General features: G+C 41.5%; 4 protein-coding genes across 4 annotated transcripts; 1 reads left to right on the top strand and 3 right to left on the bottom strand.

Annotated features, from left to right (window-relative positions):
• Window positions 1-7,481: 7,481 nt before the first annotated feature.
• Window positions 7,482-22,692, bottom strand: TRAF1 (TNF receptor associated factor 1). The gene is made up of 10 exons (XM_054393560.1): window positions 22,484-22,692; window positions 21,883-21,967; window positions 18,112-18,210; window positions 16,304-16,465; window positions 12,642-12,713; window positions 11,827-11,892; window positions 10,714-11,151; window positions 9,921-10,098; window positions 9,222-9,370; window positions 7,482-7,697 (listed from the first exon to the last, which is right to left on the bottom strand). The coding sequence occupies exons 1-10, from the start codon at window positions 22,690-22,692 to the stop codon at window positions 7,482-7,484; spliced, it is 1,674 nt and encodes a 557-aa protein (XP_054249535.1).
• Window positions 22,693-41,980: 19,288 nt separating this feature from the next.
• Window positions 41,981-68,693, bottom strand: C5 (complement C5). The gene is made up of 41 exons (XM_054393314.1): window positions 68,629-68,693; window positions 67,450-67,642; window positions 66,919-67,081; window positions 66,249-66,319; window positions 65,546-65,637; window positions 64,524-64,606; window positions 63,681-63,771; window positions 63,289-63,394; window positions 62,511-62,637; window positions 62,066-62,181; window positions 61,626-61,826; window positions 60,887-61,090; window positions 59,895-60,104; window positions 59,572-59,721; window positions 58,778-58,907; window positions 58,410-58,475; window positions 57,613-57,813; window positions 56,861-56,951; window positions 56,355-56,431; window positions 55,566-55,705; window positions 54,692-54,907; window positions 54,083-54,143; window positions 53,026-53,115; window positions 52,542-52,754; window positions 52,321-52,396; window positions 51,353-51,512; window positions 50,350-50,445; window positions 49,876-50,047; window positions 49,197-49,402; window positions 48,876-49,028; window positions 48,456-48,518; window positions 47,566-47,647; window positions 46,907-46,958; window positions 46,123-46,225; window positions 45,354-45,428; window positions 45,152-45,257; window positions 44,870-44,956; window positions 43,941-44,030; window positions 43,318-43,401; window positions 42,387-42,525; window positions 41,981-42,110 (listed from the first exon to the last, which is right to left on the bottom strand). The coding sequence occupies exons 1-41, from the start codon at window positions 68,691-68,693 to the stop codon at window positions 41,981-41,983; spliced, it is 5,031 nt and encodes a 1,676-aa protein (XP_054249289.1).
• Window positions 68,694-74,856: 6,163 nt separating this feature from the next.
• CNTRL (centriolin) lies at window positions 74,857-103,770 on the top strand. Its single transcript, XM_054393641.1, has 39 exons — window positions 74,857-74,991; window positions 75,797-75,983; window positions 76,082-76,275; window positions 77,995-78,114; window positions 78,962-79,187; window positions 79,626-79,735; window positions 80,470-80,664; window positions 82,966-83,119; window positions 83,768-83,988; window positions 84,690-84,866; window positions 84,951-85,085; window positions 85,874-86,019; window positions 86,348-86,528; window positions 87,447-87,626; window positions 87,915-88,094; window positions 88,613-88,729; window positions 89,133-89,277; window positions 90,017-90,156; window positions 90,652-90,821; window positions 91,061-91,367; window positions 91,672-91,880; window positions 92,046-92,238; window positions 92,613-92,743; window positions 92,875-93,015; window positions 93,121-93,247; window positions 93,724-93,888; window positions 94,698-94,857; window positions 95,536-95,651; window positions 96,617-96,834; window positions 97,219-97,376; window positions 97,636-97,709; window positions 98,358-98,546; window positions 99,837-100,062; window positions 100,352-100,557; window positions 100,826-100,966; window positions 101,977-102,246; window positions 102,352-102,414; window positions 103,038-103,241; window positions 103,509-103,770. Exons 1-39 carry the CDS (start codon window positions 74,872-74,874, stop codon window positions 103,605-103,607), a joined length of 6,495 nt encoding a protein of 2,164 aa, XP_054249616.1. The 5' UTR covers window positions 74,857-74,871; the 3' UTR covers window positions 103,608-103,770.
• A 3,445-nt stretch (window positions 103,771-107,215) lies between these two features.
• On the bottom strand, window positions 107,216-121,857 carry RAB14 (RAB14, member RAS oncogene family). Its single transcript, XM_054393648.1, has 8 exons — window positions 121,811-121,857; window positions 113,854-113,912; window positions 112,489-112,542; window positions 110,861-111,038; window positions 109,694-109,760; window positions 108,751-108,838; window positions 108,415-108,445; window positions 107,216-107,625 (listed from the first exon to the last, which is right to left on the bottom strand). Exons 2-8 carry the CDS (start codon window positions 113,903-113,905, stop codon window positions 107,448-107,450), a joined length of 648 nt encoding a protein of 215 aa, XP_054249623.1. The 5' UTR covers window positions 113,906-113,912; window positions 121,811-121,857; the 3' UTR covers window positions 107,216-107,447.
• Between the last annotated feature and the right edge of the window lie 17,858 nt (window positions 121,858-139,715).

The following is a 139,715-nucleotide window of genomic DNA, read 5'->3' as shown; positions in this document are numbered from 1 at the left end:
CCCGAGAGAGCTGCTCCGGGAGTGGGGCTGGCAGCGTCTGCGGCAGCGAGCTGCGACATGTGCCCCTCAGCACCAGGCTGCTCCCCGGCAGCCGTTATGAAAGCGGAGGCAGCCCCCCGCCCGGCGGAGGGGGATCACACACCGGGAAAGCTCCCGTCGTTCTTCGCCGTCACGCGAGGGAGTTCCCACGCCGTGCCGGGCAGCGAGACACTCCCCGGGGCACTCAGCGACAGGGCACACCGAGCCGGCCAACCGCTCTTGCAGCCCTACGGCGGGACCGGGACCGGGTCCGGGTCCGGTGGCACCTGCCGAGGGGCAGCCCCGGGAGCGGCGGCCGCGGGTCCCGCCGCCATTGGTTCATTCAAAGGCGCCGCGGCGCCCGCCTAGCCCCGGCTCCGGCCCCGCCGCCCCGGGCGCTCCCCGCCGGGCTGCACACACCCCCCGGCTCTCCGACCTCCGCCGCCCTGCTGCACTTACCGCTGCCCTTACCGCTGCTGCTGCTGCCGCCGCCGCCGCCACCGGGCCGGGTCAGCGTCCGCCCGCCCCGGGGCCTCGGCGGGGAGCGGCGGCGTGCGGCGGGGGCAGGGAGCGGGACGCCATCTTCCCGCGCTTCCCCCCGCGCCTCCCGCGGGCATTGACGTCCCGCTTATGCAATTAGCGCGGGGCCGCCTCCGCCGCCTCCCACGGCTCGAGTCGCATCGGCCCGGCACGGCCCCGCTGAGCGGCACGGAGACAGACGCGGGGGCTCACTGTGTGTGCGGCACCCCCGGTGCGGCGGCAAAACGCATGCAGCGGCACGGGGTACCTGCTGCTGCTCCCTGTGGGTACTTGCCAACCCCTCGTGGGTACCTGTCAACATCCCGTGGGGTGCCTGCCATCCCCAGTGGGCACCTGCCACCCTCCCCTTGGTTATCTGCCACCTTTCCCATGAGGTACCTGCCACTCTCCCCGTGGATATCTGCAGCTGCCTCCTGTGGCGTACCTACCATCCTCTCTGGGGCACCCCACATCTCCACCCACCATCTCTCTGCACCCACATACCTGAGGATCCCTAGGGGCACCAAGTGTCAGGCACAAACACACCACCCATGGAGATGGCACCCACTGACCGTGAAGAGGGCGCCATCACCTGTGCCACACACGGGGGACCTCCCTGCCTGCCTTCCCCCTGACTGGTGTCTGCAGCCGGGTAGGGGCATCCCCCGGGTGCCCCAGGATGGGCGCGGGCAGGGTTGCCCTACCCGCAGCACTACCCCAGGCGAGGGAACACCCTGTGCTCGCCGGTATTCCTAGAAACGGGGAGAGCCGTTCTCCGAATCTCGACAGAGAAAATCAATCACTGCAAAAATGCTTCAGTCAGTGCCAAGAAGAAACCGTAAGGATTTGCTGTTTGTTGGGAAGTGCTGCCAAAAAAGAAATGTTTTCAGGCCTGCTTAGGCAGCCGTGAAGCTGATTCCTGGGGCAGAGTCTGGGCCAAGTGCAAGCAGAGAATTTTATTGCCTCTAATCGATGAGTTTCTCCCATGCTGGGATTCAGAGCAGACCCTCGAAGAGCTTCACTGCAAGTGAGCATCTCCCCAGGGAGCAGGAATGAATGACGCAGTGCCAAAACACCCTTTAAGCACCCGTGTGGATTCTGTCATCTTAGAAATCATGGGGTTTGATCAAACTTTTCCATAAAACAGTGATGTTGGAGTGTTCCCTGTGCTGTGGCTGCCCTGTGGCAGCGGGTGGATGATACTGCGTGTGTGAACCTGATGGGAAATGCAGTTTCCCAAGCAATGGGTGCCCTAGGGCTGCTCTCCTCTTTGCTTTGCAGCTCTCTGGGTGGAAGACAAAGCCCAGTGCAACACGAAGACAGCAGCAGGCAAGGACCCAACATGCTGTGCCACGCTGTGCCATGCCATACTTTGCCATGCCAAGCCCTGCAGTGCCTACGCCCAGCTTCTGGGCCTGTGTTTGCAGAGGTTTAGGCAGCTGCAAAAAATGTCAGGTTGTTGCTTGGCATGAAACACCATCCTTGGCCTTCACGGGGAACCTGACGCATCTTCAAACCAGCTCAACGACCAAACTCTGCGGTGAGTCATGGTGAGCCCTGAGTCACCAGGATTAAAATAACTCTTGCACCATGACTCTCCCCCTGGACAAACCCAGTGTTTGCTCACTGCAGTTGCTGGTGCTGGCTTTGACCAAAAGCAGGTCACTTGCTGCATGTGCAAGATGACATTGCTGTCCCAGCCTGTCCCTGCCTGGCACTGGTGGAGCAGCATATGGGGATGTTCTTACACCCTCCTCCACACCCACCATGTTTGCAGCATCTTGGTCATTTGCCATGGGAATGTGGATGATGTGACACATAAGTCCAACACAAGATCAAGTTCACCATGGGTACCCCAAACCCAGCACCTGCAAATGGCACAGCACAGTAACAGTGCCCTGGAACAAAAGTACCACAAATAAATAAAATAATTTTTACAAAAAGCAGGTGCTCCTGCCACACCATCCACCCCTCACATTGAGCCCAGCCTCAACTCCTGCTGCTGTGAGATACTGGATGCTGCCCTCCTCCTCCTCCTTTTCCTCCTCCACACACCTGTCAGGCTTTCCCCTGCACACTCTTCAGGAGTCAAAGGACCCACTGGAGATCCTGTGTCCTTGTCACCATGCAAAGGCTCATGGCCCTGGCAGACGCTGGTGCAGGGCTGCCAGCATCCCCCGAAGTGGGTGCAGTGGTTGGACACAGCTGAGCGACTGGTTTCATACCAGTGGGACTCCAGGGACCTTGGTGGGACGACACCTGACACGCTTCACTGAAGAAGCAGCACCCACCTGGGCCTATACCAACACGAACGTTTCTATGCCATGCTCACAGCCCCAGCTGAAGAGAGCTTGCAGCAGAGCCAGCAGAAAATGCTGACCTGTTCTCCATGCCAGCTAAGTGAGGAAGTTCTATTTAAATCATGCTGTTAGGAGCAGACTATTCCATGAGAAGATGAACAGAAATCATCCAATCATGAAGGTTAGAAAAGACCCCTAAGATCCTGTCATTCTATTGCTAGTTACTTGGGAGAAGAGATCAACACCTACCTCACTACAACCTCCTTTCAGGGAGTTGTAGAGAGCCATAAGGGCTCCCCTCAGCCTCTTCTCCAGACTAAACAATCCCAGTTCCCTCAGGTGTTCCTCATAAGACTTGTTCTACAGACCCTTCACCAGCTTCGTTTCTCTTCTCTTCTCCAGACAAACTCCAACATCTCAATTTCCTTCTTGTAGTGAGGAGCCCTCCCAAAAATACAATGAATGGGACCCCAAGTGATGGTGCAAAGCCAAGTGCCAGTGATTCCCTGCCCTCCTCATCCAGGGAGCACAGCCAGCACGGCTCCCAGCACAGGCCACCCCAGCTCATTCCCCATTTATTGAATTACTAAACAAAATCAGCATTTGCGAAATTATTTGAACGGAGCTCTCAGTAGTTAACTACTGCAACATCCCCATTTTGTCCTTCATTTTTTGTTGCTCCCCTGCACTCGCAGCGATGGGGACAACACTTCCCTACTCACATGAGGATGGAGCATCCAGAGAACCACAGCTCAGCTGTGGCCAGAGCAGAGCCTGCAGTGAGCATGGGGCAAGCAGCTCCTTTTTTTCTGCTCTTAAAAGTGCCCAGAAATTGGGTGGCTTCTTTTCACAATGTTTTTCTTTCTTTGAAAACAGGAGTGGGAGGAGGGGTTGTGTGTTGGCTTGTAGTCTTGGAAACCGAAGCCGAGGAACATTGAATGGAAACCCAAACAGGAGGCTGCCTGTGAACTGCAGGCCTGGTGTGGACACAGGATCTGCAGAAATGACTTGCACCGGCTGCGGCCACTCCATGGCTTCCTGCAGCCGAGAGGCGCAGGGCTGCAACAGACACCAGGGGACCCGGTGCAGCTCTCAGATGCTGCTCAAAACAATTCACAAGTGCTATTTTGTGTTAAAACAGGACACATCTATGCCAATAAACACAGATACAACCCAGGCAGCTTGAGGCTGTGGACATAAGATTCTCTTTCTCTCAGTTAACATTTCCCTCTGCTCTATAGGTCTCAACCAGCTTTTCACTGAAACCATTTGATTGACCAACATAGCCAAGTGAAGCTCAAACAAACTGTGTGGAAGGTTACAAGTCCTTTTTCTGTCATGAAGAAGGGCTTATAAGCCTCGAAGTTTGCCTGCTCTTTTTCAGCTTTATCAGTTGATTCAGAAAAATATTATATTTCCCTACAAACTTTGGTTATTTTAGACCATTGTAGCCACAGAAGCATCGTGACTCTTTGCCAACCAAGCCATTAAACATGGAACAACCAGTCCTAATTTAACTCGTGAAAGTTCTCTGTCATTTTTCTGCATCATTTCATTTGGTCCAGACCGAGAAAAAAAAAAAAAACCAAACCCAAAACCAAATCACTTTGGCTGCTCATTTCTGCCACAGAAATGATTTGCTGGATTAGGGAAGTCTGGATATTGCTCCCATTTCAGCTTCTTTCCCGGTTAAGTTGCATCTATTTCCTTATCGAGATGGTTTTGTGGCTGAAGGTGTAGGAGATGAAACCGGGGAGGCGGGTGCAGGAACACCGGAGCCCGCAGCGCCGTCTTTGGAGAGCGCCGCGGCTCAAAGCTTTCCTCCCGGCCGCGGTAATGCGCGGAGGAGCCTCGTGCGCGGCGGCACACGGGGAGCCGGCTCTGCTGCGAGCCCTCTCCGACAAAAGCGATATTCCAAAGGGCACACTGCCACAAAGGTGTGGTTGTCACTGAGATCCGAGCAGCTCAAGCTGACATTCAGCTGTGCCTTTAAAATGAAGAGCATTTAGGTGCTGGGTTTTATGACTTTTTATTGTTTATTTAGCATGAATTTCAATCCCTATCCTTTACTTTTTTTTTTTCTTAAACTTACACAATTGCATATGACATGAAGAGCGTGGAAGTGTTCTTACAGCTGTGCAAGTTTTGTATGAAGGGAGCTCTTACAGAATTTTGACACAGACATGTTCTGTGCACTTCTGCAGCTCCTGAGCATGGATCAGAAATGACATCTACCCCGGAATGAAAGGAAGGAGAGAAGAAAGGAAAGGAGATGAAGGGGGGGGCGAAAAAAAGAAAGGGAAAGGGAAGAAAAGGGAGGAAGGGAGCAAGAAAGAAAGGGAGGAAGGAAGGAAAAGAAGGGAGAAGGAAGGAGTCTCCCTCTCTGGAGATATTAAAGACCTGTCTGGATGCATTCCTGTGTGATCTGGTATAGGTGATCCTGCTCTGGCAGAGGGGGTTGGACTGGGTAATTTTTTGAGGTCCGTTCCAGCCCCTAACATTCTGTGATCCTGTGATCTTAAAGGTCTTTTCCAACTGAAACAGTTCTATGATTCTGAGTGCTGCAGCACTGCTCAGCTGTTTCTACAGCAAACTGCTACCAAAGTATCTCCAAGTTGCTCAATTTCCTATCTTACAGTGAAAATAGCACACAAACCTTTCTTAAGTTAGTGAGCTTTACTTAGGAAATAAATAAAATTGCTAAGAAAATATGAATGGTTGTAATAAATACAGCACTTGTCAGAATTACACAGCATGGAAAGCAAATATAGGCATATTACTCCCTGTGGTTGCAGGATTTGGCACAATACTGCAAAAGTAACTTTCTGTCCTTGAAAGAGCATTTTGAACATGGAAGACAGAAAAAGACAGACAGAGATTGTGTGTGTATGATGGCAAAGAATATCCAGTACCTTCCCAGACAAGCTTTGATAGATATTTGTTTACAGAACGAGTTATTTTGAAATGTGATACTTCATCACAACTAATTATTTTAAAGGCTGCTGTCCTGATAGAAATGAGAGATTAGAAAAATCTCTCCCTGTGCCAGCAGCCAGACTGGAGGTTAGTCACAGCACAGGGCACTTCACCAGCTCTGTTAGGCAGCAGTGGTTTCCATGGTTTGCAGAATAGAAGCGGACAAACAGTTTTTCCTTTCCCTTTATCTCTTGGCTTTGTGTTTTCAGTCGAGACATGGGAAATATTGCAAAGGAAAAATGCATCAAGTAACTGCATAAAGGCCTTTCACTTACACACACACACTTGCTCTGTCTGCAGGATCAGGCCTTGGGGCCGTACACAGCTGTCCCCTGTCCTGTGGAACAGCTCACGGTGCTGGACAGGCTACACTGCAGCGTGAGGCTGCTGGAAGTTCAGAACCTGCTGCATCAAAACCCAGCTCAGCTCCACTGGTTCAGCAGGGAATGAAGAAGGAGAGGCCTGCTTCTTGTTGGGAATAAGGTGCAGCATTTGAACTTCACATACATCCAGATATTCCCAAGCTTGATTTGCTTATATATAAAAATGTAATTATTCATTCCTTACCTCTACTTAAAAGAAAAAAAGACAGAAACATTTCCAGTAGTTACTTCTATTTTAGCATGTGCAAAGACTTTAAACATCAGAGCACATAAAAACAATTAAGCAATAAAAAATAGTATTTTCTGATAAGTCACTTGCCTTGAAGGTTCAGGAAGTCACTGAACATTTTGAAACAAAGCTGCTGAGGGGTCCTTCCCCCTGCCTGGACTGGCAGCTCTAGACTTCCCCAGTTAGTAACAACACTGAGAGCTCCACATCTGGAATGGGAAAGCCAAAAGACTCCTTTGGAAATACAAGAGGTCATTTCCCCAGGGCACAGTGTAATCTGGTCACTGAGTGCTGATGCAAGAGAACATCTCTTTACAGAGCACATAAATATAGGTCTGAAATAAATAGTAAGAAATAAATCATCTGGTATGAGGAATTCAAGATGCAAATGATATCCACAACTCAGTGCTTTCAAGGTCATCAATAAGCAAAACCAGAGACACCTCATCAGTGCCTCAGGGGAAGGAATCTGCCCGTGTCCCTGGTGGGGGAACAGCCAAAATCCCAGAGCAGGGCTGCCAGCCAGTGCAGGCTGCCAGGCACTCGCTCTGCACCTCCTGGGAAAGGGAGCTGGAAAAGGGATGCTGCTGGAGGGTGGGGAAAGCTCAGCATCACCCTTCACATCCCACTCATGAAGCCAGGGGTGCTAAAGGGAGGTCTGCAACACTCCCTGCCAGACACCCAAGCAGAATGACCCCAGGCCTGGGCCAGGCATGGGAGAGCACAGTGCTTGCTTCCACAACTGCATGTGCAGGGGATGGCTGCCAGCAGCATCTGAGGAGGAGTGTTGTCTGCTTGAGGAAAAAACCCCATCCTCAGCTGCAGCAGCACACTCCATGGGGCACCAGGCACAGTGCTCAGCATGCTCAGCAGCAGCCAGCTCTGGCCGGAAGATCTTCAGCTGATGGAAATCAATTGCAGGGAGCACAGGCTCAGGCCCTCTGGATATTGTGTACATATGAAAACTAACACAAGGTCTCAAGCTGATGAGTTTTTGTCTTGTAAACTAATGAAGTTCAGTGGGGGATTTATCAGGCACCCACATTTCAAGATTCACTAATTTGTTTCTATGATGCATTTAAGGAAAAGTGTGTCCTCTTTCACATAGGCATATTTAGGTGACTGTAATTTGGACAGAGGGAGGAACATGGGACAGCCACTTGCAACATTCATCTCGTTCACTGGTCTCTGAAATGAAGCAGAAGTCAAGTCTGGGCGAAATGCATCAATGATATGTTCCCTGTTATTTTGGTCAAGCAGCATAAATGTGACCTGAAAAATGGAATGCAGCAATGCTGAGTGACTGAACCAAAAAATAAACCAGCAAACATCAGAGACACAAGTGCAAACATGCTGCAAAAACTCTGCAAAAACAGCTGGATGCTCCATTGATAATTAAATACAAACTATAATGAACGTTTCACAACCTGCAAGGTCAGGGAGATTGTAACAGTTCCCAGATGAAGTATTTAAAACTCTGCCATGCACAAAATAAAGCAAGGAATTATTTCTTGGTAGAGAACTGCACAGTCCAAAGACTGTTTTTCTCTCCCTCTCTCCTGACAACTTAAACAACCCAGAGTTTGGTTACAGTCATTACATTGATTCTGTTATTGTGGTTTGGAATCAAAAGAAGCAGCTCAGTGGCCTGTACACAAATATGTGAAGACACAACCTAAGTATCAGTGTAGAATCTCCCCACCTCATTACCACTTCTATCAACTCAGTGTTCTTTAGCTTTAAAAGTGAAATGGATGTAATAATTTTGTAACACAGTGACGACTGGCTGCTAAATGGTAGAAAGGCTATTTAAATGAAAAGCTTAGGGAATTACTACCACACAGAGGCAAGGGCTACAACAGGGATCAGAACCCTGTGCATGCTTCCACTGCCTTTCTACCCATTGCTGCCATTATCAGACTCCCCTTACAAAATCACAGAATGGTTTGGGTTGGAAGGGACCTCCAAAGGTCATCTAGTCCAACCCTCCCTGCAGGTTCATCCTCCCCTAGATCAGGTTGCTCAGATCCTTGTCAAGCCTGACCTTGAAGATCTCCAGGGATGGGGCTTCAATTACCTCCCTGGGCAACCTGTTCCAGTGTTCCACCACCCTCATGGTGCAGAACTTGTTCCTAACATCCAATCTAAATCTATTCTTCTCTAATTTCAAACCACTGCTTCTTGTCCTATCACTGCAGGCCTTTGAAAACAGTCTCTTTGCAGCCTTCTTGTAGCCCCCCACAGATACTGGAAGGCCACTATTAGGTTTCCCCAAAGCTTTCTTCCCTCCAGGTTGAACAACCCCAACTCCCTCAGCATGTCCTCATACGAGAGATGTTCTAGCCCCCTGATCATTTCTGTGGCCCTCCTCTGGACCCACTCCAAGATCAGGGTCACACAGGACATCTATGATATGTTTGTAAGCAGAACCCTAAACTCATACCTCTGACACCTGTAAATCATAGGCAGCAAATCATGATTCACTCATAAACTGATACTATCTATCTATAGCAACAGCCAGAGAAAAGACAGGTCTCTGTCTTTAGCTCAGGGGGACAGAGGTTGGGACAGAATAAACACCAGTATTCCCCTGTCTGAAAAACCCCACAAGGCAAAGTATGGAATCGCAGGAGGAGCAGCTTCAGAGACAAATCATTGCCCACGATCACAGTATGGCTAGTTGCCATGGGAGAGGAAAATGGGAAAGCACTCCAGCTTCCACTGAACTCCAGAGAAAGCTCCTGGGTGTCCACTGAGTTTATGCTTGGATCCAATAGGAGAAGATGCCCTTCTTACCTTGTGTTTGAAAGGCCACGGGAGTAAAGCATCATAGTCTCCTTTCATGACAACGAAGAAAAGGGACATGTGGGTTCCTTTTCCTGTCCCATCCCCATTCAGATAAACCCTCAGGCAGACCTTGTAGCCATACTTTGCAGTGTAGAAAGCTAAAAATCAGAGACAAAGACATAATGAGTGTTCTGGTATATGGGAAAAGGTAGTGTGTGACGTGTTCTCCTACCACAGAGATGAAAACAGACAAATCAGTACACCCTGGAGACTACAAGCAATGAAAATCCACTGTCTGGAATCCTTTTAGTGCCTCACACCTCAGTGAAAATTACCTGTTATTAGCCACACAAGCAAATTTTACCTACTCAAATTACTTCTCACATGGGAGAGAAGTGCTACAGAAAACCACTGGGTACCATCAGGCACCACGCTGTGGGTTAGATGAGACAGATCCAGCAGATTGCCCTGCAAGCAAATGAAGTGGAGTGCAAACTGCAAAATGAAAGCTCAGAACAGAACTCTGTGGAAGAGCACATCACAAAGGCAGGAGAGCATGAAGCCTTCATATAAACAACATCTTAGTTTAGGAGCTATTTTAAAGGTCCTCCTGTGCAGGTGAGCAGAAGGAAGCACTGTTGTAGAGCAGTGAGCAGGTTTGCTAAAGGGCTGGGCTTTGCGAAGACACATATACATCATGAGTTTTACCTGGGGAATACAAACTGACTGTTCTTCCAGTCACAGAGTCCTGTAGCTTCCTGCCAACATCTGTTACTTTCCACAGAAAGACCCCATCATAGGAAGCTTGCTCAGAGAACAGAAGACTCTTATGGAGAGTGCTGAGGCCTGCGTCCTTCTGTGTCAGGCATCGGTGCAGCTCTGCAATCTAGAAAAGGCAGATCAGTTCTCAATCCCCTCCCCTTCTCCAGGCTGTTGTGCTGCAGAAGCAGCAGAATTATTCTGGAATCTCATGTTCTGGAAGGTCTCTTTTGACTTCTTAAGTGTTCTGGAAGGTCTCTTTTGACTTCTTAAGTAACAGTTAACTGGATAAATGGTTGTTTGGTCCTCCTGGAATAATGCAGCTTTAAGAGGATCAGTCAATTAAAAACCCACCTGGATGCATTCCTGTGTGACCTGCCCTAGAAGATTCTGCTTTGGCAGGGGGGTTGGACTTGATCTATGGAGGTCCTTTCCAACCCCTAACATTCTGTGATTCTGTGTCTTGCTTGCTCACAGTCTGATCATAGCAAACTCAGAACATTTAAAACTCTCAGGAATATCTAGGTACCTAAACCTGGATTTAGACAACAAATATTAGAGATGCCCCTTTCAAAATTTATCCAAAACACCAAAAAGATCCTGTAGATGTGTCTAGAACTTCTCACTTAACAGTTCAAATTACTCTGCCCATCCCTGTGCTGATCTGTACACCACCCTCCCTATGTCAGTATGTGTTATCTACAGAGCAAGCACTCAGACAGTGCTGCCCATCACGACTCACCTTCAGTTCAAGGCCTCGTATTAAATTTTGATCGAGTTCACTCTGTCTCCGAAAGGCTGCAATTTCCAAGTTTGAGGTCTCCACCTCTTTATTGAGCACTGCCACAATGTTCTCAAACACATGTAGCTTATTTTCTAGCTCAGAAATCACTTTTTCCCTCAGAAGCTGCTGTAGAACAGATTCCTCTTCAGAAACAGAAGATCCAGGGAAACAGTCTACTTCCACATCCCCACTGATGTCCAACCCCGCTGGGATCTGCAGTTCAGAGATGCTTTTTCCTGCACCATTCCTACTCAGTTCTGACTGTGGGATGAAGCTGTTTGCAGCCTTGGTAGCACTGAACAAGCTTGCCTTCAGCTGCCTTATGTACTGCAGCAGAAGCAGCATGTGGGCCCCAACTGCAGTTTTTTCATGCTCCTTTATCTTCTCCTTGCTTCCCTGTAAGAAGACATTCTCAATGCACTCTCCATACACCTACCACAACTGGCCTGGGGCCAAATCAAGCCATGTTCCCTTTAATTTCCTGGGAGAGACAGAGATGGAAAAACTGCGAAATACTGCAGCCAGCTCTCAGAGGAGAGATGGAGAGAGAAAAACCAACAAACCCTCTAATCTAAGGATCAGTTTAGTATGCATGTTCACACTGCACACAGGATATATAAAAAACCCCACAACTGGCTCCCAGTTCTGTATTAATCAGGACGCCAGCAGAGTCCCAGCAAGATTCTCAAATAAGCCAATATTTAATACACATACTGTGCACAAAGGATGAGACAAGGGAATGGTTGCCAACTAAAATACAAAGAAGACCCTGTTTTAAGAGGTGTTATTCCTGAAGAGAATATCTAAACCAGAGCAGAACAGCACACCTGATAAACCAGCAGAATTGGAACAAACATCTATGAATGCACAGAGCAGCACAGGCTGAGCTACACCTTACACCCACCTTGTAACCATGGCAGTTCCAACATCACCTCTGCTAAATTAGAGACTTTCTGTCTTTTCTTAAAGATAAATTTAAATCCAGGTCTACTACCTTGACCACAAAGGCAGGCTAGACCAAAGGCACTGTGCTGAGTTGTACACCACTGAGACCCTCCCGAAGACACTCACCTTAAATGAACAGCCAACTTCAGAAAAATAACATCCATCCCTGCTGATTAAGGGTGCAGAGCAGTTCTGTTGAAAAAAAATATTTTAAAACCCCAAACAATTAAAAGTGATTATTGTATTTACCTACAACCAACCAGGCTACAATCCCAGAAGCTATAAATCAGTTTAATTCAAGCCAAGGAAATACCACAGCTTCCAGTGTCCAACCAGCTTTGAAAATTCATTGATAAATCAGTCAAGAGGGTGGTTGATTGCAAGTTTCTTGCAGACAGCCTGGCAGTTAAGTGTCCATCTAACTGACCTCATAATGATGTACCATAATTCAAGAAACCACAGTGATCCCCTGGCAACAACTTCTCATAGGTAAGATGCCAATAAGCAAAGTGATCCACTACAGTAGGGACCACCATGGCCACAGCTATTCCAAACCTCATAAAGAAGGCACAGAAGAGCTGTGTCATGCAGTATGTCCTGGGCTGTGGCTCTATCAGCCCAAAACCTCTCCCTGAGGTTCAGGTTTCTTCTCCCTCACAACTAGAAGCATGTCTCTTCAAATACACTGCTAACCAGCAAATTCTTCTTTTGTTTATGGGGGTCTCCTTGAATATTTGAAACAAACATTTCCCCATTTTTCTAAGACTAATTGAGAAGATAATTTAATGAAGTTAATCATTGGAGCAGAGAAGAGAAGACAGTGAGCAGAACTGTGCTGGGATGTAGAAAGTGCCCAGAGAGAACTGCCATATCTGACAGTGTTCTCAGATGTTCATTTAATGGGTACAAAGCTGTAATGTATTCACTCATCTTTTACCTACCTTCTCCTTTGATGTTGTTTCTGTTTGCATACATTTTTGTTCCCTACATAAACTGCCTTCACATGAATGTTCCTGTTATTAAAACAACAAGAAAAGAATTCAGTACGTTAATAAAATCATTGAGCATCTTTATTTAGGAGCCTTTGAAATAAAGCTTCTGTTTGGGAATGCTACTTCCCTTTTACAAAACTCTGGGGATTAGGGAGGCTTTTCTACAAGAAATTCTGTGTCATGGAAAAAAAGTTTACAATAAGTTTCTTGCTCTCTTCCTGGAAGGTGAGGATTAAGGAAGAGTAAAAGAAGGAAAGGTAACTTCCCCAGGAGCACTCTGACATGCAGCACAACACAGGGTGCAAAATCCTTTGCCCATGTGCAGACAGTGCCTGCTCTGGGCCTCACTATGCAGCAGGCTGCTAAGTGCTCTGGCTTCTTTTCAGAGGAAATGATGTCCAGAAATCAGGGACCGAAGCACATCTGCTAACAGCAGGTGCTGCTGTCCCCTGTCCAACGACCTGCAGACTCAGAGGTCTCTCAAGCTGAGCCTTTAAGCTGATTACTCTTCAGCCTAGCAGGTGTGCTCAGTGATGGCTCTGCAGATGCAATACCTGGTTAAGTGCAAGTACAAAGCCTGATCTTTCACTTCTGGGGCCCAGAGCTTTAGGAAACTACTTACAGATGCTTTGCAAGGTCACCCTGGGAAATCTGATGCAAGATTGGCAATGCACAAGTCTTGTCCAGTTCAAACCATAGCTATGTGCATCTACACATAGCTATAAGCAATGACATGCTGGTGGATTACAGAACAGAAAGCAACTGTACAGGAAACTCAAATATAAACTCTTCTTGAATTGACTTCATATAGATTGCTTAATGTGCAGATCCTTCTTGCATCCTGCTTGTTAACATCTGAAGGCTGGAATCCAAATTTTCCATCACAATGTGCTAATGCAAAATGCATTACTGCTAGCATGAGACTTCCTGCCATTTCTGGCTCCAAGTAATCCTAAAGTAATCCTCCTGCTGCTGCTTCATACAACTGGAATATGTGTATTTAACACAGCAACTGTCAACTTCCAATTCATATTGTTCAGGTGGGGCTGTCTTTAATCTTTATAAACACCTCTGCAGGCCACTTTGTTTCCTACAGCAGTCTAGAAATTGTTTGACAAAGCCATTCCAGCAATCTCCAAGTCTCCCCTGAAAAATGTCCTGAGGTTTCTCTTTCAATGCTCAGAAATACAGCTGCAGGTTTTTCTCAGCCTCTAACTCCTTTTTTAAAAGTCTGTATCTTAGCTATTGCAGAAGGTGTGCCTTTATTTTCTCCCTTTCTACTGTCTGACTCCTTACAATCACTGATTTCTTGAGGGGGAGAGAGGCTTGTGGGAAGTTTTTTTTAAAGTATGGAAATAAAAGAACTCTCAAGATCAGTAACTGAGGTGGAAAGAGTAAGAGAAGTGCCCAAAACTTACTGCTTTCTCCCAGAGGATTGTGGATACATGGAACACACACAACTACCAAAATTCATATGCCACATGACTACAAATTTAATAAAACAGTTCCTGTAACCAGGAAAATTCCAATTTTACCAATTAACTAAGGCAGGCAGAGAAAAATGAACATCTCAAGGCAATTCCTCTGCTTGGTTGCCAAGGTATCCTAACCAGAAAGTTAATTTGATGACAGCTAACCAGAATGGGTGGAAGGAAAACAGATCTTCACTGCAAGAACACAAAGCCTGCTGAGGTGCACCTGTGGTATCACAGACCTCTGAAAAGAAGGGTGCTCAGGGAGTACTCACACAGCTGTGGTTTCCTCCTCCAGCCTGTCAACTGCACTCAGGAAGGCTGAAAGGGATTGAGTATTGCCACCTTCTGGTATTTACTGTTTCTCTGAGACATACACTGGATGTAGCACTGGTAAAAGGTGCCTGGGTGCAGATACTCTTCTCTCTAAGTTAGTAAGATATGAAGTGCACATGCAAAAGCTTCCCAAGCAGCAGGTGTTAGGAGCACCTTGTTCTTACTCCAGAAAGACTGTTACCCTCAGGCTGATTAATTCTCACAGCTCACTGCTTGGAAAGGCATAAATCTGTGGCAGTTACAACTTGCAAGGCTATCCACTCCTACTTACTTCAAGCTACATTTCTGAGATATTTGCAACAACCCTCCTGTCATGTAGGGCTGGCATCACTGTGCCTCCATCCCAGGACAGAGCACCAAGGTTGGTAATTATTCTCTTTGCATCATCTTGAGGGCAAAATCTATGGTGGAGTCACCATCCCTGAAGCTGTTCAGCGACTGTGTAGAAGTGGCACTTTAGGACATGGTTTAGTGGTCATGGTGGTGTGGATGGTTAGGCTTGATGATCTGAGAGCTCTATTCCACCCTTAATGATTCTATGATTCTGTATTTCATTATGGTATACCCCAAAAGAGTGTGGGCCAACATTTTGTGTTATACTAGAGCCCAGAGGCACTGAGGTTAGGTAGGGCTGGGATGAGAACGTTTTCCAAACTTTCAACACACAGAGCATCTCTCATTCATCCTGCTGTTGCTTTGCTCCAGGAGTTTTTAATCACAAAACATCCTAAACAACAGATGATGTGCTTCAATCAAGAGGCTGAGAAGTGTGTTGCTGAAGCTACATCTCTTTGTATCAGAACAGACAATTTTCTGTCACTATTCATCTGCCCCACCACACCATTTCCTTCTTCATCAATGCAGAATATTTTCTGTCAGTCACTTTATGCCCTCATGCCACTCCCAGAATTTGTGCCATGCTGCATTTACAAAAATAGGTAAAAACAAAGAGCATCTTTTATTTGAGTTAAAATGAATGTATAAAACACTTCAAACCTGCAAGTCAGTAACACACAGAGTTGCCCTGCAATTGTAACTTTGAGCATCAACTGAGAAGGTCACTGCTTTTAGGAAAGAATGCAAGAGGTTTAGTAACAGAAGCTTACAATTTTGATGATCAGCTACAATCTTGTGACAAAAGGAAAGAAAAAGGTTGTTTTAAACAGGATTTTGAGCAAATGCTGGGGACAGACAAGTTGTTACCATGTGTGTATGTGTATATAGGGTACATACATAGAAGTTTTGCAACTCTCTGTCACAACAACGAAAAACACAACTTAAACGTAAGAAATATGTAGTAAATATGTTTAAACAGTCAGCAAGAAATTAGTGGCAGATTTAGAATCTTTCTGCTCTGCAAGGACACTGCTGCTCATCTGGAGAGTTGTATCTAATCACACCTAATAGAAATACCCTGACAAAGTCCTGCCTTACACATTTGTGGGCAGTTTTAGTTTGAGTCAAATTCCAGCCACTTCCAAGATCTCTCCCCTGCCACTGTCTGTGTCCTTCTGCTTCTTCCCTACCCCATGCTGGGATACATGCTGTGAGACAGGAGCTGAAACATGGGCTGCCCAAGCCCTGGATGAGCACCAGATATTTTCCTCTCTGTTGTAACAGAGCAGACCAGCAAATGCAGCTCATTTTCCCCTCCAACACACACATGGAAAAATTAGCAAAGTCAGGAAAATGAAACATTCTCCAAGTGGAATAGCATTCATGAAATCAAGACGAAAAATGTCACGATAGATTATTTAAGACATTAATACAAAGCCCTAATTTGAAACAGAGAAATGTTCTTACTTGGTATTCACTACTGGATAAGCTCTTCTTACACTTCTGACACATTGTCATGTTATTAACACATCCATTTTCCAAATGATCTGCAAGTTTCTTTCTCATGACCACGTGGCCACAACCAGTGTGGCAAGGGATTAAAGCATATTCACACAAACTCTGATGCTCCTGGAAGTGAAAAAAAGAAAAAAAAAAGAAAGAAAATAGAAAAAAAAAGTTGTAACCCAAAATGTATACTGCAGATAGATATTTATCTCTAAATAGCCTCTGTTCTGCCAGCCTAGATCTTTGCTTTGCATTTTTTCTAAGCTTGGGTAAAGTCTCACTCCACAATTTTGCTGAGGTAGTGAAAAATTCACTGACTTTACTGAGGCTTGTGTCTTAATTCTTAACTTAAAAAGCAAAATCAACAAACATTTGATAAATTCAAACTTGAATCCCCCCTTTAACTGTCTCTCTCCAGTGCTTTTGTTTAAAAACAACCTGATTCTGGTCCCAGCTTTTTTTCCTGGTTTTACAGGATCCCTAATTTTAAGCTTGGGGGTTTTCAGGGTGTTTTCTCAGGGGGAGGGGGAGGGTGTTGTAGGAGTTTGGGTTTTTGTGGGGTTTTGGGTAGGAGTGTTTTGAGCAATGAGGCCACTCCATTCTAGGATCAATATGGTTAGTCTGTTGACATCTCTGCACAGCATAAACAAATGGATGTCTGACAACAGCTATGCAACAATTAGGACACGACCCTTACCTACAGTCAAAGTAACTTTTAAAGTAACTTTTAAAACGTTGCCTTTTCACTGTTTGCATGCCCTCATCACAACAAGGAAAAACACCAGCATCTGCCTTTCAGAAGCACACCAACAGGTCTGCCTGCAGATTCTTAAGCACACAGTATCTCAAGAAACACCATTTACTCTGACCTCTTTTAGTGGAGCTTCTGCAGACACTGTGTCACAACTAATTTTGTCTTTGAAGGGAGATGGCTGTCCCCTACAGAACAGGCTCAGAAATGCCAATTTCAATCACACGCCCAGCTCTCAAATCAATTTTGCCTTGTATTCATGCTGAGAGGGCCTCCACTTCTCAAAACTATGAGGCTAAAGAAACAGGGCGGATTTTTCCTTAAAGAGGAATCCACCCAAACAGAACATTTGTGCAAAATCAGCAAAGGCAAGGCAGCAGCACCTCAGATGCTTTTCAGACCCAGCCATACAAGGTACACAGCAGACTCCTTCTTCTAAATGCAGAAAACCCCTCTGTGGCTACACCAAAATAGAGCTGCTTTAGTATCAGAATCATCTGCATGTTTTCATTAATCCCATTTGCACAGCAGATTCCCAAATCATGCCCATTTAAGTATTTCACCTGGGGCATTTCACACCAGTCTCAAAAGCATGGTGAGCACATTCAAGCAGAAAGAGTCATTTATGCAAAAGGAAATTATTTCTCTTTTAAAAATATACCAAGGATATTGCCCATAACAGCGTTCTGGAGACTGAAGTATTCTGGTCTGTCAAAACCTGCTTGTAGCATTTTTCCATTTAAATAATAAGTAAACTACTGGGATAAGAAACCATAGTTGATGTACCTTTGTGCAACATTAATTTTACAATCAGTCAAGATGTTCTAGACTTGGTCAAAGCCCTAAGTAAAGTTAATGGCATGGGTTTAGATACCCTGTTGGTATAGATCATGGCACTTGCACTGATTCTAATGAAATTGCATTAATTAGTGTTTGCTGAAAAGCTACTTTCATTGTGTTTCTGGCCCCACTCTAGTAGAAGTGCAAGTTCATTTCCATAAACTGCCTTTAAACCTACTTCAAAGTTTTTCATGATACCAGACCAACTGCATCCAAGGGTCACACAGTGCACTTTGAGCTCAGAAATCTCCTTATTAATGGCAGCATCACCAAAAGCCTGAAAAGCAAACACAGTAGAGGAAAAGAAACACACTGATCAGAAAGAACTCCAGACATAGGAATAAGATGATTGTGTCAACATTTCAGATCTTGACAAATCCCTTATTTTTTTAATGCACTTACTGCCATAAGACTCTAACACAGCAAGTTAATCTTGGTGTGGTGTAAGCCCAAATACATGATTAAATAATTTCTTTCCTATGGTTCAAAAAATAAACTACTTGATGTGATATGATTTACTGAAAGTATGCCTAGCCAACTGCAGCTATTATTTTAAGTTTCTTTGCTCAGAAGCCTGAAATATTTCACATGCAGTGAACGTGCTGACAGGACCCTAACTAGAGGGTGCTGCCATGTGCCACTCTTAATGAATGGGTTTCATTATTGGGGTCATTAACACCTCCTAAACGTGCTGCAGAGAGGACTTGAGACTGTTCTGCAGTGAGAGCAGTTTCTCAGGCCATGGCTGTTTCCATTTAGTATGGCACTGTGCACTAAAGAAATGCAAACCATATGTGAGTGGGGTTTGTTTGCACTACATAAGGTTTTTTGTGTTAACCATGACAAACTGTACAATTATTATGTAGATTACCAAACTACACACTTAATATTACATCTGCACAATCAAAACAGGTACAACTGACATAAGAACAAGCTCTACTGAAGTTGATGATGTGTTGCTAATTTCACAAGGGAGTGCTGCAGATTTCCCATGTCACAGCAGGGAGCGAGGCAAGAACCTGGGGAAGAAGCTTTGTAAATGGAAGAAAATATTTACAAATGACGCCCACACTGCAAGAAAGTTACTGAAATTCTACACAACAAGCTAAGAAAACAAGCAAAATTATCAGAATCCACATTCCTGATTAGTTTTTTAAAACCTAGATACAAGATGGTTTTACTTACCTACACTTGTCATATTTAATCCCCCTAAAGCAGCCCAGCCAACACTATGAAGGGTAACAATGAGATACATTTCTAGATGCAGAGTCTCATAGAAACTCATTTCCTACGGTCCAGAACTCTGCAGACAAATTGCAACTCCACACACACACACAAATTTAAAAACAATTGGGTAGGTTGTACAGAATCATGTCTGGGAGAGTTTGTGTGATGTGCTAGCCATCAAGGTACAATTAGTTTTCACTCCCCACCCTCTAAAACATTCTAGCCTAATCTATGAGCAAAATCAAAGAAAAGAAATTCAAGTTATCAGGCACATGGTAGCTTGTGTCATAAGAGAAAAACTCAAGGAATTTCCTGGCATTACAAAACAGATAATTTACAATATATTTAACTCCAGGGACAGTCCCAGCAGTGCATGAGTTTCTTACTGCTGTGTGCATTCCCCGTGCTTGTTGTTTCACACTTGTAGTTGCTAAATTACTACGGCCACTACTCAGGTGAAAAATAAGGTAGGAAATCCTCATCTCCTCTTTTATCCACACAGGTCACTGCTTCAAAATACTCAGCTGAACTTCTGCCCTCTTATCTGGGAACCTGAGTTTGCACCGAACTTTAGTAGGGACCTGAGTCAGACCCTCACAGAGTAAAATGTCAGACTCTCACTGACATAAAAGTGCTCTGGGTCAAACACAAGGAAACAGAAAACATTTCTCTCTCATTTGACACATCGTAGTCTCACATCTCCCTGTTTTCATTTTAGCTATGTTTCAAAGGAAGATGTTAGTGCAGGGGTTGCTGATGATTGCAGGTGGCTGTCATGGCACACACAGCTGCCAAGACCTGCTTGTCCCAGAGCTGTCTGTGACACAAGTGGAGGTGCCCTGCCATGTCCCCTCCAAAAAACGCTGCCAGATGCATTCCTCCCTGCCATTGTGACCCACATTAATGTGCACCTTGAAGCTTCCAGAGAGGGGAGGACTCTGGTCTACAGCTCATGTGATCATGAAGATCAATCAGCTAGTGATAAGTTTAACAAATGGATCAATCTGACCAGGATAAATCGAGACTTTTTTTTTTTTTCTCTCCAGCTAAGCTTGGCCCTCTGCAGTTGAACCAGGATCTACAGCTGCTCTAAAAACAGCCAGAGAGGGAAGAGACACAAAGCAGCTCATGTTCAGTTTAGAGCAGGGAATTCTCCCCTATGCCAGGCCCATGAATGACAGCAGAGAGGGTGTGTGCAGAGGCTTGGGAAGATGCCCTCACTCTTCTCATTGACTTCAGTGACAGATGCAGATGCTCAGTAACTGATACTGATTAACAGCACCATGATAACACTTGATGTTGTGTGGGAAGGGATCATAAATTAAAAGTGTAACAGGGAAGAAATAGGAGTTACCACAGAAATAAATCATAGGAGAAGCTAAGGCAAATACACATCCTCACAGGGCCTTGTGTAGGTGTCTTATTTCAAATATAAACACATAAACAGATAGCAGAGCAAATAAACATTAAGCAAAGCCACAGCAAAGGCAGAGCAGAGATCATCAGAAATAGATACACAGAATAAACCTGCTGAATGCTCTTCATTATTCATGTTGTTTACAAACTCCAACCACTTGCTGTAAGCTGATCTGTGCAGGCAGATCCTCATGCCTTCCTGATGATTGACTTCATCTGGACCCTCAACAGGCATAAGAATCTGCCCAAGCAGATCAGCTTGCAAGAGTGACTGTTTACAGCAACCCACCCACAGATTCTGCAGAAAGTCCCAGCAGCCCTAGTGAGAATCCCAAGGTAGAGAAATCCCAAAGTTATTAGAGAACAGACATTCAACACAGAGTAGAAAGTTCATAAGGGTTTAGCTGTACCTATTTGTGGTTACATGATGCAGGGAATTCTGTTACTGGGAAATCTATGGCAGAATTGAGGAGTTTTACTGAGCTACTCCAAGTTCAGCATTAACTGCAGTTTCATCATTTTGCTGCAGCCACTTCCTAAACCTTGCCTTTTACCTCACTGCCAGCTGCTTATTTGGTTTCAGTTTTCCTTAACAAATTTAGATAGAATGTGTGTCTCTTGGTATTCCTGCATGTAATCAGAAAAGAGGGGAAAAGACAAGCTGGAACTGAGCCCTGTGGCCCAGTATATACTCAGGATATGGAATAGTGCAGTGGTCTGCCTGGAAATTTACACAACAGCAAAAGAGATTTGCACTGTTAACTTACAGATTAGACATTTGCCAGTGCAGAGACTTTTATCTATTATTACATTCTGTTCTCTGTTTTCCACTATTTCCTCCAGATATCTTGGCTGTCAAAATACTTTCTAGGCAATTCAGATGGTTAGCTGACACTTTAGTTTTTTCTCTTAGAGCTGCTCCACCTTTAAGGTTGGTCACCTGTTTGAAGGGTACAGAGAACCATGAGATTGGAAAAGCCACTAGGATACTTACTAAGGATAGTCAGTAACAACTAGGAGGTATTATTACAAGTAGGACTGGTTACTTTGAGACAATAAAAAGTTAATTATACAGAAGAGTGCGGGCTTTTATGCTGCAGAACCTGATGGACATGGAAAGCCTTAGGTTGCCATTACACTTTATTAAAAGCTGTGGGAAATCCAAATGGCTAAAGCATAAGTTAAAATGTGTAACTATCAGTTGCTATCACGTTTTACATTATTCTCTCCTGAACTGTAGCCCAGTGCTGTCTGCAGAGTAGCCCAGAGAAAGGTTAATGGTGATGAACTGTGAACTGCAACTTACCCTTTCTTCTGCCAGCAGGCTTTCCTCACTCAAAGTGCTGGGATCTTCCTCCTTACATTTCTGGCAAATTGCATTTTTATTGTTTCTGGCAAAAAAAAAAGAAAAGAAAGGGGAATGAAGTATCTGGTTTTCAGCTTGTCCAGGACAATGGATGTTACTGTTTGTTACTGATGGCAGCAGCACCTTAACATGTACTGATCTAGCTGAATTATAAAAATAGAACTCTCAGATAACATTTATTAAAATCCCATAACATCACATATCAAAGGACTGTAAAGTCCCATGGAAGTACTAAGTCAGTCTTGTACTCGTTCTTCAAGGTAAAATCAGAATCATTATCTCACACTTACAGGTATAAAAATTGATACCTGTCAAGCCCAGTAATCCAGCCTTCCCCACCCTCTAGATTTCCAAACTGGAAACATGAAGGACATGGTGTAGTAGCCTGCAGTCCCCCACAGTTAGTACCTCCAGACAGTAAAATGACTGTGGTCCAGCAGGCCAGGTAGCTACAGACTCAGCTACTGAGCTCAGTGGCACAACACAGCTTGCAGTCACAGAATCCACCACGGTGATGTAACCCTCTGAGGCAAGGACCTACCGTACAATCCAGGAGAGGCAGGCTGAGCAGTACCTGTGCCCACAGAGTGTCTGCAGGGCTTTCTTCAGAACGTTATTGCAGCTGCTGCACAGGTACTTCTGATCAGGCACATCCTCACAGATGTTATTGGGATATCCAAAAGGAAATTCGTTTTCATCAGGGGAAGAGCCAGGGACATCCTGTGGGCCTCTAGTTGTCAGTTCAGCCATCTGAAGCAAACTACTGTCAGAGACAGGATAAAAAAAATGAAATAAAATAGATGCTCAAAAAAGCAGACACAGCTCACTTTGATGCGAGAGGGTGTATCAGGCATCGAAGTCCATGAGCAGCTCCAAACCTGTGCAGTAGTCTGGTGATCTGTTTAACTGAGTCTGCAGCTGGCATGCGTGACTAAATGTCACAGTGGGGTTTGACTAGGTACCAGCAGGAAATTACTGTACAGATTTAAAATTTCCCTCAAACACATCGTGAAAGAGACAGCCTATTAAAATAAAAAGTTGGGGGGGTTCTTCACAGAGTTTTTTAGCTTGTAGAAGGATGAAGCAGTGCCATCACCTCAGAGCTACAAATCCTATCAGCCCACACCACAGAGTAATTTCCTGCAGAGTAAATCCCCAACCACCTTCAATTCCCAGCAGCCAAAATCCTTGATGTTGAAACTGAGCACCTGATGTGTTTACAGTGACTTTCCTGAAGTCATAAAAATGGTGGTGAAATGGAAAATGAAAGCTTTTTGTGAACTTGAGATTAACACTTGTGCTCTTACCAGATACACCTCAAGCCACACGTGCCAAGGTGTCATGCACGTTCAATGCTGGTTTTAGTTAATGAGAGCTGTGCAGCTGAGTATTTTTGGAAGTGCAACCAAAACTGGTTCTGGTGTCTCCACAGTCATTTGGAAAGTTCAAGAAAGGTTTTCACCCAGGGACCTGTCACAGTTTGATCACAAAAATGACTTTATAAATCTACTTCCTTCCACCCCCGCAATAACTGTACTGACACACAACAATCTATCTCAGCATTATCAAAAGTAACACTGACTAACAAGTCTTTAGGAAAACCAGACCAGGAGTGCCAGGGCCAGGCTGGGCACAGGAGCAGCAGTGTGACTGCCATGTGGAGAACAGGGCATGCTCTGGACCTAACACAGCCCTCTTTGAAGAGCAGCACGCTCTGCTGCTGGCTTAGGCAGATCCCTTGGCCTCTCCAGGCATCTGATGGGGAGCTCAGCAACGAACGCAGGGGCTGCCCCATCTGCCAACAACCATAAATTAAACCTGGAAACACTAACTGTGCACACGCCAAGTTAATGAAGCTGTGCCAGAGGTGTGGTGGGTCGGTGCCCAGCTGAGGGGGATAGGGCAGACGAGCTGTGGCACTGTTTTCTGTGGGGATGCGCTGTGCTAACAGAGCCTGTCGGTTCCGTGGGTCTGGAAGCCACCCTCGCGGGTGTTTTTACACCGATAACGCCCGATAAAAGGGTAGCCCTAGGGCAGGGAGCTGGGCTGGTGGGCCCCAGCTCTGCTGTCACCCTCCGTCCCCATCCTCGGCTCAGCAGGAAGCAACGAGGGCGGCCGGGATCCTCGGGGCTGCCTCGGGGCCCAGATCCGTGTGCCCTGGGAGCCCACGGCCGGATTCCCCGCAGCGGTGCTGGGAGGAGCCCAGGCCGCGGACGGCCGAAGCGGGACCCCTTCTTCCCTCCTTCGCTCGCTGCCGCCCCCTTACCTGAGCCCGCCGGGCCCCGCAGCACGGAGCGGGCGCAGAGCCGCAGGGAGGAAGGGCGGCCGGGTGAAGGGGCCGGCCCTGGGGCGCCGAGTGGAGCTTACTGGGATCAGTGCTGCAGGCAGAAGAAACGCAGCCGGGCGGCTCGTCTGAATTTCGGCGATGCTGCCTCGCTCAGGCCGGGAGGAGCGGGGAACCCCAAAAGCAGCTCCGGGACCGGGGGGACGCAGCCTGGGTCCCGGCGGGCGCAGGGCTGCGGCGGGGCTGTCCCCAGGGAAGCTGACCGGCACCGACCCGCGGGGACAGGGATGGGGAATGCGTTAAGGAAAGGCCCGGGGGAGCAGGTTCCCCCAAGAGCAACTGAAATGGAGAATCGGTTTGTGTGGCTAGTTCCTGAAACTGGCGTGATTATGGCTGGCTGAGACGGGACCCGACCGTGCAACTCAGAAATTCCTCCCTACCCAGCGCCGATGACACTGAAGAAATGTCCCCTCCACACCTCTGGCCGCTGGGGGAAACCCACCACCCCCAGTAAAGGAGTAGGAGACTTGGCTTTCCTACTGGGAAACCTCCAGCAATCCTCACCATGCCTCATCCTCCAGCTGCTCTCAAATGCAGATAATATTTACAACACAAGTAATGTATGCAAATCCTTTTAAGATGCTGGCAGTGCAGTGAAGATTTCTACAAAGCAATGTTTCATTGTCAGAAAAGGTTCTTTACCCCTCCCAAAGTGCACTATGAAATCACACACTGCAACTCTGCCTGCTAGGATTTGGTCAGAAAAGAGAAAAGTTGCAGATGGAAAGCTCTTAGCTCTTAACTGTGAATGAAACTTGAGGGAGTGAGTCCTAACTAAAAAAATAAAAAGCAGAGGTGGCTCTAGATGCTTCATTTGGCTTGTTGCTCTGCTGCTGAGCAGGCTCAGGGGATACCTTATTGCTCTCCACAGCTACCTGAAAGGAGGTGGTAGTGAGGCCAGTGCTGGCCTCTTCTCCCAAGTAACTAACGACAGGACAAAAAGCTATGACCTCAAGATGTCCCAGGAGAAGTTTAGATGAGATATTAGGAAGAATTTCCTTACTGAAGGAGTAATGAGGCACTGGAATAGGCTGTCCAGGGAGGTGGTAGAGTCACCATCCCTGGAGGTGTTCAGAAAACAAGTAGATGTGGCGTTTCAGGACATGGCTTAGTGGTCACAGAGGTGCCGGGTAGAAGGTTGGACTTGATGATCTTAGCGGTCTTTTGCAAAGTTAATGATTCTATGATTTACAAGTGTTCAAATCCAGGCACCTTGTGACTTATACAAAAGTTGACAAGAAGGTTATTACTGATCCATGGGCATCTGCCTGAAGCCTGACACCTTCCTACCAGTGTGTCCACTGGTAACAGTTCCACATCTGGGAAGAGCTGCCCTGGGTGACTGGCCCCCTGACACAATTACAGATTACCAAATACAATACCAAACAGACTGCAGCTACATTGAATGAAAGACGGGAAGGAGAGCAATTTCTGGGCTCAAGACATAGCCCTTCCTCAAGCAAGCAAAGTCCATGCCATAGTGCTTTATGTTGTATTGCTGAAAGAAATACTGGACTTAATTCCAGAACTGTTTTCTCTAAACATCTACATTTGTGTTTTCATGAAGCAAAGAGTATCCATAGGCTCTACTCACACAGTTGACTCAGCTCTTATTATTGCCTTTATGATGTTATTCTTTATCACACATTCCTCTGCTACACACTTATTGTGGTTATTGAAATTTACCAGAAAAAAAATCTATTAAACTTTCACCTTCTTGTCTCAAAAGGACAGTGTCAAACAAAGCAAGAATAAACAAAACATCCTTCTAGACTTCAGAAAGTCAGTTTAGTTTAAAACCAAATACATCCAAGGGAAAAAAAAAAACCTCTAAAATTACAGCTAGGAGATATATTTAACCTATTTATAGAGCTGGAAGTCTATGTACACACAGGAACAATTAATCTTGTAAGTGTACAGTACTGTGAGGATATTATAAGCACCAAGCCTGGCACTGCTTGCAGAAGAGGTGCTAAAGAAACCCATAATAATACCAACCCCTCCCCACCCCAAAAAAAAAAAACAGGATGAAAAATGTTTCTACAAAATAAGCAAGATTAAAAATTTCAGTCATCTTTGTGGTAAATTGTAAATAACAGGAAGCATTAAAAATACACTGAGCACCCAGTCAGACTGGCCCCTGACCTCTTCAGGGCAGATCTCTGCTCAGTTTTCTCTACCCTTCCCAGCTCTGCTGCCTGTAACCCATCACTCCCTTGCTGCCTGGGCAAGGTCTTTTCACATGTAGTCATAGGACTTGGGGACAAGTAATCACCATCTGCTGGTGCCTGTGATTTTAAATAATACAAATCCCATTCTTGCAAGATGTTTATCCAGAAAGTTTCCTACATTTGTGTCTGCAATGTCTTTATTAAAAATTAATCTATGGGCCAAATGCTATTTTCAGTTCCACCCTGTAGTCCCACAGGAATCAGGATGTAAAACTGTTTCCAAAAGGATTTGATCCTTCACTTTGTCGGAAAATCCTTTTTTTTACTTTCTCTTGAGCTAGACAGGCTTTTGACAAGTGACAGTTGTCCAGTTCTGGGCTTCCCAGTCCTAGAGGGACAGGGATTTGCTGGAGAGAGTACACAGAAGGGCTACAAAGGTGATGAGGGGACTGGAACATTTCTTATGAGGAAAGACTGACAGAATTGGGGCCTTTTAGTCTGGAAAAGAGCAGACTGAGGAAGGGGTCTCATTGATACTGATCAGTACTTAAAGGGTGGGTGTCAGGAGGATGGGACCAGTCTTTTTTCAGTTTAGATTGGATATTAGGAAGAATTTCTTTACTGAAGGAGTAATGAGGCACTGGAACAGGCTGCTCAGAGAGGTTGTGGAGTCTCCATCTCTGGAGACATTCAAAACCCTCCTGGATGTGTTCCTGTGTGACCTTCTCTAGGTGACCCTAGAGACCCTAGCAGAGGGGTTGGACTCGATAATCTCCAGAGGTCCCTTCCAAATCCCATCATTCTGTGATTCTGTTACAGGATTTTATTTTTTTTAAGGCTTTAACAATTTAAAAATGATGATGCAAATGAAATTGTCATTACAGGGGGAGGTAAACATAAGCCTGAAGGAGCCATTGGCAGAGTCAGTTTTCGGGTCTCTGGCTGGCTGACTCCCACACATCACTGAGTGTGGTTGGATAAACCACTGGCCTAATGAATGCACCCAACTCTCCTCTGTGAAGATTTCCTTCCTTTTGTAAAACATTTGGATCTCAGCAGATGAAAAGCACCATGTGCAGTGCAGTAATGCTGTCACAGCACGAGGAATGACTAATTTACCAATGTGATTGTGCAATTATCTGATCATACACAGCCATGGTACCCAAAAGTATAATCCTTTTTTAAGAGCCAAGATGTTACAAGATTTGATGATGAAATTGTGGAAGAGGAAAAGGATGTCAGTCTCATTAAAGTTATTTTTAAGGCTTCTAGTTCAAATGTTGACATCCACCTATGTGAAGACTTTCCCTACTCATACTTGCAGAATCGCATGTAATGTCTTTGCATTCCTACTTCCTTCTCTCCACTTCTCTGTGCTGTAAACAGAGTTGTAGATGCTCTAAATGCAGAGTCATCAGGGCTAATGTATTAAATGAAGTTTAAAATCTATGGGCAAGGTGGGATGTAGTATGGCCTGAAACACTTGCTTTGTTTTATGGTTAGGGTTGTTAAAATTCATTGCAAGTTCATCTGGCACAAGCAGGATGTGAGTTAGTTTCTGAAAAGATTTTTAAAGATAGTTCTGGATGTGGCTTTTCAAGCTTTCAGAATATAAAGAGGTGTAAGTTAACAATTTCAGAAAGATCAATGTTACCCTAACAGGTCAGTTTCTGTTTCGAGATGAAGGGGCCTAGATGCCTTCTTTCTGTGCTGTCAGCTTGCTCCTTTTTGCTTTAAGACCTCTCGAAAGTGATACACCTCTGTCATAAAAGGTGCTGAATTACACAAAGAAACTAGAGATAAGTTTTTGGTACTTTCCAAACTAGAGATATTTCCTCTGCTAAATTTCCCCCATATGAGATCAGTTAACCGAAAACAGGATGTGGCTCAGCAAGAGATTAAAATTTGAAGCTTAACTTCGTTGTAGAGCCATTCCACCAGTGCTTAGCATTGCAGAGCACTGTGCTACTATTTAAGGTGAAGGAGCATTTCTACATCCAAGAAAAAAAAACTTAGAAGGGAATATATTTAATATGGGTATTAACTTATTAAAATGATCTAAGGTCTTGAGATTTTTAATGAAACAGATTCCTTAGTACATTTAAAAATGGAATTTAGGCTCAGATGTTAAGTGTTTTAAAGACTGTAGTCAAAGTGCAAATAGCATTTCCAGGTCTGAGAATCTCACTTCAGAGAGATGCTTGAGATAGGGATGTCCCACTCTATGAAAATATAATTTTCAGTGAGTATAAATTGTCTGGAAAATGCACACATATTCTAGGAAACCCTGAAAAATTGGTAAAACACAGGGAGGAAAACTTGTCAGTAAAAAAGATCCAGCCCCCAGGAGATGCAGTACTTCTAGGAACTGGAGCTGAGTGCTCCAAGTCAAGATTCCTGCTCTGATATTAAATTGTTCTTTAACTTCTGTGCTATTACTATTACTTCTTTTTTGACTTCAGCTAGCCACAAAATAGAGTAGCTGTGAAATGTCAGCAGTTCATCTTCAAGATTAAAAACCAACATGAAGAATTGTGACATTTGATATATTGTTATCCACATCAATCTTGGCAGCTGTGCCACAATTCAATGTCTTGTCTACAATAAAAGCTTTTAAAAAGTTTTTATCACTGCCTGCCCCTACTATCAGTTGTAGCTCTGCTCTGTTATGGAGATATCCTGAAGACCCAGCCCAGCTCATATTACAGGAGATGGAAAGTTTCCCACTAACTTCCATAAGAGCTGGACTATAATCCTCAAAGAGACATCAGGAATCAATTTTTTTTTCTTCATCCCCTCTCAGCCTCAAGATTTTTTTCCAGATCATATTCTCCATAATGCAGTATTATCCTCAGCTTCCTAGGGACTTTTATTTTTTTCTCCCCAGATAATAGATGTTCTGGAGCACCTCTTCAGCACTTGTCAGAAAAAAAAAAACAAAACACCCAGAAAACAGATTCTATATACCATTTATCCTGTTTCTGTCACTCAATGAGGCCATTTCCACACTACCAGCCAAGGAATCACCATGAAGAGGCTAGAGAAAAGGAAAGTGTTTATCTCTGTCACCTCAATGGGCTGCCCAGAGAGGTTGTGGAGTCTTCTTCTCTGGACATACTCAGAAACCACCTGGATGGGCCCTGTGCAACCTGATCTAGGTGAACCTGCTTTAGCAGGGAGGTTGGACTAGCTAATCTCCAGAGGTCCCTTTGTGATTCTGTTTCCTACAAGCAATACTAGGCAGATCTTCTTTGCATTAAGGAGCTTCTTGATGGTGTACCTGCTTCAGTAACCGTGTCTCCATATCAGGATGAACACAGGGTGCAGATGTGTGAAATCAACATGGAGCAGTTTATGACAGTTCCACCAGATTAAATTTTGCTCTCTTTGCAGCCTACATTAGGGGCTTATGCTGGTACTTGTGGTTATGCTTCTGTTTCTCTTAACATACACAGAGCCTGATCTAAACTGGAAAATTCTTAGCTGCTTATTTCCATTCTTAATGCTTTGGAGAGAACTCTGGGAACGGGAGCTGTGCCCACCAGGAAGCCTGCCAAAACACTCTTCCAAAGCTCTGGATGTAACATGAAAAAACAAGTTCAGCTTCAACATCTTTCAACTATAAACCAGCTGGCAAAATATGGCTGTTCTATCAATAGCTCAGGTCACTTGCACAGCATGCTGCAGAAACCTATACAATGATCATAAAACTCAAGATATTGGAGCAGGAGTAATTAGTGGAATCAAAGAAAGGAAACAACAGGTTTCTTTAGTACTGTCTTAATGAATTCTAACTAATGACAAGAATTGAGGGGAGAGTGAAGGCTGGGTTAAATCTCCACTAACCCTTTCAGAAGTTACTCATTTTGCTCATAATAGCTAAAAGAAATAGGTGAGATGTTCAGATTTTTTTTTTTTTCACACAATAGAAGGAGAAAGAGACTGACCATGCACTAACTCACATCTCTCCTTCACTGAGACCACCATTCACTTTGCTGTTGTGGAGTAACTAAGAGCATTTGGCTTATCTTTCCAGCAGTATTTTTCAGCATGGTTCCTAAACCTGAACAATTTCCACACCACTGCTGACAATGCCTATTTGTACCTGGTTGTTTTTTATGGGCAACAAGCCCAGGGAAGACAGAAGTTCCAAGCATTATCCAAGGTTTTACAGGAGGAAAATGATATTGTAAAGAAAACCAAAGCCCCCATCAAAACATTGCTACAGAAAGAACATTCCAAACCAGGATGTCTTTGAGGAAGAATCTGAAGAAGGGAAATTTGTTTTTAACATAGGAGAAGCCTGAATGAAGAAGTAAAGTTGGAAGCAGGAGAAAGCAGGCATAGAGAAAGACATGTCTATATTCCGAAAAGGCAAGGAGACTTAGTGCTTAAATTCCTGAATAGAATGAGTCCTCTCATGAGGCCAAGTATCTTGGCAGCTTGGCCAGTGATGGGACTCCAAAAGAACATCATCACATACAAATCCCCAGCAGTGTCCTTGGAATTCAGCCAAGAAAACAAACCTTGCAGCTCTGTTTGGAACATCTGCATCACAAATTATATGCTGAAACCCCGCAGCAAGTGAATGGGGCACCAAGTGCTTAGGAAAGGAATGCTCCCATCTGCTCAGGTTCAGTAACAATAGGTCATCCTGGAAGAAATAAAAATACAGGTTGGCTTCATAGTGCAACAGTTCAGAGTCGTGGCAGGTTTTCACAAGCTAAAGTTGTATTTGTTTAGTGGCAAGATATGTGCAGGAAGGAAATTCAGCGCAGGGACTGGCAGGCGGGGCCCTGGGAAGTGTTTTGGTGCTGGACTGCCCTCTGCTCAGGATTCACCCTGTTCAGAACTGGGCATGGAGACAGGCGGGACAACCATGGACATCGGCCAGTGGACATAGACTGATGTTTCACAGGAGCATGACTTTCTAAGAATCTGATTTGCTGCACTCCCCTAATTGCTGGTATAAATCCATAGAGTCCTCTTAAATGACACCACAGATTAATTTGACCCCTCATGTTCCCATGGCAAGTTTTTGATCCTAACTTGTTTTTAGATTCCTGACCAAAGCAGCTCAGCTGATCCTGCCAGGCTGCTTCACTGTCATATGGAAACTGTGAAATGGTGAAGTTCTTTAGCATTGATAGCCACAAATGACACCAGGGACACAAGATTCCCCTGTCAGCCTGGGTTGAGTAATTGTGCATAACCACAAGCTAGGCAAGTTTCATGGAGTTTGAAGTTTTGGCATGCAAATGCATCTCTGACTATGTGCAGGTACTTGGTGCAGAAAAAGCCACGTGCTGCATTTTCATTCACTAAATACAAAGGAATTAATCCCTGGAAATCTCTGCCACACTCTTGTTAGTAGAACAGGCCTTTACAGGAGTCCTTGCACCCTGTTCCAAATCTCACCAAGGTAATGCTGTTTATTGGCAGCTTTGAAAGCTTTTCTCTAACTGCAAATGCTCAACTCTGGGGATTAATGGTGTGCTCATCACCCACAATAAGTTCCCCCAAACCCACCGCTGAACATGGTTTAAGTTTAGTGAAAATCAGGACCAAAACAGACCCCCTGACATCCAGCTTCATTTCAGAACTCTCTGGATCAGTCCCCTTGCACCAAAAGCAACTGCAAACATTACTTAAAAGTTACCCAATACACACTATTCTAACATGCCTTAATTAACTGGGGCTAGAAACAAATCATCTTGCATATTAAAAATTAAATATTGCATAGACTGGTGACTCCAAACTTTTGGAATTGCCTTAGTGGTGGAAATTAATACCTATTTCTACCTAGCTGTCAGAGCCTGGGGATGAATATTCTCTGGGATCTCACAGCAGTAGGCTTTTATGGAAAAAAATTAGGATTTGGGCAGTGCAAAGGAGGTTCTTATGGCAGATTGCTTTTTATAAATGATGAAGGAAAAGTGGCTAATCAGACCCAGGCAGGGACAGACAAAGCAGCCACGTAGTAAGGATGAGTTTTCAGCTACAGCTGCGGTTTGTGCCCAGTCTGTCACCATAACTAGTGTGTATATTGTCAATCAGGTTTCAGCAAGTATGAACCAGCACAGTGAGAAGTGAATCTCCTTGTGCAAGGATGTGTGATATTTAGAAAAGATTTTCTCTTTGGAAAGGAATTTTCATATTTCCTTGGTGTGATTCCGTTAAAGAAATGCTCTATCTACAGATCTAAGTATCGAATGTAAAAAGTACAGCTCCTCCAAAGGAACTGCAACCACACTGATCTACATTAGCTGAGGATGTGCTCCATGGCCTCTCAGTATAAAGTGCAGAGAACACATAATAACCAGTGGAAAGAATGTGCTGTTGAGGTTACTCTCGTAAAGCCAAATTAGACAATGCAAGTCCACGACAGGGCTCCTTGAATCCAGCCTGCAGCGTGCTAAACCCAGACTCTGAACCTCTCTCTGTTTCTTTTGGAGGACTTTTAAGTGGCGCCAGTGGGGCTGCTGTCATTAAGGGGAAATTGATTTTCCATTGTAAACCCCAGTTTTGGTGGGTTAATGTCTCAGTTGATTCAAAGTGCATCAAATAGAACTTTTTCTTTGCTTTACTTTACATAGGAAATTGCCGTTTTAGGTGTCAAGCAGCAAATAAATACAGTCTGAACCGTGGTACCTTTGCAATACTCTGCATTTTGTGACTTCTAGCTATGAATGTGGGGAAATATAATTATTTTATAAATGTCCACCTGTGTGTGACAAGTATTTCCTGGGAGAGAAAAGAAAGGGTTAAATATAGCAATCTTTACTCAAGTTTACTTTGCTATTTTTTTTCTAAACTTGAATGTCATGGCATTTAATTTTCAGGAAATAAGTTGCTGCTTAAACTTGTATCCAAATTTCAAGTTTATTTAAAACCTGAAAAGCAAAATTTAACCCAAGGACTGGAATTTTGTAATGACCCAGTGATTGGCAAAACCAAATTCTTAGTTCCCAGGAGAATGAAAGAGCCAAACCCAGCAATTTCTCCTAATTAGAGGTGAAAACGTTATTAAATATCTTAGAAACTGAAAGCATATGGAAGTCCTATAAGGTGTTGGGTTTTTTACTGGAAAATAACTGATGGTCATGCCAAATTTGAGTGTGTTCTGATGTAAGAATTCAGCAGGAGATTAAGAACACATTTTGCTAGGAGACATGCATAAACATTAACATTTACATAGACTGAAAATAAGCCTCTGTAGGTAAGGTCAAGTGAGACAGCTCATGATGGATGAACACCATATTGGCAGCTCTCAGAGAGAGTAATTTTTTGTTGTTATTTTTTTTTTAGTCACAAAGTAATATTAACTCAAAAAATTAATTTCCTTAGTCTGGTTTCTCTCATCTCTTCCACACCCCTACTATAAATGAATCTACTGTCCCCTGTCAGGAGATTCCACGAGTCTCTGTCTGTAGAAATGGGAGTTTGAGATTATTTAATTAAAAAAAAAAAAAAAAAAGATTTTTGGAACTTGAAAGGAATCTTACTAAGGATCCAATACCAGAATTTGGTATTGCTCTACCCCATGATGGAACACCTCTGCTATGAGGATAGGCTGAGGGAGCTGGGCTTGTTCAGCCTAGAGAAGACTCCAGGGGTTCCTTAGAGCTGCATTCCAATACCTGAAGGGATCCTACAGGAAGGCCAGAGAGGGACTTTTCTAGCAACAGGACAAGAGGGAATGGTTTTAAGTGGAGAGTAGGGTTAGAGTGGATCTTAGGAAGAAGTTCTTTAGTATAAGAATGGTGAGACTCTGGAATATGTTGCCCAGGGAGGTTGTGGATGTCTCCTCCCTGGGGGTGTTCAAGGCCAGGTTGTTCAAGGCCAGCTGCTGAGTCTAGCTGAGAGGTGTCACTGCCCGTGGCAGGGAGGTTGGAGTAGATGATCTCTAAGGTTCCTTCCAACCTAAGCCATTCTGCGCTTCTATGAATGCAAGATCCCACCTGCTGACTCAGAAGAGAGGCTGTGCTTATAACAAGCATTTTTATTGCTATATAAAGATAGAAAATAATTTTGATGTCACAAACATCTTTCAGATGATTTCAGATTCTGAGTGTGCCATCGTAACAAGATAAAAGTTCTGTGTAATTTGGGCTTGTAGGCCACCAGCTCAGGTAAGTAATGTTCTCTTTCACCTGGTATTTTATATATGTTGTCAGGTCAGCCAAGAGAATTACGATGGTCACTTAAAAATATTGAGGTATCAAAAAGCAAGAACCTGCTACAGGGATTTATTTAGCATGCCTCTTCTAAAATTTTAGGGTATTCCTAATTCAAAACCATTTTTGACAGAGCATTTATGTGGATGAGGCTACTTAGATCTTGTGGCATACCCTGAAAGATTATAGAACCCAAATAATTTCTGCACTGCTGGTAAAACAGTGGCCCAAGAATGGCAGCATTTGGCTCTCTTCCTAAATTAGTCACAGTAGTTAGAGGCAGAGCAGGGGCTTTCATGGCCAGCCCAAAAGAGTGCCAGTTTCATGTGTCACTATGCATAATAGGGTGGAATTTGGTCTATTCAAGTCACTTACTAGCTTGGATCAATTAGATTAATTTCTAGTCACAATGAAGATAGAAATTACTTTGTTTCGTGACACTTTGCTACCTAAAAATCTGTAAAATACAAATGGAAAATTACAGAAATATATACTTTTTAAAAAAGAACTAAAAGGCTTACAGAACTAAAAGGCTCAGAACTGTTATTATCTCATGAATTTGACCAATTCAGGTCTTACATATCTGCCAAATTATTCAGGGAGAATCACATCAGAATGGCATCTGGTGAATTTTCTTATTCAAAGACTGAGCTGGGAAATATATTAAAAAGAAATAAAAGTATAATGACCAAATTCTTTTAACTGACTTCAGTGGGTTCTGCTTTCAGACATTATCTGTGCATAGCACTAGGAGCAACTCCGAGGTTCATCTTTGGAGGCTAGGTTGACTATGAAATGCTATTATGTCAATAAATGGCAATAAAAATCCTGTTTATACATGTGCCTTGGCATCTTGCCAGAACTGACAGACAAGGCCAGTCCTCTCTGTTCTGGGGGATGTGAGAATGAATTTGGGCTAAAACACACAGCTTTCTGAATATGGAGGCAAGCAGTAATCCTACATTCAGGGGCTGGCTGTCCTTTGGGTAGACTACAAAAGTGCAACACTTGAATGCATGTTTTTCTGAACCACTAAAGCTATTAGCCAGTGATTCAGAGCCTGGAACATTTGGAGAGTTGCACACCATGTATATAAACAGCCAAGTAATAGAAAAACACTGTGTACTGTTCAGATAGAAAAACACTCTGTACCATTCAGATATAAAAGAACCTTTCTGATGTCCAGAATCCCCAGTAAGCATGGAAGTACAGAATGTGTTTTGAAGTAATTTCCATTTCATAATGTAGATGAGTCATCCAAGCAGTGATTACTCCAAGAATTACTCCACGTTTGCTGGGATTAATTCTGTGAGTTGCTTAGCACCTCAGCACTCTCTGACTACAAGTCACTAAGGTTAGCATGGCAGCAGATTCTAAAATCAATCTCATGTCATTTCCACCTTCTCTTGTCTTACTGACTAAGTCTGATGGGTATCTGCCAATGTAATTTACATGTGTGAAGCAGATGAAGACACAGATATACCTTGCCCCACGTGGTTTCCATGTGAAAAACCTGCCATGGCACATGAGGAAGATCAATCTTCCTACATACCTCCATATGGCTAAATGGCTGCAAAAATGTACACATATAGGATACAGATATTTAAAGTATCAATGATATATTGGATAGATAAGTTTGGATAGAAACAGAGATACACAAGTAAGATTTAAAGCATTTTTTACACTGATGACTGACAATTTAATACTTAAGTGCAGCATTTTTATTGTGTATTATTTCATAACTTGACCTTCTAGATGTTAACCATGGCTTACCTTATATGGATCTGATTGACCTGAATGAAGAAAACTCCTGTTCATACCTTGGGCTGTAATTATTTCAGTCTCCTTGCTCTTAGTTTCATCTGGTTTCACCTAGAACATAGTGTGAATACAGAACTGGTGAACAGATTGACACAAATCCCCTGAACACTTGTAACCACAAGCCAGAGCAAAGGTATATTACTGGTTTAGGCTAAGCTAAAGCTCTTCAAGGTCATTTTAGCTACTTCAAACAAGAATGATGGGAATTATTTTAACATATTGTAGCACTGAGACCATGTCTATGACATCTGGATAGAATGTGATCTTTTTCATACAGTGGCATTGTTGTGCTTCAAAGAAATCTTCAGGTTCCACCTTAGCAGGGATAGTTGAGTCTGTATCTCTGTTTTTATAATCAGATGTAGGAAACAGGATTTTAGGAGATGTATCAGTCCTGAGAGAAAATTAGGTCTCTTAATACATATTTACCCTCACAATATTGAACAGCTCAGAAGTGAGAATGTTTGTGGGTGGACTGCCTAGACAATCTCCTTAAGCAATGAAGCGCACTCCTCGGTGCGCTTTGAGTTTGTATCCAGTTATTATTGGATGCAAAGTTATCTTCTTATGCTTCTTAGAAAAGTTTGAAGGCTTAAAAAAAATACTCACAGAGCCAAAATTAAAAATTGCATCATCTGTGACTATCTTCTTCCCACATATTAAACACTCTGGATCGAGGATATTCCTAAGAGAGAAGGGGAGAGAGTAATTTTAAAGTCCTTGGATGTGCTGCTTTTGGGCAGTTATTCAATAAAAATAAAAATGTGTGCAACTGTTCTTTGTATCAAACTCTTCTCAGTTTTACTGGGAAATAAGCTGATTTGGGCCAGGATCTGAGAGGGAAATTTGGCCCTTCATCTGCTGCATTCCTGAAGCCAAGGCAAGCTTTTCAACTATCAAATGCAGTCATCAAATGCCAAAGTAAGGGTTGTTGTAAATCAACCTAAGTTACAGCAGACATTAACTCAGTCTAATATCTTAAAATACCAGTAATGAGTGGTACAAGTGTCATTTAGGAACTTCTTTTTTAAAAACAAGAAAGTAGAACATAAAAATAGCATCAATTAGAGTCAGAAATGGAAACACAGGAGTTCAAAAGAAAGAAAACCTAGGGAATAAAATAGTTTCTTTCACAGAGAGCATATGAAGCGGCTGCATATATTTACAACTATAATTTTATCCCTGCAGGCAGAGATTATCCATACAAGAGTCTTTTCACACCTGTCTGCCCTCCAGCTCTTCCACCAGGACTAGGTGTAAGGTGGCCACTGCAATGCAGAATACCCACTGCCCACGAGGTTAGAGCCCCTTCAGCAATGAGAGTCTCACATAACCAAACACCCCATCTAGGCACAGCACAATTTTTTTGCTTGCAGTGACTGATGAATACTGAGAATATTTAATATCATTTTGTGTAACAGAATTACCTCAACAACCAGATGACACAGGACACACAGTACCTGTGCCCACATGCTACCAGTGCTGGATTCTGCAGAAATGTCTTGCACAGGGGACAAAAGCATATGGAAGAAGCAGTATTTGTGTATTTTTCCATGGGCTTTTTAGAGGCATGAGAGCTACTCATGGCTAATGCACTGATGCTTGACACCGGATCTTCCAAACACAGAAGTGCTGCAGAATGTTCTCTTAAGAAGAGATGCTGCAAACTTCAGTGTAAAGCCATCACTGGTTTTTGCTGTTGAAGTCCAACTGCAGACATGAATATAATCCTGAAGAAAAAAAAGAGAAAAAGAGAGAGATTTAGCACTGGGCATACATTAAAATAACCTGCCAGTCAATCAACATGTACTAATAGCACATTTAAATGCAGATCAAAAATGTAAGGCCTGCAGTAAGAATTTACCTAACCAAATCAATGAGACGGCCTAGAAAAAATAACAGCTGGTTCATTCCCAAATTTGAATTGTGAAGACATGAATAAAATTAAGAAGAAAGATGAAGGGGAAAAAAAAAAAGAAAGAAAAAGCAATGATTAGTATTCTCTAATAGGCTTCATTCCATATGTTGCCCTAAAACCAGAACCTCAGGGGAGCTGCCTCAGAAATCTTGTTCTGGTAAATCCTCCTCTAGTGTCACAGGTTTACAGCAGTAGAGAGTTCAAGATAAAAGAGTGAGAAGACAGCACTGCAAACCAAAGACTGCTCTGCTTACCTCCTGGGAGTTTAGAAACATATTGCATTTCCAGAGTTCTAGACTTTGGTTTGTTGTTTTTCATTTCCCTAATTTCTGTTCTCATACCTATTTCACACAGGTTTACAGGTCGTTCCTCTGGGCTGCTACCACAGGTATTTTGCTACCAATACCTTTTAGCACTGCAGGATTTCTTCATGCAAAGGAATCATGTTAAGCTTTTAGATCAGTGTCTTTTACTGCAAGAGAAGTACACAGTGGTAAGAAGCTTTTGAAGTGTGCTGAAGATGTAACGTTAAGTAACCTAAGTAACTTAAGACCATATAACATTAAGTAACCTGAGTAACCTAACCTGCTGAAACATCAAGTGTCTATGCTAAGATCACAAATCCCAGGAGATTCTAGAATGAAAACATCTTCTGTTCCTCATAACATGTTTTAACTTGTAGCTTTTGTGTCACTCCCTGCACACTACCAGGTAAATGATGTACTTGCAAGAAAATGCCCAGGTTAATTCAAGAAAAGGAGGACTTTGTTAGACTGAAATTCCTTATTTCTGTGGTTTCAAGCTGCATTTAGATAATATTATGTCTGCAAAAGGCAGCAAGCAGCTCTAAAGTACATTTCCCGTTCTGAGTTCTCAAATATCACATTTCTCCATGGGCAGAAATGGGGTAACTATGTGATTCTTAAAATGAGCACTGCACCCTGACCTCTTGGCTGTATCCCTGCTTGCAGCTGCTCTTACAGTCTGGACTCTAAACTGATCAGAAAAGCCTTTGCATTCTCTGCCCATATTTCATCACACAGCCCTGGCTGTGATACCTTCTCTGGTAAACCTAAATGTAGCTGAGAAGCTCAGAGATTGTGGGGTGGTTACTGTCCTGCAGGCAAATTTAGGTGATGTGAAGAAAAAATTATGAATATGACGGCACTACACATGAAAATCCACCTTTTTTCCATCCACCAGGAAATAATTGCAGCATTTTCAGTACAATCACTTTTTGTAAAACATTAGCTTTTGAAAAAATCTCTCTTTAAAGTTTGTTGGTTTGGTTGGATTGTTGTTGTTTGAGGTTTCTTTTTTTTGAGGAGGGAATGAAGTATTAATATTTATAGGAATTGTATGAAAATTATGTTCTTGTGCTCCCTCTGCTGTTTTTTGCCACAGTAGAAAACTGGGAGTGTTTCAAGAGCTGTGTATTATCTATTGTATACAGTAAGACACACTCCTGCTTCAATAAAAATGGGAGTAATTTCTCCACCAGCCCAGGTTGCTCGAGTCCTCATCCAACCTGGTCTTGAACACTTCCAGGGAGGGGGCATCCACAGCCTCCCTGGGCAACCTGTTCCAGTGTCTCACCATCCTCACTGTAAAGCTTTTCTTCCTACTTTCCAGTCTAAATCTGCTCTCCTCAAGCTTAAAAGCAATTCCCTCTCATCCTATCACTACAAGCCCTTGTAAAAGGTCCCTCCCTGGCTTTCTCGTAGGTCCTCTTCAGGTACTGGAAGGTTGCTCTAGGGCTCTGCAGAGCCTTTTTTTTCTCCAGGCTGAACAGCCCCAACTCTCTCAGCCTGTCCCCATAGCGGAGTTGCTCCAGCCCTCTGATCATTTTCATGGCCTATCTCTGGGAATATCCCAACAGTTCCATGTCCCTCTTATGGTGGGGGCACCAGAAATGGATGCAGTGCTCTGGGTAAGGTCTCACCAGAGCAGAGCAGAGAATCCCCTCCCTCTCCTGCTGCTCATGCTGCATTTGATGCAGCCCAGACACCATTGCCTTCTGTGCTGCCAGTGACCATTGCCAGCTCATGTTGAGTTTTTCATCAGCTGACACCCCCAAGCCCTTCTCCTCAAGACCCTTCTCAAGCCACTTCTATCATAACTGTTCAAACAATTTTTACCAAGACTGCAGAGTTAATATCCAGAACACAATCTTCCTAAAAATACAAGCAGTGAGATACATACTACTTGTTTTAAAGCAGTCTGTTTTCTCCATGCAGATGGTCGACATACCAACACCATCTATCAGCACAAATGCAGGAGCATAAAAAGTGTTTAAAATTGGTTGAAATATCTCATATAACAAAAAATAATAAACAATGTCTGGAAAGAGGACTTACCAAGCTGTTTAAAGACTGACATTCTGAGCACATCATCAGCAAGGGGAAATGCCAGATGTAATCTCTGAGTGGGATTCCCCTGTATCACATGTTTGGTTTCGCACTGTAGTAGTGTGATTATTTTCTTTTTAACACTTGGTTTAACACTGCTGCCTTTTAACCTTCCACTAACAACATTTACCTTGGTGTAAGAGGATTTTTCTTGTACTATTGAGTCTGAGTCAGCTGCAAGAGGGTGTAATTCCTACTTTTGAACTGTAAAAATCAAAGAAAGATATTTTCTTGATACTGGTTTTGCAGAGAAATACCTCCTAGGCAGTGCCACCTTTGTGAAGATGCAAATCACAAAATAGTTACTGTACTCTGAATATCAGCATTTATTTTAAAATGCCTCTTATAAAGCAGGAGCACATTAATTTTTAAATCTTAACAGGTCTGATTTGAAGATGATATTTAAAGCAAACCAATTAGCACTCTTTAATATAAGGAAGACAAGTTAGCAGCCTGCCCCACTTGTCTGAATACACCTAACAGACTCAGCAGTAATACTCTTAACACACCCCATTAGATCTTCCTACCTTTGAGATGAGTTATTGTGTGACTTCATTGTTTGGGAAATATGTATGAAAGCCTGTATGAGAAATAGCTTTGCTTTTGCAGCCTATCTGTGCAGCACTTCAGAACAATGCATTTGGTCTCACAAGCCAAATCATTCTGTTGGCTTTTCTCAAAACATTCCTTAGAAAACTCCACTAATCCTCTGGATCTGTTGCTGCCACTTCACAAACAATAACTGCCTGTGCAGAGCCAACAGACTTGTAATCAAAGTTAGATAAATTCTTTTTTTTTTTTTCCCTGTGAAATTGAAGTTATGACAAAATTATTTGACAAGCAATTTTTATTTTATTTTTTAATGAAGGAAGGATTTTATTTTTAAGAGCCATCAGATTTCAATGCTTCTAAATGTTATTCTGGCACAAGACAGTACTTTCAGTGGTTTTTTTTGCAGTTGATCCACTTCTGATTCCAAATATCTTTGCGGTGTTCTGTGTTTTATTCTCCCACCCAGGCTTAAAAATCACCCTTTGAACATTACTATGTTACAAGAATGTGGCTATGAAATACAAGCAAAGACTATTTTCCAAGAAGAACTATCCATGAATGTTCAGTTCAGAAAAGGTCTGTGAAACAGGTTAAGATTTTTTTTTTTATATGAGGTTTGATCTCTGGTTTTAATTCAAAAGAGTAAATCAACAGCCACTGATGAGGAGATCTTCAGCAAAATCTTCCATTGTATTTAAAAACTCCTGACAAAATGAACATGCTGTATTTGAAGGCCACCACTCAATCCAAGTGCTGGAGTCCAAAGGGTACTGAAATCTAAGAGCACAACAGAAAAATTATCATTTGTGGCTAAGATTTGAGATGGAAAATGGGAAAGAGATAAAAAGCACCAATACACTATGAAATTGCTTGCTTTGTGTTCTGAGTCCTGTTTTAAATGTACACATCTGGGAACTCATTGTGTAACTGTTGGTTGAAATAATACTTAAAAAATTAAACTAATTGCATATTATGGAAGAATTATTGCATACAAACACTTCACAGCAGGCTTTAACATTACATCTCTGCATATTCTGAGGGCAAATTACTTACTTGAAACTGTAATCAATGCTTATCTTTAAGGCTTCTTTCCCCATGATCAAATACTGCTCTCCTGGGCTCAGTTCCACATCTGTACAGGTCTTCTTTTTAACAAAGGTTATGTCATCACTTTTTTGAGCAAAAGCCTGTCCTGAAGGAGAATGTCAGGATAGCAAAATGTCACAAAGAGAATTTCAGTAACTCATATATTAGAAACTGCCAAAATGTGGTTTCTAACCAGCACAGCCAAAGGATCTATTTGCCACTAGTTACATAACAGGAGAATTTGATGACATAAAAGATGTTTCTTGTAAAAGATTTGTAATTACATCTGAATGGTAAATAAGCCTCATGCACATTAAGTAATTTGATATTATTGTAATTATAAGGTGCATAAACTCAGAGGGAAAATTAATTATTATCTCCTTCAGTTCTGCAGCACCTGTGAACCTCTCTCAAAGGTAAAATATTGAGTGCCCAAGAATATTCTAAAGTTCTTTTTCCTAGAAGCAGAAGTGTGCCCAAACCACAAAAATCTGAGGAAAGCTGAGGCATGGCACCTCCTTGCACACTGCCCCACCTCAGTCACTGCATGTACAGTAAGAGAGAGCATTCTGTGGAATAAACAGGAAATTTAAACCACAGTTCACAACTGTATTATTTGATTCTGGACTATGTTCACCTTGTTTTGTCACGTAAAGGAGATTTACCTGATGACAGTTTAGGTTTAACAACACCTATGGTACAGAAAAGCTGTCTACAGACACCAAAGACTGTCCTGCTCAGAACCCAAAAGAATTCTCAAAGGCTCTGTTTGTGACTAGGATTTTCAGCTCTCATGAACTGACTAGCTTTGACTGCTGATTTTCATCAACTGATTCAGTGTCTCATCAGAGAGCTTTTACTCTGAATAAATTAAGTGGATTAAGAACAGGACACCCACCTCTTTTATAAAGGTCCAGAAGAGTTGCAGAATACTTGACAAAATATCCTTCTTCACTACGCGATAAGATGTTCACTTTATAGACTGCAGAATGACACAAAGCAGCCTTTTGGTTACTCCTTTTTTCTGCAAGACACTAAATGTCTCACATATGCACAGATGGAGAACATAATGTCCCTTTACAAGCCTAATTTCTGGGAAAATTATGGCTGTACCTGTACACTGTAAGGCTAAGAAACATTAACAAGTTCTGCCCATGCTCTCATCTCATGGAAGCTCTATTCATGCTCTCATCTGATGCCTCACAATTTCCTGTGACCCCAAAGCCACATGATCATGTTAGAACAAGCAAGAGAAACACAGTGCTTAATAGCAGAACTCATCAGATCAGGATCACTGGTGCATTAACCCTGGTTATGTGATTTTTATTCAGCAGAGGGTACAGGCAGCACTTACTCTTCTCTGCTCCCATATGTCTCTTTCATATACTGCTCACAACTGTCAAGACTACTGAATTGTAATTAGTAAAGATCTAATTGAAACAAACTGTTTTACAGCATCAAAAAACAAGTGAACACTTCAGTCAGAGCACATGAAATAGGTAATGACAACTGAAATGTTACCATAGGCAATTTCCTTCTGGCAGGCAGCTCTTCTCCGGCTATCAGCAGTTAGCGACCGATCAAGTCTCTCTTGTACTTTGCTACATTCAGCTACATTAAGAAAGAAAAAAAAAACAAACAACAAACTGTGTTGTCATTATACATCCACAAAATACCATGAAGCTCTATACATTTGGGATAGAATCATAGAATGGCTTAGGTTGGAAGGGACTTCAGAGATAGTCTAACTCCAACCTCCCTGCCATAGGGGACACCGTGTGCCCATAGGCAGGGACACTTCTCAACTAGACTTGGCTGCTCAAGGCCTCATCCAACCTGGCCTTGAACACCCCCAGGGAGAAGGCATCCACAACCTCTTGCTAGACTATCCCAGAGTCTCACCGTCCTCATACTTGAAAAACTTCTTCCTTAGATCCAGTCTAAACCTACTTTCCCTCAGCTTAAAAACAACCCCCCTTGTCCTGTTGCTAGACACCCTCACAAAAAGTCCCTCCTCAGCCTTCCTGTAGGATCCCTTCAGGTACTGGAAGGCAGCTCTTAGGTCCCTCTGGAATCTTCTCATCTCTAGGCTGAACAACCCCAGCTCCTTCATAGCAGAGGTGCTTCAGCCCTTGGAAGCCTATTCTCATAGCAGTGGTGTTACCCTCATAGCAGAGGTGTTGTAACAGAAACACTGCAATTATGGGATTGCATGGGGGAACCACAAATATTTAAAATACAAAACAACCCCCTCAGTCACCTGAACTTAATCCAGTCAGGTATTCTTGATATTCCTGTACACATTTATTTTAAGTGTAAAATTTGGAGAGACCAGCAGCTGTGTTCTTAAAAGGATTTTTTAACTTGTGTTTCATGTGGTTTTGTCCAAAGCACTGCATTGCATTTTCCCACCAAGAGAAATGGGAAAGACATCTTAAAAAATAGCTTACCTTCCATGCATTTGCATTCATCTCCTTCACACAATCTCACAAGTTTTTCATTTCCATAGGGGTTATAAAAGATAGTGCACCTTTTATCTACAAGATCCAAAAAGGAAGAATAAATACATATAGAAAATCAAAGTCCAAGAAGTCAGCTCTGAAACATTGTGAGTTGAAAGTTTAAGCTTAAAATAACAAGGATTAAAAAGCTAATGAAGAAGGAAAATTGTAGTCTTTAGGGAGGAATAAAGAGTTAAGAGATAAACAAATGTAAAGTCATGGGACACACACCTGGTGCATGATATTCATATACAGTGAATGTGGCAGGACTCAGCATTCCAACCTGGAAAAGCTCACTTACTCGGAACCCAGCACAGAGAAAATGATCAACTGGCACCTATTTGGCAGACACAGGAATTAAGGAGTTCTAAAGTTCACAAAACCATTCCAAGGAGTTCAAGTAGTGTTTACAGTTATGAAAAGGGTAACATACAGAGTCTATCTGCAGGATAACATGCCCATCTTTTATCTCATAATCTGCTATCAAATGATCAATTCCACTTGCAAGCTGTATGGAAGAAAAACAGAGAGAAATCTTTTATGCAAGTTAAACATTTTTGGATGGTGTTCAGAATTTTAAAAATCCTGAGATATAAAATCTTATTTTAGGGTTGCCTCTTTAGAGTGCTAACATTCTCACTTGTTTTTTCATTTCTTAAGGAAATTTATCCTTTTACTTATTGCATGAAGGTAATAAAGAGCTAACTATCCTTAAAAGAATACTTGAGTCCATGTATAGTACCCTATTTAAATACTCTAAGTGTAACTCTGTCTCTAACTAAACCTTACATGCCTGTCAATAGGAGCTTGGATGAAAGTAAGATTCAGTTGACAAACTTTAGCTAACTTGCAGTTAGATGTGAACACTAAGAGGGTTCCATTTACAGTGAGCAGATAAAGCATCTCCAGAGGCTGACCCATGTTACCCTAACACAAGTGACATCCATTCTCTATCCAGTCTTGTCTTGCCACTCACAGGTGAGTCCAGATGTCAGACTTTAACTAGATGTCTCACTACTGATTATCAAAAATCCATGACCTATACTTAAATAGATTATTCTCACTAGTATTAGAAGTATTCAAAAGCAATGAGGCTGTAATGAAATAAATCTGCACTACTACTCTAACAGAAGAAGATGAAGATCAGTATAGTTCTGTTAAGAAAAACTTCAGTAAAAGATAAAAAGTTCTCCAAAACATACAGTAGATAAGTCGTCTGTATTTGCTTCCAATCCACTAACCAAACCTATGTCCATCACAGCATGGGCAGAGCCTGATTGTGGCTCTCTGGCACTGGGTCTGTACCTAAAGTAGATTTAAAATAATATTAGTTAAACACGATTGACATTTAAAATAACTCCTCAAATGCAGACCTAGAAAAATGTAAGGAAAATGCTATTGGCATTTAGACCACAGTAACCCCATAATGAGAAAAAACAGACTGGATGAATCATTTCAGATTCATTCCAATGTCATGCATAAAGAAGCTTTTCTTAATACTTCTGTTCCAGGAGAACTGATATATAAATTAAACGCCCTACTAAGGAGATCCTGGCCTTTGGCTCTAATTCTCTTTACACCTATCCATGAAAGTGAAGAAACAGGAAGAAAAGGTGCAATTATTAACAAACAAAACCATTGTAAGCAAATAAATTTGATATATGTTGGCTAATGTATAACTATGTTGGTCAATGTAATATTAAAACAATAACAAGGGAAACCCCACAGACCAGAAAGTCTTTGTAACGTACTTAGATTTAATTTCATTACATGCATTTACTTTGCACTGCTCCAATTCCTTACCACGTCAGCTGGGAATTCCACCTTTGCCAGGAGCAGCATTGAATGTTAGAAAATTCAGACTAATTAGAGACAGCATTTAGTTAAATTATAACCTTTAAATGCAAAACACTGGCTCCATCAGTGGGGAAACAAACCAAAATTTCAACCAATCAACCAACCAAAAACCCCATTAGCTGTACTTACTTTGCACAGGCCTCTAAGCGCCCAAGTGGCTCCCCCTCTTCTCTTCTGTGACCTTTTCATATCAAGTAGAGTCAAAGTAAGTAATTTTCTACCTCTTCCCAAATTCTCAGAAAGCATTTTTATCATTGAAAGTTTTAGTGGCTATTTTTATAGGATTTCATTGTCTAGCCACAAAGAAGTAACATTATACTTTTTTTATAATTCAGGTCCAATGACACAGCTTTAAGGTTTTAGTTTATTGTGTACTTATCAATACTACTCCATGGAGAAAGCTCAGCATGTGGTTATATACCCTGTTATAACTGGACTAGAACTCCCTGAAACCTCTCCCATCTGCCATCACATTTCTTTCTTCAGCTGTTAGTTTGGATTCCTCACTCCCTCAACTGCAAAAACTCTTACATAAATGAGTAAAAAGGCACCTAACAAAAATACATTAAAAGTTAATTCTATTGACAAAAAAGGCAATAATATCAAGAAGGGCTATAAAGTCTTCTGGCAATTTCTTTTCCAGTTTTGATTTAGGAAGTGGCAGAATTTACTAGGATTTCATTCTTAACAAAAACTCCTTTGTTAAATCAAGTAAAGCTTTCTTTTTTGTTCCTGCCTCCCTTGCACTGATAGGAACAGCAATATTTGAAACCATGTTAAAACTTTACCATTATCTCTCTTTGCAAGAATCTTCAATTCAAAGTTACATGACTCTTCAGAAGTACCAATTGTATTATATACTGTCCTCACCTACACGGGTACAAATAAGACAAAAGAGAAGCAGCAAACAATCCTCAAAACTGGCATAGAACTGAGAAAACTCATAACAGAATAGCAGTAAACCCAAGTCTGCACAGCATGAGTAGTTCTGATGGGCACAAAGTCAGTCAATGATTAGCACAAAGAGATGGGGAATTCCTGAGCCAAACCACACATCTCTTGCTGGGTTTATTTACAAAACTAAACCAAACTCCTGATTCTTTACTAATATAAATACTAGTACACAAGAATCTGTACTGTTCAGATGTTAAGCTGATGCTAGAAGAGGCTATGAAAAAGCAGAAGAAAATTTTTTAAATAATCTATTGTGCTTATTATATATGTGCTTAATATTTAGGCACACAAAAAGTATTCCTTTAAATATGGCAAGAAAACAGTTTTTCAATGATATTGCTTTATAAAGTATGAGTAAACACCAGAATCACAGAGAACTGAGCAATTTTTCAAAACTGCTGACTAATTTGTGTCTTCCTTGTTTGGCCATCTAAAGAGAGACTGTAACAATTAGTCAGAATTAAAACTAAGCTGATCATCTATTTATATCTACAGGATCAAAAACCTCCAATGAAAAGGAAAAAACTCCACAATTTTTCTCCTTAGTCATAAGTCATACAATGGCTTGAAATTAATCTAAAATACCACCACAATGACATTTGTTGCTTCAGTCTAAAGGCAGAGGACAACAAACAGAAGAGCTTTTGAGAAATTTCATGTTCTTTTTCAATGTCATAAGTAATAAACCAGAGATTTCAGGTAGAAAGATTGGTTGCATGCTTACATTTACTGTAGCTATGCCAGTGCTGCTTCCAGTGCTCACATAGATGTCATCCTCCAAAGGTACCTGAAGGATTGATGTTAAACAAGGAGTTCCAAGTTAATAACAAAGCTCTATCAGCAACAATTCAAGTCAGACAATCTTGCTTTTCTACATTTTAAATTCATATTAAGGCTTGAAGCTACAAACAGATTCTACAAAAAAAAAATCTTCATAGGAACAAGCAGTGACTCTAAATTTAAATGAATATTCAAATGCATTAAAGTGTAGCAGATAAGCAAAGTCCTTAACCATTCACTATACCAAATTACCACCAGTTTATTAAAAGAAAAAGCTACTTTGGTAGCAATTTCAAAGTTCAGATACTTAACATGATGCTAAGAATTCTGCTTTTGCTTTTCTAAAGCAATACTGTTCACTCACTGTCATAGTTCCTCCCACGAAATTGTCTTCTGTCAGTCTAAATACTTGTAAGTCTCCGTGGTTTTTGTATGCTACCTTAACATGCATGTCCAAATTCAGCCGTTTGACAAAAAGGGAATACTCAGTCAAGGCCTCAAGGGCATTAATTGTGTCCTGCCAGAAATCAATTATAAAGGATTAATTCCAAGAATTCAAAAGAGGTGAAAATGTATTATAAAGCAGTTTATTTTCTGCTTAAACATGACTACAAATAATGGTGACCATTATTAGCTAAACAGCTTAGCAATGACTCAGGAGTACACTTCCTATGAGTTAACTCACCTGAGTTGAATGAAACCCTCCTCCATATCTTTGTTCCTTGGATAACCATTTCACAATTAGATTAGCATAGTCTTTGTCCCCTCTCAGCAGAGTGGTAAGCAAGGCATATGCTGTAGTTTCAACCATTTGTGCAGTAACAGCACTGGGAGTGTGTTGGTCTTGTGCCTTGAAAGAGTTTTCCCAGAACCGATAAACAGGAGGGTTACCTACAGAGGGAAGGTTTCAGACTGACACATAGCAACAGCTTTCTCCAGGCTACAGAAGGTGAAGTGTTTCCTACTCAGGTCAAGGAGAAAAGGAGGAACTCACTCTGCATTTAACAGAGGATGAAGGTATACTTACGCTACTAACTCTGACCTTTATACTAGAACTTGATAAAGAGATGTGATGCAAAGCATCTGATGCATATCTGAATATTGCTGGTCCTGAACAGTGATGGAGTGGCCAAACAAACAGAAAACAGCTGACTAGTATCCTGTGAATGAAACTGTCCTGTTCAAAAGCTGAAAAGCAGGACCCAATCTAGCAAAAGCACTAGGCCACACAGACTAAAAATTTGCTTATGCCAAAAGCAAGCACCACTGAAATTGACTCTCCAAGTAGTGCCATCACACTAGAGAATTTAAAAATACTAGAAAAATAGCCCAAGAGCCAACTACTCTAAGATAATTTAAAATACCTATGACAGATGCTTCCTTCTTCAGTGCAGAGAAGGCTGATCGTGCAGCCTGGTGGTTCACATCCAGAAGAGCTAAAGCATAGGCAGTGATTGCCATCGTAAAGGGGCTTTGAGCAGATCTCATATTTCTTATCAAATAATCTCCTGCTTTGTTTTTAGCATCATGGATTCTCTGAAAAGGTAAACAGGCTACAGTTTACACTGATGAGATTTATGTTTAAAGAAACACATCTATCAGACAGTGTAATTGTATCTAATATCTTCTACAATATACCTGATGATAAAGAGATCCAGAATTGCATTATTTTGTTTTACTGATTTTGAAAGACAAAGTCTAACAAAGCAAATAAATTTTCGTCTTTGAAATTAAAAAAAAAAAAAGAAGCCTCTTGGTTTCTTTGAACAAATGTTAAAGAAAATTGAAGAAGTTAGAATCAGAATATGACTGCTGGCAAAAATACAAGTATTATTTACCTGAGTAGGACATATTGTAATTGACTTCTCAATTCCAATAAGAGAAAATGCTGTGAGATACAAATTTTTTTCTTTAGCTTCTCTGGGTAGCGTACCCTACAAAATCAAGTGTGTAAATATAATTACATAGCAACAACAGTTAATTTAAATAAGTAAAACTTTCTACAGTTTAGCTGATGAAACAAATAAGAATTCCTGTAAGAAATATCAGCTTGGTTCAACCTGGAAATCTGTTAACTCTTTTGATGGTAATATTTGAAAAAAAAGATGCAAATACATAAAGTTATTGGCAAGCCAGGACCATTATATTGTAAAATCAGAGAGTCATAGAATCACAGAATGGTATGGGTTGGTAGGGACCTCCAAAGGTCATCTTGTCCAACCTCCTGCAGTGAGCAGGGACATCCTCCATTACATCAGGTTGCTCAGAGCCCTGTTGAGGTTGACCTTGAATATTTCCAAGGATCGTGGCTCAACTACCTACCTGGGCAACCTGTTCCAGTGTTCCACCATCCTCATAGTGCAGAACTCGTTCCTAATGTCCAAATTAAATCTTCTTCTCTAATTTCAAACCATTGCCCCTCGCCCTATCACTACAGACCTTTGGAAACAGCCTCTCTCCAGCCTTCCTGTAGGCTCCTTCTGCTACTGGAAGGCCACTATGAGATCTCCAGAGTTTTTTCTTCTCCAGGTTGAAGAACCCCAGCTCCCTCAGCCTGTCCTCATAGCAGAGGACAGCCTCCTGGTCATTTTCATGGCCCTCCTTGGGACCTGCTCCATCAGGTCCATGTCCTTCTTGTGTTTTAAATATTAAGAAGTGTCCAAACAGCTACATTTAGTGGGGAAACAGGTTTGCAAGATTGTGCCATCTCTGAAATGGATTTAGACAAAGGCAAATCTTGCAAAACTGCTTTAAATGTCGAAATGCAGCCTGAAATACCTTGCATTTCACAACCACATTATCCTCAGCTTTCATTGCATACACACAGAAAGCGTTTCATACCTGTAGTTTCACTGCGTGATAATCTGAAAATTCATTGAATGACCCATCTGGCATTTGGCAGTTATCAATCAACCACAGAAGTGAATTACAAACAGAAATTTGATCCAGATTTATATATTGATTAACTTGTCCAAAAATCCTTAATGCAAAAGCTGTCAACCTACCAAGGAAATAAAAATACTTGTTGTGATTATCAGCTAATACTGCATTGCTAGAGGTTTGCACTGTTTATGATTTAGGTGTGCTACATGCTTCCACAGTTCAAAGAAATATTAATTTTAAATTTAACTTATAGGAATTAATTACTCAATTTTCAACAAGGATCAATTTCTATGTTTCAGGATATGAACTCATTACATCCCCAAAGGATTAATTTTTCACATGCACAGAACTTAAGGAAGATGCCTTTGAAGCATCTTATTCCTTCCCTTTATAAGCCAACTGCATTTGCCATTCTGAAAGGCTGTATTTTGCCTAATTTTCCACAGCAGATTGTTTCCCATAAATAGCACTTAGTCTTTCAATGGTGTACTGGTGTGAATAAGAGGTATTTCTATTTTGTCCTTACTCGTGTCCCTGCATTTAGCCTTCCTTCTTCAAACTTGGGGTTCAAACTTTGCCTGAGCTTATGACTTCTGCAAGGAACCAAGCTCTATGCAGTCCTGTAAAATTCCAAGCCCAAAGAGAACTGAGCAAAATTCTACAGATCATCTTATCTATGTCTTCTCCTAACCAGTGGCCCAACTTGGTTGTACTAGTGTGAACTGTGGACATAAACAAAAGATTTAGGATGTGAAAGCAAGGAATCAAAAGATCCTCTTCAAATTTGTAAGCACCATTTAAATCTATCATCAAGCTCACCTCTCATGCTTCCTAGAAAGTATCAACCTCTAAAAATCAGTTATGACAGCAAATGAATAAAAGGAGCTTCTTCCATCCAATCTAATCAAAAAGCCTCCTGAACTCACCATGTGCTGGCTTCCCCATTCCTCCACATGCTATATGAGAAGTCAGCATTTCTGAAGGACAAGATATTCACAATTCCTAAGGGATAGATTAGGCAGAAAATAAACTATGAAAATAGATTTGTATTAAAATTGCATTTGCTCACTCAGATTATCTTTCTCATTCAGCAAAGTTTATGCACCTCTACAGCTCTGAAGCAAGAGAAGAAGCTATGTTTGTCTACCTTCTTTCATCTTCCGCCTCATTCGTGTCCTTGAAGTTAAGGTTTCAGGACCAATTAAATGCCAGTTGTTTGACTTTTCCAAGTAGTGAAACACATAAAATACTGGGACAATACTCATAAACTCTGCCTCTGCACTGCCCTTTGGCAGGTCAGTAAGAATACCAAGACTATGAGGATCAAGGACTGTGGCAATCACTTCACCCATAAGATGTCCTGTGGGAAGGAAAAAAAACCAAAATGTATTTAAATGAGATGATGAAAGTAAATCCAAGGGCAGAATCTGAGTGGTATTTCTCAGTAATCATTCTAGGTATAGTATTTAAAGTGCCACACTAAAAGGTGATTTGCAAGGCCTTTTCTCAAAAAACGGAGAAGCTAAGAATAAATGCAGATAAATTTAAAGAAAGGAATAGGAAATAGGAGGAAAATAATATAAATGCAGAAAGTACGTATTCAACAGACTAAAAGTTTCAATTCAGTTTACCTTTGACACTGACATTTCTGTCAATTTTTGTTTTAGGGACAAGATTTAATGGGATTTTGTATCGGAATTCTTGTCGTCTCTTGAGCAAACCTATAATTGAAAATGGGTATATATCACATCACACCATCTAAACCAACTCATGAATCAGATGTAATAGCAAGACTTAAAAGGTATAACTGTCTGTGAAATCAGCAGTAAAAATACCTGTCTTAGCCTGAAAACTGGAAATATGCCCAAGCGTACATGCAAACAATACTGACCTTTGAAAAAGAATAGACACAAACAATTTCATCTTTCTTTTGCATTTATTGTTAAGACAAATATCTGATCTGGACCTAAACTTTGTGGTTTCAGATTCATCTCTTGTGAGGAAAGGCTGAGGGAGCTCGGTCTCTCTGGCTTGGAGAAGAGGAGACTGAGAGATGAATGCATTATTGTGAAGGGTGAGTGTTGGGAGGATGGAGCCAGGCTCTTTTTAAGGCTGTGTCCAAGGATAGGACAAGGGGCCACAGGTGCAAGCTGGAGCAGAAGAGGTTCCACATGAACATAAGGAAAAACTTTTTCACTGTGAGGATGACAGAGCCCTGGAGCAGGTTGCCCGGAGAGGTTTTGGAGTCTCATTCTTTGGAGACATTCAAAACCTGCCTGGCTATGTTTCTGTGTGACCTACTCTAGGTGATCCTGCTCTGGCGGGGGGGTTGGACTGGATGATCTTTGAAAGTCTCTTCTAACCCCTAACATTCCAAGATTCCAAGAAATGAGAATATACTCTGTTTTCACTGATAAAGTACCTGCTAATTGGTTTTCAAGCACAATGAGAAAAGCTATTTCATAGTAAAAGACACATAGAAAGGTTTCTTTAAGAAATGAATCCAAGTATTTTTTGAAACTATTTAGAGCTGGATTTGTTAGTGAATGAAGGGACAAGAAATCCTTGGAAGGGACACAGGAATAATATTTCAAGAAGGAGAAATGTCCATTTTTTTCACATTACAGAGAACTTGATCATGAATTAAGAACATGAAAAAATAAACAAAGACATAATCAATTCTCTTACCATAAACACCCTGTGGATCCAAAGTGAAGCCTGCATGAAGTTCTTTCTTAATGCCTTCTGGCTGAAATCATGAAGGGGAAAGACCAGAAAATGAAAACACTTCTGTTTAATTAAATATATTAGCTGAACTAACAGTTTAAACCATAGTATTTTTGCCTTCTACATTCTTTTCTGTAGTTTTCCTTAGCTGTTCTACATCTATTCCACATATATTTAAGCTAGCATTCCATCTCTCAAAAGCTTGAGCAAATGTAACAAAAGATTTAAATAAAATCTTTAAGTATAAAATATACAGAAAAGTGTCTTGCTTAAGCAATTGAAAGTCTGAATCAAATAAGATTATTCTTGCTCCCTAAGTTAGCATCTCTCTCTGTAAAAAATCTTTAGGACAACTGTTATAATCAAGATTTAAAAGTGTTAGTAGTCAAATACTTGGTTGAGTATTTTTCCTCTGCATACACCTCAGTGAATTCAGTGATATCATGTCATGTTTTGGATTCTGATAGTGTTCAATTTAAGTAATATTTTTATATTAAGTAGATTTTTAATTTGTCACTGAATCAATATGAAATTTGAACCCATGATAAACATTTTGATTGCTGTTCTTACCATCACTCGCAAAGTTTTCACTACAGTTTCACTGCTGCCGGTTGTCCGCAATGTGAAGTTGATTGTGTGAAGACCTAACTCCAAAGGAAGTATCCTGAATGTAACTGCTGCTGAAGAACCACCATCTAGAGTCTTAAGACGACAACTCCTCAGTCCAGTAGTTGCAGAATTTCCAAAGGAACAGATTCCATTTCCAGTGGCTACTGTAACACAGAACTGAAATATGGAAAGAGTTAAAATGTTTTGCCTCTATGACAGGTACAACCCCAAGGAAATTTTATAAGCCACTAAATTCCCCTACTGAGCTGTAATTCTGCTGTTCTGTTTACAACAAGTAATTGTTACTATCTTTTAATCATTATTACTTGCACTAAAAACCATTAACAAACGATCATCAGCAACACCAGAGAACCACTATACTAAGCTTCACACACACACCCCTGCTTCATGCAGATTCCTTTGCTTACTTCACTTGTATTTTTTCAGTATTAATTTTGCACTTTTGTTTCATGTATTTCCTTTTATATTAAATCCCTGCACAATGTGACCTGTGAGCGCTGGAACAGGTCATTCAAAAAGAATCACAGCACTTTTTGACAGCGTCTAACAATTGGGATAGAAAAATGGTGGCTTAACTTTCATGAGGCAAAGTTGCAGGGCAAAAGCATGACATTGTTGCAATCAGTGGAATGGTGGGAAAATAAATAATTACTGATTGGATTTCATTGTTACATAGTTATGTAGAGTACGCATAACAGTAACGGAAGGACTGGAGAAATCTGATCCTGGGATCTGTTTATATTGGATACTCACAGGGGAAATGCTCTTTTAGTTTGTTAATCTTTCTATAGAGCTCAGTAAGACCACAAATTACCTTAATTGCAGAATCTCTATGGTTATAAACTGATCCTTTTAACTCAATTTGTTCTCCTCGTACCACAGAATAAGGAACAAAAACACTCAGGAAGATATCTTTTACAACTTGTACTTCCAATGGTGCAGCAACACAGATACCTAAGAAAATCAAAAACACAAAAGCAGGCTGTTTTATCTACCCTGCTGACAAACAAGCCTGAAGAGGTCTTCACATTCTCACAACCTTTACTGATGACTTAGCATTTTTCAATAGGTACTCTGAACTTGCCCAAGCTTTTTTAGAAGTGACCAGGCTCTTGCTTGAGTATCTGTCAAGTTCCAAGTTGCTGTCTCCGAGTGTTCACATGTACTCGTTGACATATTAAGCCTTTGGGTTGCTTCTCCTTCTTCTCATGGTGAGAAATAAATTTGATATTTGGACTACCATATCTTTTGCACTACCATATCTATTGGAAAATGTGCTTCTTCCTCTCCTGAAGGCCCTGAGCTATTGATAGCAGGACAAGATAAAGCTGTGACAGGGAAAAGTCATTCATTATTTGTTCTTATATTCTTCTCAGCCATTCTTATAGGCTGCTGTCAAACAAGACAGGCTTTTTTTCCAAGCCACTTGCATTCATAACAAGAAATGAATTAATTTCCTTGTCCTAAAATATATTTTTCCTGTTTATCACCCAAAAAATGAACATTTTAGGACACTGCCAGCTGCAATGAGGAGTTCCCCAAAATCCAAATGGAAAAGCTCCCTAATTCTTTAGCTCAAATCTAATTAGGTTGCAGTACTTACCTTTATCAGAAATGCCAACACCTTGTACTTCCCAGGTAGTCAGTGAATCAGGCAAGGTGACAGACAGAGTCTTTGACCTGCATTTAGAATGCTTACACATCATTAATGGCCATCTGCTAACACCAAAGCTAATCAACACAAAGACAGCATATGCCCAGAGTAGCCCCTGTATCTAGGAGAGATTTAGCTACAACAAGACACAAGAGCATATTTAGAAAACAGGAATTCCGGATTTTTGTTTGAATAAACTTGGATTTAGCTGACTTGAGTAACACTGCTGCTTAGCAAGATTGAAAGTGAAAGGCAAAGTAATTCAGCAATGTGGGCACCAGACAGCAAATCCTGCAAGGAGGAAAACAAGGCAGGAAGAGTTTGTCCAAACCTGCATTTTATCACACATCTTGGGTACAAGTAAGGCTAGCCAGCTCACCTCAAATTTAGTGTTTATTTTCTCTAGAACAAATTACTAAGTCAAATGTTGGTAACTGATTTGAGAAAAACAGTACCTTGGAGAAGCCTGGTGAACTTCCCATAGCCAGCTCTCAGGGAAGTAGCTACGAACTTCTGCCTGATCCAGCTCCAAGAAATCCTCAGAATCTGAATGACATAAGGCAAGTAAAGAGAGAAAAAACCCCAAACAAACAAGAAACCCAAAACACCAAATCATCTGCCAACAGCCTTCCACCAAAGGCTTCAAAATCATTATCTTTTTCTCTTGTGATACTGTATTCTGCTTACTTGCCTCACTAGTCCTGATAACATTTTTCTTGTATCTCAACACCCTCCAGCAAACATCTGTGTTAATCCTACCTCATCTATTTACACATGGGATTGTCCCAGACAGATTAATTTATTAACGAGTGGTTACAGGGGGAGGATTTGAAGCCAAGAAATACCACAGTCCCACTGATCTTTCCTGGGATGACACTCATTGGCTAGTTTGGGCCTAGGCAAAGGGTTCAAATTTAGCATTCAAGTTTGGCACTGCCTTCACAGGCAACAGTACTCCCTTATTGCAGCTCTGCTTGTTCTAAAGACAGAGTATAGCTCTTGACAAATAAAGAACTACTCTCCTTCCCCTCTCCAGGGCTATATAACCAAGTTCTTTAGAGATTGATAAATTTTTTTCTGGAATAAGCTTGACAAGTAATAGGAAGGGGTTAATAGATTAACAAAGTAGTCACCTCTGGATTTACCCATGTCCTGCTGGAAGTGTTTCACCTCATATCCACAAGAGAGTTAAAGTCCTCATACTTACACATTCTTGCCAGTATCAGAAGCTTAGTGGGTTCTTCTTCCCTCAGCCTGTTTGCAAATTCACAGCAATCTATGAATGCAGCAATGCACTTTTCACTGCGTCGAATTCGCTTTGCTCTGTCACTGCAAGTCTCAGATATTGGATATTCTTTAATTCCATGCCTGCAGCAGTTTCGGGTTTCTGGTTGTTTGTATTTGGATACTGAAATAATAACGAAATGATTCCTTTCCTTCAGATGAACTTTTTATTTCCCAATGCATCTCAACTCATTATACTCAGCATATTTTTAAAATGTGCTGAATTTCAAAGAAGGGACAGTTTTGAGGAAGAACATAAACCTGTCATTTTTCAAAAGCTAGTGACACACACTTAACTTAAAAATATTAACTGGATGACAGGGATACACACTTAGCCAATACTACTCTGGAATAAAAATATTAACTAGGTGAGCTGTATTGCAGTTTAAGATTTAACAGTCAAAGGTTCTTCTGCCAGACTTGGTCCCTGGCAAAAGCTTTCATACAAGAGAACTATGAGGTTTTAGGGCTATCTCCCTTCAGAAAAAAGATCTTAATTTTAATGTGTAGTTAAAGCTTGCTGACTTCAAATTTGGCATATGGCTAAGAGGCTTCATAAATGCGGCCCTCTATAAAGTCGTCCTTCATATTTGTCAGTTTCTCTTTCTGCTACATTAAGTTAATAACAATAATTAAAAGTAGTAAGCAAACACTCAGATTCTGGATTTCTAATGGATGTGATTTTTCTTCATCATATACTTTAAAAGATTTCTTCAGTACCTTCTTTGTTTATCCGATCCTTGAAGTCAGATCGTTTAGTTCTTAAAACTTCATTGCAAGGTTCATCTGTTCAATAAATAAACAGATAAGTACAAGCACAGTAATAGCACAGTCCACTTTAAAATAATTCCATAAAAACACATTGCAAATTTTAGAGACTTTTTTTCCATTTACTATTTTAATTTCAACAAAGTATTTTCATTCAGTTACAGTAACTGATCCACAAGTCATTATGATTCCCCCCCTCAATAATCATTAGTATATGCATTCCCTATTAATTCAAGTGCCAACAGAATAACTTAAGAATCACAATGGAGCATTTCAGAAAATGAAATCCACAATTTTCTGCTTGAAGCAAATGAATATACCTTCTTCTTCTGAATCATCAGCATTTGCATTCGTTAAAAACGTAAGCCCAGCCATTCTGAATACATCAACGTTGTTCTTCCCTCCTCCAGCACCACACCCAAGGTCACTCTTTTCCACATCTAGCATTAACTGAGGGGGGAAAAAAAAGCATCATCAGTTAACTAAAACATGGAATATATCATAGAGTCATAGAATTGTTTTGGTTGGAAAAGACCTCCAAGATCATAAAGTCCAATTGTCAGCCCAAGAGCAGCAAGGCTGAAAACGCAACATCCACACATTTCTTGAACACCTTCAGGGATGGTGACTTCACCACCACCCTGGGCAGCCTGTTCTGATGCCTGACCACTCTTTCAGTGGATGACCATAGGATGAATGAGTTAGACTTGCAGATAGACTACTTGAGTCTGGAAGATGCCCTTATTGAAAGGTATCATTTAGCAGTATTTGAACTAAATTCAGCAGCTTATACCATTCTACCAATATGCCTTCAAAATATAGACTGAAAAGATTATAGGAAGAGCTAAGGAGGAGAATGTAGTCTCTGTGTCTCTCTGATCAAGGAGCTCTCTAACACTGCAACTTATTTTCAGCCAAGAATTAAGGGTTCTGATGAGACAGCTCAGGTCTGTCTTTAAAACCACAAATTACTTTTACTGGAAATCAAAATACTGTAAATGAATCATTTTTATAACTTTGACCTGTCAGATTTAAACCAACAACTTTTACTCTGGACTCAATTGCTCTCCTGCTTATTCTGCAGCTTGTTTTTCTTCTGTGGCTGCTACTTAACTTTTTCCAGTGCTCTCTTTCCTCTTTGGGTGACTCCATATATTGCCTTGTCAATAGCTGACAGAGCAACAAAGGAATTGAGCTGTGTTTTCATGTTAAGCGATACAACTTCTGCTGGATTCAGTATCTTTTTGCTTGATTGCAGCTTAATCTATAAATTGAAAACAAGTATTGGTAATTTTAAAAGCACATTGCTCCAAAATAAATCCATCTGAAGGCAGACAGGGCAAGGAAGCGTTAAAAAAACTTGTGTAAATTTAAATTAAAATCTGACCATAAAACAAATGCACAGCCACAAATGTTAGTGCTTGTTTCACTACTCACATCAAGATTATTCCCACATTTCTGTTCCACATTCAGCCAGATTGAATCTGCTACTAACTCAGCAGTTTCTTCTCCCATGACTATGTAGTAAACAATAAGTCGTGCTGAAGGAACCATTTCTTGGGTTATCTTAAAAGTTAGATGTTCATATTCCAAATCATCAGTTCTTTTCTGAGTTCCAAAGCTGACTATCTTTCCTTTTGATATGATCTATAACAGAAAAATGATGGAGAATACAGAAGTCAAAGTTTGTATTTAAAATGTTTCTTACATTTTAATTAATTACTTGCATTTTGATATAATCCAAAACAGACAAAAATGCATTTGTCTGATCAAAAGATGGTAGCTCTCTCACAGAATTATAAATGTTAGGGGTAGGAAGGGACCTCAAAAGATCATCCAGTCCAGCCCCCTTGCCAGAGCAGGATCACCTACAGCAGGTCACTTAGGAATGTATCCAGGTGGGTTTTGAATGTCTCCAGATAAGAAGACTCAACAACCTCTCTGGGCAGCCTGCTCCAGGGCTCTGTCACCCTCACAGTGGAAATTTTTTCCTTATGTTCACGTGGAACCTCTTCTGCTCCAGCTTGCACTGTAGCCCCTTGTCCTATCCTTGGATAGCACTGAAAAGAGCCTGACTGTCCTCCTGACACTGCCCTTCATGCATTTATAAACTCATCCCTCATGCCCTGAAAAGAAGTGCTGCAAGTCTTTCTCTTCCTCCTGAAATAGCTCTAGAGACTAGAATACCTGTTCTTAACCCCAGCATAGGTCAGATGATGATTGAAGACAATAGAGAATTAATACCTAATTTAAACATGAGCCTGTTAACAATTTCTGACTGTAAGACTGGCAGATTGTTTATGGAAGGAGCAGTGGTCTGAGCTGTTGTATTCCATGCTGAGGTTAGTTATTGATTGTTGAGGTTTTTCATCTGTGACCATATACTAAATAACAATTCAGTGTTTGCTGTGGAAACATCTGTTACTTACCAAATAGCTGTAGTGATGTATGTTATGAATATACACACTGTGCGGATATACATTCATATTTATTAAATCCCCTACTTGTAGTGTTTTGTGGTTTGAAGCCCAATCAATATACAAATAACTCTGAGTTAATGATGAGTAAGCTTTTGCTTCATAGGTTTTACTTGCTTGGTTTTCATCTGAAAGGTGTGGATCTGCAGTTTTTAACTGAAAAGATAATAAAGTGTCTCAGATTTTTTTTAGTAAAGGAGGAAACAAACCCCATCAGAATTACATAAAAGAAAACAAATCATTGCAATATTAAAAATCATTCTGCAATATATTTATTCAGAAAGATTAATATAAGTCAGCTCAAGACTTTGGTGTTTTCTTTAATAAAAAGATCAATAAATACCAAGTTAAATATAAAATGGCAGTCTAGGAGCATGTACATAAACAGAGAAGCAAAGGTTAATGAGATGCCTCCCTACATAGTGACAGAAGCATGCTGGGAGATTTGTTTTCACAATTAATTTAGACTTTCTGATTATTAATTATTATGATCCAAATGTGACAAATTAGGTTACTGCTAATGAATTGAATAGAGCAGCAATATTTCATTATAGCACATGCAGTTTTCATAATGCTAACTTTATAAACTCTTAACTTGCAAGTGTAAATATCTTCCTATTAGTGTTGTCCATTCACAAAAGCTCAGAATTAAACCGTCAAAGAAATAAATTTATGGAACAATTTCACTCACTTGAAACTCCAACATTTTGCTATCAGATGGGGTATTAACAACAAACAAAGCAGTTCCATCCTTCATGCTCGTGCTCCTTCTCCCAGATTGTGAGCCCTCTGCTATCAGCTCAGTCTCATCCATTTGCTCATTAAATGATTTTGCAGTGACAGTGACAGGGATATTTCCAACAAAGTGATCTACTGTATCTTTCACCTGCACCTGTTAATCAGAACAGATAACATATCTTCAAAGAAAGGTGACATTTTTCAAGGAGAAAACTTTCAAGCTGTTAAGCTTTTAAACTACCAAGTTTAAAGAAAAAAGAAGGTAGTTTCAGTGGAAAGTAAAAGCATGTTAAGATCTACGGTAACATATATATAAAAAAAAAGGAAGAATAAGGAGCCTGTATTCTGGGGTTTATGTTGCAATGTGCACCAATACAGCTGATGTTAACTAACCTTAATGAAGAATGGAAGTCCAGGCTTCACAAAGAGAGGAGTAGCAATCAAGAACAATTTGTATGGAGATACAGCAAATATGATTCCAGAAAATTCTGCTTCCCCACTGAGGCCACCTAACAAAAGATTTTAATCATCACATCCTAGATCCTGTGTTTCCTCTACTTGCCTTCAAAGGACAGCACAATCTGTCTGTCGCAGTGAAGTCCTGGCATGTAAAGAGTGCAAAGTGTTGTGAAAAAGAATACCCAAAAGAGAAAAGCTTAATCCCTAAACATTTTTACAGTGACAGACAGGCTGTTCTTCCTTATAAATTTTAGGAGGAAGGACTTCTGAATACTAAAGAAAGTTTGATACTAGGAAAGTTATCCATATAATTTTGTTTTCTAGCTCTGCTGACATTTGCAGATATGTTAAAAACTAAATCAGTTAAAAAGCAGTTTACCTGTAGACTCCATCACTGATGCCACAATGTATAAATATGACCCATCCAATTCTTCTAGACTTTGAATATCTATAAAACTCACTGCTTTCTTACTGTTGAAATTGATCTCAGCCACTCCATTTTCAATCTGGAAATTAAATAGAAATCATTACTTTATAGTCAGTAATTTAGAAATATTGTATAGATACACTATATGTAAATTCTGACTGCAACATGTTTCTGTGGTCTACTTTCAGAGGAAATCAAAGGTGAAATTGTTTTAATGGAGAATAATTATTTATTCCCTAAAATCATTGATAATTAATCAACAAATGGCATGTATTGCAAAGTCTGCATGCAGGCCCAACATGAGGTTGGAATAACACAGGGATATCTTCAGTAAATTAGGGAGGGATAATTGGCGAAGCAATGACTGCCCATAATACATCAATATAATTTGGATCTATTTTTCTCCATTTAATTTCTTTCTTTTCTTTTGTAATATATACCATAAAAGTTATTTCCCAGAAATTTCAACCACAAAGTTTGCTCAAGTGAGTAATTGAATCAGGCTGAAATGACATTGTCTCAGATGCTGCCTCTGAATTTCATTTTAAAGTGCATTTTTATCACCCCGATGACAGTATTACAAAGGAAAAGCTGACACTGAAGAGCTGTTGATACAAGCTAGGGGTTGGGAGCCATTCTCATTAATTTTAATGGGAAAGCTCCTGTGGAATTGGGTCAATCCTGAAGTAAACATATGAAATCTGCACAAACTAGGCATGCTTCCTCTTACCCTAGTTATATGCATTGCACGAGGTATCATTCTTTTTCCACTTTTGTCAATTATTCCAAACCGAAGAAAAACATCAGCACTGGCAAGATTTTTGTTATAAAAATAGCTGAGAGAAAAACAATAGAGATGCTTTTAAGATTACTTTAATGGCTGCAACAAAGCACTTGTTTTTGAAGAAGAATAATTTCCTAGGCAAAAGACAGAAAACAAATACAAATATCTGTGTAGCTTTAAACACTTCTGTTGAAAAATAATTTTACACAGTAGAGAGGATTGTGCTGACAGGGATTGTTGAGGAAGAAAAGAGAAAACTTCTGGGCATGGGAATCTCATTCTTCAGGTAAAAGAAGAAGAGATACACACATTTAGAAAGCAACCCCAAATTTCCTTACCTAGCTTTCACAACAATCCTGAAGTTCTCAAATTTATCAGAACTAATAAAGTTACTTTCTGGCTCTATGGCAATGGAAAAGCTTGGCATTGCTGAAAATGGAGCAGAAAACAAAGCCACTCAGACATGGTTTGACACAGTGAGCTACAGATCCTCAGAAAAATCTCTCTGTGAAATCATCAAAGAATCGTATCAGTTTCAAGTCATCTGAATTACAATATTATAGGTTGTCCACAGTGAAGCATGAGTTGCAAAGCCCTAAGCTATTCACAGTTGCAGTGGCTCCACATTTACATCAGCTCAGCTATCTCAGAATGAGTCAGCATGCTAAAGGACAGCTCTGTGTAGAAGCAAGTTGCACTAATACAAGCTTAGACTGCTGTGACTGACTGGCTTGCACTGACATAAAGAGCATCCCACAACAGGACAAGGGGGAATGGTTTGGAGCTGAGGGAGAGTAGATTCAGAATTGATCTTAGGAAGAAGTTCTCCAGTATGAGGGTGGTGAGACTCTGGAACAGGTTGCTCAGGGAGGTTGTGGATGCCTCCTCCCTGGGGGGTGATCAAGGCCAGGCTGGATGAGGCCTTGAGTCTAGTTGAGAGGTGTCCCTGCCAATGGTAGGGAGGTTGGAGTAGTTGATCTTTAAGGTTCCTTCCAACCTGAGCCATTCTGTGATTCTATGACATTGGCATTGACACTGCCTCCCACTGCTGTGTAGAAGCAGGCCAATGTTACCTCAGCCATTTCTGAACTTGCTTCCTCTGTGTTGTAGAGATGTCCTCAAGAAAATTTCACTGAAAAAAACATCTCAAAATGGAGGTTCACAGTATAGGCACACCTTACCATATTCCTTAACTTCAAATTCTGCAACAGCTGAAGTTATGAAATTCTTCTTGTACTTGGCTTCAATCTTCCAAATTCCATACCTACAAAATGTAGTGATCAAACATTTTTTTCTTCCAAGATGAAAAATTAAGGTTGAAGACGATCTTACTGCTTAACAAGATTTCATACTAATAACTAGGGAGAAAAAATTCTGCACCAAATTTTCACACATGTTCAATGCCTACTTTAAGAAAATTTTGCTTTGATGTTTTAATAGTTATTTGAAACTTCTTTTAAAGCATTGAAAGAAAATGGAAAAGAACTTGCCATTATTTATATTATGACTACCATCAGAATGTTTTGGTTTATATTTACAGGAAAGAAACACATTCTGAAGGCTGCAAATCTAACCAGGAGACATCATTAATCTTTCCTCAGAAAAAATGAACTGACACTTATTTTCTGATGCAAAGTAAATCAGTCAAAAAATCTACTTTTTCAAGCACTTGCTAGCATTCTTCTGCCAATTCAGTGAATCTTCAGCACCCTCTCAAGACTAAAAGGAGAATTGACAAGATATTGATTTTGTATGGAACAAAAATAACTGTACTATTTGTAAGAATAATTACACTTTATTATTTGTAATAATGAAAAAATGCTGGTGATTTATCTGGACATATGAAACATGAAAGTTTCCACTCCCTGAAAGCAATACATCTTTTGTTTACACCTTCATTTTTAATTGAGCATGATAAACCTACCACTAAGTGTTTTTTAACTTTAGTTTTATCACCAGGATTTTCACTCACTACATCTCCTCATTTTGTCTCATTCCAGTGAGAATACACCACCTATCTGAATGTAAGCACTTGGTCATAAGTTCCTTATTTACACCATGGCCATACCCCATGTGAAATGTTAGAAATCTCCAAGTTTCAAGTCATGTACACTCTGTATATGGAGCAAAAGAGACCCTGACAGTGTTTAAGACAAGGCAGTAATATGTTCATAGTTCTCAAAAAAACACTAAATAAATCTACTTAGGATTAGGAGGAATCTTGAAGTCAGGAAAAGCAACTATTCCAGTAAAATCATCTTCTTCTGTAATATCCACTTTTATTCCTTCAGGATCCTTTAAATGGTATCAGGAAAGAAGCAGCAGTTACAGATCATTCTCAACAAAGGGACAATCTTTATTCTGTGATTTTGTTTTCATTTTTCTAAGAGTTTTGACTATTTCACAACACAAAACCACAAACATTTTTAGAAACAACTCAGACTGAAATTCTGACAAAACATTTTACTATGGTTCCAACAATTATAAGTTGTTACTACACAATGCTTAAAATTGCTACAGTTACTGTAATAACAAACCTGTTAAAGGCTAAAAAAGAGAGCATAGTAGATACTGATTATTTCTATATCTTATATGAAATAAGCAACAGTATGAAATGAATACATGGTTAAAATTCCCTCAAAAATCCTTTCACAAGATATTAGAGATAACTAACATTGTTTTTTCTCTTTCCACCCCCACATTCTGTAACAACTTCAGATCTAGGATGTGAAAACTTCTATCCAACTATGCAAATTTACGTTTAAATCTTTAAAGGATGTCTGCCTACCTGCAAAAACATCTAACAGTTTTATTAACTATTGACTGCATCACTGACTTGCCATCTAACTACATATATTTGTTTTGTAATCTACAGAATATTAAGATTAAATTAAATTACAACTCACCACAAATGTTAGGACAATTTCTCGATGAGCTGGCTTCAGTTCATCATTCAGAGAATAAACTCTGACTTTCACTGTAAGGATTATGACAGTAAATCTCAAAGTCATGCCATTGGAGGGATCTTAAATTAAAATCTCAAAAAATGACCTTTTATCTCCAGTAATTTTATAATTGAGTAGTTACAGAATGCTCTTCTTCACCTTTTGTTGGTATGGTGTCCAAACAGTATTTATTCATGCTTAAAACAAGAGACCCTGCAGCACCACTCTTCTCCATTGAATCAATCCAGTGCCATGCAATTTTTAACCATCACAATCACAGCATATCACTTTTGCAGCAAAAAGAGCTCAGTCTACATGAAACCAGTGATTCAGTCATTCCTTCACAAAGAGCTTTCACACATGCTCAGGAAAATCATTCACTCTTTGTGCCACAGATTACTCAGGGTGTAGAGGGCAGGGATTGAGAAGTAACTGATTGGGGGAGGTGATTAATTTCTGCAGTATGATCATCAATTAGTTCAAAATGTTATTCTGATGATTAAAAAATTAATTAGCAGCCCACAGCAACACAGCATAACCAAGATCTTAAGGAACATTTAAATCCTAATTCCTTGTCAAAATCAACACTTTAAAAATTAAATAACAAGCAAGAGAAACAAGCATTATTTACCTGACTGATCAGGAGTATAAACTGGTTTGTCTGTATGAATAAAGAGAAGGCCATTCTCATAGGAAATAGGAATTTTTTTTAATCTTGTAAAATGTGGAGAAACAGCTTCCAAATACACAAACTTGACTGAATTCCCTGTTTGTGGTAAATCTGTTGGCTGAAGCTGGGGAAGGGTGGGGGTAAAATAAAGATTTTTAAAGAATATTAACTTTTTTTTTTTCTCTACAGTATTTTTTGTTCAGAAGAGTATCTGAATAGCAATTACCTTAATTAGCATTAAATGAAAACATCAGTGCCCACAAGGGTCTATTCTTGTGTATATCATAGATGACAGACTCACAGATTCACAGACTGCATTGGGTTGGAAAAGACCTTCAAAGGTCATTTTGTCCAATGAAATAAACTACAGGTGGCAAACAGAAATTGGGGCCCTTCCCCATTTAAACAACTGAAAACTCACCATAATCTACTTTAGCACTTAAAACTAAATGTGACAATAAAAACACTGCAAGAAAAGACTGGACTTCTTACTCTTAAAGATACAGCATCTTGGAATTTGTTGGCTGGAGTTAAAGAAATACGTCCAGAAGAATAAAGAGTAAGCTTATCTGGAAAGCTTTTTAGGGCAACATTGACTGGAAATTCCTCCTCATAACCAAAAGCTTGAACGACGACTTTCTGAGATGCCCCAACTCGGAGGATCTTTGGTGCTGTAAGGACATATCTGTTACAGAAAATAAAACAAACAAAAAGGTAAAGGAACTATATTTTCTTTGGACTTTTTACTACCCTTTGTAATTCACCTATGTACACACTGTTAAAGCAAACAGGATAATCAGGTTAAGTTATTCTAGGCCACCAGTTAAAACCAGCAGAACCTCAGTCAGAAGACTTTTTACAAGGACTGTAATGTAACCTCACCAAGTAACACATCACATAATGTTCAGATTTGATTTTGCAGACACACAGAAGCATGCCTACTAAACCAGGCTGTTTGCATGGAAATAACTTCCTTTTGCCAAATGAAACCCTGAATCTTTCTACTACTACACTTAAATGTTTTTTTCTACCAGTAAAGTTCTTCCTGAAATTAATGAGGCAACTTAGAGTAAAGGAAAAAGTGACTACATAATTGCAGGATTACTCTAATTCCCTGAGTGGTTTATAAACTGAAAAATGCATCGTTCCCCAAAGGACAAGCTAGGCTTCAGTACCTGACCACATAATGTATCTCAAATGCACACAAAGTGTAAATGCAACAAGCCATTTGATACATGTGCATCTCCTTTTTCTGAGGTGCCAATAGCACTTAGGTTGGCTGCTTTCTAGATACCATTGCCAGCAGACACAAGCATCAAACCCACACCACGAAGTACAATTGTAAAACACACATTTAAATAAGAGCTTTCATCACACCTATAGCAAAGTATCTGTCTTCAGGCACTACATAAAAAGCTAATGGGCACCAGCTTATTTCTTAACTTTTTCTGCATATTTGTGGCAAACAAGGAGATGACTCTACTGCTTTCTTTGGCAGCAAATACAGAAACATCAGTCCCACATACACTTGTGAGAATTTTGCTTGTGAAACACACCACTTTGCCCAGTGCCTTTTGTATCGGCTCTACTTAAATTCCGTATCTATTTACCTAAAATGGCAGACAACAATCAAGTAACAGTTCCAGTAAATTCTGTATTTGCTTTACTTACGTTTTCTCTTGGCTAAAAGTTGTTCCAGAAAATAGCAAAACAAAAAAATATATCAAACCAGTCATAGTGTCTATGGCAACAAACAGCAAACCATAGATGCTAGGGAGTCTGTGTTAAACTGCATTTGGCTTCTGCTGTAGATGAACAGAAATACCACCAGCACTTTTCTGTCAGAGTTAATCATTAATCGCAGGTCATGTTCTACTAAAACCTTGTTGCCCCCTCCCAAGGAAGCTAGAACAGCTAGACTGAAGAATGTTTTGAGATTTCAGTTTTTGAATATACCCAGACTAATCCTATTCTCAGTCTTAACTTCATCTCTGATAGTTACACACAGACACAAAAATATTTTCATAGCAACCAAAGAACCCTAACAGGCAAAGAACTAGATTGTTTGTCATTCAGGAAATAAATTTTATTTAAATCAAAGTGATTAAAAATTTGCATCTGAAGGAATAAATGCATTTGAATTTTATCAAACATAATGCACTGATCTGTTTAGACCAGGTGTTGCCATTATTTTTATCCTTTTTTTTTTTTTTGCTTTGAAATAACTCTTCACTTGCAAATATCTTTTATACTCTTGATTATGACAACTGAGTGCTTTCATTACAAATAAAACTGCAGTATGAAAATATTAGGCCACACTGCATCTAGAATGTGCCCTATTTTAAACAGCATTTGCAAAAAAAAAACCCCAAAACCCACTGTTGGCAAAACCTTTTCATTCTCGATATCTAAGCACAGGACCTCAACACATAAGTTTATGTAAAGTCAAACTAAAGTTGTGCAAGACTTCTGAAGTTTAAGCAAACAATACAGTTTACCTTTACGGGAAAGACATTTACAAAACTCTTTCTGATCAATAGAAAACTGCAAGAAGGCCAGCTGGGGCTTCTAAACAGATATAATAAACCATGAGGGAAGCAACAATATATGGAATAAAATCTTATGAACCACAAAGTGCTTAATATTATTAAAAATAATGCCCCAATGTCTATTACTAAATGCCAAAAAAAATAAAATTCATACATTAATTTTACATGGGTGGTATGTAAACAAGAAGGAGCAAACAATGAAGATCACTGGAGAATATTTCAGAAATCTAATCTCCCTTATGAGGAAAGGCTGAGGGAGCTGGATCTCTTTAGCTTGGAGGAGACTGAGGGGTGACCTCCTTAATATTCATAAATACATGAAGGGTGAGCGTTGGCAGGACAGAGCCAGGCTCTTCTCAGTGACGTCCAATGATAGGTCAAGGGGCAACAGGTGCAAGCTGGAACAGAGGAGATTCCACATGAACATAAGGAAAAAAATTTTCACTGCGAGGGCGACAGAGTCCTGGAGCAGGCTGCCCAGAAAGGTTGTGGAGTCTCCTTCTCTGGAGACATTCAAACCCTGCCTGGATGCATTCCTGTGTCACCTATTCTAGGTGATCCTCCTCTAGCAGAGGCATTGGACTTGATGGTCTTTGAAAGCCTCTTCCAACTCCTAATATTCTGAGATTTTTCAAACTTAAGACTTCACAGCCAAGTGTATAAATTCCATACTAATACAGCACAAAGCTGTTGCAACAGGTTTATTGAAACACCTCTTTGAAAATGGTTGAGATTCAGGTACACTGCAACAAGTTTATCGTGATTAAACATATTTATTTCCAGTGCTACACAGTGTGCTTGAATTAAATCCATCTACATATAATTCTACACCCATATATTAATGGCCATACAGCTAAAACATAGAAAGAACACCCAAAATCAAAGCTGACACCCAAAAGGAAAACCAACCAAAAAAACCCCAAACCCACACACACAAAAAAAACCCCAACAAAAAAACCCACTCAAAACTAAATCAAAACTGCTATTTATACAGTCACTTAGACTTTATTTAAACAAAACTCTTCAAAATCTACCCCCTGGCAGCGGAGGGCGGCCAGGCACCGCCCGCTTTTGAGGCAGCGCGGCGGGAACAGCAGGAAGGCGGCGCACGCGCCGCAGGGCCCATGACCGGCGGGAAAGCTACGCTGGGAGGGATCTGTCCCGCCCCGAGCCCATTCACCCGTCTCCGGCCAACAATCAGACAAAATGGCGTCGGCTCGGCTGCTCCAGCTGGACTCTTAAAGGAGCCGCAGTACCTTGGGCCTGGAGATCGGTAGAGAAGACGATTGCTCGGCGGAGGAAAGGAGAAGGAGAAGAAGAAGTAGTGTGCTAAGTGTCGGTGCCTTCACTCTAGGCCGCCCGGAGGCTGCCCTCTCCGCTACTTCCCGGTGGGAAGCGTGAAGCGGCGTTACCATGTCAACGCAGGTAATCAAAGCGGTGGCTTGAGGGGACCAGCCTTCGGCGGGAGCTGGGATCCCCTGCGGCGAGCATTGCTGCTCCCTGCTGTCTCATCGCAGGCTGAGGGCATGGTGCTGCCCGCGGCCCATCCCCGCGCAAGGAAGCTCTGCCCGGGGCTCAGTCTGCGATCGTCATCTTGTCAGGTGCGGGCCGGTTATGGGGGAGGCGGGCGAGAGGGGCCGGTGGCTCGCCTGAGTCGCCCGCGGGTGGAGAGACCGCGGTGGGTGCAAAGCCGTTAACAAGGGGGTCGGGAGAGAAGGGGCAGCAGTGAGGGCCCTTCTGCTGCCCGCCAGGACACGGCGTACGCCCAGGGCACACCTCCGCGGCTCAACATTCCCCACTTCTCCTATTCCAATGTAAGCGTTTTGTCGTGTTTATCATAGCCAAACCCGGTCTGTTCGCAAGAAACAACATTAAAATGCCTAACCGCTTTCCTTGAAGCATGAAGAAGCTTCCTAGAGTAGCGTTTCGTTAGCTTTGCATCATCTTTCTCCTTTTCTTGCTTCTTTTAATCTCGTTCTCCTGGCTCTGAATGAGTGGTGCCTCCGGAAACTGGGTAGAAGAGAGTGTCTCCTTCGTTTGGTCTTTTTTTTTCCAAGATTCATGAGGGGGAAAAAAAAACCAAAAACGTTTTAATCAAGAAAATATTTTCAACTTAAGACACAATGTAATCACTCATAGCTCAAAGCTCCTTTAAAAGCCTATGCTTTTGTAGTAAAACGTGCTTTTTGTTTACTGGATCAAGGTTTTAGTAAAAGCCTGTCATTTGGAGATGGTTATTACACGGGGTCTGACAAGCGGAACGCGTGGTACATGACTGTTCCTACGCTTACCCCTAGGGAAATACATTCGTCACTGGAGGAAGTTTCTGTTGACATTCTGTGGAATTTCCAAGCAGTCACGGAATGACTTGTTTGGAGAAGGGAGAACACTGAATGAATGCCAGTGATAGACTGATTTTAATTAATTTTTTTCTCCCTCCCCCCCTTGTTTTGTTTATGCTAGTATTTACTCTTCTAGCACAAAGTGGGTGATTTTTAGCTTTGGTGGAAACAATCGAGATCCAAGTCCTCTCTTTCTGTCCTCTGCCAGCTGTGTTAGTCTGAGTTGAGAGTATGTCCAGACGTAACTGTCTTTGTGTAAACCACAAATTGCAGGACAGTTACCAAGATGAGTTGCAACATGGAAAGCAGTTCAGCCAGTTCCTAGCGTGCTGTAGCATGGTATAAGTAAACATATGCACTATTCCTCCAAATGTGTTAGCCCATGAAAACTGGAAGCTGTCACCCACTGGAAGACTGGCTTAGATGTAATTTTGTCATACCATATAATTGTTGGAAATACTTTCTTATGTTAAAAGAACAGTTTTTCAGGTATCACCTCTATGATGTCCCAAACTGTATCATCTGAAGTGATGAACTGTGTCATTAAGCACCTTTGTTGGCATGCACACTGTTAAGTTTTAGACTTATGTATAAACTAATGTTTCATTCTCTTATTCCAGATATTGGTCATATGATATTCTGTATTTTTGGCAATGAAGAAAGGCTCCATGAGAAAAGCATTATGTAGAAAACCACAGAGGTCAGCTTCTCGGACACCTAGTCCAATGTCTCCTATCAGTTCGAGTACCAGATCACCATCTCCTCTTAGTCAACAGACATCTCCATCTGCTTGCAAAAGCATGGAGCAGAGGCACCAACAACTTGACATTACAGCAGAAAATTTAGAAGCTGCTTTTGAGTCTAAGTTTCATAAAGGTATTGTATTAAAAACCTGCTAGTATAAAAGTACATGCTGAAAGCATAAAAAGGCAGTGTTCTGTGACCTGTGTGATTAAAGATGCGTGATCTGTTGGCAAGAATCCTGAAAAATGTGCTTTGGTCTTCCGGCACTCAAATGTGGAAATGATGGCAATGAAATCTGTGTAATGAGTATTTTCCTCGTAGATTCTTTGGTGGGAAAAGATTGGCAAAGGGAGATGTGTACTCTGCCTTTTCAAAGGGCTGTAACCACTTACTCTAATGTGTCACTTCCTGTAAATGCTTCTGGTGTACTGCTATGTCTTCTCATCCCCTGGGGGGGAAATAATTTTCAAATTTTTCCCAGTATTCAATGTGAAGTAAAAGACTAATATAAAAGTCACCATTTTGTCACTACTGAAAGTAGTTTCTCTGTTTAATTTCAGATGAAAACAGTGTTAGTCCAGGAGTCCGGTACATTACCGAACCCCTTATAAAAGGTCTGTCTAAACAGGAAAACTTGACATGTATAAGCTCACTGAATCTTTCAACCCCAAAGACTGGAAACAAGAAATTTAAGGTAAGTTACTGAAAATGGTAATTAACCACAGTTAAAAATTAATTGTGATTTTTTTTTTTTTCTTAGTAAAGGTCTAATTCTAAGTGGATGTAAACAGCTGTATTCTAATTATGTTAGCCTAGTTCTACAAGCAGCTACTGTCAAAAAAAAAAACCAAACCCAAACCTGTCTGTGGAGACTTGTGCAAAAGAAAAAAAAAATGGATCAGTTAGAAAGCCACCATTTGTGGCTTTTGGATTGTGCTAATTTCTTTCATTGTGTAGATGAGACTGGTACACTCTGAGTTTAAAATCTAGTTTTCTTCTTTCCAGCACTATAATAGGCAGCACTATGGCATAGTGAATGCAATACTGAAACTGATTAAAAACATTTTTTTTTAATGAATAGGTCATTGTTAAGAATAAAAATCTGCCTTTGTCTTAAAAAAAAAAAAAGCTATGATAGTAAAGGTTTAATTTTCTGTTCTTTAGTATGTAGAAAATTTGGAAAAGTGCTCGAAACTAGAGACCCTAAATCTCAGTAACAATCAGATAGAGAAGATTGAGAAGTTGGATAAACTGATGAAGCTGCGTGAACTCAATTTGTCTTGCAACAAGATCAGGTAAGCAGAAACACTGACGGTTTGGTAAGCTCCGATACAGTAAAACTGACATTCTCTCTTAAGTGAATTCTCTCTCAGATGTGAGCACTTAAGGTGAATTTCCAATCAGTTACATATTAAGACTAACAGATTTTGGTGAGCTTTTCTTAAAAAAACATAAGCTCTTAGATATTAGAAGGATAATAGTTCTGGGAGGAGCTGTTAGCATGCCATGGCTGCAGTTAAACTTGTTTTCCTAGGAGACCAAGCCAGAAATGCAAGTTTCCAGGTGCAATAATGAAGCATGTGCAATAACACAAATTAAATGCATTATTAAAATTAATTAAATTTTTACTTTGTATTATTACAGTAATTCAAGAAGTTTTCTTTTAGGAGAGGAATTGAATGAGCAGGCTATAAACTCATTAAATTGCTTTTTACTTTCACTGTTTTGAGAGCCTGGTATCTTGGCTGAGTGGTATAAAAATGTTGAACGGAAACAGTCCAGCCTATAGCAAGATTCTTTGTTTCTGAACACTTTTCTGTTAGTGAATGGTGATCTTTACATAAGACTGACTTTTCAGTAGAGAAGTTAACAATAGGAAGTAAGCAAGACCCCAGCATTTCTATATGTTGCATTCACACCACTTCCTCTCTCTCAACAGGAACTGAAAGGATCAGAGTAGCTCTTAGCTACTACATTATGTTTTCAGATTTCAGTAATGTACAGTTGGTTCCTACTTACTCCAGTGAGCAAGAAAGTCTTGCTATGAATTCTTTTCCCTTGTCTTAATGTAGTACAAGGAAGCAAGATGGTGTAATTTAATGGGAGTTGAATCCATTGCAGTAAACAAATGTTTTTCCTAATCTCTTGGATGATAGTTATCTGGTGAAATATCTTGCTATAGTTTATCCATAATGGCTCAGTTACACTGTAAATTTGCCATGGTTGATGATAAGTTCTGTTTTCTTCTTATTTTCAGTAAAATTGAAGGTATTGAACATATGCAGAATCTACAAAAGCTGAATCTTGCAGGGAACGAGATTGAGCACATTCCTGTGTGGGTTGGGAAGAAACTGAGATCCCTGCGCATCCTCAATTTGAAACAGAATAAACTATCATCTGTAAGTGATTATAGTTAGGAACAATAATTGCTCACAATCCTTTCATGAGGTGAACTGATACATTTACATTGATTGCCTTACTCTGAGTAATTGTTGAGTGTCTTTCCACAAAGTCTGTTGTGAAACACAACTGTTGTAAGCCTAATGTAGTTGTCAATTAGAATCTCTTGTTTTGTGACAGGTGTTCAAAGCATAAACCTGTACTCTGTTGCTCAGGAAAGGGAAAGGTTTTGGAGACTTTGGAAAAACTTGGTGAAAATGTGAAGACTTGTGCATGTTATTAGTGGTGTCCCATATCATAAGTTAATGATACGGTTTTGGAGACCTATAAATAATCCATTTGCTTGTATTTTGTGTTTAGGACATGACTAAATTTACGTCTGCTGCCCAGGTTAATTTCCGTGTTTTGCAACTACACAAGGGTGTCTATGAAATGAGATCACTTAATACAAATCCTGAAGGAGTCATGCTACTCTGGAGAAGAGATGACTAGCTTTGAGTACTCCTCCTGATAAAAACACCCCTTTAAGTCTGGGGGGTGGAACATTATACACATCCACAGGTCTTGTTATCTTGACATTTTCAAATTCAAGCTAGTTTAAAGTTGCCCTCTTTGTTTCTTCTATGAAAAAAATACCAATGTGATTTTTAGGAAGTTACTTTAGTCATAGTACTCTGTAAGAATCACTAAAATAGATCCTTTGAGGTGGACCTAACATTAAGACAGCATGGACAATCAGAAATTCAGTAATAGGGGTTGTTCTTAAAGCATGTCTAATCATTGTTTCATTTCTCTTTGATGTAGCTCCAAGATATAGCTAAACTAAAGCCCCTACAAGATCTGACTTCTCTATTCCTGGCTGATAATCCAGTTGTAAGCCTACCTCACTACCGCTTGTACACCATATTCCACCTGCGAGCACTGGAAAACTTGGATGGACAGCAAGTGACAAACAATGACAGGAAGGAAGCCCTAGAGAGGTTTAATTTAGGTAATAGTGATTTGTTAGAATTGTATCAAATTACACCAAATGAAAGTTGAGATGGAAAGATTTTCAATTTGAATGTTACTGTTATATTTGTTTCTTAGAAGAGATAGAAAAATTAGAAAGAGAGTTGGAAAATGTGGCAAAAGAGATGGAGGACCTTAAACTTAACCAGTCCAGAGTGCTTGAACAACTTCGCCATCAAGATGAGGTCAACAAATCATTAAAAGAAAAGTCTTTGCAACAGAAACAAAGCTATGAAGATCTTCAAAGGTACCTGGACACCAAAAATGAATTGGTAAGATAGTCACTTGCACTGAGTAAACATCTGGAATAGTTCTGTTGTGAGAAACAATTGTTAGAGTGCAGGGGGCTGGAGATTCATCTTTAAGAGAGACAAAGCTTAAGCATTTCAACTTGTAAGTAGTGACTATTCCTTGACCAGTTCTTCAGCGTTCTCTTTGTGGCAAAAGTAAGTATATTGAGCTAGCAGTCAGGATCAGTCTTGTAATTTATAGTTTATAGTAACTTACTTGTTCGTCTCATGTAAATTTGTTTGCTTGTTCAAAAATTTGTCAGTTGATGAAGTTAGGTATCCTCTGGCTGCTAAATTGCTGATGTACTGAATCTCCTGTGTTTGGACTTTTCCGTTATTGCAGCAGCACTTTAAAGATGGAATGCTTTTTCAAAAGCAAGACATGCATACAAGCTGTGTCAGTAATATCCCTTCATTAAGATTTTGGGTAAAATCCATTAGTTTACCTGTACTGCTTTCACATCGTCTTTGGTTTGACAAAGTATCTTTCATTGGTAGCTATAAGAAGCAAGAAGAGTCTTACTGACTTGAGAGTGCTTGGTTGGGAATGACCTGGTGGGAACTCAAATCGATGGCTTTATCTTCCTTGTTAAACTCATGCTCTCAAACTTGATCCTTCCAAATTTCTGTAGCTGATGCTTCTATAGCTGTCTCTGCTGTGAACACATACAGTAACCAGCAGCCTAATTCTAAAATGTGGCTTTCAGTATAGTGAGATTTAGCAGCATATATTTTGCTATTTAACCTACTTTTATCCCTTAGATGACAAACTTTGCTTGCTTCTTTCTTCCTTTAGCTGGTCTGTTGGTTTGTCACAGTTCCCTTTCCACAGCACCCTTATTCCTCACTAAAGGTAGCCCTATGGTGCTCCTGGGTTGCATGGTTATTTTTATTTCAAGGATTTATTTGCATGTCTACTGAAGTAGGAGCATTTGTATAAAGTGTTCCAGTGAGACATTGTATTGACTGTGGCTTTTCTTGGTTTTGGGTTTTCATTTGTCTGAAACAATTTTTGCATGACGTAAACCAGATTTTTAAATATCTTCCTTTAAGCCTTTCCTTTATTCCAGTCTGTTCTATTTCTTTTCCTCCATTAGTCCTGCTTTCCACTGTCTATTGGAGTTTTGCTGCATGTTCTACCCCAGGTATTCGTTGTGAAAAGTTGATTTAAAGAGAAATCACATGATGGACTTTTGCTCACAAACCTCCCCCCAAAAACCTGAAAGCCAAACTAGCACCAGGTTAAGCTAAAATGAAAAGCATAAAAGCTCTATGCACTTGACAATTGACATACTTTGTTTCTTTTCCAGGCAATAAGAGCTAATAGTTCTCACTGCTTGTTAGTAGCAGTAAATATGTTATTTGGCATAGATTCTACTGAAAGATTGCACCCAAATTATTATTTTATCGTGTTAGTGATAAATTTCTTGTCAAACCTTCACTGTGTATAAACTTCAAAGGCCTTTCATGTGATCCTTTGTGTTACATTACTTCTTGTCTACTATTAGTCCTCGTATTTGTATCGGGTAATAAAGTTGCACCTTGTGATATTTTGGATTCAGAATGCACCGTCTTAACTTTTTCTGATGTGAGCTTTGTTTCAAAGTGAGTGTCTGTGCCCTGCTCTCTGCTGAATTGAAATGAATGTGATAATGATGACACCTGAGTGAATGCAGCTTACATTATTCACTGGTTTATTAGCTAAAGCAGAAGACAATGGAGCTGACCCGGGCTTGCCAGAAGCAGTATGAGTTGGAACAGGAGCTTGCATTTTATAAGATTGATGCAAAATTTGAGCCCTTAAATTATTTTCCATCAGAGGTAATAATTTTTAAATAGTGGATCTTTTCATTGCTGTTTCTCTTGCTTTTCAATTTGGAAAATAGAAAACATAATAGTTTGTTTTTAATTCTCTACTAGATACAGCTTTATATAGAGTTATTAGTTAAAAAATGTAAACATTTATTTTAAAAAGTTAACAGATTTGAGCTAAACTGAATTTCAGTGACCTTTAATGTGTATGTTATTACCACACATGTTTGAGCTAGGTAGAGTCAGTGAACAAATATTTCATTCTGGTTCTTAATCAAGCCTTCCAGCTTATTTTTGGAGGCCCTTTCACTTGGAGAAATTGCACAAGCCAGAACAGTCTTGAGTTAAATGGTATTAGAATTTATGTCCTTTTTCTGATGTTTTTTTTCTTCTAGTAGAGCTAAACTGTCATACCTGCAAAAAATGGTAGACATGCCTGAATGAAAGAAGTCTGAACAAGAAATGGAAAGATCATTAACTATGAATGATTTTTTAAAGTTATGTTTGAGTAAAGCTTACGTGGAACAATGTGATGGGCTTAAATATAGTTTCTATTACTCTTAAGCCTCACATTTGAAGAATAATTCCTCCAGTTACATACCCACTTGCTTTGCCCATTTGCAACAAGCTGATCAGTCATACCCCAACTGGGTTGGTTTGTTTTTAACTCCTTTTATAAAATAACAAGAATGTTCAAGTCCAAACAAGTCAAGTGTAGTCTGTTTTCATCCAGTTATCCTGATTTCACATTGATTTTACTTTATATGCTTGTTAAGAGAGTTAAATGTATATTCTGAGTTGACTGCAACCTTACTTCTGAGAAGGATACAAAGACATGTTGTTTCATACCTTTCAGGATGTTGAGCTTGACAGTGTTCCTGGTGAAAGCCCATACATTGGTAAGGCCAGGTATAAAAGGAATATGTTCATAGGAGAAGGCTACATTGCTAGCAAAGCTCAGCAGGTGGAGATTGGAAAAGTGCAACCAGATGGAGATGACTTCACTAGGAAACCCCAGCTGAAATTGCAGCACCAAACTGGAGATGAGCTACTAGAGGATAAAGAAAAAAAGATCAGTTCAGGTAAAAATCTTAATTTCTATCAAATGAAGTTTAAAATATGTATATCAATGGAGTTTATATCATGGATTAAATGCTTGACAGGTTCGATGTGAAGAAAATCAATGGTGTGGCAGAGGCTCTAAATTCTGTTACTTCTGAACACTGCTTGATGTATTTTAGGTCAAAACTTAAAATGTTTAATTTTTTTTTTGTATTTTAAGATAACTCAGGATGAAAGGGCTAGATGTTATTGAAAAGAGAATGCTGGGAAGGTTTCATAATTCATTAATTTATAAGACTCATTAAAAAATCTTCAGGCATTTTTTGAGCAAGAAGAATCTTTCAGCTTTAATTCTCACTGCTGTAATAAAACACATTCTGATTATGTGTTAACAGAAAAATGCGTATCAGTGTTCTACAGAACATTCTAATGTGTTGGGGTTTTTTTTTTGTCTGCAGCACAAAGAAAATTAGAAGAACTGCAGTGTGCAGTAGGAAATGCAGAACAACAACTTTTGAAAGTAACAGGGGAACTGCAACAACTGGAGGATGCTCTGGCTCAGAAAAAAGTATGCAAAGAAGTTGCTACATGAATAGCAAGAGAAAGCATTTGAAGCAGCACTGATATAGAAAATATAATTGTTTTCCTCTCTTTTTTGCAAATGTAAATCCACTTGTCATGCATTAGAAAAGTCTTACAGGCTTGAGCTTGTTTATAAACAAACTGTCAGAGTTTAGTGCCATTAATTGCATCTAAACATGTGCCCTGTGATGGTGGTTGTTAACTGTCCCCAGAATGCTTTGGAAGGACATCAATAGGCAGCAAGCAGACAGGTAAGGGTCACTGCATTACCCAGCAGGAGATTTGGACTGGAATTTGAATGTATCTTCTCAGTTCCAAGAGCCTATACCTTATAGCTCCTTAAAGGCTTAATCAACAGAGCAGAAAGTAACAGAGGAATGGCATAGCATCATAAGCAGTACTGGTGGCATATGAGATAATATATTCAGGAGAAGGGAAGTTTTACCTGAACCTCACATAGTAGAATCATTTTAGGTCAGAAAAGACCTTGTAAGATACATTCTGATTTTTGTCTATTTTCCTTTTTTTTTTTTTTTTTTTTTTGGTAGCAAATCCTATGAGGTTTTTTTGTCTTAAGAAAGAAGACTCAAGAGAGAATTAATAGATCATTTTTAGGCAACCTGTTAGGCTAAACTAGTCTGGCTTAACATGAAAACATTCTGGATCAGCTGTGTATTTCCAATTCACTTGTTCTACCCAACTTCCTAATGCTGTCCCCAGATGTCACAGGCCAACAAGGAAGGACTTGAACAGCAGCTGAGTGAAAAGATACAAATCCTGCATCAGCTACGCAAGGAAGCCTTAGAACTGGAAAAACAAATGGAGAAACAGAAAAGAGAAGTAGGGGGAAAACAGAAGGAGCTCGAAGAGTTGCAGAGTTCTCTTGCTTCTGTAAATCCTGAAGATCCAAGACATGTAAGTAAATTAACATTGTAATTTTGTTTAGGTACTGAGAAGTGTAGTCAAGGATGTTTTAACTCATTAGCATTCAGTTGTGTCCATTTAATCAATTATATTCTTTTGCTATTTATCAATCCCTTAGCTGCTGTTGAAGAACATACAACTCCTCACAATGTAAAAGAGCAAAAAGCCCCAAACCAGACTTGATTTCTGAGTTATTATCTGTGTTTGGGTACAGTAAACGTCTATAGAAATTAGGAATTAGAGAATCACAAGATTGTTTTTGGTTGGAAAAGTCCTTTAAGATAAAGTCCACACGTTAGCTAACTCTACCAAGGCTGGTGCTAAACTAGGTCACTCAGCACTGCATCTCTGCATCTTTTAAATACCTACAGGCTTGGAGATTCCACCAGCTCCCTGGGGAGCCTGTTGCAGTGTTTGAGAACCCTTGCAGGGAAGGAGTTTCTTCTTGATATCCACTCTAAACCTTCCCTGGTGCAACTCGAGGCTGTTTCCTCCCCTCCTATCAGTTGTTACTAGGGTAAAGTTGTTACTAGGGTACTCAACACCCACCTCACTCCAACCTCCTTTCAACCCCCCTCAACTTAAAATGAATTAGAATGATTTTTAAGAAAGATGATGCCATTTAAATGAGAGCTTTTTGGGTCAGCTCGATGCTTTTGTGTATGCAAAGAACGATTTTCCATGCCTGGCTCCTATTTTTAAGCAGGGGCACTCAAGCACTTTCAAAAAATGCTTTTTTATATTATTCAGCAATGTTCTCAGCTGTTGAGTAAGAGAAGGCCTGTACACGCTTCGGGCAAGCTCCCAAAGCTGCCGGCCAGCCCCTCGCACGGGCCAAGCCCGGCCCTTCCCGCGGGCCGCCCTCGCTTCAAATCACAACACAGGAAGCGCCGGCCGGGGCCAACCGTCCGCCGAACGGCAACGGGGAACGGGAACGAGCGGCCCGGGCGGGCAGCGGGAGCTCCGGCCCCTCCGCTCCGCCGGCGCTGCGGGAGCGGAGGCGGACGGGGATGATGGGACACGCTACTTGTTGCTTTCTGTGCTGAAGATACCGGTGCTGTAGGCAAATGAACTCTAGGTTTGGGGTGGGGCGTGTTGCAAATGCGATCGGAGGAAGAAAAGACAAAGGCAGCGAAGCTGTAAGTGTTGGGGGTTTTAAACAGAGCTCTGTGACATTCGGCAGCTGCCGCTAAATGACTCAGCAGCAGGGCTTCTGCTCGGGTTTTACTGGGTGAAATGCCCCCTTCGGAAGCCAGATGGTCGTTTGTGTTTGACGAGGTGACAAGTTGAGCTGTACTAATGTGAATGCTGCAAGGGACTTCCGGTTCAATACATCCAAAGTGTAGAAAGTTCTGGTTTTTATCCACTACTTCTGTTATAGAAGCAATTTGATAAGTGATTTCTAAGATACTGAATTTAAAATTTATACTACTGGCTCAATTTATTTTTTCTTTTTTTGAGTAGCAAGAAAAAAAATGCTGCTCAAAAAGTGAGTAGTAACTGTTATCATGGCTATAAGTATAATTCTGTTTGTAAAATTATGACTATCATTCTGTTTGTAGAATTATATTATGACTACAGTTCTGTATTTTCCCAATTTTTCTGACAATTGAGTTGTTTGTGGTTGATTGAATACCAGTGGGAAACAGAGCACTATATTGTGGTGATAACCATGGTTTGTATGCAGCTGAAACAATCACCCTAATTCATACTGAATGCATCAAGTCCTGACCAGAGTCTGTGTGAGCTGTGGGGACAGTGCATTTCCCAGGAATATTTAAAAAGCAAAATAAATCTCTTTAAGTAAATCTTGGCTATAAAGTTGCCCTGGTTGCTGGCTGGTCAGAGTTTTCTTTTGTGTGGTGACCTGATATGTTCTAAAGCATCATCTGCTGTGAAGGCAATGCAGGATGACAGGATTAAAGCTTCTGAAGTAATTCATGTTTGTTCTTGACTGAAAGAGAGAACAAAAAGTAGACAGGAAGAAAGGTAGTAGCCCTGAGTAATAGTTTATAAATGCAGGCTTTATTCATCGTGCCTGGGCAAGGTGGAGACTGCTCACAGTGCTGTTAGTCACGCAGGGTGCTTGTCTATCTGGGATTCTTTGTGGTTCAGTAATGAGGAAAAATAACCAAAGAAAACCCCAAAATAACCAAGCACCATAACATACACTGCACTTGTGACTTTTACTGCTGGTACAAGACATTGCAGAACTGAGCTAAAATACTGACTTGACTTCTTAAATCCATATTGACCTTGTTCCACTTCACCTTTCCAAATGTTAATGTACAGGCTCACATGAAAGCACAAAAAACAAGTAAAGAACAGCAGTTTGATGTAATGAACAAACAGTACAGGCAGCTGGAGAGTCGCCTGGATGAAATGCTCTCTAGGATTGCAAAGGAAACTGAGGAAATTAAGGACTTGGAGCAACAGCTCACTGATGGTAAATGTTTCTTTTTCTCTTGCAGTATATTTTGTGTTTAGTCTAACATGACAATTGAATTGCAGGTTCAGATTTGTTTATCCTTGTGTAAATGAAATGCAGAATGTGCAGGAAAAGGTTCAAAACCTTTCTCAACTGATCTAAAAGGAGGCTTTGGGTAATTTTTTTAATATTATTTTTAATTTTGTTTATATTCACTTCACCTTCATGTGGTTAAGGGAAGTGGTTTACAGAGATGTGGGTTATTTGCTTGTTCTTAACATAGTAAGTCAGTTTTCAAAACTTATCCCCAAGATTATTTATGCACTTACTATACACCTGGTCTGTGTGAGAATAAATATCTCAGAAAAGCATATGAAAATAAAAACTGGAACAAAATTAGTTTAAGTGTAAAGGTAGCAAATATCTTGGACAGTGGGCAGGAATGCACAAAGAACTGCAGGTTCTTTTTAATTAGGGCAGGTTAATACTGTAGTATGGGAACTCCTATCCTTAAAACACAGCACAGGTATTTTCTGGTTGAGTTCTAGTTACTCCTTGTTATTAGATATTTCAATAGGTGAACAGCTTAGAGAAGATGAAGAAAGGCAGTTTTGTTTGTTTGGTAAGTAAGTGTGGTTTCCTAACAATCTCAAATTTGTTTTGCAGGTCAGATAGCATCAAATGAAGCACTGAAAAGGGATTTAGAAAGTATTATTACTGGACTACAGGAATACCTGGACAGCGTGAAGTGTCAGGCAAAACGGGCCAATGATGAATGTAAGGAGTTGCAGAAGGATAAGGAATCTTTGCTGCAGAGATTGGCAGATCTAGAGGAGGAGAGAAACAACCTGGAAATAGTTGCCATGGATGCAGAAAATATGCGAAAAGTAAGGCTTAATACTGTGTCTCTTCCCAAATTCAGATACCTAAGAATAAACCTTACGGGAAGTAAATAACCAAACGGGGAATGGCAAAGCACAGTTCTTGGATAACATTTTGGACACAACTTCATAATATAATTTTTTTTGGCTATAACTTCAATTAGATCTTCCCACACACATTAAGAACAGAATTTGACCTTTAAAGCCAGTTGCAAGAGACGTACAATCGATATGCACTTTGTGGAAGATGTCTCAGAAATTCTGTTTTTACCTTTCTGATGTTGCTAAAAACGGTTCTCAGTTTAGTGAGTTGTGTCAGTGAAAACTGGCAGGACACTGGCTAAGGATGTGCACATTATGAACTTGCATCTGTCCTATCACCAAGTTACTGGAGAACTGATGAATTCTGAAAAACTTAACGTAAACCTTAAAACCAGGGACAAATGTCTATCACTTTAAGTTACACTTTTCTAACTTGAGTGTAGATTTTTTTTGTACAGTCTGTCACAGCAGTGTCATTGACCTCACCTCTATGTAGCGGTGCCACCTACTTCACGTTTTAATGGTCAGTGAGTAGGGTTAGTGCCTCTGTTTTGATCTGTTTGCTCTCACACTGATGATGAGTAACAGAGGAAGAGTGGCAATATACTTTAAAGAAATCCTGCCTCTCTTGTGCACTTATTTCTAAAGTGAATATAAAATTCCAGGAAATTTCAGTGCTAGAGGGGGCACTCCAGGAGCAGCGAGAAGCAAACGAATCGCTTAGAGAAGCACAAAGGGACATCAGTGCCTATGAGGCTGAACTGGAAGCCCAGCTAAGAGACAGGGACACTGAAGCCAATCAACACAAAGAAGAACTGGAAAGACTGAAACAACTCAGCCAGGTGAGAACAGAGCTCTTGTGCTGCCCAAGGGATAATCTACCCCAGGACTAGTGGAGACAGTAATCAGGTTTTCTGTGTTTGTAGATGGAATTGTCAGCCCTGCAAGCTGAACTTGAAAAAGAAAGGCAAGCACTAGAGAATGCTCTGACCAAAGCACAACTAGCAGAAGAGAAGGAACAACAAAATTTTAAGCTTCTGTCTCAATTCAAGCAACTGCAGGTGATGTACTTGTTGTCTTTAAAACCTTACCTGATACGCAGTATGTTTCTCCACTCCCTCAAAGGCAAAGTGATCAGAATTTTAAAGGATTCTATATTAATCTTGTTTGAAGTTCATTAGTATTTATGACTTTTCTTCACTTTAAATTTCTTGTGCAGAGACCCTAGTCCATGTCTTTTTTTCCTGTCTTCTAGACATTTAGATTGACCTTTGAAATTATTTCAGAGCTGTTCAGTTATATTGCCCAGGGAGTGCTAAATTGTTGTATCTAAGTTCCCACAAGCTTCATTGAATATATCCAAACTATTTGAATGCAGAAGAAAAAACTGACCCAATGCCTAAAGCAGAATTTATTGCCTCTCTTCAAAGCTATGATTCTGAGGAATCTACTTGTCTCAAAACAATAATGGCATCCAAGTACAACAGGCAATAGAGCTGTGATCCTTGAAGTCACAGATACCTCATGAACTGCATAGGTAGTTTAAGGAAAGGATAAGATCATTTTTCAGCTGGCATTTAAATACCTTTCAACATAAAGGCAACTGAAAGGCAAACATTGTTTGGAGTGTTCTTGTTTTGTTGATGATATTGGTTCAGGTCACACTGAAAAAACCCTGTTTGGAATCTACTTACAAAACAAATGACAAAAAACAACCCCCCAAAAAACCAATAACAACAAACCCCTCCAACTGATCTAGATGTTAAAAATTTTAGCTTTTGTTGTTTGTACATGTTTGTTAATTGTTGTGTGAATAGTGGTTTTTTTGTGTTTTTTTTTTTTTTTTTAGGGAGACAACAATCTCCTAAAACAGCAGCTTAAAGATCTTCAAAATCAGCTGAATCATGCAGTTGGTAACTTGATTCATCCTGAGGAAGCCTTAGCTCGAATAAATGAACTGAAGCAAAAGCTTCAGACAGGAATTGGAGAGATAAAGTGAGTAAAATTATAAACAGTGTTAGACTTGAGCATGTGTAAGTGGTTAGCAAATGAGAGCAACAAGGTACATGTGCTGCATCCTCCTGAGTGCAACTTGGGGCAGTTCAAGCATGAACTTACGCACCCTGTATTTGTTGAGAGCATCATTTGAGCTCAGTAAGTATAGTGCTGAGGGAAATAGATGGTACTGAATAAATAGAGCCATGGTGGAGGCAGATCTGCGCAGTGTAATGCGTTCAGTGCTGCACCTAAATGAATTTACATTGGTCTCATAATGTAAAATCAGTGGATTTCTGTCTTGGCACCTGTATTGTTTCTCTTTCAGATGTCAGAATCCAGCTGATGTTTTAGGGAAAAGCCTTGCAGATCTGCAGAAGGAATGCAGTGACATCGCTGCTGATGCTCAGAGGGAAAAAGAGAAAGCGTGGGCTAGACAGAGGCAATTGCAGGAAGAAATGGCATCCCAGCAGGAAAAACTGGAAGAAGTACAGGAGAAATACAGACAGGCATGTATCAAAAGGAAGAGTAAGGCAATTTCAGCATAGTCTCAAAAATGTAACTTGCAGCTGAAGGATGTTTCACTACCGATGTATCTTTGCTACTCTCCATCTTTCAGGAGAGAATAACTTTACGGAGGTGGACAAATTCAGTACATTTGCTTGTCAAAACCACAGTGACAACACACATCAGCAGGGTGCTGCTACTTGTGATTAGAACAGGAGCAATACATATTAGAGTGCACATAGTAATTTTCATTCTAAAGAAACTGAATAGCAGGCAAAAGCTTCTGAGGAGACAAAACAATTAACTGACTGCTTCCACCCTGTGTATACTGTGATACTCTGGTTAAAGTAGTGAAATATGTCAGCCATTCTTGCTTTCCTTTTGAGTGTTAAATTGGGTGCTGGACAGGGCACATATGCTCCTTTTGCAACCTTGTGTTGGTTTTTATTTTATAAAGCTTGTAAAAAATGTGGTGTGGAGGAGAAGGGTTTCATGGGTGTTAAAAGTTCCATAAGCAACCTCTAATTTTAGCTGTATGGCAACAAGAAGAGAACCACCACCTCCTGGTGTTCATGTAACAATGGGTCTGAATTTATTTTTTTTTAAAGTGATTTTTGCCTGATTATTTGGTGAATTAGTATTTAGACTCAATTGTATGTCTCAGAGGCAAAAAATAGTTGAATTATAGGTAGAAAAATAGAGCCAGTAACCTATTCTACTACCAAAATCACTTAGGCACTTTTGAAATGTAATAGTTAGAGTGGCAAAGAATTTCTTTTTTCTTTCTCTTCTGGTCCAATTTGTCCTGGTAACTACACTTGCCAGAAAGCTGTTTCTTTACATCATACAAATAGGTGGCTTTTAGGTGAAAAAAACCCCACATTTCTGGCTACTTATTCTAACTTCTTTCACTTTTTTAGGTTAAAGCTGAAAACAGGCAAAATAAGAACAGGGTCCATCAGTTAGAGAATGAAATCCAACATTTACATGAAAAAATAAAGAGCATGGAAGAAATTCAGGGCCTTGCTGATCAGCAGCTGCAGGAGGCAGATGAAGAGAAGGAGACTATTCTTGCTCAACTGAAAAATTTAGCAAAAAAGGTAGGAATCAATAAGGACAAACCTGTGCACTCTGGGTGCTCATGACAAGAAGATTCAAAAAAACTTCTGAATTACTTTGCTTTCTGTGGTAGCTCAAATACAGGAAGGAGCACAAAGGTCTTTCTTTCCTTTAAATTTCATTGGTTGTGCTTCAGTTTCTTTTTTCCTGTTACTTCTAGCCATAAGATACAAAATGAGGTATGTGTGGGGATAAGTGTCACAACCAACAGAAAGCCTAGCTTTCACGATACTTTTTACTTACAAAACCTATCATTTCCCTGATTCCAGAAAAAAATAGAAGATGCCAGAGCACAGATGCAGTTTGTCAGCCTAGATAAAGAGCTGAAGGAGGTAAAGAGAGCAGTTATCACTTCAGATAAACTGGCAGCCACAGAGCTCTCCATTGCTAAACATCAGCTACAGGCTCTGCATGGGACCGTTCTCAAAATCAATCAGGAGCGAGCTGAGGTAAATGAACTCTGAGAATGAATAGCTTGTGTATAAGTAGTGGTTTCTAGTGCCACATTCAGCTTCAAAGCTTTATTCTGAATTGCCCTGCTGCACAGGAGCTCCTGCTTCAGACAGAATCTTCTTGAAATGCAGTAGATGAATGCCTGAGTAAGTCTGGGGATGGACAGGTGTGCTTGCTGTGTGTTAGTTAGGTGAGGGAGGGGCAAGTTTAACCTCTTAATAACTGAAGGTCATGCAATAACCAGTACATTGTTAAATAAGGGACTGTGAAAATTTGTTCTTCCACCTCACGTGTTTTAAATATGCGCCCATTTTTGGCTCCATAGTAACATCTCTGTAGAAATCCTGTAAAGTTAAAACATTATTTTACGTAAATGTCTGTTCTGGAATTCCAGATACTGGCAACAAGTGCTGATGCTTCTTCTTAGTCAGCTTTTCACAAAGCTGTATGAGACATCTGCAAGCTTGTGAAATATTCTTTCAAACTGAAGCTCAAATGAAAAATTCCATTTCAGGAGATGGAGGAAGCTGAAGAGTTCTGTGCTAAGGCAGCTCGTGCAGCCCGGGATCTTGCCAGAGCAGAAGCAGAAATAGAATTGTTACAACAACTCCTCAAAGAGAAGGAAGAACAAGTAGGTTGCAGTGATGTTTGCTCTGTATTGTACAAGAAGGATTAAACACTTTGATATTTGTTTAGTGAATTTATGAAATGCCATATTTAGAGGCTTCTCAGCTGTTCTTTTTCCTCAAGTTTTCCCAAGTGACAGTTGTTCTTCCATCCTCTGACATCTGCCAAAGAACATGGGAACTCCACTGCCTCAAACAGCTGATTTTTAAGTAAAACTCACTCACTGATTTAGATGCCTTTGTGTGGCAATGTCTGTAAATCTCAGTCACAGGAAGGAGTGGGAAGAATGTTCTGATGCAGCAATGGTACACTGAGTGTTTTTGTAGGAATGGGTAGGCATGTTTGAAAGTTTTGATGCAGTCTAAACTGAAGCACTTTGTTTTGATTTAAAATCATGTTTTAAATAGTTTCAGCATGAAATGGAGAAAGCTAGTGAGAAGACTGTTGCATCAAGCTCTCAGAAGTTTGAAATTGATAAATTAAATGAAGCTGTGGAGCAACAAAAAGCAGAACTTGACCGTTTAAGGTGGTTGCTGGATAACATTGGGACAGGTAATCTCTCTTTCTCTCCATGGCATGCAGATAAGCATGGATGCAGAAGACTGAACTTACTTGGTTTTCTTGGTTTGTGATCTGAGAAGCTCCTCAGAACTCTAGAAGTTTATTTTAGGATCTTTCCTGTATGGTTCATGTACAGATACATCCAGTCCTTAAATCACTGTACTCAAGTGGATTCTCTGTATATTAAGCAAACAGCCAAAGTGCAGTTCTGTGAAGTGTATGGATGGGGTTTTGCTGCTTCAGACATGAAGACTGAAGGAAATGGGTAGTTAAGGACCAGCACTTCAGGTTTCTAGTATTGCCTCTTGATCTGCCATATGACCTTTGGAAACTGACTTAAATCTTTCCTTACTTTGAAAATCAGAATGGCAGTCTGTTAGTTTTCTTTAGTTTATACTAGCAACACTCCATCCAACTCTTTAGAAAACACTTAATTGTGCTGTGCCTTCAGTTTACGCTGCTCTAGGACATGGTCAGAGATCTGTATAGTAAGGAAAAATGAGAAGCAGTACATGAACTTGGGTTTTGCATTTCTGCAGTCTTAAAATGACAAATAAGGGTCAGTCTGTATCCACATCACTATGTAACAACCTTTAGTTTGTTCCCCCAGCAATTCAGTTTTTTAATACCCTTTCAGATTAAGAGGATAACAGTGAGGGGAAAGGCTGAATGCAGTATTTATGACTTAACTGTTTGCCTTATTTGTCTGTAAACTGTGGTTAATTTACAGGTAACAAAGATGAAATTGACAGCTTGCAAGATGAAATTGCAGCACTCAAAAACATGCTTTCGAACCAGAATGATTACATCAGTAGTATAGCAGATCCATTGAAAAGGAGGGGATACTGGTATTACATGCCATCATCACAGGTTAGAAATAAAAATACTGTTATGTGGAAAGCCATTTGATATGGGAAGGTCTGTTCTGCACTTGCTCAGTCTGGAAGAAACATAAGAAACAGCATTAGCTGGCATGTTAAGAGACATCCTGAAACAACAGACAGACAAATGTTCCCTGCTAAAGCCTGGTGCTGTGAATATTACAATCTGGTGAATGTAGTATTTGGAGACAACTATTCCAAGTGCAGTAATGTAAATTAATTTAGGGAAAGGTTAAAAGAGGACATTACAGACAGACAGTTACTGCACACCAGAGTTTGTTTGAACAATATTTCTTTTAAATTCAAATTGCTCTCTTCTAAAGTAGCATCATGCTCGGAAGCAAGAGAAAGCAGAGTTATATACATCCTGCTCTTGACAAAAATGAGTGCTTCAGAAATGTCTACAGCAAATATGTTTACATGATTGTCATTTCTAGATGAACACATACAGGTTGTTTTGGGTGTTTTGTTTTTTCTTTTTTAGGCTTCCACTCCTGCTTCCCGCAGCACTAAAGATTCTGGCATTTGTCTACTCTGTGGCACATCCCCAGCAGGAAGAGGGAGTGGTCAGGACAGGCAGTACAGGAAGGAAGACTTGCCCAGTCAAGGAGGCTGCTGGGTTTATTCACCAGTCAGAAATTCTGGTAAAGGTAAGTCAGTCTCAGGATCTCAGAATGTTTAGGAGCTTACTAAAGATGGATTGCTTAGAGCTCACAGTGAAATTATCTATGCACATGAGTGATTTACAGAAGTTTATTACTGTTGAACTCATTAATCACCTTAAGCAGTGCTTTTTATATGTTACATAGAATTTAAAATTGCATTGGAAGAATATCTTTTACTGACAAAAAAATATGAAAAATGCCCTCTTTTTTTTATCTCTGTAAAGATAGAAGAGCAAAAGGAGATTGTGAAAGAAATGAAGAAGTTCCTGTTCCTGAAGAGCCTCCCTTTGTACCACCCCCTGGAACAGTTATCTACACAGTCCTTCCAGAAGGCAGCCCTGTACCTGAGGGAACTGTGGTTTATGGCCCTCCTCCTGCAGCACCAAGTGGAGCTTCAGTTGCTCCTGGGTCTGTTATTTATGGCCCACCTCCTGTGGGAGCCCAGGTTGTTTATGGCCCTCTTCCTCCAAACTTCACTGTCCCACTGGTTCCTGTTGGAGTGCTTCACTGCAATGTGCCTGAGCATCATGATTTGGTAAGAGAGCTGAAAGCTGCAGGTTTAACCATAGGCAGCTGACTTACAAACAGAGGAGGAACATCTTTTAATTTCACAAAAAATGCAAAACCCTCTTAATTTTAAAGATCAGATTAGTCTAGCTTAAAAAAAAAGAAAATTAAAAATTAAGAAGTCCCTGCTGGGTAGGTTGTGGATCTGAGGGAGCTTGCTGAGAATGCTGTGCCTCAGTTCTGGTCTTTGCTGTGTGTAACTGCTTCTGTGTCTCAGGAGCACTGCAATAGAAAACAGGTCCTGATTTTGCTGTTCTGTTCCCTGTCTGTAGGAAAGTGAAGTCACGAGGCTGGAAGACACTGTGTGTTACTTGAAGTCTCAGAAACACAAAGAGAAATGGTCAGAGGCAGCTGAGCATAAATGCAGAAAAGAGGTGGAAAAATTGCATCAAAATGTGGAAGAACTTCTGCAGGAAAGAGAGGAGCTGGAACAGGAAGTAGCAGAGCTGCGCCAAGCAGCTCAGAAACGTACCAAACGCAGGTGAGGCTTGCACTGGGCTGCATGGGAAGGAAACATTTTTTTTCCCCCCAATAAAAGTCAATTTTTACTCATTTACAATCAATGTAAACAGACCAGAACTTCAAGAGGCTCTGGGCCTCTGGCATTTTGTATTTTAATTTCAGGCCTTCCCTTCTGACCTTTTAGGGACTTCATTGAAGGGTCTGCTGATAACCTGATTGCAAAATTGCAGTTAGAGAAGTCTCTTAGGCATCATGAAGATATTGCAGATGAAATTGAATGTCTAGAGAAGACTCTTCTGAAACGACGAGCAGAGCTTAGAGAGGCAGACAGGCTGCTTTCAGAAGCTGAAGTGGAACTTGGGAGCACAAGGGGGAAAGTAAGTAAAGCCATAAGCCTAAGTGCAGAAGGATTTACATGTGTTAAGATTAAGCAGAGGATTTTTGTTTGTCTAAGCAGTTTACTTTCACTTGGATAACCTGAAGCCTCTTAAAATGCTTCTATGTAAAAATAAGTCATGGGGTAGCCTGTGCTAACAGAAAATGCTTCAGGTGTTCCTAAGGAAAGGGAAGTTTTTCTGCTGTGGGCAAGAGAAGAGAAAAGGTTCTGCATCTTTGTACAGAGGGAGAAAGCTCAGATGGCATATTCAAGCCAGGAGGAGGTGGTCTTTAAACAGTTAACCTGCAGATTATGAATGTGGAAAACAATGAGGTGGAAATATATTTTCTCAAGAGTCTTCACTTCTTGCTCCAGACTAAGGACACCGTTCAGAAGTACAACCATGCCAAAGAGCATTTGTCCTGTACTGAAACTGAGGCAAAGGAGCTGGAGCGGAGGGCTCAGGACATGGCTGTTAAACTGGTGAAAGCAGACCAACAGTTAAGGTACACCCTTGTGGCTTTGTATCAGAGGGGCATGAGGAGAAGAACAAGACTCTTCCAAATCTCAAAATACTGCTTTTGGAGAGGGAGAGCAGTTAAAAAGTTAATATTAAAAGCCATAAATGCTTCTTTAGGTTATTACAGGCAGATACCAGGGATTTAGAGCAGCATAAGAAGGAACAGGAAGGTATTTTGAAGGAAATCAGCAAAATGGTGGCTGCAAAAGACTCTCAGTTCCAGTTGTTAAACCAGAAGATAGAAATGCTGACGGAAAGGTGAGTTTCATTTAGCATAAGATGTGTTAGGTAAACTAAGGAAGTCTTCCTCCAATAGGCTACTGCCTTGTTTCTCCTGAGTCATGTTTTTGTCCTTACTGTCAGTCTTCAGAAGCTTCAAGGAGATATTCAGGTTGCTGAAGGTAATGAAGAACATCACCTGCAAATCCTTAGAGAGGCAGAAAGCCTTCTTCAAGGCAAGAAAACTGAACTGGAAAGGTTGAAAGATCAGGTAAGGCTTATCTTGGCCACTCCAGACTATCAATTTTGTCGGTTTTGGTGTAATGAAAGCTGAGAAGAACCTTAAGTTTTGAACTGCCTTGCCTGAAGAATTTAATTCTTAAGTTTATTTTAGTGTTGGCTATTTGAGTTGTCCCTGTTTCGTCTCATAATATGCTCCCCATCTTGCTGGTGTTTCTGAATAATAAATGTTACTGCAGAGTTCCCTGTGAGAGTCCTTGCTGCATTTCAGGAAAAGAAACAACTCCCTGAGGTACAGGACTGCACTGCCGAGACCAGAACTCAGTCTTTAGTGTTGGCTTTCTTAGAGAGAAATGAATAAAGCTCATTGATCTGGTGGGATCCTCCCACATTATGATTCAGATCAGTCTCTGGCAGGGACAGCACACTGTTGGTTCTTCTGTGTGTGTAACTACAGAAAGAGAAGCCTTCAGATGCTGCTTCTGTTCAACTTCTTCTCCATTGCAGATTACTGCTCAGCAGCAAGAGCTCTTGTTTCTGGACCAGCAGTTAAATCAAAGAAAGGAAGAGCTTCATGTCCTTCAGGACTGTATTTCTCAGAAGAAAGGTGACCTCAAAGAAGCTCTCCAAGATGGAGAGACTGAAGCAAATGAAAAACTGCGCCAAATAAGAGTAATGTGTCCAAATGAGTTTAAAATTCATTCTGTCTCTGAAGAACAGCAAAAGAATAGAACTATAGAGGAAAAAACAACCAAAGAAACAAAAAAAAAACACCAAACCAAAAAAAACCACAAAGCCGAAACAAAGTTTCCACAAATCAGTTTTGCTTTCTACAACCTGCCAAAGCCCCCTGAAAAACAGGACAAGCCAGCCTAAGGTTGGGGGTGACTTAAGAGCTTGGTCCAGATGCACAAATAAGTAGAACTCCCTGGTTCCAGTAATAGTTACAGACTTGGTCCCTTGAGAACTAAGTCACATTAAATAAGTGTCTCTGCATGACTAAGAGTTGCTAAGACAAGCAGCTGCTAAAGCAAACCAATCTGAGTGTGTGTAAAACACAACAAAGCTGGCATAAATCAGCTGTCTCCATCCCTGTTTACTTAGAAGGGATCGTGTACTTCCTTTCTGAAATGAAAGCAAAGTATTAAGGTTAATTGTATTGGGGGGGTGGCATTTTATCTGGTTTTAATACCTGTTACTCACTCAAATAGCCGTGTTATGGTCAGATTTGGAGCTCAAAATCTTTGCAAGATTACTACTCTGAACTGTCAATGAGCAAAACTTTAAGCTAAATATTAGGTATTTTTTATTTATGCCATTAACTGTAACTATAAACACTGGAATTCAACTGACCACAATACTCTTGACAGATGTTTAAAATACATATATATTATTTATAAATATATACATCTGTTTAAAGGAAAACTTTGCTTAACATGACAAATACTGGCATTCCTTGTAACACTGATGCATTTCCACAGGAAATAAAGCTACTTCTGGAAGAGCTTAACGTTGAAAGGAAGAATCTGGATGTCCAGGTGAAAGAGAAAAGAGCACAGCTTTTGTTCATCAAGAAAGATATTGGAAAAGAGGAAGAAAATCTTCAAGGAATACTTGGGCAGATTGCCAAGCATAAGATGGGTATGGCCCTGGCCTTGTAGACAGGAATTTGGGCAGTTTGGAAAGAAATGCTCTGAGCTCATAGTTGTGTATTGCTGCACTCTGCTGCTGCACACTCTTGTACAGTTCTGTGAAGGACTGCAGAGAGAAGTTCCCTGTGTCCTGGTGGTTGATGCAGAGCTTAAGTTGAGGCAGTGCTTTGTGCTGCTTTGTGTTTGGGATGGGAACTTTACATGCCATAGAAAAGCTGTTGGCAGGACTGATCAGCTCACACTGGAGCACTGTGTGGTCAGGAGACATGAGCTAAGTGCTGCATTCACAGAAGAATTAAACGTCAGGATGTGTGTGGAAGTGGAGGAGACTCCCTTCAAGGAGTTGTCTCCTGGCAGATTGTGGGAAGTTTAAGCAGCAGCAGTTTGCAGGTTTTGTGCCTTCTGCAATATTTTCTTTCACTGTTCATCAGTCAGAGGCTCTATCCTGACTGACTCCCTGGACAGCAGGAGAGCAGACCTAGGGACATGGAACTTGCTAGTAGAGCAGCATCAGATGTAATAGCTGGTGTGTCTGACAGCAGTTGAGCACATGGAGATTTTTTTCCAGGGATGGTATCGGTGCAGCACTTCTTAATTTTTCCTTTTTTTACAAATGCACTATGTCTGATGTGTTTCTAACAACCTTTTATTGCTTTCACCTTACTAGAACTGAAACATGTTCTGGAAATGCTGGAGCTTGAAAATAATGAACTTCAAAGTTTGAAACTACAGCATGACCAGAAGGTCAATGAGCTAGAGAAGACTCAGCATACAATTCTAGAAGTAAGTGTTTCTCCTGTAGCTACTACAGTGACTGAAAGAAGAGATCTGCTTGTTCTGTGATTGCAGACAGAGTCCCTACACTTTAAATCAATCCATTTCTAGTCTGATGGCTGCTTAGCACAGAAAAGTCTGCTTAGCCCCTTTAAAATAGTGGAGGGTGGGGCATGTGTGCATATGAGGGAGAACAATGACTGTAGAACAGTGAATGCTGTTCTCTTTGTGTCAGCTTCCAGAGTGGTTTTTATCTGGATTCTGTCTGTGTCCTTACTTGCAAAAAGGGAGTTAGTAAACTGTCTTCCACGCTCACCTGGGCAATCTCTACCATTTTAGCTCAGCTAGTCTCTTCTTTTTTCTGACAAATACAGACATTGAACTTCCTGCCTGCTGGTGGCAGAGATCAGCAATATCCCTCTGGCAGTCTCACAGCCAGGAGAAGCCTCCATTGCTCAGCTGTGCAGTTCCAGAAAATCTAACACTTGTTTTATGAGCATACAGAAAGAGATACTACCTGCAGCTTACTTGGAAAAGTCTTCTCCTCTTCTCTTTGTACTCTTCCAGTGAAGGACAGGGAAATGAGGGACTAGATGATATGCTTGGTACCTTCCTAGTATTATGCTTAAAATGGTCACCTTCCTGCATCACCTGAGCATCTCACAGCCCTTAGTGTCATTCTCTCCAAATCCCTGCAGTGGAGGGACGTGCTGCTGTTACAAATGGGGGTGGGAAATGGTGGTTAAACTACTGTGGAACAAAGAGCTGCACTCCTGTCTTCCAGTCCTGCTCAGGCTCATCTAGATACACTGTGAGCAGTTCTACCTCTCTTAATGCAGCATTTGCAGGGCTGCTCTGGCCTGCAAGTGATCTCTGTGAGTGAAAGGTTTTCAAACTGCTGCAGCTAAAGATGTTCCGAACTTGTTCTACTTCTTGACCGCGTAAATTGTCGTTGGCAATGCCTTCTTTTGCAGGAGAAGTTAAAACTGGAGAATATTCAGAGATTATTTCAGTGTCAGCAAGGGGAAGTAGCTTGGCAGGAACAACGACTTGAGAAGGACCGGCAGGAAAACGAACATCTGGTTTGTCAGATGCGCACTCTGCAAAACAACATCGAGTCTCTGAATAAAGAGAAGGAAAAGCTTGAGGAAGACTGTCAGAGTTTGGAAAAGAAGTTGTCACAAACCAGAAGGTGGGAAGAATATCTTTTCTGCAGAGATCAGAAACGCTGGGTGCCTTGAATGTCTGTTAATCATGGTTAGAAATGGAGCTGTAACTTGGAGGTACCCAATTACACAGAATGTGCTGTTTCCTGTATCCTGCAGAGCTTTTATTTTAAGCAGGCTTACAGAAAATAGTCAGCAGTGAAGCTGATGAATGCAGCAGCATTTGTTCTGACATGGCAGTGCAGTGAGAAGTGGTATGACAAGCAAAACATTAAGTCATGGAATAGGACAGCTGTCCTGCTCTTGTGACTACTGGCCAGTGTCCCCTTGAGCTGAGTGAACTTGGACTGAAATGCAGTGGAGTCCTCACCAAGTACTTCAATAAACCAACAGTGTTTTCACATTTACAGAGACTTAACTGCTACTGAAGAGAGCAGCAGGACTGCACTGTCCAACATAGAAAAAATGGAACTGGATGTCAAAAATCTGCAGCAGGAGGTAGATCTACTGAGCAAACAGAAAAAATCACTGCATGGAGACACTGTTGTTGTACAGAAGGACCTTAAAGGTAAAGATCAATGTTGGGGCTTAAATTGTGAAATGTTTTAAGAGAAATGTGTTAAAAGACACACTGTAATTGTACTGTGTGATATTAAATATCTCAGCATCCTCAAATACCTAAAGGCAGAAAGTATTCAACATGTCAGAAAGATGGAAATTCTAGAAAGTGTTTTTCTGTTATTTGTTCCTCATTGATGAAAAGAGGTAACATTTGTATGGGTAGTGCAGACTACTCACTGAAAATCTGTCACTAAATCCTTTTCTAGAGAAAAAGGAAGAACTTGAAAGACTGAAAGGAGAGTTAAATGACTCCAGGCAGCAGCTTCACCTAGTAGAACAGGTCAGTTTTGGTGAATGACGTGTATATCACAAACATGTGTTCTCATCTGTAAGTGTAAATATATCCACATAGTGGGTAGCTTGTAACATAGGAACCAGAGGTGTCATTTATCACACCAGTTTGCTTTCCATCACCTGGTTTTATCTAGGCACTTGCACGGATCCAGACCCTTGCAGTGGCTGGTTTATTGCCTTGTTCTTGCTGAGTTTGGAGTGCTTTGGACCCCAGCTGATACTTCAGTAACCAAATAAAAATCCTGTTCTGGGCCTTCAGTTTAAGTGGCAGCTGTGGTGACTTCTAGTTGGGCTGTTAATGCCAAGGCGGAGTGTGTGGCTTTTTATAGTTTTGGGGTTTGGATTGTTCAGTTTGATGGCTTCTAGGGTATGATTTTTGGGTATATTTGTGTGAGTTTCAATTTATCTTCTTTCTAGAAAGCAATCCAGACGGAGACAAAAATCACCAGGGTTTATTGGGTTTTCCTGGCTTTTTATCTGGTGGTTCTTCCTGTGTTAATTCCCTCAGTGGCTGGTTTAATGGGAGATAATCTTCAGAGTGATTAGGGGCGCTCAGTGAAGTTCTTTCCCATGTCAGCCTTTTAGCCAGGGAGCTGACTCTCACCAGCTGGTGATTCTATATTTTATATTGCAGGATTTGAAAAATAATACAAGGCATAAGGATGAGCTGCTGAGAGAGCAGGTGACCCTGAAAGAAGAGATCCGAGAGTATTTAAGGAAACGTAAGGATTGCCAAGAGAGGCAGAAGAAGAGGGAGAACCAATTGCAACAGCTCCAGGAGGAGATTGAAGACAAGGAAACAGAACGAGCCAGACAAGAAGCAGTAAGAGCCTTGCTGACCTGCCTCGCTTTCTCCTGACCTCCAGGAATAATTCAGGCCAAAACGTTTTGGGTGCCAGTTTACAGCTAATATAGCAGTGCTTTAAAATCATGAAGCCTCATTTTCAGAGGAATAGGAGTGAACAAAAAGCTCCAGCGTTCAGTTATCTTAGCAAAACGTGGTGTGTCAGAACAAAGGACTGTGCCTTGTTGGCAGGGTCATCTCTGAACTGATAACTGCTGCAAAGAATCAGCACTGAGCCCTGAGTGCAGGAAGGCCTGGTGCAGGGGCTGGCACTGTGCAGAGAGTCGTGCCTCAGCTGCTGCTGTAGCTGGTGTGGGTGAGAAGATTATTCTCTAGAATTCTGTTCTGTCAGCTGCCAAAATATAGCAGCTGGACTTGGTTCAGAGAACTTCTGTTCCCATGCTTCCTCTTGGGAGAAGAGCAACCTCTGTAGAGTACCTGAAATGATATGGTGGATTTCATGTGAAGTGAATTAAAACTTAACTCCCTAATTCCAAAACTAAGCATAAAAAATTCCAGGGCTGTATCCTGAAGTTTCCTTTTGATTTTGAGTGGATCACTGTTGGCAGCTAGTGTTCTTCTCTTATGCTGTATTTCTGTGCAAAGTCCATCAGCTGTCCATGAAACTTAGGGATTAATCATATATTCCTGTAATAAAATAACTTATGTTGGCTGAGTAGTTTCAACAAAGTGTTAACCAAAAGAAGAACTGAGGGAGCTGTACTGAAAATGAGAAAGAAGGAAAAGTGGTAAACATTTGTCGTCAGCAGGGAATATTAGACTGCAGTGCTTTGCAGTTTATAGAATCATAGAATTATTTTGGTTGGAAAAGACCTTTAATACTGAGTCCAGTCATTCTCTAACTCTACCAAGGCTGGTGCTAAACCATGTCCCTCAGTACCACATCTCTGCATTTTTCAAACACCTTCAGGCATGGGGATTCAGCCACCTCCCTGAGGAGCCTGTGCCAGTGTTTGAGAACCCTTTCAATGAAGAAGTTTCTTCTAATGTCCAACCAAAACCTCCCCTGGTGCAACCTGAGGCCATTGCCATCCTATCACTTGTTATTTAGGAGAAGAAACCAACCTCCACCTTGGTCTAACCTCCTTTTGGGGAGTTGTAGATTGGGGTTTCCCCTCAGCCTCCTTTTTCTCTCGGCTACACAATTTCTAAAACGTCTTTTGGTGCTGCTGTTTGTTCTCATGGAGTTGTTTCTAGTTCAAGCCTGAAGTGGTGGTTTTGTTTGTTTCTGTTCTGGGGTTTTGGCAGATTCTTCATCGCCTCAAACAACATTTGGAGCGTGAAGGGAAAAAACTGGAAGAATGTACTGCAAAAGTGAAGGACCAGAGAATGCTGTTGGAAAAGGAACTAATAGACCAACAAACAAAACTGGAACAGGCAGTAGCAAAAGTAAAGCTGGCAGAAGAAAACCTCAGGAAGCTGGAAAAAGAGGAGTCCCAATGTGCAGCACTTGAAGAAGTCATCAGGAAAAGCAGTAAGATTCATTGCCCAGAGTTGTTGCCATCTGTGGGTTCTAGTCTAAAGAAACCAAACAATTCTGCTCATCCTGCTTGGTTTTCAGTGCAGGAGGACATGGCTTGACTCTCAGTCACTCTTAAACTGACTTGCTCCCAGAACTGAGATTCTAAAGCCAGGTGGTGGTGTCTGCTCTCACCTTTTGTCAGTGGTTTTATAAATGTTTAAAAAATACCTACTGTGTGTAAAGTATGAGATACTTAAATGTCTCTGCTAATCAGGGTTGGTTTTTAAAATATTAATTACAGAACATCAGCTCTCAGAAAAAGAATTCCAGTTACAACAGAAAAACAGAGAAGTGCAGACTCTTCAGAAAGAACTGGAAATCTCCAAGTCTGAGCTAAACCATCTCCAAGGGCAGATAGCATCAGAGAGGAAAAGAGCAAAAAAACAAATCCTGAGCCTGAAAGAAGCAATGAAAATGCAAAAGATGCAGCTTGAGAGAAAACTGCAGGTAAGTCCTGGTTGAGGGGAGAGTGTTTGGGGTTTTGGGTTATTTTTAAACAGATAAATGGCAGAAGGAGAAACAAATAATGTGTGAAGTTCATGACTAGGCAGAACCTGAGGCAACCAAACTCTGGTATTTCTAGATGGTGCAGCAGAACACATCCCTAGTTACTCTTGTTCAATGCTGCTTCTGCCTTTTGACTTGAAGAAACTGTTATGTGGATTTTCCTGCAGTGGATGCTCACAGTGAAAGGGAATCTTTCTGCATTTCCTAGGAGCAAAAGCAGGAAAATGCCTGTTTGCAGAGTGAAATAGCAGCTGCTGAACACACAGCGCACGCTAACAAGGAAGAAGCCGAGTGCCTTAGGAAGGACCTGGGCCAGGCCCAGCAGGACTATGTGGACCTCCAAACCCAGGTATCACCCAGTAGCTAAGGCCAGGCAGGTCTGAGGGGAGCTGTGCCTTCCAGACACAACGATGTTGTATTGCTTTGAAATCTCCTGCTGCTTTAGCTAGAAGCAGACCTACTGAAAATCGCTGTGTGCTTCTCCCAAGCCTGGGAGAAGTTAAGCTCGGCTAGCAATCAGCAGGGTGAGGCAGCTCTGTAATCTCAATTAAAAATGAACAAGCCAGCTCTAGCCAGGCAGTCACATGTACAGTTCTCAGTGCAGGGCCGCCAGGTTCTACAGCAGTATTTCATCCTTCAACCCTTGAAGGCATGCTTACCTCTCCATCCTGTGGTGGGGAATTCCAGGTGCTGAAGCCAGTGCAAATGGATCAGTCCCTCTTGCCCAGTAAAATGATGCCTGACAAGGAGACTGTGGTCTGTGGAGGTGTGGGCTGAGGGTGGTGGGGACTAGTCTGAGCTGCTGGTTAAGAGTAACTGGATTCGGGTGTTCCCAGGATCTGTAGCTAATGCACCACAACATCTGAGGTCAGCTTGATCCAGGCACTGCTTCAGTCGTGACTTATGGATCTGTTTATGTTAAGTTTGGTAATGGGAACTTGGCATAACCAGAGTCACAATTTATGCAGATCACTAAATGTTACCAACTCATTAGTACCAACCTGGGCCAGCATTTTCTCCTTTTGATACTCACTTTAAGGGATGATTCCACGTGGTCCGGCTCCTTCTAGTCCTTTAATAAACCCTTCATAAACTGCTACTAAGCCCTTTAAAAACGGGGTCCTTCAGAGAAGAATGTTGTTAGCAACTCAAAAGACTCGAGGTCACTTCAGTGACTTCTTAATCATCTGAGGGGCTTCAGAGGCAAAGGTAATGGCAGTACTACAGCTGATGTGTCCAGAGCTGCTCTGAATTTTGATTGCAGTACTCAAAATGCAAACACTTCAGAAGCAAGCCTTGGCCAGTTGTACAGGAAAACCTGCCTGGTGCATGTGTAACCTTGACTGTTCTCTGATGCAGGTTAAAGCTCAAGAAGACCTGGAAAACAGACAAAGGGAAATGGAGAATGCAGCAGTATTGCTTAAACTGGAGGTTGAAGATGAAATCAGGATGGATTTTAAATCTTCGAGTCCATCTTCTTCAGAAACATTGGAGGATGTGGAAGCATCTTCTGAAGTACAGGGCAGCCTGCAGTGTGAGTCTGGTAGCTTGGAGGAGACTGATCTGTTTGCTGATAAGAGACTCCCCTCCTTGGAAGAAAAGTTGAATTTTTCTAAAGTCTTCTTAATGGTAAAAACCTTAAAAGGCAACTACTGCTCATGCTCTGGCTGAGCATGTTGGTGCTGGTGCCTGTAGCTGTAACACTCAGTGCTGAATGTGCTTCTGTTCCCAAAGGATGAACAGTGGCGTGGAGAAGCTCTCAGAGAGAAACTGCAGCATCATGAAGACCGTCTGAAGGTGACACATCTTGTCCCAGTCACACCCATATGTCCACTGGGGCCCTTTAGAAATCACCCAAACAACCTGGGGTGGGGGAATCCTCCTCCAACTCTGGCCTGTCCCTTCTGTGCTTAGTGACTAGCAGCAGGAGGAGAAAGCCCAGCACCTGCATGCTCTATCGAGTAAATTAATTAACAGCTAATTGGATTTTTGAGCATTCCAACAAGATTCCCTTGTTTACATCATAGTGTGGTGTATTAGCAGCCTGGGGATGACAGTTCAGGAGCAGCAGGGATCACTTGAAGCACAGGTGATGGCCAGGCTCAGTTAGAACAAGGCTGCTGGTGTTTCTTCAAGCAGTTCATGATCACGGCTATAGCAGTGGAACTTAGAATCATAGAATCAGTCAGGGTTGGAAGGGACCACAAGGATCATCTGGTTCCAACCCCCCTGCCATGGACAGGGACACCTCACACTAGAACTTGTTTCTGCCTTGGGAGAAGTACTTAAAAATAACAACTCCATGGCTACCTGCTTGTGGTTTGAGACTTCACATCACATCCCTTTCAAGGTCATCAGACTTTTTAAACAGCCTTGACCATTGCCCCTGTCTGGGTGTCATTAACTAAGGATCTCTGCAGGCTCAGCTGCGGCAGTGCATGTCCAAGCAGGTGGAGGTGTTAATCCGAGGGAAACAGCAAACAGAAGGCACCCTGCACAGCCTGCAGCGGCAGGTGGATGCTCTCCATGACCTCATCAGCAGCACTTCTTCAGATTCGCTGGGTTTAGCCCAAAGCTCCAGCTCAGTGTCTCTTCGTGAGGCTTTGAATCTATCAAACCCTCAGGTAATGCTCTGGGAGTTGTGGGTTTGGTGGTTTCAGTCACTTGTAGGTCACTAGTGGGTATTGTGTGGAGGCAGGGCAGGGGCTGCTGCTCACATTGTCACTGAGTTACTCTGGCAGTGCCTCACATGTTAGAAAGTGTAGGTTTTCCTCAAAGAGTTTGGGTCTTTTATTCTTCGAAGTGCACTTTTGTTTTTTAAAGAGTACCATGTCTGTGCTACTGGAAGACACCACTTTATCACCCAGACTCACTGTTCCTGCTTTTCCTAGGCCATGCTGACCAGACTCGCCCACATCCCCAGCAGGCAGGACAGCGTCCCAGTGGTGTCACCGATGATGCGTTCCTGCTCCCAAGGGATTTCCCAATGAAGACCAGAGGTGGGACACGAGGTCAATCCAGCTAGAACTCTGAGTCAGGGGCATTCTGAAGGCTGAGGCTTGTAGATGGTGGTAGCCCAGGGCCATTGTGGGTTCTCAGATGTGCTGTCAGTTCCCAGTGAGCACATTCCTGTGGTTGGTGTCCTGGCACTTGATGCTGTTTTGGCTCTTAACATGTTTATTTTCAAACTAATTGCTGGTGAGAGCTGCTTGTAAATCTCACATGGCACAGAAGTTAGTGCTCAGTTGACCAGTTTAAGCATTAAGCTGCTGCCATACTTCAGAGTCACAGAAGGCTAGGGGTTGGAGGAGACCTCCAAAGGTCATCCAGTCCAACCACCCTGCCAGATCAGAAGCATCTTTCAGTTATACTTCTCTGATTCTAATACAGGCAAAGCCCAGCATCTAGACTTCAGTCACAGCTGGTTACAGTACCAGGCTGGTACTTTACTGTTCTGTAATGATTTAAGTTAAAAATTACTTCAGGAGTTGCCATGCATTGGAAGAAAAGCTTCAAGTACAGATAGAGCTGCTCTGGGAGCTGGGCTCTTTGGCCAGTCAGAGCCTCCCCACAGCTGTAAATGGTGTCTGTGCTGCACAGCAGCTGAAAAGGCCACTCCCCAGGACCTTCCCTCATGGCTCCTCAGACATGTGCCATCCTTCAGCGTCACCACTTTTGAAGATGTCTACCTCACTCCTCTGCAGCCCTGTCAACAAAGGTGTTTGCCACTGTAACATGGGGCTGGCTGCAGGGCCTGCTCTGTACTGTGAAGTTTGGGTACGACTGAAAACCTGAGCTTTATTTATACAAGTTGGTTTTAAAAAATATTTTTAAATGTGGATCTAAATGTATCCCAACTCCTATTTAAGTGCAGGATTTTGTTAGTTTCCACTTTCAAGGAAACTTGTTAACAAGGACAGAGCTCTCTGTCCAGTTACCTGTTGTCAAATGCATGAGTGTTTGCAATACAATTATTTTTGAGTACTTCCTGAAAATAAACTTTGTTTGTTTTTACTCAAGGTTGGTTGGTTGTGTTTTGTTGTTCTAAAGTTGCTCTCAAGGACATTAACTTGTGGTGTGATGTTGTTTCTGGATGAGGACAGCAGCAGTGAGCTCTGACCCCTCTAGATCCTAGTTGGAAAAAGTCAAACTTGTCCATATCGGTATTTACATTGTTTTATTTATTGTAGTACTGGCTCCTGTTTGCGAGTCCTCTGCTGCCTGCCCTTTGCTGCAAGCTTAGCTGCATCCTTTTTCTGAAGCATGGGGGCATGGTTAATGGTTCTGTAACAAAGTCAAAAGCAACTTGCTCTCAATTAGTGGAAAAAATGCTTTGTAAAGCTTTGAAGCAGGAGAACAATGCATGGAAACAGGACCTATGGCCTCCTTACCTGGAAGGGCAACATACAACGCCGGAGAACAGGGCTGTCCTAAGGAACATCTCTTTAGTCTAGCAGGAAACATGCACAGGGACTTCTTCCCTTGAGACAGGCTTTGACACCTTCGCTATGCAGCAAGTGTCACAACCACAGCATGTTTCACTGGGAACAAACCAAGCCCTGGCTTCTTCCAGCTACAGCCCAGCTTGGGGCTCTAGAAAAGCCTTTGTGAACAGCCTGTGAGGCTTTAATCACGCAAAGGTTAAAGGCAAGCAGTTAAAGCACCAATAACACCACTACAAGGAATTCTTGCATAACCTCCAATAGTGCTCATGGTCTTTTTCCACCAGAGGCCTGACTGCAGGCAGCCAGCAGCACCTCCCTGGCAGCTTTTGCAGGTCAGCTGCTGTGGTGGGTGGAAACCAGCAGTGAGTCCCTGGTAAAGAGGTCCATGGCACAAGCCCCCATCAGAAGTCCCACCATAAGCAGAAAGGGCCTGAGCAAATGACACAGCAGCAGAGTTTATCTAGATACAGGTACTTTATTTACAAATATTTAGATTAATAGCATTGTTACATCAAATGAGGAGTACAGCAGTCCAAACAAATCCTTTCTGTGACAGAAACAGAAGACCTACTGTAACTAACTCTGGAGTACAGGTATTGCACCTCAACAAGCTGTAGTCATTAGAACATTGACTTCATGTCAGCAGCAGGTTGTGGTCCCTGGGCAAACCCCTTGGTGGTGCAACCTGGGTTTAAGCTGGATGCATTCATTAGCTTTAGATCTTGGACATACCCATCTACTTAAGAATATTAGTTTAAAAAAGGACTAACCAGACAAAACAGAGGGACAGTGCACAAGTTACCCAAATCCTATTGTCTGCACATTCCAGTTTTTGGCTTGTATTTAACATTGACTGTACAATACTCTGGTACCACTGCTTACTTACATGTCCAAACATTGTAGTTTTAGTGTCTAGAGAGGGATTTTGAGACCACTTTGTATTTCAAGCACTGCAGCAAGCCTGCAGTCAGACATTTCATTGTGGTTAAGCATTCACCCCCTGCCATTTTAAACAACGTGGGATGTTTCCCAAGTGAAGCTCCATGTGAGATACATCGGCCCTGCTCACACCCCCACAAACCCCACAAGTGCAGTCACCACTCGGCACCTCCCTTTCCTACAAGCACTACAGGCTCTGGCACCCCATGAGGGACACACTCAAAAGCTTGACAAAATGCTCAAGTCTCAAGAAAAACCCTCACTGGGGACTGCTAAAAAATACAAGAGCAGTTAAAAAATCCCTAGAGAGCATAGGCCTTGTTGGACTGACCAGTTCAGCCTCTGACCATTCAAAAAGTTAAAGGTACAAAAGCAGAAGATGTGCAAGAGAACCAGCCTTTGGATACGGTGCAAGGCGAGTGCTGAAGCCCAGTAACGCGAGAGGCCCACTGAAGAGAAGCAGGTTATAGCACACTGCTGATTGCACAGGAGGGGTGAAGAGAACGACGTGGGAACACCACAGTGCAGAGATGAAGGACAGATTCCACTAGTGTTAATTTCTGCGTCGGGATTAGAGCTCCCCCAGCACAATGTCCACTGTTGACACCGAGCAGTTTAAGCCTATGTTAGTGATGTGCAGCCACATCGATTGCTGTACTAGAGGGGGGGCAGCATGGTCACGGATAGGTCATACTGTACAAACTGGTATTTTTCTTATATACTGTTCTAATGCCAGTAATCATTTTCTTCATTAAAATCATATACACAGGATGTATTTAACTGTTAGCTCAGTTCCTTCAAATTTTATACATATTTACGTTCTGTTAACAAATGGAAAGGATAAAAGTGGCAAACGAAACGACAAAAAGCTATGAGCACAAGAATGAACGATCGCTTCCCTGTGCGAGTCCAACGCTCCTGCGCCAGCCCACCCCGACCCCCCAAGACACACACCACAGGGAATTCTTCCAACAAAAGCACATTGTTACAGAGCCCCTTGCTACCATCGGAATTCATTTCACAGCAAAAACTTATCCTTTACTATGGACAGCTCTAAACAGTTAGGAGGTGGGGGAAAGAAAGGCCAAAAAACCATAAAAATTAAACCGTACAAGACAAAGCCCTGCGAAAGTGTAAAATCAGGAGTCCAGCATCAGTGCTCGGTTTAAATTATGCATCGGTGACACTATCACAAGGACAATCAAGGAGAGAAAAAAAAAAAAAAAAACTTCTAGATTTACCATGCAGGAGAGGTTTTATTACTCTACTTGCCTTTGATAACCTGATTACATCTAAAGTTGTTTAGCAGTTTAGTACTGTGTTAAACTTGTCTCAGAGTTTTAATTAAACCCAGTAAGATGTACAGAAGACAGGGAAGCGGTCAAAAGCACCACTCCCCTCAGACAGAGGTGAAAGGTCAGAAATGGAGCCATGGAACAGAGGTCACTAGCAGCCACAGCCTTCTCTCTGGGGCTGGGGTTCACTGGTTAGCCGCCCCCCCTGCGGAGCTGACGGTTTGTGCTGTACACCTGACTCTGCAGCGTTCAGATCCAGGCTTCCATCTTGGATGTTCTGGTAGATTTTCTTGGCAGCCTCCAGGAAGGCATCCTCAACATTCTCTCCACTATGAAGAGAGAGCAGTGGGAGTTACTGAGGCTACACCTCAAAGCAACACAGGCTGAGTCACCTGGCAGAACATCCTCACTGGGTGGGACAGGTCACCAAGCAGGAGCAGTCACTACCCTGTCCTCTTACATGCAGGACAAGCTTCCTGTACTGGAAGCAGACATGTCACCAAGTCTGATACAGCAGCCTTTGACAGGGCAATTCACTCCCCAGCCATCAAATCTAGCAGCACTGGCCAGGAACAAGAAACAGGTTCCAAAACAGCCAGCAGCAAAAATCAGCTGAGGCGTTGAGCTACATGCAGAGAGGTTTTGACAAAGCCACTGTTAGCCAAAACCTTTTTGTTAAAAGGTTCCATTACATCAAGTGCCAGTTGGAACCACATCTACTGGTGTCACTGGAGGTCTGATCCCTTGTGGTCTACCAAGCTCTTCAGCCAACCACAAATACAGCATGGTGGTTCCTCTCAGTGACCAAAGAATTGGCTGTTCACTACAGAACTTGCTTAGAACTCAAAAAGTCCAAGGGACTTCAGAACCACTCTTACCCACATTCTACACTCAATTTTTTTAAAAACCAAATCAGTTCATTTGAATTCAACAAGTCTCTGCCTGAAATGTAGCAAGAGGTCTAATTTCCAAGTCACCTTCATGTCAAAGCTGCCACTGACACTATATTTGGCACTTGTAAAATCCTACTACCCCTGAACATTGTACTTAGCCATAACCAACATACCTCTCTTAAGCAGACCACATCCAAATAGTTACTCTAGATAAAAGTAACTTACGTTTTTGCACTTGCTTCAAGGAACAATAAACCTGTTCAGAAACAGAGGTTTAACAGTCAGTGCAAAATACACTTCCAACAGCCCCAAGTTAGTTACATTATGGCCTTCAGACTACATGCAAGACAGTCATAAAATACTGGTGAGTACTAACAAAGTTAAGGCATCAACACAGGCTGAGTTCTAGACCTAAGCACAGTTAGAGATAGGCCACACTGAAGCAGAGCAGAAGTTAGTACATGTAATGACATTACTCTGCAGCTATCAATGCTGAGAGTTCACTTTAACATCACTAGCATGTAGAAAAAGTAACAGCTCAGGAGAAAAAAAACCACACACCATTTTCTTCAGCAAATTGTTTGGCTTCTTCATATGTCACATCCCTCTGTGCTTCCAGATCTGCTTTATTTCCTATAAGGATTATCACCTAGTTCAGGAGAGAGAAAATTAGTTGGGAAAAAAAAGCTTATTAGCTTTTCCTCATTATTAAGACAAAAACCCCAAAAGAAAATATGCAGAGTAGTTTAACTGGAAATGCCATGGCTCTTCACAACACTCAGCTCTAGCAGTGTCCCTCTGTGGAGTCAGGGACAGCATCTCCAGCTGCTCCTTCAAATGCTTTAGGCTGTTCTCATGAGATGAGGTCCTAAAAAGCAGTGGTCCTGCTCTTTAATCATGAGAGTTGTACTCTGAACCACTTCTTGTACTTGTACATTCATCTGCTAATCCAGCCAGAATCTTTACAAGTTCTCCTTCATTACAACAGAGCTGTCTCATAATTTGGTGCTAAAGGATTTTAGGGGCATTGAGAAAAAGACTGAAGGACAGTTTTGCAGTACGGTCAAGAGACACAGAAGAACTTTTTTCCTTCCAGCCCTCGAGAGATCTGGTCAGATCTGGCTGAGGATCATATTTGTATTCCAATCTCAGCTGAGACAGCATTCACCTCATTACTACCACAGAACAAAAACTAGTAACAAAAGTTATGGTTTGTCCAGGGTCAGTCACAATGTTGTCTGAACTGCTGAAAATCTGCCCCAAAGGGTGAGTGGTGTGACCAGACTTTCAGAGGAAGCCACTGCTCTCCTGCACAGGAGCCCACACTTCTGCTCCAGTTGCAGTAAAGGAAGAGAGTCACTGGTACACTGCAAAATGGGGACAGAGGGATAACTCTCAGCTAAGCAGTGGAGAAAACACAGGTATCTTATTTAAGAGAAAACTACTACCACTGCAGATACTTTGGCCAGAGCCTTCCACCTCCTGGAAATAAAGTCCAACTTACAGTATTTGGATTGGTGAGGTTCCTTGCATCTGTCAGCCAGCTGCTTAAGTGGTTATACGTACTTCTTCTGCAAAGAACCAAGTGAGCGCTTTCAGCTGCAGCAATTTTTAAAATACCCAAGTGCCACCAGCACAATCAGCACCCCTTCAACACACCAACATGTCAACCCTGCTCTTCCCCAACCTCCTGACAGGCAAAGCAGCAGCATCTTGTTGAAATCTTGATCCAAGTCCAAACAAGCCAATTTTAAACCCCTAAGTGGACAGACCAATTCACACATCTGAAGGTGGTAGTTTTGTAGAGAAGAAAATGAAGGATTTCCTGTCAGATACCCTTACAGAACACTGTAGAGCAGAGCAGCACTTCAGTAACAGTGCATAAGATGTTTTACTCAAGATTTAAGTAAACAGGAAATACACCCATATATGCAGGGTTACAAAAAAACAACCAGCCAAACAAAAAATAATAAAACTCCAAACCCAAAAACCGAAAGATGCTTGGAGAATATCAAGAATAACCCCAAAGGAAGATGCAAGACATGTGGAAACAGAAGTATGTCATGTTGCACATCTGATTAGTTCTTTTAGCAGCATCTCTAATTTTTGCCTATGAAGGGAAGACAGGACAGCTTGTACACAGCCTTGTTTTGCTGGAGGGCTAGCCTGTGAAGAGGGCCAGAGGAGAGACTTCCCCAGTGCTCTCTCATCTACACACAGTGTGCTAAGCCCATCTACACACCCCACTGCAAGAGAGATACTGTTCTGTCCTGTGCCTGCTCCAAGAATATTCCTCCCAGGTAAGCAGCAGTATCCACTGCCGCCCAGGATGAGAAAAACCCACGTACTGAAGAGCAGATTTTAACAAGTTCTTTAAATGGCTTCACCACAGGCAGTCAAGGCCTGAGACAGCAAGAGCCTCAGGCCTGTCAGCAGTGACGTTTTCCAAGAGAAGTAGCTCACATAATTCCCTATGTTTCATTTTCAGCTCTTTAAATACTTAAAAGTACTTAGATAAAAAGAAGCTTCACACAACAGGACACAAATCCACCCAGAGTCCTTTAATTCAAAAGGGCAGAAGAGACAGCACACAGAAGGCTGTGGTACCCAAACAGCTTGTCAAGCACCCACAGAGCAAAGACAGAAGCAGCACCAGTTGACAGCACCTTACCTGGTAATGTCGTAGACCATGAGAGCTCCTGCTGCTCCTCTGTAGTAGCTTCTTGTGACAGCCCTGAATCTCTCTTGTCCTGCTGTATCCCAAATCTGTAGTTTAATTTTTTGGCCACTAACTTCAATTATTCTTGTGCCAAATTCAACACCAATTGTGTGAGGACAGTCTGCCATAACTGTTCATGAAAAACAAGAGCACAGATCAGATCTTTTGAGTACAAGGTCTCCCTGCTACAAAAACACTGCTAGCACTTTCCAGTTCTCTCCTAGACGTTCAGATTCTAAGAAAGCATTTTTGCAGCTACAGTACCCAAACTGCATCACTTAACTAGAAATCAGGTCTTTCCTGAACTGCTGTTAGTTTTAAGAACAGTTATAAAACTCCCTGCTCTCTGTGAGACACGTACACTGATGCTGTTTGGCCACACAGATCAGGAGGTACCAAGTCTTCCAGGGCAGTAGGAAAAGAGAAATACCAAGACACAGCCAGAATTCTGTAACACAGCTTCAAAACAAATACCCTCTCAGCAACAGCATGGATCACAGTGTGACTGTCCGCAGGACAAACTCAGTTTCAGAAGTAGCTATCCATACAGTAAATCAAACCCCAAAAAGCCATAATTCTGGTTATAATAAACTCATACTAGTGAGTTCACCTTTAGGAAAGATCAAGAAAATACAGAAAGGATGAGTAGCTATTCAAGCTACCTGCAGTTAGTGACAGTCTTGTGGCTGAGATGTCAGGCATGTTAGTTTGACTGTTGTATGGCTTCGGCTTATTGCTGATAGAATAAGAACAAGACATCCTCATCAAGGTGTGACCATGTGTAAATCAGCATTTAAACAACTGGCTGATACTGGGTTTTAATTAAAACCAACAGTTAAAATTCTGTTTCTAGTAGAAAATAGAAATATTTTACACTATAACATTTTATACTCGTTTCTAGATCTCAGTAGCGCACACTGAAGACTAACTTTGTGTCAATAAGCACCCATAGGCTTAGCCATCCAGTGGGAGATACACAGGAAGCCATAGAGCCAAGAGCTGCTGCAAACTGCAATGCCACACAGATCATTAAGAAGGTAATTCTTAATTAGTCATGATAGCTATATATGAAAAAAACATTACAGTTGAGAGAATGCAATAAGCCTTAACACCATGACAGAGGGCAGACTCAGTGTCATGAGTCACAGCAGATAGAGAATGACAGTGCTAATTAAGTCTGCAAACAGAGAAATTAATCTTTTCTCTGTTTTTGAAGTCTTTGACAGCACTGAAAACTCCAACTGCTCATGCTCAAGATACATCAATATTGAAAACGTGAATTTCAGACAAGAAATTTCATTTTGGTCCGTATCAAAATTCCCTGGAAAGCTGTGAAGACAGACACTGTCTTCTCACTTCTCACAGGAAGGATTGAATGAAACTGCAGTTCTGCCACCATTACATCAACATTTTTGTTTCTACATCTGCAGGGGTCAAAAAAAATCTGACCAAGTACAATACCAACCCAGCACAGATTAAGACAAACACCACACCAAGCTCATGCATGAGGGAAGCAAAAAGGCAGGAAAGAGGGATGAAGCACACCAGTGAGAATAAGTATTGTGAACTGAAATACTTACACTTCTTTTCTGTAAATTGATGAAGCAAACAGGACTTTCCTACACCCATGTCCCCTGTGTTACAGAAAGAATAATTAAGGCTGACACCACATCGCTGTTGCAACAAGCATATTTTTTTCACCTCACACAACAGACAGTACAGACACTGGCAGCCATTCTTTTCTGAGATCTGTTGGGCAGTGTTCTGTACCTACAGTCCTTACATTTGTCAACTGCTGCACTACAGTTTTGGTAACAGGTACAGGGCTGCAATCAAGGTGGGAGCAGAACACTCAAAGGAAAAGTTAATCTGTAGTACTGACTTTACAATTGTATTTCACAAGGTCATGAGAAACAGACCTGTAAAAAACTGAAACATAAAACACATTGTGTTTGCCCTACTCCTGTCTTACTTGCAGTTACTGGTAAGGACACAAACATACTGACAAGCACCAAGAGCACACCAAGGAATTGCTTTGCTTCCACTGATTTGCTTACGCAATGCCAACAGTGAAAAATAGCAAGACCTTTAAGAACTAACTTGTCCACAGCCTGGATGTCACAGCAGCCTGACTTAGAAACCATTACAGTAAGACTGCAGATCACTTATAACTGCACGAAGTCATTAAGAATTAAAAGATTCACAGCAAGACCAGTTCTTCCAGGATAGTAATAACGTAATCAGTCTCTGACTCTAAACAGCCAAAGAAGGTGCAGCTAAAAGCAGCATTTAAACACAGAAACATTGCCTGGCCAAGGTTTGTAAGCTTGTCTAAAGCAACAGATTCACAGTTAGTACTTGTCTTCAACAGACTGGAAAACCTTTAGACTAACGATGCAAAGTGCTATAGCAAACCTTAATCAACACAACGTCCCAGCTATGTTGATTCTCATTAAGGTTCTTAATTTCCAATGGATTTAGCAATTTTTCTAACTAGAAATTTGATTTCAGGAGATAGGGACCCCAGGCACATGTATACAGAATGTCTTTTCCTAGTGCTGTGCAGAAGGCTAAGGACTTTGGTCGTAAGAGTGAAGCTGTTCAAGAACACTGAAGTACGTATGGTCAGAAGAATAGTTATTTTTAACAGTAACTCAGCAATACAGACACTGGCACTTGCCCCCACTCCCAGCTCACTGGCCACCAGTCACACAGCTCCAATTCTGTAGTGTACAAACATATTTGCCTTTATATTGGCTGCTGCTTAAGCTTCGGAGCAAATGTGGTGATCTCGGAGGGACTGAGGTTGGAGAACAAACTACTGGAAGAATCACTACAGCAAGAAGCATGCAGCAGAAATCAACACCAGTCCAGTCCCAGGCTCTGTAGGCAGGCTGTCATGCACATACAGTGACATGAAGGGGTAAGTGCCCAGTGATACTTACCAATAATGATGTACTTAAAGATGTAGGAATAGTTGTAAGGTGCAGTTGCCATTGTGGCACTAAAACAAAAAAAACAGAACACATCAGAACCACTGCTTGTTCAAAACTCAAGCCAATTCATCCAATTTAGTTCATATAAGCAAACAAAACTCCCTTCCTCTTCCTCCCCACCCCCAACTCTTATTCACAGTTCAGGTTTCTGCACTTCCCCACAGCCACCAAATTAGCACCAGAGACACTCAGCAAAACTCTTAGACCGCTTGCTCTGAGCCCCTGTTAGTGTGGCCTCCAAGTAGAAACATGCTCTGTGTAGTATCAATACTCATTCACTTTTATCCAAAAAGATTTAAAGCTGTCGAAAAGCTCCAGGAGCTTCTTGCCCTGTGCAGAGTCACTGTGTGCACCAGCACTCACCAAGCAGCCAAAATACAGTATCTGGCTCCAAAAGAAAAATCTGCAGAGGTTTAACAAAACCAGCAATTCTGAACTATTACCTCACACTTTGAGACTTGTAACAGGAATAAAGGAAACAGCACAGCTTGCATCAAACAGCTAAGAATTACTTAAAAAGAATGCTGTAGTAGCCTTAGCTGGGGCCCAGACTGCTCCATGCCACAAATCAGATGTTCAGGAAGTTAGTTAACATCTCTGTGGCTTTGTCAGCACAGTGGTATTACAGCAAGGCTTTGCAGTTTCTCTAAGTGACAGTCAAAATTAAATTGGGGTGAGTACTTCCACTATTCCAAAGTCTTCCTATGCTTTCCTAGAAGTAGGAGGAACTAGAACTGGCTTCAGCTGTGTAAATCCACAAGCAGCAATAGCTGACTTACCAACCAATACAGCAGGTAACCAGGATTACAGGTCTATACAGGCCAGACACTGCCAGTTAACATAAACATCTACTTTTTCCCAGGTTTTATGTTAAACTAAATACTTCATCATCAGTTAAGCAAGTGGATAATTTCTACTAGAAATTCACCATTTCCTTCCCTGCTCCTGCAATGGCAGCCATGAGAAAAACATGGTACTTTATACAAAGAACATTGCTTTAGTCTAGAAAGATTTTCAAATAAGTCATGTGTCATCCACATGACAAATGGAACCACTACTGTAAAGAAACAAAACTACAAGAAAGCTTACAGGCCTGTAACTTTTTCAACAGCTAATTATTGTTTCCTCAACCACAATTAATCCAGAGTAGTGAGCTACAGTTGAAAGAAAGTGACTGACAACAAATCTCATTCCCAGTACACAGCAGAGGCTTAAAGCAAACACTCTTATCTAGACCTTGGAGTGGGGAACGACTCCAACAGGCACTTAAGAAGGGTTTACTGTGTGCCAGTCACTGAGCTGCACCTTGCTTCGCCTTTGTGCTTGGCTCAGGATATGGAAACTCTCAAGTCGTTCTATCCCAAGCAGCACACAAAGCATCTACAGTAAGTCTTATACATATATATACACACACAGACTATTCAATTAAATGAAGTTTAATCCAAGATAGTAAACAAAAGACTATTTTGGACAGTAATTGTTGTTTGTGTTGGCAGGTGAATTCCACACCAAGTACTGCACTGGTTCCAAGAGCAGTCAGGTCAACCAAGTAAATTTTTTTCCTGCTGAAGTCAAGGCAAATCTCATGCAGCCATCCCACACCACCTTTGTCTTCCTCAGTCTTCAGCAATAACTGCTCAGCGGACAGACATTTCTTTCTGCTGTACAGAACAAGAATCCACATCTGTGACTGAAAACGCACCGCCCTTTACAAGCCAGCCAGCAGCTTCACTGCCTTATTTCCTGGAGGTGGAAGATTCCAGAGTTTTAGTATGAGCTTCAATATGTGCACTGATTATTTTCAACACCTGCTCCATATAGAGTTCAAAATTAACGTGTCACTGTGGAAACATCTAATACTCCAAATGTTCCAAATACATCTCCACACATTATGTTCTTCCTCTTCTCCAGCACATCCCAATAGCAGTAAGATTCAAACTGAGCATCTTCTGATCCAATGCACTTGTTCTTACAGAAGACTTAACTTGCCACTTGCTCTTTAAGTGAAGCCAGGAGGACTGTGTTGACAGCTCAGCTCAGTTTGCTAGCAGACAAGGTTAAACTGGAAGATGATGATGTATGGAAGTGAAAGTACAAAAAAGAAAAGAAAAAAGCTTTAAAAGGTGAATTTATACATGCAAGTACTCCATGAGGATAGCATAAACCAGGTTGTTTTCTACAGAAAACAGGTGGGTGCTACAGCCGTGATAAAGGCAGGCTGAGCCACTGAGAGCACTCATGCACCTAGCAGAAAGGATCCATGGTACATTCTGAGGCAGTGTCAAGAAACTTGCACTATTTCAGGAATCATTCAGCATCACACACAAGGCAGGGAACCATTGATGTGGTGTCTGTGAAACCTGTCCTGCAGAGAGCTAAGTGACCCTCTCTTCCTTCACAATACCAGCTGGCCAAGTACTCAAGCACTCAAAGACATTTCATGTTTCCAAGTGCATGCCTTTGCAATGTTGCTGTAACAAGCAAGGGGAACACTCCTGCTATCCAAGCTCCTAAGAAGCATCACTGGGAGGTGAGGAAGACTTGTGAAGAATGGGAACTCAGCACAGGCTCTATCACAAACTGAACGTGAAGTGAGTCTCTTACCTAGATTCTTTACTGATAAAAACACATCTCTTGATTTGACAGCCTGGTTTTGCTTGCTAAGACGTGTCAATGTTCATTACAGTCTTGAAGTCTAACTAGGCTATTTCAATACAAAAAAGAAAATTGTCACAGCTTTGCCATCATAATCAGTTCCCACTTCAAAGTGGGAGTTAAAAAGAAACAAACAATCAACAAAAAGCAAACCAAATTCTGTGCTTGGCAACCAAGTTTAAGAAGGTGGAAGAAGACTAACTTCAAGCCATGTCTCATTGCTTAGACTTGACCATCAATCTTACAGTGACATTAGGCCCCTAAAGGAGGTGAGAGATACCCTACACCCTGCTGTGCACAGCCAGATCCAGCACACGCTCTCCACAGCTTAAAGAAATAGAGTCTTAATAGCAATACCAGCAGACAAATCCACTGGTACGATGAGTCTAGGCCTACTCTCAAGTCTGAGAGCTGCTGCAGAAATCATTGTGTCTGACAGACATTTACTAAATGCTTGCAGAAACACAGATATTAAGTTTAAACACAATTTCTGGAGTTAAACTGAAAAAATAAAGCAACAATTTGGTAGTGAATTTATTCGAAGGATTACATCACAGGAAAGTTTCTAAAATACTCTGAATTACTACCAAAGGTCAGGAATCTTTTCTGGAGAACTGGTAATTTCTTTGAAAACCAACTGAACAAACTTTTAAACACTCAAATTCCAATAAGGATTAGAAGGAATTCAATCTGTACTCAAATCTTGGAATAAAACTGATATTCCAGAAGGATTCTGTGCTGATGGAGAAAAAATACATGTAACCAACTAAACCCAGAAGCCACTGTGAGAATTCAGCCTTAGAAAACTGACAACCTCAGCATTTACTACACATGAAAGAAGGAAGTCTAGACAAAAGCACAAAAATACTAGCTACATGTTAATGCAAGGAGTTAATATGTGTTGGCAGCATCAGCCATCTGTAGAAACCGGAGTTCTGCCTCCACAGCCCTCTGCTCCAGATATGTGAATCTTAATAATCCCAATATGGGGGGCTGGGGTTTTCCTCTTTGGGAGAGCTGAGGGTTAAGAACTACAGGACTGGGAAAAGTGCACAGGAGCATGTGCAACTTAACTTCATCCACTGCTGCCATTATACAGTATGACATCAAGGTTAACCAACCTTGAATATACTGTTAACAGAAAGTAAAAGCACTTTAGTCTGGAAGCTTGGTCTTACCTGCCACCTTTCTTCCGGGTAAACCTGCCAGCTTAAAGTAAGTTTTGGTTCCCTGCTCAGAGGCAACACTTCCCTGGAATTTAAAGCATTCCTTCAGAATGACAACTAGACAGAGGATCTATCAGGCTTCACTATACAGATTCCTGATAGTTTCAATGTCTTGTATGTTTCTGTACTACAGTTAGAAGTAGAAATTTAACAGTGAACAGTGTCATCATAATCCATTTTCCATGTACAAACTTCTCCCTTAGAGGCTTTTGTTATTTATTTAGAAAAAGTTGAAAGTTTATCTTAATGAGATACTAGTCTCTCCACATTTCCTCCTCCAGTCAACAAGCACTACACAGGTATTTTGACATCTCACTGAAGACGTATTTCAAGGGTCAGCACACATCTGTACCAACTGAGATAATGTTGATCCAGGCATATTGCCATAACATTCTTTATCAGAATAATATAACTGTAAATATCAAATCCATACTGGCTTTCCTGAAAGCCATGCAGTTCATTCTAGCTCAGCTCACAGACAGTCAATTTTAACTCTTCACTAGATCATTTACATGGAGAGCTTTACATTTCAGAGCTGCATGCTCACCCAGAAGCAGGGATGTTATCAGAAGAGACCAAAGCTTGTATTAGACACTGCATGTGGTTAATAACCATCAGCTGGCCAATGATGCAGAGATGGCACTTCTGAAAACAGCTACCAGCTTCCAATTCAGGCCTGTCTAATCATTACAGGTTTCCCTTAAAATTATACCATTTTGCAGCCAGACGACCACTGTTTAGTCTGAAGCAAGAGGCATTTTGTATTTCATCTGGCCATCCAAGTGTTTTTTCAGTCACTCCTTAAGGATATGCAACAGGAAAGGATGTCATAGTTCAAGTGAGATTACCCATAGAAGTTACTGCTACCATATGATTCCTTTTATAAACTGAAACAACTTTTAAAGAGTTGTTAAGATTTTTCATTTGGAAGACAATAGCTGCATACATGGGGAACTGTAAGCAATCAGCAACTATTCTTTAGAACAGCTTCTAAATCTCTACACAAAATGAACAGGTAGTTACCCTCTTTCCCAGAGAATCTTCTTTCTTCATTTCCCTGCATATTAACTAAGATGTCACTTAACACTGAACGCTGGGAAGAGACCAATAAGGGAGGGAAGAACCGGGGAGGGGTAGAAATGTTTCAACTCATAATCGTACTGTACCCTTGATGAAGACTTTTGTCAAGCACACAAAACAACCCAGTCTAACTGGTACCTTACTTTAGAAGGCTGCTAGAAGTACAGTCTGTAATTGCTTCAGTTGTAGTCCATAAAAAATCACATTCTACTGGAAGGCAGCACCAGTTTTGTTATCAATTAATACACCCATATGTCCGTTGTCCATAGCAAGCCACAAGGTCAATTACAATTAAACTTCATTGTGATTCTACCACTTTCACACACCAAAGACATTTAGGTCTTCCTAAACCTGTGGAGAGCTTGGCCCTCTTTAAGATGATGGCCGGACAGGCTTCCTGGTCTCTTTGTTTATTTTTGCAGGCTTGTCTTTATAAAGCACTCTTCTGAGACTGATCCCTGAGGAGTCTCATTAGCAGCCTGTCAGCAGCCCAATACTTTCACGTTTAACAGCATTACTTGTTGCTGGCCAGCTCCTTGCTCATTCTTGAGCTTTTCCAGAGTGATCCTCTCTAGCCTTCCCCGCATGGATTTCATTAACGCATCCGATTAGCACAAGCCAGTAAATTTGGCTGATCTTTGATCAGACAGCAACCCAGCAGGCTTCTTATAATCTGCTGTTGAAGATCACTCCGCATTTCCTTATTATTGCCCTGATCAGTTACTCTTTCTCTGGAAACACAGAAGGTCTGCACGCTACTGGGCTCAGACTAACAAGCTTCAGCTCTGCAAAGCCCTGCTTCAAGCTCTTCCTGCAGAAACGCATTTACCATGTTCCTTAATCATGTGAAATACCTTAACTCAGCCTGAGACCTAGTATGGATTTCTGAAGACTTCACAGGCCTTCACTTCTCTTCCTTTATGAGAGCTTTATGTCAAGGCATCACAGTATCTTGAACTTCTTGTTTTCCCTGAGCAGTTATCCAGTCATACACACGTTGTGTTGGTTATCCTTTGAACAGTTTCACATCCTGCTCCATTAAGTTCCTCCATTTTGTTCCCTAAACTTCCTGCATTTATATGTGCACACCTCATTTCTTACTAACCACACCCCAGCACCACAGCTAAATTAAACATCCCATACCTGTCCTCACCAGTAAGAGCATTTTCTCCTATGTCCATTCTCTCAGCCACAGTTCTTCATCTGTTTATACATCCTCATTTATCCTATTTTCCTCTTCCTGCAACAGTCTAACCTGTAGCACATGTCTGCATGTGCAGCAGGAGAGAACCAAGCTCCAGGGAAATCTGGTTAGTTTAGGGGGCAGTATATACAGAAACCAGACAAGTTTTGTTGTCAGTCTAACAAATCAGAACATGTAACTGTCTGGAGCAACACAACAAGTCACAAACACAATTTAGGACGAAGTTAAAGCCTGTCTCCTTTGTTTCAGAAAGATCCTGTAAAATGAGAACTAATTATAAGCAGGTTCCATTAGCTGCAGAGGAATTACCAAGTGATTTAAAAGATCTATTTACATTTTAAATCCTAGTACCTCCTGTATAACAGGTTTGTTTTCAAACTTCTGTCCTTCACAATAACTGTTATTATTATTTATAAAACTGAAAATTAAAATGGGAGCTTCTCCATTCCACTCAGATTTATGACACTTTTAAATCCCTACAGCAAGCTAACAAATTCCTTTTCAAACCACACTAAACTATGTGATATTTAGCTATTAAGTCCTCCAGCATTGGGATTTTCTTCCCATTCTTGAGTAACGCCCAAGCACAAGAGAACCTCAATCCAAACGACGGTAGGAGTCAATGCCAAAACCAATGCATTCCATACAAAAACATCTGGCTACTGGAAAAGTTAAGACTTCTGCGTTGGAGTTTGTAGTGATTTAGGATATAGATTACCAGCGTAAATCCTGCTCACAAAGAGGTACTGTTACCTCTGTGAAAACATGTCATATAACATTAGATCCACTCTGTTTCGGAGGCCTAGAAAGCAAAGTCCACATCAAGTAACCTCCAGAGCAACAGATGCACTACTAGAGACCCCAATTCAGGCAGACACCTCTTACTAAGTTTACTGCAAGGATGCTTTAGTACAATTTTAAATCAAGACAAAGTTACCCGCAGACGTTATAGAAACCTTAAAAGTGTTGTCAACAGGCGACATACAACTAGGGGAAAGAACAGAACTCCTCCTGCTTAGCCCAAACAATCACTAACAAAACAGAGAACAAGACTAGAAAACTTTTGTTGCTTTCTCCAATAAGAAATGGCACCCTCTCAAGCCTCACTAAAGCTGTTTTTCTGTCAAAGTTAATGACAGTAGAGATCCATGCCAGACTCGAAAGAGCAGGTAACACTGCACACCAGCCACATACACAGCGTTATATATACATGCTGTAAACACCCTACGTGGAATTGCAACGACTGTTATTAAGAAGCACATATACATATACCACATGGGCAGGAGTACTCGATGGTGGCGTGTTGCACAGGGAGTGTGCAGTGCAGAGGAGGAATGGGAGGCGGTAGCGACAAACAGTGCAGCAGCGGCCTAGCTCCTGCCCAGTCAGCCTCACCCTCCTCGGCCCCAGACAAACCAGCGGCCCCCTCCCCTGCCGACCTGCTACCAGAAGCGAGGGCGGCCAGCCCCGCCGAGGCGGGGGACCTGTCCGCACCACCCTCGGAGGTGGGCAGCGGCACACTGCCGGGCAGCACGGCCCCGACTAGGCCTCGGCTGCAGACAGCAGCAGGAGGAAGTGTCGTCTACCAGTCCGGGTGGCAGCGAGGATCCTGCACGGGCCTCCCGCTGAGAGGGCAGCGTGCCCGCCTGAGCGGGTCTCGCCGGTGGCCGGGCAACCCCACGGGGCCTAGTGCTCTAGGCCCAGCCGGGCGAAGGGGTGCCCCTCCCCGGCTCCTCCGTACCTGAGCTCGGGGAGCGGGCAGCTGTGCAGCGTGACTCTGTCGGTGGCAGCCCGGTCTCCCACTATGGGCACTGTCAACGCTCTGCTTCAGGCTGGGCAACGGCCAGGCCGGGTCTCCACCTCTCTCCGAGACTCCCTCAGGCTCGGCTCCGCTGGCTCCACTGCGCCCCCATCACCCCCCTTATCCAAGATGGCGGCACCCTTCGCACGGGGTTTCCCCTCCCACTCTCGACGGGCGCCGGGGCTGCACAAAGGTGGGCGCGAGAGGCCGCGCCGGAGCCAATCGCGGAGGCCGCGCGCCGCAGTCGACACGCCCCCCTGCTAGAGCGCGGGGTGGGGCGGGGCCGGGTTGGGCGGGGCAGGGCAGGGCGCGATGCGGCCGCGCTCGCTCCCGCGCTCACTCCCGGTTGCCTGGGCGCGCGCCGAGGGGAGGGGCGGGACAGCGGGGGGCGGGGCAGTGCGCGCGCCCCCTCAGGCGGTGCCTCCGCGGCGGGTGCTCGGTCTTAGGGCGGCACCGGGAGGTGGCGGATGGGTTGTGGTCCGCGGCGAGGCGGAGCGTGGGAACACGGAGCGGGTGAACGGCTGAGCACTGAAGAAAACTCGGTTTTCCCAGCTTTTCGGGGTGGAAAAGCAAAGTGACTCCTGGGAGCCCCAGCCTGCCAGATAATCAGCACGGTTCTCGGCCCACAGCGTTCCCCCTTTCGGGGTTACTGCTGCAGCTGCCTCCGTACTGTTACAATCCTCTTCCAATTTCGACTTTTACATATTCTGTGGAGCAAGCAAGATTAATACTGCGTAAAAACAAAGACTCCCAAGTTACTGCATGTGTTGTCCGGAAGGATTACGTCCATGTTTCCTGTTCTGCCTCAGAATCCCAGTAAAACCAGTATCTCTAGAAGGATGGAATCCCTTCCATCATCACTGACGTGAGGTAGTTTGTCCTGGGGAAGACAGAGACAGGAATGGCATGGTAAGGTGCACGCATACAGGACGTTTCTGCTCCAGCATAATCCAATATTAGACCAGACGACCTTTAAGGTCCAACCCAAACCATTCTGTGATTCCATGATTCTATGATATGCAAAAATTCTGAGCAGCTGTGAAGAGCTCTGTTTCTGTTTCCTGTAAAGTTAATACTATATCTCATGTCTTTTACAGCTTCCTGTGAAACACTCTAACCGGTTTGTTAAGTTTGCCTTTGATTTTTTTTAATAGGCTTTTTAAACACCTGTGGTGGGCAGTACCAAACACCTAAAAATGGAAGATGCTGCACAAATCTCATAGCTCATGGGATTAAAAAAAATAATTCAGCGGTTCAGGAGATGAAAACAAACATAATAAAAGCAACACTATGAAGGATTCATAATTCAATGAGTTTACCTAAATTCTCAGCTCAACATACAAAGTTTCCTTACATGAACACAGAAATAAAAAGAGTTTAAATATTTAGAATTAAGACTCCTGTATTCCAGATCAATATTCAGATGTTCAGTTTTACATTGTGTTTAACTAAAACTCCTTTGGGATTGTTGTTCTGGAAAGCTTTAGGGCCTACAATTCAGTTAAAGGTAGTTACATCCTATTTAAGGAGAAATTACCACAAGAGCTGCTAGAGGGCAGCCGCCCAGCATGTTTCCAGGGGATGATTTATGCTTTTGAGAAGGAACAGGATGCTTTGTCAGCTCTAGTGCCACAAAAGCTTCAGTTAAAGCAAGTGGAGGCATTCTACTTAGTTTAGAATTGAGAGACAGTTAGGGCTTAAGTGTGATTGAAAAGAGCTAACAGGTTTTCCTGCTCAAATACATATTAGACATTGAATCTAAGTACTGTGATTTCCATTCCTAGCAGACTACTAGAGGACAATAAGGATTTTATTTCAGTCCCACACATTATGGAAAGCATCAGATTCTGTTGTGTATCAGTGTCCAAGATTCAAATTGTACTTTCCACAAGGCAGCACACCACTGGGATTAACATCCTTATGGAAATATCTTTCCAGAACAGGCATTTTCCATCTCCATTACTATGACATTAGTTATTCTGTTTCCTAAGTGTAGCAATGTAGAGGGAATCCTCTGCTTTCTGCGGTGACTCACTCACCCCCTAATCATTACTCAAGCCCTACCATGGATGCCACACTCCACGTGCCTCTTACACAGGGTGGAAAACACAGATGGAAGACAGGGTAGGCTTTTTTCATCTACATAATAAATAAATCAGTCTCTGAAAACTAAAAGCAAGGACTCAGTAGAAAGACAGAAAATCTGCTAGCAATTTACTACAGTTGTACAACTACTGTCAGTCACTGTCAGGGCCCAAACTTTTAAACAGATAGCACTGTGCAGCAGAAGAATTTTCAAGACTTGCAATACCTTATATGGAGTGACTTTTACTAGAAAATTAGGTCAAAACAAGTCAGTAAGAATGATTTCCACAAGAGGGAGTCATTAAATGGAAAATGATCTGACTATTTTGACCCAGTTACAGTTTGGTTTATGTTAAAAAAAAATACAGTTCCTTTATGTCCTTTGTAGTTCCCAAATATTATTTTATCAACACAAACATTGTAACACTTGCTTATCAGGCTTCAAACTTGTTAAAATATTATCCAAAAAACCATTGGCTGCTTTTCTATTTCTGGTTTAGCTTGGTAGAGCTAGTCAAATGGTGTCAGCTTTCCTGTTTTTACAAGATGAAATTCGTGACAGCAATCATCACCATTATCTGCACTGTTTCGATACTTAAAGGGGGTCCATAAGAAAGATGGGGACAATATTTTTAGCAGGGCTTGTTGTGATAGGACAAGGAGTGATGGTTTTAAGATAAAAAGACAGAGATCTAAACTAGATACAAGGAAGAGATTTTGTACAGTGAGGGTGATGAGACCTTCACCCAGTCTGCCCAAAGAGGTGGTAGATGCCCCATCCCTGGAACCATTCCAGGTCAGGTTGTTTGGGGCTTTGAGCACCTGCTCTAGTTGAAGATGTTCCTGCTGACTACAGGGGGATTGGACTAAATGACCTTTAAAGGTCCCTTCCAATTTAAAGCATTCTATGATTGATGATTTGTGATGCCCTGGAAAGGACAACAGCCTGCCCAGCCTGCCAAGGGTGTAAGGAGCCGATTTGAATCTGATCCTCCTTACCCAGTGAACTTTTCCAAGCAGTTATGGCCCTTTCCAGGTACACACACTGCAGCACACACACTGTGGCTGGCTTTCCTGTAGAGTTTAGCAAACCCATCACCGTTTCAGAACTGCCTTTCTAAAGTAGAAGCAGAACATGGCACCTCTTTGGTGACACTAACAGGCCAGCACTTCTCCCCTTCAGTGACCACAGAGACATCTTTGGAATTACTCAACAATTCCCAAAATCACTTTAATCTGAAGTCTGGGTTGTAGAGAACATATTTTAATTCTGAACAGAAATAAAAAGCAGGTTTGGAAGATGATTACTGCTATTTTTGTCAGCAACAAAGAAAATTATAAACCATTGCCCAACTATGAGTAAGATCAGTCTTTTTAATCTGAAAATCCCAAACATATTTTATATAAAACTGCCTGCATTTGTCAGATGAGGTAAAACACAACACAGAATTGCTTTAAAGGTTGTGGTTTTAAATCATTTTGTACGCTTTATCAAATAGTCCCATAAAGTTTAAAGTACACAAGATGTGAACAAGACAGAAGATTGAGTACTGGCATCTATATTTCTTCTTTGATTCTTTCTTTCTTGTGAGTGTTTGAAAGCCTGCAGCAGTTTTTCAACACCAGTTATTGAGAAAAGGCTGACTTCAGCCTATTCATTCTGAACATCTGGACAGAACCTAACAACAGTAATTAAAACCCACTAAATTGGTAACAATACCAAATTGCTGGAGATGGAGAGCACTGCCTATCGTCCCACCCTGCTTTGTGGATTTCTGCTGGGTCAATACAGCCTGCTCTTGAAACACTTTTTCTACGTGTCTCTTTCTGAAGTCTCTGTCAAGAAAAAGACACCCAAATGTTCTGGTTACATGAGCATTGCTCTTGGATTTACTTTTTTTAACCACAAGCCCCAGCAACAGTAAAGACTCAGAGTTAATACAGTTGCTAGAAGGTTTGAGGATCCTGTTCTTCTCAAATAAATTACAGACAATGATCTATAATATCTGCTTCCTTGTTTTAGAATGCAACCTTGTAGAATAGGTTTTCAATAATGATTAAATTACACATCAGCATTTGTGAACAATGTGGGATTGATTGGTACAGAAAGACACTTTCTTTTTACTGAGGACAGCAATAACAAGAGTCACTTTAACCACTCCTCTGGGACAGAGATACCTTCACACTGTGAAGGTTAGGTCTTGATTCAGTCAATTCAGTCCTTGCCAAGCTCTGCTCTCAGTGACCTCAGCATGATCCTGCTACCCCCAAAGTCACCAGGGGCAAAAGAGAGCTCCCTGGAGTCCTGGCTGCAGGAAACGCAGACCAGAGGGATATTGCACAGCCTGCTTAGCACACAGATTTCTGACACTGGAGTTAAAAAAATCACCTTTCTTCAGGACTCAAACAATCCTTTATAACAGTGCTTAGCCCAAAGACTAAGGGACAATGAAAGAAAAGCAGAAAGTATATTCTAAGTTTTCAGGGCATTCCTGGTTTCACAGGGACAGAATCCCAGGATAGCTATGGGCTGCAGGCCACTACCAGTTTGGAGTCAGCCAGAGCTACTGACCTGAGCTGGCTACAGGTGTGACCTAGACCATGAACACCACCTCCGGTATAAAAGGGTAAGTTTGGTTAGGTTTCTGTTCTTGCTTTGGCTTTTTCTGACTCTGCTCCTTTTCCTTCTGTTCCTGAGGCCTGTCTTCCTGTTCAGCTGTACCTTTGCTGGGTTATGTATAACTTTATATATTTTATACTGGCTGTTGGGATTATTTTGGTTGTTTCATCAAAACCTTTTTTCCCCCTTTTTGTCAAACTCTTGGTTTCCTCTTCTTTTCCCATTCTCCCTTCTCAGCTGGATAGGGGGTCACTGGATGACAGAGCAACTGCTGTAGTTTAGCCCCAGATACAGGCTAGATGTAAATAAAGGCAGAAGGGGTCTCTAATATCTGCTTTATAGCTGTTTCTAAAAGAAACACTCTGTGAGCCACCTGCAATGACCTGCTTTAAAATAGTTTAAACAACAAATTTCTTTTTTTTTCAGACTCTTTTGCATTGTATATCCCTACTGGTAAGAACTGTCAACGCTATATTTTTTTAATCCTACTAAAGGTTCATTTCTAGTATTGTTTCAGATAGTCTCTGAAAACATACTATTACCTCTTATATTTTCAAAATTCTCTACCTTTGAGATAAAAAAATGTATTGGATCTACCTATTACACTCTAATTAGTAATTTTGCCAGTAATAGGTTGTATTATTATACAACTCCCAACTCTGAGTAGAACAAAACCTAATCCTCACAACATTCCTATGAAGGGAAGCATTCTAATCTTCCTGCCACAAGTACAAAAACTAAAGAACAGTGTGCTTGAGGGCCTTGTACTGGGACACAAATACACCAAAAAGACAAGAACAGCAGCCAGGCTGACTCCTAACTCCCTGTTCAAACTATGGCTACATGCCCACTGTGGTGGGACTGTGGCTTTAAACCAACCATTGTATCTCAGCCAATTTTTAGCTTCCTTATAAAAATAGGTTTTCACAAAGAAAACATCAACAAACATTAAGAACAATTTGACAAACACCTATAACAGTCACACAAGAAACCTGGGAAACTTCATGATAAAGATCCCTTAATGCCCCTGTGAGGTGACTAATCTACTCCATTCCTTCATGGCTTAGAGTACACAGGCATGAGGTAACAGAAAGTTTCCATTTAAGTAGTAAGCATTTGTCCTTCTGTTGCAATCCAGGAATTTTCACACTCTCATCAGCATCTGAAAATATTAATAGGTGACAGCAAGAAAGTAATGTGAAAAAGAACAACATAGAAGTGGCAATTTGCAACAGTTAGGAAAACATAAGGAACCCAGCAGCAGCAATGACCAGAGTTACAAAATTTAAAGTGGCATATTGCAAACAGTCAGTAAAAGGTAACTAAAGTAAGGCATGATTGTTCAGACTTGGTTTGTCTGGTTTTCTTCTTCTCTTGAAGATCAGTGTCTCATTCTGGCTTTGTTCAAGTTCATGTATGCAAATAGAGAAAGAAGAAGTGTGGGATTTTTCAGGAACTGTTTTAAAATACACTCTTGTGAGAGTTGTCATGTAACACTGGATTGGTCTGAAATGACTAATTGGTCCTTATTTGTATTTTAATTTCGAGTTGCTAGGTTCTTCTTTCATAACTTACCATTTCAGTTCTGTGGTGTCTGTGGAAATGTTCCTGTGGTGAGTCGTGCCTTGTTTTAAGTTCCTTCTCTATTGTTTATAGTTCCTTCATCTCTTGTAAAATAGGTAGCCCCTAAATCATGTTTTCATTGGCACTTACAGAATCTCAAAGCTTCAGATTACATTTATTGATATTAAATCTGAGTAATTCTGATATAAGTAGATGTAGCTCATCTGGATTCTCTCTGTTCATTAGAGTTCATCGAAGGCCAGGATTGGAAGTACAAAATGGGAGCATATTCCTTTGCCTGCCAGCCTTTTGACAATGGTTTTCAAGTACACACAGCAGTGACTTCAGTTGACGGGGTCAGAGCTCAGCAGGACTCCCTTTATCCTGACTAAAGACAGAGCTGAGCTGCATTGGCTTTATTTGACTTATTTTGAGATCACATTTCAACTCTGATATCTGGTTCATGTCTCCTTTAGCTTAATCCTCAACGATGTGTTCAAGCTTATATGTGCTATTTAGCAAGTAACTTGTATCTTAGTACCAGAAAAAAAGGAGTACAGCAATAGAACTGTGCAAAACACCAGCATCAGCTGTTCAAAGAAATGCAAGTTGTATGGTTTTCCTGGCTGATATGATGACATACCCATAGACCACATCTTCAAAGTGGTGAAAGAATGTGTGAGTCAATCACCTTGCACAAATCAAGATTAGATCTAGACAGAACTTCCCATGAACAGAAAGCAATGACTGAAGCTAAAAAGTACATTTAGATATTTGTGCACAGCTTTAAGGGATTTTCTTGCTGAAGAACAGTTCTGTAGCAGTATTTTACAAGTGCACAACATAAGGCTGGCACAGCACAGCAGCTTGCCTCAAAGTTTCCACCTGTTCTCACTCAGTGAATCCCGAGGCTCTCCCAGACATCAATACACTCCCTTGATTCCACTTTAGATACAGATGTACCTGCACATCCCACTCTCTGCAGTGAGAGAGATTTCTGCCTGAAAAGCAACTCTCAACTTTCAGCATGCCAAGTTCATTTTTTAATGGTCAGCAACACAGCTGTAGCTGCATTTCCAGGTTGAATCATTTTACATTAATCATATTTGACTGGCAGTTAAAGAAGTTTTAGGTTACCTGTGTAATGATCATCTTATCAATGCAATTCACGTTATGCATTATGTCTCTTTTTAATTAAGAGCACAAGTAAACATTTACATTTGGAACGAAAACACGTTTTGAAAGAGCAGAAAATCACATAGTTGTTAGCTCTAATGAGGAGTCTGTCCTTTTGTAGTTCTAAACAGCACTTTGCTTGATAGGAACATGCTGCAGAACATCAAGCAGATAGTTGAAGATATGAAAGCAGAATCCATGTAACTCTGTAACCACTTTAACATCTGTTCCCGGTTTAATGAAAGGGTTACTATTGCCCTGGATAAGCACAGCTCCCCCAGATTATAGAATCAAAATGGCAAGATAGTTTCTAGCCCTCCTAAAACATTCTGGAGAGTAGTGTCCTCATAAAGCAAAAGGGTAACAGTGAATCTTCTTCAGTTACAGCAATGACAAAGGAGAAATATCACCCTTTTTTATCATTAAGCATGTCATTGTTACATTTCCATGCCATTCCAGCAGCCACTTGAAGGCATTGTTGACGGCATAGAAACTGGTTTTGTAAAAACCCACACCAGGGTTCCACTGCCTCGGTACAATGCTCCTCTCAAGAACACAAGGCAGTTCTCCGGTTACATGAAGTAGAAAGAGAAAGAAAAACAGCAGCCGCTTGTGGCTTGCCTGCCTGTCTCAGATTTACCACAGCTCACTTGTAGTATCTAGCAAAAACTACATTAAAAATGCACAAAGTTAGATATGTCAGTTGTTTCTGAGTAATGTTGAAAATAATATTATCAGCTCTCAGATGTGTTACTGCATACAGTGTTACACAAAACATTGTTAGTAGCAAATTGATTTGTAAGGATTGTGTTCCTTTCTAGATTTTCAAACATAACCACAGGAGAACCTGAGCCATAAAGTCCGTATCTTGCTGTGTACTGTTGTAAGGCATCTACTGCTGATAGACTTTAGAAACTGAACATTATATTAACCCATTTAAACTCCTAAGGAATTTATCTACTCAGTATTTATAACTTCTGTTACCTGTCATCACAATTTGTTCACCAGATTCACATACATGCTGTGCCCAGGAGCACTCTTGCGAAGCAGATATTCTGAGGTACATTGCAGCTAGCAAGCATCAAAAATCGTCTTTAAATGTCTCAGGGCCAAAAAGACATCTCTATGTACACAGAGTCACATACCTGTGCACACACACTGAATCCTAAACAACTAGCTGGAGGGAGTGGGTTTCTATAAATAGGCAACAGGAAGGAAGCTGTCACTGGCTTTCAAGGCAATCGACAATGCTGGCCCCAGCAGTCTTGGGGTCCTCGCTCCCACCACTGCAGACAGCATTTCACAGGCCATGCACATGCACTAAGGCCTCCCACCCCACACAACTGGTTTATTACAACATTCTACTCTGCATTGTAGAATGATGCTTGATTAATGACTATAATCTATAAGACTGTACTACAAGCTTTTTGTATGTGTGCTTTTGTGTGGACGTAGCAATAGTTGCAGGGAAGTATATAAAAACAAACATGTACACTTGTACAACAAATTAAACCGTTTAATCAGTATCTGGAATTTAAAAGGTGGGAAGATGGGGCAGAAGCAAACTCATTTAAAACAGCTGAGAGTAATATATCAAGAAACAGGGAAATATTTGCCAGTTAATGCAGAGTGTTCCACACCACAAGGAAAACCCTGGCTAAACAGAAAAAAAGCAATCCATCTGTCTTGGATGCAATTCATGAGACAGGGATAAAGCCAGGAAACAGCTAGTAGTGTCCAGAAAAGAGACTAAAGCTCAGACTATCTTAATACACAAGAAACATGGAGAAGGATGAGTTGGGGATAGGATGTGGTCGTCTAGAGCTGGAGTGAATCAGATTCAGAACAAGCTTCTTGTTCCACAGTGGTGCTGCAAAGAGGGACTGACCTTTTGTGTGCTCACAGCCCAAATACTGCAGACAGGGCTTCTTGTGGCTCCACAGGAGCCGTCCGCAGTGGCAAGCTATGGCCGCACAGCACTTACTTTGCCTTCATCTCCTGCTTTGTCACCCAGTTTTGGGTGGAGAATCAGGTCCTCCGGCATCACGGCCTCAGCGTAGGGCAATGCAACCACCGAGCCTCCCACAGTGCTGAGATGAAGGGCTGCTTTGTTCAGCAGGCTCAACGGGCGCCTTGTTCCTTGGGGATCGAGAGCAGGCACGGGACCGGCAGCCCGCGGGGAGATGACTGGCGTGTGGGAGTACCAAAGCTTCCCCAGGTTTGCTTGTGATCGCTCAGGATCTGGGCCCTTGAGGGGATGCTCCCACGGGGTTGTGCGGTGCCTGTCGAAAAGGGAGCAAAGGGGATAATATGTCTCTCCACACACCCCAGCCTGAGGCTCGGCTCCGGCAGGGAGGCCGCAGATTCTTGGGGGCTCTGGGGTAGTGGGTAAACCTCGACAGACGGTAGAGGAGGCCGGGCTGTGAGGGGACTAAGTGACAGGCAAGCACCAAAATGGGGGCCGAACGCTTGGACACGTTGAACCACACACCAGCATCGCCGGGTCGGGCTATACCGCTACCGCTTTGCACGGGCCCCAAAGGCCGTTACCGGGAGCCGCGCCCCCTGGCGGCGGCGGTGGGGCAGGGGTGACGACACGCCCCGGTCCGCCCCCGGGGCTGCCCGGCTCACCCGGCCCTACCCTGCTCCGCCCGGCCTAACTCAGCTCCTTGTAGTTGAGTCTAACCGGCGAGCGCCAGCACCAGGTAGGGCCGGACCGGGTGTGCGGGGCCGCGCCCTAGGGAGTCCGCAGAAAGGCAGCGGTGGTGCGGGCTGCTTTGTCCGCCATAGCGGGGCGCTTGAAGGGGAGTCTCCTCCCCAGGGCTTCTCGGGCTGCCGCGCGCCGGCGCTGAGGGGAAAGCCGCGGGATGCTCTCCCGGGGCGGGGGTGGTGGGTGGGGGCTGTGAGGGGAGGCTGTCAGCCCCTCGCAGGAGGGAGGCAAGTGCCTGGGTTCCGGCTCTGTGCCTTTCCTGCTGCGGCCAGGCTCCGTGATCAGTCTCGGTAATTTCTATCAGCACAACGCCTCAGACTTTGCGGTGCCTGAGGGAAACAATTACCGTCCTTCAGAGAGTTTAGCTCGGTGCGTTAATCCGCCCGGTGTGTCAGTGAAGGAAGGGCCGAAATACCACAGAGCAGCGGGGTTGGGCTGAGGAGTCACCGGTGAGGGGCTGGGCTGCAGCCGCTCCCCACCCAGCTTCGGGTGCTTGTGAACGCTGGTAGGAGCAGTGCAGGTCCTTTCCGTGATGGAAACAGTGGGGAGTTTGTTTGTTTTGTTCTTTGCCCGGGGGTTGAATGTTTGAAAGCCTTATTTGAATAGAAATGCAAAAAACGTAGACACTTAAAACGTATTTAAAATGTTTCCTAGGAAGAGTGTTTAAAAAAAAAAAGTTATGGGGATGACTTGTTTCAAGGAGGCCTCATTAGTAAGTAGATCCTCTTTGAATAAAACTGCTTTGAATCTTATTTGCTTTTGGATGTAAAATAGCCGACTTTGCTAACAAGGATGCTAGCATCGTTTCCCCTCAAGTCTCTTATTTTTCTTACTGATCATTACAATTTCCATTTTCCACTACCAACTTTCTGCATGATGCAAGTTTATCAGCCAAAAAAAAAAAAAAAAAAAGAAGTTGCTGGGGTAAGGCATAACTCAGCTTAGACTTGAGAGTCAGACAGAGGTGGGGGTTCCTTAAACATCTCTCTTCCTTTAGGTTTCTCAAACTGTTTTACAGAGTACTGTCTAGCATCTGTCTGGGCAAAGGAAGAAAAACCCAAGTACTGTGGTCTCATACAACCTTGGCTGTTGCAACTATTTTCTCCCATGTTGTCCAAGAGAGAGTTTATTGTGTAGTCTCTTCTACAGAGCAATGAGAGACTGAGGTTTAACTCATACCACTAGCAGAGAGAAACATAAGTCAGCACAAGTTAACACCTGCTCCACAGGATAGGTATTGCTGGTGTTACGGCCACCCCTCTGTCTGCCCCACACTGTGGCTGGTGTGGTTTCAGGCTCTGGACTGCACTCGACTATTCCCTCCAGAGCAGATAACAGGAATGCTGTCCTCTGCACTTACACCAACGCTGGGTCTCGGTGGTAGTTCATCTGTGGCTTTGACAGGCCCTATTGTAGCACTGACTTGCTGGAGTGGTGAGAAGGCCAGCTCCATGGATTTCACTAGAATTCAGCATGAAAACAGCAGGAATCATACTTGCACCTCCGTTGGTGATACAGGTGGATGGTGAACTTGTAAATGTGAATTGTTTAAATACAGGGAGGGATTTTCCAGTGGTTAGCTGAGTGTTTAGATAACAATTTGTTTTACTGAGAGCTGAGTACCTACAGTGTCCCTGGGGAAATGTCTTCTGCTTTCAGCAGAGTTGGGGCTTTCTCCATCTGGGTGAAATTCCAGTGCTATGGGGAAAACACTGGGGAAATTGAACCAGCCATCAATCTTTGGCCACTTCTGAATGTCTAAAGGGTGACAAAGCAAAAATGCTACTGCTAGCTTCAACTTTGATTTTGCAGGCACAAATCCACCATGTTTGTGAATCCACTCTTTTCATCACCAAAGCAGAGATGTGAGATAACATTCCACAGTCGAGTTTCATGGTTCTGATGTTACCCCGGGGGGACTGCTGCCAGCTCTGGCTAAAAGACTGGCTGCCTGACATGTTCCATTGCAAGCTGCTTTTGTAGGTACTCTATATACGTTTGTGAGTGCTCCAGCCACTTACTGAGTGGGTAGTGTGGTCAGCAGTATCACTTAAGTGCTGCTTCTGTGGAAGAGCAGAGGTAAGAGCCTTCCTACAAGACAAGGAGTAGCAGCTAGCTGTTTTCAAAGGTCCACACTGAGCCGGTGCTTCCCCCAACCCTAAGGTTAGATAAAATAAGTTTTTGTTGTAGGTTGGGTGTTTTGCAGAGTCCTAGTGGGAACTAAACCATTCTTAAAATAGTTCTGTGACATACGTCAGTCCTCAGCATTTATATCTGCTCCCAAGTTGCTTTACAAATGCAGGCTTTCTGTTCTAATTCCAGCCTCAGACCTTAGTGTTGCTATTAAGAAGCATCATGTGACAAGGATGTCAGACAGGAATATGCAGCTTCACAAACTAACTATTTCCCAGTTTTGTTCTGGAATCTTGTCACCAAAAGAAACTTTTTTTTCTTCTCCTTTTTTTGTAAATATGACCTGAAGTAATCAAGATGCAGATTGGTTACAGTAAAGCAGAACATAGTTAAACACAGATATAAAGAGGGTTGGGCACAATAACTTCTGTCTAGGAAGAAGCAGCTGCTCTTGGTTTTTATTTGCTTTCACAACACTTAGGAACCGCCATGTGAGTAACTGAGTTCTGAATGTGTCTTTGCCTGACTGCTATTAAATGTGTTCTGTGAAAAGGCAGAAAATTCTGATATGGGCAAATTTATCAGTAACAAATTGTGTTTTTTTTTTTTTCCTGTTAATTAGTGGTTGTCTGATTCTCTAAGCCAGGTATTTGGTATTATTTTTAAAGTTTAAACTGAAAAGAAAATTGTATCTATTGTTTTATATGTCCACTTGTAATCTCTTTTGAATCCTTTACATTCAAGACTCGGAAGATGTCTTGTGTAGTGGCTTTCTGGGGTTACTGAGGTTTTACATTAAGTTATCTGTTTTTGTGCAGCTTATCTCTTTGTGTATCTCTGTCATGTCATTTGTTCTGCATCTTACAGTGTTAGTTCATGTCCTTGGTTTTTCAGCCTCTTAATCATGAATTAATCACTTCAAACACTGGGATGACTAAAGGAATGGGAAAGAAATGCTCTGGATGATTAATACTTTTCCCTTAAAAGCAATAACCTTGCTGGAGTTCTCAGCTACAAGTTGTGCTGGAACTATTTTTCTGATACCAGGCACAAGCTCCCTAGGTGGGGATAGTGCACAGCTATTGAGCCTGAAACTGTGTTCTGCCAGTTTGTCAAGTATTTGTCTGCAGGAGGCTCCACAAAACAATGGTGGTGTGAAAAAGGCAGTGTGGCCAGATCCAGTCCTTGGGGCACAGGAGCAGAGAAGCTGTCACACTGGTTTGTAAGTGTCTCTGACAGCAGATGTTTAGACAAAAGCAGAATGGAAGTATGCATGGGCAGCTTTTCTCAGGCCTATCCTTGTGACTTTGGGCAGTCAGGAACTGTCCTGATTAGGGATTTTGCAAATTGAAGGTTGCATTCAGATTTATTTTTTAAAGTAAGGAGAATAAAAGTTAAAGAACTGGCAGTAGGAGTGTCTGAAGACACTTTAAATGCACCAGACCTGGATTTCAGAGGATATGCTTTTGCCTCATCTTGGCTTCCCAAGAATTCACAGGCATTGGCAAGTTTCCAGTATTGACACTACATCCTATGGCCCTGGGCACCCTGACAGCAAAAGTACACTGGCTGCCAGAATAGATTCATCAGCTCCTATTAGTTGTCTGGCACACTGCTGGCTGACTCTTTTCTGTGCACATAGCAGTATGTTCATACTGGTATGTGCTGGTGCTGGCCTGATCATAGCACAAAGGCTTCTCTTGCAATAGCACAAGTCTTTTTATGTCCACCACTTTACAGAGATCCTCAGAGTACATGGCCTGCTGACCCAGATCTGTATCCAGAGCACTGGAGAGAGCTGCCTGATAGTATGTCACTGTTAAACCCCACCACAGGTGAGGTCAGAGCAGTGTTCATAAACCAGCAAGTTTCAGTAGTTCTCATCTGCTCAGTGAAGGAAAGTGTGGACAGAAAGAAGAGGAAGTAGCAGCTTTAACAGTAAGGTTCAACTCAGCAGGATTGACAGGTATTTATCTCTGATTATCCACTGCTAATGCATTTGCAAGGTTAAAGTCAGCTCCATAGCTTTTCCTGGGGTGCTTTGCAGGGCTTGGCAACCTGACAGTGCCAGACCAGAACAGCCATGCTGAATCACTGACGCTCATCTGGGGGACTGTGGAGGTGCTGCTGATGTTGGAGTGGTTTATTTGGTTGGTGTTCTGGGGATTTCTGACTGTTGACACTTCCCTCTGAAAAATAACCTTTATTTTAGTTTGTCAGTTTGTTGTTCCCCCCTTTGGAGTGCTCTGGGACTTGGCAAGTAACTGCATCCTCTGTCAGGATATTCAAACCAGATTGTCAGGTGTTTTGATCAAAATCTGGGGTGCAATGGTGACTGGGTGGAAGGGTTAGATGGTATGAATTCTGAAGATTTTTTTTCTGTTTCAAAGTGTTCTTTTCTGTCTACAGACTGTGGTTCTGGTCTTTCCCTTCCTCCTCTCTCTGCTTGTCCCTCATTTACCTTCCACTGAGAACCTGAAGAGTCGGAACTGATCTCAGCTAATGTCCCAGCACGATGGGGAGAGGGAGAAAAAAATATTTGTCTGTATTAGGAGCTAGTCAGTCGGTGGGATGCCATCCAGAAACAAAGTTTAAACATATGTTATTTACTGAATGTTTCCACACACGGTAAAAATACAGCTACAATTCAAAACAGTCTGTAAAACTGGAGGAAATGAATCATCCTGGGATCTTTCAGGATGGACAGAGGCTGCTGTGCTGGGAGCTATCACCATTAGTCCTTTCTCTTCTTTCAGGCTGTCTCCTTTGAGAATGCTTGTGGTTCCTCAATACCAGACCCTGTATCCTACTAAAAATAAAGTAAACCCCCTCTGTTAATCACCAGAGGAAGAGCTGCAAAAGCTTTGCTGTGAGAAAGGGACTCTTGGTCTGTCTGTTTATAGCATTGCCCTCTTGTGGCAGCAGGGATGGGAGCTGGGCACTCCTGGTGCCAGGGCTTTGGTGGCAGCTGGATTTGGAGCTGCAAACAGCCTTGGTGAGAAGGTCTGTCTCTTCAAGCCAGATTACTTAATGCAGTGGCACACTTTCATATGTTAGGAGAACTGACAGCAAAATGGAAAGGGGAACTCTTAATACCTCTGTCTCCCCACATTGATTTACTTGAAAGTGGGTGTCTGCAAAGAAAACCTCTTCATGCAAAATAGGGATCCCAGTCTCTGAGTACTCCTGAGGAGGAGGATGGTGGAGATGTGCAGAAGCTGCCTGTACTTGTGTGTACCGGATGCTGGAGGGACTGGAAGGAGGTTTTGTTGTAACAGTAGGTCAGTTTCTTTTGCCTGTCACTGAGTAAATGCAGGTACCAAAACCCTGCCGTGGTGGTAACTTGGCCGTGCCTCATGGTTCCTGATCTCAAAGAAGCACTTTGATTTAAAATGTGTATTAAGTGAAGAAATTTCTGTTAATTCTCAGTTGCCTCATGTCCTGTGTGGTGGGTTTTTTTGCAGTGCAAGGCTGTGTTTCATGCTTCCTTTTAGGACTCGTTTGAGGCTGTATCTTCTGGTTTCCATCTCTTCTTCTCCAGTAATAATATATTACTCTGTTCTTCTTTGGGTTATGGATAATGGATTGCACAGGCTTCTGTGCTGCAGAGGAATGTATTGGCTAGTTCTTGGGGGAAAAACACTTTGCATAAAGTTGCAGATCATTTCTCCTGTATGCAGTCAGGACCTGGTGACTGGAGGAAGAACATCTGTGTCATTTCCCTGCAGCTGACCACAGGCATGTCCTCACCGCCTCTACTAATGTGTTTTGGCTGTCAACACCACATCTTTCTATGGGACATAATATGGGATGGTAGTCATATTTTAATGTACTGGATTATGTCTGATGGGTTGCACCCCTTGAAGACTTGTTTTCAGCACCACACAACGATTTGTGTCTGTGTATAATTCCAGATTCATTTTTGCTCACAAGCAAATGAAAGCAGTCAGTGGTTTCCAGTGATCCAGACTTAGCTGTGTTGTGTATATTTAAGTGTGTGATTCAGCTCTCACCTATGCTCTTAAGGTAGGGCACTTAAACAGCTGATTGTATCAGCAGATTGTCACTGGGTGTGTTTCAGATGGGAGGCCTACATATTCTCCAAATGTTTCTCCCATGTAAGTAAAAACCTTCCCAATTTACATCACTGCAACCAAGAAGAAACTCAGGCTCTTGTGTTAAGTTTTCAGCTTTGGTGCATTGGGCTGAGTGGAGTGGATTGTATTCAGAAGGTAGGGAAACCAGAACAGAGCTGACATGACTCATAACACAACACACACACCATCATATCACCACACCACCATTCCCCACATCACCCCCCACCCCCATTGCCCCCCACATCACTGCACATCCCATGTAATTTCATGACCACAGAGCAGGAAGCATGTAGAGGTGGCACTTCAGGATATAGTTTAGCAGTCATGGTAGTTGGGTTATGGTTGGACTCAATGATCTTAAAGGTCTTTTCCCAACCTTAATGATTCTATGATTCTATAATGCAAACAAGCAGCTGGAAAAAGTGAACAATAGGCAAATCATCAGGTGGTTCACATTTGCTAAGGTGGTTTAGTAGGAATTTTCATTTATGAATGCAAAAACCTACTTGCCAGTTGTACAGATAATGCTGTGCTTTGTGTCCAGGACTCTTGATCTGAGTTCTTGGAATCAGATGTGTATTTTAAATGAAGGGGGTGGCTCCTGAAAGGGACAATGCCAGTCTGATTTTTTTTTTTTTTAAATTTTATTTGTGGCTGGCTGCATCTGTTAAGATGTAGTTGCTAGGAATACCATTAACTATGATACTTCTCACAGAGAACTGAAATAGTTCATGGAGTCACCGTGGCTGGGATAGGAGGCATGTTTTCTAGTCCCAAATAAGCTTTGTTTACCAGCTTTTTCAAGGGATGGGAGGAAAGGGGTTGTTTTTAGTTTTATGTGTATATGAATTTAGGGCTGTCTGGAGACTGAAAACTCATCTAATCTGTCATTTTAGGTATTTTTTTTAAAATCCTATCACCTTGGCAACACAGTTAAAGTCCCCCCTTATTTATTTGCAGTGTTTTACTGAAGAGTGAGTCATAATATACACTGTGCTGGCAAGGAGGCCATAAGGAATAACAAGTATTTCCGTTTGCAGTATGCACTGTCATAAGCTGTTAATACTTTGCTGAACTTTTCATCCTTTCTCTGTTTTAAGCAGCATCATGTCTTGATTTTTTTTTTTTTTGCCAGAATAAGAATGATTCTGTAGTGTTCACTCTCATGATCTTTGTAAACTTAGAGTTTTTGTGGATCAGAGGAAAAAAGAAATGACAGTGTGGCTAGTCAGAAAGTAGAGACTCTCTTCAAAGTATAGAAAAAGCTAAACCTGAAGCAACCAAATAACTCGATTTGTGATACATTTGGTCTTTTCAGTGTCATTATTTCTGCTAGTGATCTGGAAAATGAATCTCTTATTCTGGGAGTGTGGCTGTTGCAGGTACAGCTTGTTGATTTCTTTGGGTTTACTTATGCTAGTAGGGTTGTGCAACTTTGCTGCTTGCAGAACAGGAGTGGTA

This window comes from Indicator indicator, chromosome 28 (assembly GCF_027791375.1).
Source record: "Indicator indicator isolate 239-I01 chromosome 28, UM_Iind_1.1, whole genome shotgun sequence".
Taxonomy (NCBI): Eukaryota; Metazoa; Chordata; class Aves; order Piciformes; family Indicatoridae; genus Indicator; species Indicator indicator.
The sequence above is the reverse complement of the archived record's forward strand: the minus strand, read 5'-3'. Positions and strand labels throughout refer to the sequence as shown.

Excerpts from the sequence above, each read along its gene's own strand:
- TRAF1 (XM_054393560.1), bottom strand. The coding sequence starts at position 22,692 with ATGGCTGAACTGACAACTAGAGGCCCACAGGATGTCCCTGGCTCTTCC. Across the intron at positions 11,893-12,641 it reads AAACAACATCAAAGGAGAAG|AACTGCTCTGCACCCTTAAT; the intron begins GTAGGTAAAAGA and ends TTTTTTCAACAG. Across the intron at positions 9,371-9,920 it reads AGTCAGTTTGTATTCCCCAG|CTTTCTACACTGCAAAGTAT; the intron begins GTAAAACTCATG and ends TCTGATTTTTAG.
- C5 (XM_054393314.1), bottom strand. The coding sequence starts at position 68,693 with ATGACTGGTTTGATATATTTTTTTGTTTTGCTATTTTCTGGAACAACT. Across the intron at positions 57,814-58,409 it reads GGATCGGATAAACAAAGAAG|TATCCAAATACAAACAACCA; the intron begins GTACTGAAGAAA and ends TTATTATTTCAG. Across the intron at positions 53,116-54,082 it reads GGATCCACAGGGTGTTTATG|GTTTGCTCAAGAGACGACAA; the intron begins GTAAGAGAATTG and ends TTTCAATTATAG.
- CNTRL (XM_054393641.1), top strand. The coding sequence starts at position 74,872 with ATGCAGAATCTACAAAAGCTGAATCTTGCAGGGAACGAGATTGAGCAC. Across the intron at positions 84,867-84,950 it reads GACTGAAACAACTCAGCCAG|ATGGAATTGTCAGCCCTGCA; the intron begins GTGAGAACAGAG and ends CTGTGTTTGTAG. Across the intron at positions 93,248-93,723 it reads TGGAAAGGTTGAAAGATCAG|ATTACTGCTCAGCAGCAAGA; the intron begins GTAAGGCTTATC and ends TCTCCATTGCAG.
- RAB14 (XM_054393648.1), bottom strand. The coding sequence starts at position 113,905 with ATGGCAACTGCACCTTACAACTATTCCTACATCTTTAAGTACATCATT. Across the intron at positions 108,839-109,693 it reads ACCTCACCAATCCAAATACT|GTGATAATCCTTATAGGAAA; the intron begins GTAAGTTGGACT and ends CTCCTGAACTAG. Across the intron at positions 108,446-108,750 it reads ACAATTTGCTGAAGAAAATG|GTTTATTGTTCCTTGAAGCA; the intron begins GTGTGTGGTTTT and ends GTTTCTGAACAG.